Below are 123,438 nucleotides of genomic sequence, written 5' to 3' on the forward strand. Positions count from 1 at the left end.
TCATGTTGAATTTGTGGAAAGACAGTGAATGCGCCGCGTCGCAGCATTTTACCGCATTCCCGTGATTCCAGCATGTTAGGTGGTGAATATTACAGCTGGCAAGTCATGCGGGAGGAACGCTAATCAAGTCAAATAAAAGAAAAACAAAAAGACATGGAAACTTCTCACAGACACGCAGATGAGAGAGTTCCAAAACAAACACTCATAGAGGACACATTTTTACAATAAATTTGAAATGAGTCAAACAACTAAACTTGGCGGCACACCCAGTTGCAGAAGTCTGCTCCACTTTCTGCAAATGAACGGAAAATCTCATTTGTTCCTGAGCAACATTACGAGAAGATGACAGCGTAGAGGTTGAAGTGGCTTGAGCTTTAGCTGGGAGCCAAAACCCACCAAAGCTCGACGGACTATAAAGGCTGTACTGTTCATCCTACACTCAGTGAACACCAAGAGGGATTATTCAGGACTATGGAGGATTGTTGTATTAGACAGGTTTTAGTCTTGTTGTAAGAAGGGGCTCAAAACACTTTCAGGACAACCGATTTGGTTTTACTGCTCTAATTTTACTCCTTTTTTTTTTTAAATGTGTTCTACTCTTTACGATGTCTTAATTGATATTCCTCCTGCTTCAAATAGTATTTTTTCTTTGCAATGCAATGAACTGCACTTTATTCATGAAATGAACTCAATGAATTTGACATAATCGTTCCAAATGTCTTCAGTGACTGGAGTTTCTGTGGCTCTGTGCAGCAGTTCCTTCCTGCAGATCATTGAAACAAAATGCTCCTTTATCTCCATGAAATAATATTTTGACGGCGACTGATTGCAATGTGAATATTGAGTTTTTACTTCAAATTCACTTGTTTTGTGTGGATTCAAACTTCTATTGACTTTTTTTTTTTTTTTTATTCCAATTCAATAATGTAAAAGTGATGTAAATAAAGAAGGCAACATATTAAGATTTGAAGTTAAAGCAAAGTGATTTCCACTGTTGCTCATCAGCAAGTCAACAGGGGGAATGTCATGAACAATGAACAGTAGCGCAGAAGCAAAAGGAAAACACTGGATCGGCTCAAGTTAAAAGTCAAAAAGGGGTTGGACAGATCCAGTGTAGTTTATCTCCAAACAAAAGGCTTTATAACCTGTTGTGTGGCTCAAGAGCACAGTCGAGTTCAGGCGTGTTCAGTTTGGGGAAGCGAAGCAAAAGTAATTTCATTGTCGTGTAATCATTCCTAAAAATGTCATCGACAAACAACAGATTGTAAATCCCCCTGAAGTCAGGGTCTCTGTTTTCTAATGAGTACGCCAGGGTGTCCATCACAGCTCCAGTTGAGGGGTAAAACTGTAAACTACCGGGCCGGGAGGTTGGACCGAGGCGACACAGGCAGGATCTCATTCACCATAAACGGCACGTCCCTTCCTGCAGTACGAGACGGCTCGAATTTCAATTATCCTCGGTGCAAAACGAGTTTCCTAGAAAAACGAGAGGGGCTTCGGGAACAGTTCTCTGCAGAGGAACTTCACAAGAACGGATCAGATCCAATCAGACTTCTTGTGACCCGGGTGGATGCACAACCTCTCATTTGCAAAAATGCAACACATTGTGAAGAACTGAAGTATTTGAAGACTCAACATGAGAGGATAAAAAAAAAAAAAAGAAAAAAAAAAAAGGAATTAATAAGTTAGGATTTCTGATACAGACCTACAGAGACATCCACATTGTTCCATGTGACAATCACAATTTATGCAATAATGTACTGAATATATTCTCCCACCAAGTCATCAGGAGAAATATTTACAGTATTTATTTTCCATTTTTAGAAGAGGCTATAGAGTTCTAAAAGGATTTAAGATTTAATCGCACGCTTTAAGAATATGTAAAGAAAATTACAATATTCAGAGAAACTGCAATACAGCAGTGAAAAGTAACTTGCAGCTCTGAACTTTGAAGCAGTGACACTTGGCACCTGTTGACATGAAGCCTATAAAAACATTCTTGGGGACCAACACCCACACACACACACACACACACACATGTTTTGTGGAAACAAAAAAAGCTGGTGGGAGAGGAAAAAACACACCAGCCTCTCTTCTGTAAGTGCTCATTACAGTCCCTCCCATCAGTCCATTCAGATGAGGAGAGTGAGAGCTCGAGCAGGCTACACCTCTCAAACCTGAACAAGGGCCACAAACCTGCAGGGCGGCAGTGGCGCTCACTACACCCACAGCTGAGTCAGGATTTAATAGTGACAGGAATGTCACTTTGCTTGCTTCCTATGTCTCCCAGACAACTCTTAAAAATCCAGCAGAGCGCTCTTGATGCTTTTGGGTGTTCCACATGAATTACACCTGAGCAGATAAAACGCTTTTAAAACGGGGGAGGATCTGTCCTTTAATGCGAGAACAGTGTGTGAACCAGATTTATTGCACACCAGCATGTATTGTCTGATGACAGATTGCAGGTGTGTTAGTAGAGAAGAATAAACAGGGGAGGGGGGGGGGGGGTCCAAGACATGTTAGGTATGTGTTGAAGGGCAGCCAGTCAGCTCGAACTGGTTTAATGATTTACAGTAAACACCAATGCATGGCAAACACCAAATTGTGCAACTCTCAGCCTGAGAACAGGAATGTTTCATTAATGTTTAGCTTGTCCCACTTAAAAAAAAAAAAAAAAGACTTATTATTGCAAACGTTTGTAGTTTCTCCTCACATAAAGTTCTAACCCACCTGGTAATGTAGATTTCTGCAAAACGTTCCAGCTGTTTTTCTAAGTCTCTCGCTCAGGTGCAACCATCGGGTCAAATAAGTGTATTATTGTATTAAGGCAAAAAAAAAAAAGGTTGAATAAATCATTGGTGGAGTTTAATCACAGATCAGATCAGTTCTGAGAAATTCACTGATTCGTGAGTTTAAATCTTTTTCTCTCCTCTTCGCGAGTAAAACTGAACCACGGTGAGAATCATTTCCTGAAAAACAACAACTTACCGCTCGGACACTGGAACAGGAGCTTTGCTGCGGGATGTTTCAGTCCATTTCTTCTGTCCTCCTCCGCCCAGCTTCTCTCTGAAGTAGAAAACAAAGTGCGGCAGTGACAGAAACTTCACTACCTGCTGCAGGTGAGGCTCCTCACTTCCGGACTGGCCGCCCGTCTGACCAATCAGAGGAGAGAATGACGGAGCGGCCGTCAAGGAGGAGCCAATCAAACCACAGCAGGCAAATAAAAGAGGCGCAACCTAAAACTAGATGCAAAATATAATATCACTCATAAATATGTACGTGTATGTTATTCTTATGCTGTCTTTTTGATAGCTTGTTTTATATCATCTTTATATTATATCTTTCTTCTCTTCACTCTCTCGTCGACACGATACATCAACCAACGCCCACACCCTGCTGGAATTTCCCCTTCGTGGGACTAATGAAGAAATATCTAATCTATTATCATCTAAAATAAACATGGCCCATAGGCCGAGAAAGCTTTGAGTAATGAATGATTGAAAATGATTGTATCCAGACCATTCCTTTTTGTTTATCTGGAATTAATCGGGTGACACGTATTAACTTGACTCATCTATCTTCTAGACCACTTCATCTTGTGCAGGGTCGCGGGCCGATGGAGCGAGGGCAGGGTGCTCCCTGGACACGTCGCCAGCCCATTGCAGGGGACGGACAAGCTCGCAAACTCCCATTCAAATCCAGGAGTAATTCGAGGGTCACAGATTAAGCTGACATGCATGTTTCTGGACTGTGGGAGGAAACTCTAAGCACACACGGGGAGAAACATGCAAATTCCACACAGAAAGGCCCGGATGTTAATTGAGCCCATGAGATTCTCGCGGCGAGGAGAGAGCGCTAACCTCTGCTCTACTGTGCGGCCCCCATCTTAAGGGTGAGCTCTTCTACCATTAAAAAAAAAAAAAGAGAGAGAGAGAGAAGAAGGTTGATGACCCTCGCTTCAGAGTGTCTTCAATCAAGGTCGGTGATCCTGCCATGATGAAAGGTTTGCTCTCAGTTCTCTGCTTTTACTTACAGAAGGGTGGATGGCAGCAGCTCATCAAGCTGCCGGACATATAGAACAGAGTCGAGATGGATTTATTGCAGTTCAATGCAGTAAAAAGTCACTTCTTCATCATTGCAGCAGATTATCAGCCTCCGCCTCACCTAATCCAACGACTCCTCTCCTTGTCCCTCCACCTCCTCCTTCACTACATCCATGACTCTTCTCTGAGGTCTTCATCTAATCGATCGATCTCCACCTGGTCTTTCCAGCTTTATAACTAAACTGCTCAACTTTCACTGTATATATGATCTGTTCACTTCTAATCCAGTCCATTCTGGTTCCTTGTAATGTAAATCTCAGCCTGCTGTGTTTCAGACAATGCCACCGTCTCCAAATCATTATTGTTAATTATAATAAATATCACAATACAAACAATTATGCATAAACTAAATGCATATAGCATGATGAGTAAAACTTATATCTCGCCCCTTTGTCCATTCATTTGTCAAAAATACATTTATTTGCCGTCAATATTTATCCCTTCTGTCACTCCGACCTGACACTCAGACCTTTAATACCGTTTTCATTTTTAACAACATATAAAAAAGTTACAGCCACTGTGTTGGATTTTGTGTTTGTTTACTTTAATCAACGAGAGTCTAACACCGCTTTTCAAATTGCTTCAACACCATTCTGTGCCGACCCAATTATTATTATTGTTTTTCACCTGTGAAAGGAAACAAGTCAACTGAAGGAAAATTACTACAAATACCATAAAATAAATCAGCAGTGACTATAGTCATATAGTCATAGCAGAGTCAATAAGCAGAATGTTTGTATTAGTAAACAGAACCTGGAGGACTTTCGTCCTCCAGGTTCTGTTTACTAATACAAACATTCAGGCTTCAGTGTTTTCCCTAATCAAAGACTGGATTCAAAGCTCAACTCCCAACACAGTGAACAAGGGAAGTAGGATCTCCCTTTTTTCATTCAGTCTTTTAATTGTGCATTTTAAGCAGCTAATAGTCATGAAGTTAACACGAGACACCGTTATGATGATCCTACTGTTGGTCTCTTCAAAGAATCACACTTTTTATTTTGTGCTTCAGGCTTTAAATTATGTGGACAATTAATATGTTAAAATACTTAATGTGGAAAATAAGAAAAAAAAAAAAAGACAGATCAAAAGGAGACTTGAAAAGCAGGACATTGAATAAGTGGAGTTGAAAAGATCCGAGTAACAGAAGATGTTGGGAATACGAACACACATGGTGTCATAAGATGTTCCTGGAAAATAGATGCAGATTGTGAAACTGACCTACAAACAGGACGGCTTTGTTCTCAAAGTCCAACACACACACACACACACACACACACACACACACACACACACACACACACACACACACACACACACACACACACACACACACACACACACACACACACACACACACACACACACACACACACAAAGGCATTCGGCCTCTCAGTAATAGAAATAGTTAGTATAGCGGCACCTTAACCTATTTAAGGTGCTGCTCTGGTGAGGAAGGGCAAACTGTTTCGAACGCGTTCAGAGGCAACAATGATCAGGTCCAATGCATAGATTTCCTTGGGATATTTCAATCCATTTATTTAATTGAGGGTTTCCACAGTCCAAAAGTTGATGCCTGTCATCAACCACTCAGCCCAATACTGAGTTCCTATGGTCCACATTTAATCTTTCCTACCTACTGCCACTCTTCCTGACACGTCTCCCTGGAACGGTTCAAAACTGTGTCTGCTCCCCTGTCCTGCACACCTGGCATTGATTAGGTGGAGGCTTTATAACCTCCGCCTTGCCCTAGCTCCACCTAGTGGGCGAATACAAAATCAAAACAAATGGCCAGTCATCAGGAGGACACATACAAACATAAATAAAACCCATAAAATGGCTCCTACAGTTGGTGTAATGAACGTCATGCGATACTAGATTTATGTTGAGGTGCTCATGCTGAACTTTGGTCACCGTGCAAAAAATATATCAACGTCGTGACTCAATTCCTAACAGGGAAATAATGTTGATCTTTACTTTGACGCAGACTGAAATATCACAAGACTAAATCACTTCAATTACCCTTTCTGCCATTTTCTTTTATTTGCATCTCGTGTTTCATTGATTGATGATCCTGAAGGCCAACTCTCAGGGAATTTACTTACCGGTACCTGGGCAGCAGATAAAAGAGATGGATGGATTAAACATTTTTAGATTTTCTTTTTAGAAAATGTTGGTTTGATACATGATTTGCTTCTTGACCAGACGGTTTTATGTCCAAAGTGTATTTGATTCTCACCAAACTACTACTAATCCACTACACGTTTGAGTTTAGAGATGAATTGTTAGCAGTGTAGTGGAAGTTATTGATAACTGATTACAAGAGGTAGAGTTACTTTGTAAAGTAAACGTTTGCATTTTTTTTGTTTTTTTGGGAACAGCCGCCTTCAGTCAGGACGGCTCTCATATTGTGCACATAATAATATATTGTAGTATTGTTTAAGTGATTGCTTTGTTACTCACCTGACTCATTAACTCCAGCTGAAGTTACGTCACTTACTTTTAAAGATGCTGTCATCTATTAGTTGGTATTGACACAAACCGAACAAAGAGAGGGAACACCAGCAAAACACTTGAGACTGAAAACACACAGAGAACATGTACAGAAAAGCCAACGTATCCAATACATCACAGGTACTTTGTATGTGAACTAATGATACGCTATAATGGGACGTGTGTCATGTTGTCATCAGGATTGAGTCGATTCAGGACTTTAAACGAGAGCATTGTGAAACAGTAAGTAGTAAATGAAGACAGCAGTTTCAGTTACACAGAGAGACAGCAGCTCTGCACCTCGACGATAAAATAACAAGGACCAAGACCAAGGAAACTAATAAATCTTATTAATTCCGTGAAGGTAATCTGTCGCACGTTATGGGGAAAAGAAATGGGATTACTATAATGTGTTAACTTACCTTAAAACACATAATTCCAATGCGTCTGTGGACTTTTACTTATATGAGTTTTATGATAGATTCTGAAACAATCTATATACAGTACCCTGCAAAAGGTTTTAAGGCTGGTGTGTATGTGGAGCAATTGGCTGCTTTCCAAAGCTGAGTGTCAATAGTTGATCACCTAAGGTGAGATGGTGATACTGTACACTGTGGCGACCCCATGATGGGAGTGGGTGACGGACGCAGAACACTTCATGCAAACTGCAAAGTGAATTAGCGACCGAGGCTCGAGTCTGTGTGACCGGCGTTCAAAGCAGCTTCAGGTCGTCTCGGCACATTTGCCCAGAGAGAATTTAAGCACAGATCTTCTGTCGGATCCTTCTGACTTACCAAAGACAGAATTGATAGTTAAATCTCACTTCTGGGAGCGTTTGCTCTTCTTTACTCAGCAGAGGCAGTTTGTAATAAACACTCGCTGTTTGGGATTGTCGTTGATTTTCTTTTTCTTTCCTGCTGCAGAATAAATTCAACCAGCCAGTTAATATATGAGATGAATGGCATCATCTATTTCACTTATTTGACTCAACTGTCAGTGAACACACCAGTTTTATTGCATCTTTTTTGATAGTTTTGAATGAATTAATCACATTTGTAGAATTTTTTCTCAAAACTGCAACCGCTAACTTTTTTCCTCGGGATAATAACTTTTATAAACTCTTTTATAGGAAGTTAAAAACTCACTATTTCAGATGGTGTTTGTGCTGATTACTCCTGCTCAGTAAAAGACAGCGAACAGAAAATCCTGCAAATGTAGATGGAAAGAATTAAAACAAGCACAACCAAGAGACAAATAAGCAGTCAGGGAGAACCGTGTTTCTAACTGCGCTTTTTATTAGTTGTACAATTATGAAAAATAATCATAAAAAAGACTGGAAGCCCAAGATTATTTACAATCTTTTTTTCTTTTACTGAAGTGAGGTCCCTCATCTGAGTCTTTTTCTCAGCCTTTTTTTTTTTTTTTTTTAAATCACAGGGTATTTATTCACGATATGTTTTAGTTTATAAGACATAGTCCTTTTCTCTCTTTTGAAAAACGTCAAAAAAAAAAAAATACATACGTACATACATATACATATATTCATATATATATATATATATAGATAGATATCTATAAAAGCAAAAATCATTCAAGTATCAAAATACAGACTGCTAGATTCATGTACAATATCATTCTCATCATATTTGTCATCAGATTAGTCCCAAAATATCTCCTGATCTTTAGCAATGTGCAAAAGCAGAACAGGACCGGGCTGATGGCTGAAGGTGCCGACACCAGCGAGCTGAAGACAGTGTACCATTTTGTTAGTGTACTGGCCAGACAACGTACCGCACAAACGCACAACAGTTAAATCAAAAATGAACTGACAATCGTACCCCCCCCCCCCCCCCCCACACACACACACACACACCAGTGGACTGGACAGTACCATTAACAGTCAACATATTGGGAGTTAAATAGAGAAGCATGCTGTGCCTCTATTGTTCTGCAGCTAAAATCTAAAGTCGTACCAGCCTGCATGGCAGGTTTAGTGAAGAATCTTGGCATGATGAAGTGAACAAAGGGGAGAGAGAGAGAGAGAGAGAGAGAGAGAGAGAGCACTGCAATGAACCACACCTGATCCAGTTCCAGCATGAGGACAAATCATTGTCCTGTAAAATAAAAACCTACAAATAAAAATAGACACAACTTTAAAATCGAACAAAAAAAAAAGCCATTCCCCTGTATTAACGTCATTATTATAAAAACATCTTTGTAGTGTCAGTTTCTTTGCCTCTGTGTGTTTGGTTAAGAAGTTCCTCCCATGCACGATGGATCACATTGTTTATTACGGTTACATGTGTACGGAAGCTGACGGCCGAGAAGGGAAGCTACAACGTTTGCTACAGAAGTCAGAGAGGAGTGTGCGCCGACAGTGTGAGGTCTCTGCTCTGGGAGTTCAAAGCTGAAAGGAAAAAGGCTTTGTTCCTCCATCTGTCACTTCCTCTTTCACGTACAAGTTCTGCACTGAAACCTGCAGGTACATTTACAGTAAACACTCCCGTCTGCGGTGACGGCCTGTCACGCTGGTAGGAAGCAAAAGGACAGAGAATAACAAAACCCGTCCGACTCTCGGGTCGGACCAAACGGCTTCCCGATGGACAGGAGACGATATGAATGGAGGGCGGGTGCACGTGAAGAGTGATGAAGTCGAGGGGGGGGGTGGGTCTCTGTCTCCGGGCCTGGAGTGTGTTACTGTGGTTGAGCTGCGAGCGCAATCCCCCCTGGTGCACGTTGAAGCGGGTCTCTTTTCCAACAAAACACTCGTACCCACACCATGCAACAGAGCTCACGCCTGTCCTTTCTCACAGACTGGGAGGTCCCACAGTGTTCAGCTACAGGGGAGGGACGGACACACACACACACACACACACACACACACACACACACACACACACACACACACACACACACACACACACACACACACACACACACACACACACACACACACACACACACACACACACACACACACACACACACACACACACACACACACACACACACACACACACACACACACAATTACAGTTAAAACACAGTAAAAAAAAACCATTATGGATACAAACAGCATGACGGTGATGGATTACCCCCACTTTAGAATGATTAACTGTTTTCACCAGCAGGCGTGAGATATTAACTTGGTGTTGGTGGTAAATAAAAGGCAATGCTGACAGGATGAAGGCCGAAGGCATTCGTTATGTAAAGAAGAAAAACAAAGACGTGATGAGGGGGGGAAAAAAAAAGCACTTATTCTTACACGCTCTGGGATTTAGTAAACTTTGTTCGAGAAGGAGAACCAGGTTGAAACACTGGTGAAGATCAAGTAGTCTTAAGGTTTTAAAGACCAGGGGTGTGGATTCATTTTGGTTCAGCGGCCACATATGATCCCGGTGGTATACATGTATAAAACCCCAGAATTGAAAATGACTTCAAATGTTTTTATGTTTTATTGTGGGGGGAGGAGCGAGTGCACTATTAATACGTTGAAATTTCAGCGAGTATATTTTCACAACACCTAATTTTTAAGGAAAAAATAAGTGCAATTTTAAAATTAGGTAACTTTATGTAATTCCTCCTCAAAAGGTCCTAAACGTAAACTTGTATTTTTTCTAGGAATTGATGAATCATCGTTGTGCTTCATTCAGGAAATGTCTGCTGCAGTCGATATTCTCAGACTAATGTTGGCAGGAGGGGAAGTTTGGTTTGTGCAGCCTTCAGCAAGCACGTTTTCACAAATTAACTCCCACAGCTTTGATGTTAATGCTAATCTGCCAGCAGTAAGGAACCGAACTGTCAATGCAGTATAACTACTCTCTTGGCTTGGGTCTCAGTGTTATGCTACTCTTTCTGAACAAACGTGATCCTCTGTAAATAAAGTGGAAACAGCAGTTATTTTTATTAAAAAAATGAAGTCAGTGTTTCATTTAAGGCCGGTTTTAGTAGACAGGCTGAATGTTTGACCCCCGTTGGTGTGCATTTTGAACTGGAGCAGTGAGAACCACTAACATGCAGGTCCTTATCTGTGCCCTATTCTTGTCCATTATTTAAAATAACCCCAGAATGCAGACTTATTTGACTTCGCAACAGACCTCATCACAGTGCTGGGATCTTAGCCTCCTTTGGCTTCAAGCACAGACAGAAATAAAACCTCCCAAGTTGGTTTTCTTTTGTTGTTGTTGTTGATGTGTAACCCTTTCCAACACCTGCAAGTCACTGACCAGAAACCGTTTGCCAACAATCTGACTGGTGCATAGAATTACAGGATTGGTTTCACAGTTTCCTCGGGAAACATGTCCATCCAGGTACCGGATGTGTGCAGCGGGTCACTCCTGGCTGCAGTAAATCAGACATTTTCTCGGCGCCCGGAGGAGTCGGGAGATGAAAGATCAGAGTGAAAAGCCTCAGAGCGGCCGTCGCCTAACAGAGCGGGGAAAAGCACCGAGAAAGAAGAAAGAGCCTGTCAGCAAGAGTACATGAGCAGGGTGATGACGGTTGGAGGGGGGGAATAAAGGATAGAGCTGCACACAGACTTGAGGAAGACTCGGTGGACAGAGAGGAGAACAGCGGTGTAGGTGGGTGGCGGGTTTGCAGTGTTTGGGTGAAAACCAGCCGCAGGAGGGAAGCAGGAGAGGTTTGGACGAGTGTAGAAGTGATGGTGGTTTAGCGTAAACAAAGGGGCAGGAGCGGGTCGGTCGGTTGTCACAGTGGTGCTGTCAGAGGAGGACAGGAGCGACGGCTGGAGGGAGGCAGAGGGGGGGAGGGCGGGAGTCCGGCCCGGAGAGAGAGAGAGGCAGAGTCACAGTGAAAGGCACACAGAAGGAGGGGAGGGGAAAAGGGCGAGGCCGGGCCTAACAGGCAGAGGAGAGCAGAGGAGAGGAGGGGAGGGCGGTCCGCTCAGAATATGGTGGTCTCGTACTTAGTGCTGATCGTGCGCTTCGACTCCTTGGGATCCACGAGCCACGTGGAGCTGCTCTGGGACTGAGCGTCCCCTTCTTGGTCCACAATGTCGCCCTGAAAGTTCACAGAGACGACATTAAAGCTCCGGCCTGCTGGGCCATTTGTTTACTGAAATCTCTCATGGAAGGCTGTTTGCATTAAGTTTGCATCCCAGCTTGCATTACTAAAGAGAACACTTGTGTATTTATGGAGGAATTCACCTGCCAACCCGACTGTAAATCCCGATGTTGACATTCACACAAAACTAATCCAGAAAACTGTGTCACCTAGAATTAAGTTTTAGCTTCAATAACTGCTTCCCTAAGCTCAACACAAACCCAGAGAAGCTATTTGCTTATCTTACTTAGCAGCACTTTGACTGTTTCAATTTTATTACACTCTTTTGTCAGAGGTTTTGAATGTGATTTTAAATATCAGTCGGCATCCCATCTGAAAACCTGTGTACTGCATTAAAAACAAGAAAAACGAGTGCCGATATATTAGGATGCTGGTCGTATAAGCTCAAGTTTTGTATTGTTGAGTGCAGTATGTTGAAGGCTGCTAAGCTTCATACAAAAATATGATATATTAAAAGCTATGACTTCTGCTTCAGTATGATATATATTCCTTTTCTCCTTTTTCTGCTTGTTAATGAAACATAAGTGAGTTTGAATTAAAGTTAAAAGTGTATCTTAACCCTAACTTTTTAAAGTGGGAGACGGGCCTCACCATTGATCACATTAAAAGATCACAAAGCCTGTTAATGATTCAGTGTGGTGGGAGTTTTGGGGGAAATGTACTATTTTTTCTTCTTTTAAAACACACTCAGAAACTAATAAATGTTTTATATGATAATCTTAATGTATTTGATGTCCTCTGAATCTTATGTAAACAGCAACACTACATTAGTTGAGTTAGATTTGGGGTTTCTGTGTGATTAAACAACATTTATATCTTCATTGCTTATCAGGAAGTAAGCAAAACTATCTCAAAGTGGTGGTAGGAGCCACAAGCCTCAGTTCTTTTTCTTGTTTATTTAGTTATTCTTCTTCATTAGGTTTAATTCATCCAAGCATTTGTTACTACATCTCGATTAATGAAATTCCCTATTATCGGATGTCTAATAAGTATAAAAAAATCACCAATTGATTCAAAATTCTGCAGTGATGGTACTGACATGAAGGGAGATCATATTTCTACAGATTGGCATCTTTCAACTGGCTTCATGAAAAATCTAGACTAGAGCTTGAAAATCCTCTTTTACCTCCATCATATCATGACTGTTAGTCCCACTTTGTTCTCACAGCGCTGCTTACTGGAGGCTCAGTCTCTAAAACTTGTTCTTCCTTATAATTATTTTGGCTTTTATTTTGGGATTTTCAGTTTAACGGATCATCAGTGAATACACCCAGAAACGCAGTTCCCATAATTACATACCATAGCATCTTTTATTATTTCTAAATATAATTTTTTATACAACCCTTTTCTCTAAATGTTCCGTCATTTGATTCACGTTTTGTACATTTTTCTTTTATATAAAGCTTAACCGGACAAAACATTCCGCTTACAGAACGTCATCCATTTCCTGTAGCTCACACGTTCTCTCCTTCAGAACAGGATTCTCATCAAAGTCGGCCTCAAAGTTAAAACTCCTTCAAAGCACTCACCCTTAAAGCCCAATCTAATAAAACTACACATCAAGGTCCATTTGGTAACAAGTGGAATGAGAAGTTTTGACGACTGCCGTGTTGAAGTTCAGGAATGACCTTTCCAGCTCAATTAGCTTTAAAATCTATTCTCCAAGCCTTTATTAAGGGATTCATTGAAGCTTTACAAGATGTACATGAGATTTTAACAAAAGTGGCACATCACTTCCATATTTTATTTTTCCATAAGACAATATTTTGAAAGTAAACACTGGCAGCCATTACCTTAAGACTGTCACTAGAGGGCGTCAGAGTTAAAAAAAGAAATACTAAAATGATTTACAATCTCCTCTTTCCGTAACTAGTTTTCTCCACAAAGTAGTTAGAGATACGGCCACAGTCGTAAAGAAGCACAACTTAAAATGATTTATGGGGGATTCCATTGCAGTAGAGAAGGACAGAAGCAGAAACGGGACGACAGAAAAAGGGTGAAGATGGTGTGTGTATGGGACGGGAGGCAACACCTGTGCAGCAGGGCTGGCAGAGTGCAGCGGGAGGAAGGAGGGACGGTGGGTGGTGCAGGTGTAACAGTAACAGCAACGACTGTCGAGAGGAGGAGAGTCCTGGGAGGGATAAGCACCGCCAGGACGAGAGCAGAGTCAGACAGAGAGCGGAGGGAGAAACAGGGAGCGGCATAGAAAGCAGACAAGAGAGAGAAGCCGAGTGAGAATCACAGAGAAATCAACACACATTTGAGTAGCATGAGACAAGAAGAGTCGGATTGTTGAGAAAAAATAAAGTGCCGGGATGCTTACATGTGAGGGCAACTGTGAGAGTATGGGGGGGGGGGGGGTCAAACTATCCCGACCGACTTGGAAAAATGTACAGATATGAGTGAAACGCATGCAGAGTTCAGGAAGCGTCAGATTCTCCTCCGAGCTGGAGGAGAGCCACGCGTCCCCGAGGTGCAGTCAGCTCATTTCTATTCAGCACCAGCTCAGGACTTTAATGGCTTAATGCTAATGGCCTGATGAACCTCGGCACAGTGTACCCATAATGATGTGAGGAGACGTCGACGGGTACAAATGACCTCCAGCTAAATGTGTTTTCAGGGTCTGATTCCACAAAGTGAGACGTATGAAGTCATGAGGGGGTGATAATTACATCAGGTGTCAGAGCTGCTCTGTGATGTGATGAAAAAAAAAAGAAAAAGGCTTGCAACCTTTTTTTTTTTACTTGACACAATTTCTGAGGTCTCTCAAGGTAACTGAAAAGGTAAAATAACTCAACTATTAGAAACCCTCACACTCCTGGTTTACATCAGAGCCTCTTTAAGAGATAAGAAAGTGCTGGTGCGTGGACCACAGATGGCCCCCTCAACACAGTTTGTGGTCCAGTTTGCTAAATAAATGGAATCGGCCATTTTATGTATATTTGAACCTTAAAAGATTTGACTTTAAAATACAAAAGTACTGTGTTTATTTATTTATCTAGTTATTTTTTAAGAGAAGCTTGGGTGACACACAATGCATCATTTTTATTAAAGTAGACGTTGTTCTCAGAATTCCTTGCGGCTGGCGTGCTGTGTTAAAATGTGTCTTTCCGATAGTGAGGATGAAATCAATTTCCCATCCTTGGCTTAATTTATAGCTTTTAAGTGGCTTTAAATTAGCTAATCACAGTCAGCATTCATTTAAAATAGCATAAGTCCTTTAAAATTTTAAATTTCCAAAATGGTAAGTTTTGTTAAAAATGGGTTTTTCATCTTGCTTTCAAAACTTATTAAACCAGATGTGTAATAATGTGACTGGTTTTACTGAATGTAACTCCTAGATGAGACTTTCAGATTGAACAACCAGATGGTAAAATTCATACCGGAGGAATTTTATTTACAACAAATTCTAATGTGACTCCACCTGATGTTAAAAATCTAAAGCAAAATAAAATAAAAAAATATTTAATTGAAGTTACTGCAGTGAAACACTTTACATTTCAAAAAGTTTCTGGAGTTTTGCCCTGATTCCTGCTTCAGTTTAACACGAGACGTGCTTCGTGTTCATGTTGTCTACAGAACGTCGGACGTCCGACTCACCCCCGACTTCCGGACGCTGCCCCGCGGTCTGGGGACGGGTCGGCTGGACTTTGTCTCAATGACCTCTGAACCAGGTCCCACCGGGAAGTTCTGGTGCTGTTTGGTCCTCTGGGCCTGCAGGGCCAGCTGGTAGGCGACCTCGAAGGCCTGACCCAGGGTCAGTATGATCTCGTAGGTCAGGTTCTGGCAACGAACGGAGACGGAGGAAGATCAGACCGACAGTCAAGATTATAATGATTTCAAAACTATTAGAATTTCACCCAGCAACCCTCATGAAGCATTTAAGAAGATGGGTGGATGGATAGTATCACTGTAAATTATATAACTGTCATATAAAATAGGGACCATTTTTGTCTATTAACTGTAGATGAACGAAATTGTGCAAAAAATTTTGAGTTAATAGGAAAAAAAAGAAACAGGGAGGTAATAATTTAAGTTTTAATTTCCCCTTATCAACTTGTTTAGTTGTTTTATATCATTAAAGACATTCTTGCCCAGTACATATCACGTAATCACTAAATCAATCAGGAACCAAGTTCTTAAATTGTCCTAAATTTAATGAAAGGTGCTAAAAGTTTTTTCAGAGTTTTTCCAGCTCAGGGAACAACACCACTCAACTCAGCTCGGAGGAGACGGTATAACATGTCAGAACAAAGAATATATTCCCTGAAAAGTCTTCAAAACTAAATTACATAACATGAAGAACTGGCAGTAATCTCAGTGGTATTGTGCAGCTCAGCACTGCTCAGTTTCTAAAGTGGATCTATCCTCTTCAGCTCAGTTTCAGACCTGCCGGATTATGTTTGTCTTGGAAAAATATGACGTCCCTCAGAAGTAAAAGACAGAGGAGGTTTTTTTTAGCATTTTTTTTAAATGCGTTGTAAAGTTGAAAAACCAAGACCTGCCCTCTGGCAGTTCCATCATATACATCCGTACATATTTCCTTAACGCGCTGTAGCAAACAGAGCGTGGCGGATGCAGTATAAATGAGCTGATCACGTCTTGCGGTTGTCCCGGCTCTCCATGCTGCAGCACGTCCTGCTGAGGCCTGGTTTCTGCTTTCAGCCACACAGAAGAAATCCACACAGAAACCTGAGATCTGTGGAACTGATGCGGACCCTTATGAAGCAGATCAGTGGCAAAATTCACCACCTCTCCGGGGGCACGTCCAAGGTAATGGAGGGGCAGTTATCATGGCTGGAGAGCGAATGTATCCCCGGTGGGGGGGGGGAGATCAAACCCCAACGGCAGCGTGACACATCAAAGAGCTAGGGCGGGCTCGAGGTAACAGTGTTGACCTGGCAGACTGACACATTTCTCGAGTGCGGCTACAGGAGATGACGTTGGAACTTAAATTTAACCAGCAGAGAAAAGTTTTCAGCACTTGATGAAATATCAACAAGAAGGTTTCCTCTTTGTTTGTCTCTGTGAAAAACGTCTGTACTCCTCATTTTGCTCGTGTTTGGAGAGTATACCTTATTTCAGGCAAATAATAATGAGCGCAGAGCAGCAAGGATGCACTCACCACATCGACTGTGCTGAATACATGGCAGTAATGGTGGCTGGTCTGCAGGTCCTTGGTGATGTAGGCAAACGTACACAAGTCCTCAGGATCCTGAGCTGCACATGAAATGTTACGAATCTCATGCTCTGCAATAATGTTCTGCAACAGGAAACGAGAACAGCGGTGGTTCAGAAATAAGAAAGCTTCTCTTCAATGTGCGACGTTATCCTACTGCTGAGACAATATCAGGCTGTGCCAGACAGAAAGACCGAATGAAGACGAAACGCTGAGGTACAGATTGGAACAGGAAAATGTGTCTATAATAGAAAATAATATCCCACTGAACTCACCAAGTCTTTCTTCATAAATGTCAAATAAATGCCAATATGATCATATTTGTTCCCGGCAAGAGAAGAAAGCCATGGACGGATCTGAAAACTTGCGGGAATGACATTTACACTTTATACTGCAATATAAAGGAATATAAAAAATATTCCAGGTGAAATCGTGGTAATATTTGCACAATGTGTCGTATAGCTTTAAGGACAGCCATGAAAAATTTTCCGAATAATATTTATTCCATGCATGTTCACGCCTTTCAAAGTGAAGTCGGCACTTTCAAGATTTGATGGACATTTTAAGAAGCCAATTGTGTCCAGTTCCTGCCAACAGCCAATATCAATCTGCAGCTGATGCGGGCGAGACGACAGAGGCGAAACAACACATGGATTTCTAATGGATGCACTCGTAAAGACCCTGGGAGCGCAGGATGAGTCATCAACCATTTGACATGCTTTCACTACTGGTTTGAAACTATTTGGCATAAATTAGGAGATAAATTAACTAAAACGTGGAACTGAAATTCCTCCTGTGGGGCATGATGGCTGTGTGTCCAACTCCTGACCTTATTTGCTGCATCGATGAACTTCACTCCCTTGTACGTGATGGAGAGGATGATGCTTGGGACTTTTCTCATTTGTTCTGTTGACCTCTGGAAGAAGATGAGGTCAGACTGGTCAGTCAAAACACGCTTACAATGTTTTGTATTTATCGTCCGAATCTGAGGACACTTTTTGCATACCCGCATTTTGGCACAAGCGTCCTGCGTGGACTCGGTACCCCTCAGGTCCTTAATGAGCATGGAACCAAGGTACTGTAAGAGCAATACAATGTTTGGTTAAATTTGAATTGGGAAAAGTGTAAAAACAGGAAGACTGAAGTTGTGGATGTACATTAGCTTCGTAAGCGCAGGATTCAAAGATGAGTTTCTCAGGTTGGTGATGCCAGTTCTGCACTGGGGCGTACGGAGCTGCGAGACTGGGCGGTCGCAGGGTCAGACGAGGCTCTCGATGCCAATCCTCATACCGCTCCTGCAAGAGAGGTAACCACTATCACATTTAAAAAAAAACAACAACAAACAAACCCTGAGAGTCGCTATGATCACCACATCGCACACTGATGAGACACATACGTGAGGCCTGTGTCGTTCACTGCGATGCTTTTGGGAGGCGTCGTAGTCGCTGTCCGCCACTTTTTTCCGGCCTGGTTCTCCTGCAGGCAGCAGAGGGTCCATCGAGCGGCCGGTGTAGGGCTCCATCTGACTGAGCGGAGACGAGCTCTGGGAACCAGGCAGGTCTTGGCACTGCTGACAGCAAATCAGAGATGTTGACATCTCTCTGTATAAATAAAACTGATGAAGTAAACATGCTTTGTACCAATTGAAATTAATGAACGCTTAAAACTAATGACATGAGTAATAGAAGTCTGTGAAAGGTAAACTTGGATAGGTGAACACAGTGTAGATCTGCTTGTGTGTGTATGTGTGTGTGTGTGTGTCGTGTGTCCTCACCCTAATTTGAGACAATCGAGGAGGTTTGACTGGAGGCTCCTCATATGGCCTCTCTGCTAAGGAAGCAATGATGCGTTTCCTGTGACCGAGTAGGGAAATTTTCAACACCTGAAGAAAAGAAAGAAGACATTATGTGTTTAAAAAAAAAAAAAAGGGGCGATACTTCAGGAAACACTAGGAATCAAGACTTCTGTCTCAAGAACCTGTTATAAAAGAAAAGATAAATACATTTAAAGAGCGGCTGTGGATTTTACTTTCTGCCAGTTGATGTTGTTTTTGTCACAAAGGTGACCTGGTATTATTTTGTATTCCTCCCAATGCTTCATTACCACTTTACTGACATAAACGCGGCTATAATTCATCATGAATTGCAGATTTGTGCTGTGCAATGCAGCCGATTTTCATTCCAGTGTGATACTGAGTGTTTGATATTGCGGGGACAGATTTTTCAACTCCCGATGCCCTTCACGGACTTAAATATACTGATATATTAACACTTTGTTCAAAAGTTCAATGTTTTAAGAGAATTGGATTAAGAAAATTGTTTATTTTGGTAGACACAGACTCTCTTATTGACATTCTGCATGTTCTAAAAGTAGCATTGTTCCTGTTTCCAGAGGTGAAAAAGTTCCACGTGTGATTGTTTACCACTATCATCAACATGCATCACAGCGCTCACCATCGGGCATGTATGCATTCATAGGTCACGTTACTATGACAGGCAGAAGAAGAAGTAGATTCAGTCCATCAACAAAGAATAAGTAGTGATGAAAATACTGGCGTTCATTACATGATGAAAAAAAATGTATCTATAGATTTTAAATATCTTTTAACACATCCCAAAATATGTTCAACACACTTCTGGTGTTTAAATTCCATTCTTTAGTAGATCTAAATGTAAACAAGTTTATTTGTCCTCATTAAACATCAAACGGCATTTTAACATCTTTTTCACGCTTTCTTCAGCCAGTCGATGTGACGTTCCAATATCAAAACTATTCACGTATCTACCAACAAAGTTTTTGTTTACAGTTTCCACCCAAACTGAAGCCAGACTGTCAAGCTCGCTCCTCGTCCCACATTTTCTCTCACAAACTTGAGGAACCAATTTCACCCTCCAGTAACTTCCCGCCGTCCTTGTGTGTCGCTGTGACTCACATTGACGATCTCCAGCTCCCACAGGTTTTTCACACAGTCCAGAGAGTGGTAGCCACTGGCCAGGAAGTTGTGCAGGTACTCATGCAGGCCCAGATTCTCCAGCCAGGAGGACAGAGAGCTGCTGCCGTCACAGCCCAGCGCCTTCACCTGTGTGGGGAGACTTTTTTTATTCACAGACACTTTGCGGCACAATGGCCATTAAATCAATTCCTATAAGGGAATCTGTTTACTTCCCCTTCTACATATAACTGTACATGACTAAAACAGGCCTGCAGAAAACGTCCGTTATGTGACTAACTAAACATCCTAACACAGTGGAAACTCTTCAGTGGCGCGTTCAACCGGGGAAATGGTGTAAAAATAAGATAAGTCACACAGAGTCAAGTAAGATGCTTTTTCAAAAATTGATCCTGAATCCTGGTTACAGCGGATCCTTTAAGGCCTGCCTGTGTTCAAACACGCTTGTTTCAACTGTATGGCTTGTCTACCAACTTCTGCTGCATTTGAAAGAGGCTCTATGTACAATTTAGGTCACGCTTCTTCTGTACTTCAGGTGGCAGTACAGACGTGTATCCTTCGCTGTTGCATTTTCCCCTTTTTTTCTTTGTTGTAAATTGCAGTGATCCAGATTGGGTCCGGTGGGCAAATGTAAACTGATATTAACATAAGATTACACCTGAAACTAACAACTTCAGCCATTGTTGCGTGTAATATTCCTACCTGCTGGTTGTTTAAGCGACTCAATCTACCATCTTGTGGTCCAAACTTGTACTACAAAACTGAGCTTGTAATTTTCTCTCATTCTGCTTGTTCTTTAAGGTTATATTGATCTGACATTAACATTCTTTTATTTTAAATATATTCTACATTTAATGATCAGCAAATGTATTTGAATTAAATGTAACTGGACACATTTAAAACATATGAGGAAAGAGGATTTGTGCTCTGGCTGGTTTAAGGGCCTAAAAGCAAAAAAGAAAGAAAACACCACTTATTTTTAACTAGTGTGCCATATATTTAGATCCTCTTTTGAATATGAACTATCATTTTACTGAAGTCCCACATAACTCATTCTCTGATTGGTGGTGTGGATCACATTTCTGTTCCACAAAAGAAAATAGGCCGCAGATGTTTATATTTACTTTTCAAAAGCGAAGAAAAGCATCTTGTCATTTGCAAAAAAATTTAAGTCAGGTTCTGCCTTGAATATCCTCAAGTGGGAAGAGTTAAGATGAATAACAATAAAGTCCAAAAATATCATCCGACTGCTGATTGCAATCAAATTGCCACTGGGAATAAATCCAGTTGCGGAATCTGGCTATTGATTTATCACCTTTGGTAATGAACGTGCTGCGTGCAAGATCTTCTTTCTGTGACTCGGATCTGTGATTCCAATCTCCCTCAAGTCCTGGTCCTCCATTACGTTACTCCCCTGCAGAATCAAAATAGAAAAGATCATCGTCAATCGTTGCATGACATTTTAAAAACGTGTGTCCTTCAGAAGCTTTAAGATTAATCAGTCAGAACTTATCCTGCAACGAGGCTTAAATGCTTAATCTCACAGTTAGAGGCATATGGAGTTGATTGAAATCATGGATGAAACCTGAAATCCTCAAAAGAGAAGAGCATGTGTAAGCAGAGTAAATATTGATCCCAAGCATGCTGCCATTGCAGAAAAGGGTCAGTTACACTCCTGAGATCTTCCCAAGAAAGCAGCCGACAGACTGTTGTAAGAGAGGGCGGCATCGATAAGCCCTTAAATGAGAGTGAGTGTGTGTGTGTGTGTGTGTGTGTGTGTGTGTGTGTGTGTGTGTGTGTGTGTGTGTGTGTGTGTGTGGGGTCCGACAGGGATGCAGTGAATGATGGTCAAAACAGTCTTTGGTTACACACAATATCACCTTTGAGACTGTGTGGCAGGTAATGGATAATGGAGAAAGCAGCGATAAATCAATGTCAGGGTTGCAGAGTGGTCAGCGATATGAGATGGAGGAGTGGAAAACTAGAGCGTCGATAGCCGACTGTAGCCCGTGGCTGCAGGGGAAAAATCAAAACATCTCACCATACGGGAGGAAAATCTCTATTTCTGCCCTGCACATCACTCATGTTCGCATCTTGTTGGCTGATTTCACGCTCCGAAACAGCTCGTACATAGCAATACTACTTCAGAATCACCAGTAGGAGGTTGGCGAGAGCTGCTGGTTCCAGCTTGTTATCCATGGGTAATAAATGCAAGCGGTGCTGCTTTGACGGGCGGGGTCAGCAACTAAATCTCATCTGTGTGAGTATCATAATGCTTCATGGGAACTGCTGCCTCAGGAACAAATTGTGACGGCTCAGGGTCCGTGGGGCTGACTCGTCAATATGAATCCTATGGCTTCCACTTCTGCGCAAACACAACACAAACACACAAAGTGTTAATGGGACAGAGGAGAAGCCATCGTTTGGACAGGTTGTTTTTTTTATGAAGTTGCAGATGTGAGGGGGAAAGGCTGAAGGCGGGAGTGAGCGGTAATCTGTGTAATGCTCCCCGTAGATTCATAATGTCCCTCACAATTTTGCAGAGGAAGACAACGACAAAAAAGTTTGATCTAAATGATCCTGTATGTTACACGAGAAGGTAACGTCTGTAGGAAGAAAAAATAAGAAAGCATACTTAACTGATCAAGAGATTTGCTCAGGGAGCCACAGTGGCGACCCGTCAGCAGTGGGATGAAAATTACTATGCTAAGTCTTGTACATGTTGATATTTAAGATTACTTATTCAATTTATATCCTATCATATTTGCTATTCAACTTTCGTTTCTAGTTATTCTGTGTTTTCTATTCTATGTGGAGCAATGCTTAACGGAATTCCCCTCTGGGATTAAAAATGTATTTATCTATTTGATTCAAACTTCCGATTCCAAGTAAACTTCATAACCTCGAGGCCACCGCTGATTTCTTTGTTTGACAGTGAGACAACAAAAAGTTAGAAAGGAAGACAAAAACCACCACCTTCTTGGGAAAGTTGGTTTGCTTATAATCACAGTAGCGGCTACTACTCACATTTGCCAAGTAAAGAAAAGCCTGATTGTTACAGTTGCTCGTTTCTGCTTTTAAAAAGTATTGAAGTTAAAGTAATGTGTGTCACCATTCACTGTTTGGGTAATGTATTCTTGCCTCACATCCCAGGTTTGACTCCAGTTTTGAGGGCCTTTTTAGTGTATAGTCTGCATGTGAAGTCTGAATGGGAGTGATTGATCGTCCCTCAGTCCCCGTGATGGACTGGTGACCTTGTACGCTGCCTTCACTCTTTATTCAGACTGATTATTGGATTGTTGCTGTGACACACTACCTGACCTGTCAGCGTTATGCGAGTCAGTCTAACGACTTCTCTGCTAATAAATCTGAAGTCACATTAACTAGTCGGAAGTGAAATACTGGCGCACACTTGTCATTTTGCTGAGGGTAATTAGACAAAATTAAAATCTGCTCTTTCCCAAGTGCAGATGCTGAACCGAATAAGAGAGGGTAACGTTCTGCAGCGATGAAGAACTTGAACCCGTTAAGGATAATGCCTAATATATTGTGTTATTGACAAAGAAAGTACACTAAATATGACTCCTTATACTCATCGGTTGTATGCCAAAAAGTATAGAAATGGGAATAAACGATTGTCTATGTTGATTAATACAACTGCTTCTTTTTTTCTCTATATTTCTTTCAATTCAACATTGATATTTGAGGAGGAAATAAGCACAAGTTACAATATAAGGTCACTTGTTTTGACAGTTTAATGTGACACGTTTTTTTCATGTTGCTGTCAGAAAGACAAAATATTTGCTAAAAGTAAAGCTAAAAGTAATGAGCAGGAAAGAGAGAGACAGCAGCTCCACAACTTTTTTCATGTCTGACAAACGCTTCAGTAATAATAACTGCGTTACTGATGCCAGTAGTGTGATAATAAGGCGTCACTTTTATGAACGCTGCATTTAACGCAACCCACCGCGATGCATCATGTCACACTCTCCCAATACTGCACACTAAACTGACAACTTAAAGCATATTATCTCTGAGCAGCATCGCGCTGATCGCTGCCTCTCCAGCCGAGGACTGAAACTATTCGGGGAGCTGGATGGATAATGGTGCTTTCACAGTGCATGGATCATCGCATTACTGTCCCACTGGAGATTAACTGATAAATGGCTCTGTAGGGGGAAATACAGCTCTAACACACTGGCTCAACACTCTGCATCCATTTCCTGGGTTATTGTCTGCATTTTTCTCCTGGTAAGTAGAAATGTCTCAGTGAGGCTTCTTTGTTTCTCTTGTGTTGCCTCCTGCATTTTCATGTAGTGAGCCGGCATCCTTCATACCTGGGTGTGTCTTTAAAGTTCAGTTTGTTGGAGGTTTAGGATGATGTTTATGATACTTGACACGAGAAGGAATTTGAAATTAACATCGGATCTTCATCAGAGCAGACACTATAATGTTGTTACACAAATAAAGTAATCATGTTAACAGAATAAAAGGTCGTCTGGGTTCAGTGGTTTAGTGGGAGACGGCTGAAACGACCGGCTTGTTAATCAACTGGTCGATTTACTGAAATCAATCGCCAACCATTTCAATATCGATTAACTGCTAACTACCTAATGCACTGACAAAAGGCCTATCTTTTTTTCTGTTTCGTATCCCTGTATAGGGTAAGACCCAATGAATCGACGTTTTAATTTTGAGTCTATTGGCTGAATGCAGATTAAATTCCTTATGACTCAACTGGCACACGAGGGTGTTTACTAAATTTGCAACCAATACAAATGCATATGCAGCTTTGGAACACACACACGGGGAATAGATAAATGTTTGAACTGGCAGGATTTGTCACACACACACACATCTAGTAGGACTTCCTTTTGGAAAAGGTAATACACTCTGAAACATGCCCGTGTCACAATGAAACTATTTCTCCCCCAAAAAACATGAACCTATGGAAATAGAACAAATTGCATTAAGTGCAGAAAGAGGCTGAAGACAGTAACAGAAGTGACACATGGAACAAACGGGGGCTCTTTTGCTTGACGAGAAAACATTACTCTATATATTTATTTACTGATTCATTTATCTATCAAAATCAGTTGAGGTGAAAAAAAGTTGTTTCCTCTACCAAATAGGGAGATGTGATTGATTTGGATTATTTCATTACAAAACCCTTAACTAATTAGATTGTCCACAAATTTCTTCTCATGAAAACATTTGGGGGAGATCTATCCACTATTAACAATTATTGAATATTTTGAATTTTCAAACAAATATGCAGCTATTGGGATGTTGAAATTTCAAATATAAAAATTTTCAAGGGTTCAAAATGACATTTTGATCCTCTTGAATGACAAAATTGAAATAACTGGTTCATATAGTTCCACCCGTTACACCCCACGGTGGTAAATCTTGTGCAATCTAGGGACTTCAGAAGGAGAAAAACGCCCGATAAGCACCCAGGTTAATAAAAATTTCATTGTCTTCATTATAAATATTAGATTCACCTCTGCTGTGTCCTGACAAGACATTTATCCCCATTCAAAGACCTTCCAAACACAAACAGAGTGATGCGGTGGCGATACCTCTGTGGGGAATTATCTGGTCCCACTTTTTCTCCATCACAGACTCGACGGGTGTAAAAGAGCGAGACTACATTTGTTGGGACAAAACCAACGTCAGCACAACAACGCATCTCGAGTAGTTTAGGCTAGGTGGTTTTGTGTCTCTGCTTGTGCAGCCCATCCGTCTCTGTTATCCCCCCGTCGTCTCATTAAAATGCTGGCCCTGCTCGGCCTACCCAGAAAACAGCCGCAGCGGTCCCTCTGGTGTGAAGCCACTCTGAATTCAGGCCGTCGCTCGGGGGCAGAGATCACTCTCTCCAACCATTCAACACAGTGAAGCAACAGTGCCGGACATCACTGTTTGTCCTCCTAAACTAGCTGTCTTCACAGCAACCGCGATGCATGCATTGTTTGCATAAATGCACAATCCATCACTGTGGCACAGCAGGAAAATCAATTAATCCATTCCCAATCCTTGAGCCACTAATGAATGGAGCCATTACTGGATTTTCCAGGAGGGCTTGATTGCAATGGCTCACTGCAGCTTTACCACTTTGCTGAAAATAGGGAAAAGTTGTAAAAATTAAAACACAGTTGAAGAACAACAGATGATGTTTGCCTAAACGTTGAGCAACTTTTATTTGCAACCAAGGTCTTTCTGGAGAAATGAACGCCTCTGAGAAGCTCTGAGTCACCTCCGCTGACTTGAATCCGAAAGTAAATTTGTTCTCCTTCAGCTGGCCATATCAAAGCTGGCGTGGGACAGAGAGATGCCCTGCAGGAGGATGTCCCTGAGACGGTTGTCTCGAATACAAACCAAGTTGGTCGACACTGTCGCAGTTGATGATGAAGCCACCAGAAGCTTTACTAAGAAGCAAGTGAAAAGAGGGAAGGGAGCGTTTTCATTCCGTGAACTTGTCAGCGCCGGAGCCAGCGGAGAACGGCACGGCTGCACAGAGCTTGTTTCGTGGGGACGTTTGCGTCCAGAGTCGATAAAAAGCATCTAATTGGTTTCAGAAGAGGCTTGTCTCTGCCACGCAGCTTGAACACAATACAATCACTGCTGTTATTGATCCACTTCTGGAGCGAGCCGGCAGGGTAGACAGAGACCACAGTGGGCTGAGTGGCAAAGTAAACACTGTTTAATTTGTGATCTCACTGCGCACCGACTACAGCAGCCTTGCACCTAATGGTTTATCTTTTCTTTACTATCTACATTAAGATTAAAAGTCAGGTTTTACCAGACTAGCACAAGTCAGGATTTTGTTTCTGCTTCTCAATTGATGCAGAATTTTACATTTGATGATAAGATATGCCTGATCTGTACAGATGTTATGGCACCGTTAGAGCCAATAATTAGACTCTACTCAACCATAACTAGCTATGAACAAGTATATGTGAAACATTTTGATGGTTGAGTTTCACTGAATCCGTTCAGTGATTAGGCACAATGATGTCCTGCCTACATATCTGGGTTACACAATTTAGTACAAATGTATCATTATTGCGAAATCGACATCATGTATATCTCAAAAGAGACTGAACTGGAATAAATTGTGTTTCCATGCACTGTGCATTCATTCTCTTCATATTCAAAATGAAAGAAAAGTGATATTAATTGTGATTAATTCACAACAATTGAGTGATTAACTAATTAAAAAACGTTTAATTATTTAACATCTGGTGGCCAACAGGGCAGAAGTCAGAAACACAAATATCCAGAAATGAGAAAAACCAAGAAAGTCAACAAAGTGCTCCACTCCCGAAATGTTCCTCGTATGAATTGCTGAAAGCATCATCATATGTTCACTCTCATGGAGCTCCAGTACATATTCAGACTTAAATCAATTAAGCACTCAATGACGCCTGGCCTCCTATTGTACAATGCACACACATTCAACACAATTAAAGATGTTTAGCAAGCACAAGGTGACTCGGAGGGTAATGCTCATTTCCAATTGAGGCCGAATTGTGACTCCTGAAAGGTCGTCGTTTGCTGTGAGAAGGACACGCTGTTTAAAGGTTACTGCTTTTTACTAAATCCTCCAGCGATTTTAAGAAAGCCAGGTGGTCTGTAAGCTGCGTTTAAAGATAGAAATATCACCAGCTCTCTGCTTTGGGAAAAAAAGACGAGAAAAAAGTGGGCTCAAAGCTTGAGGAAGAAGAGTGTGAAAGACTAAAAGACAGTAGGAAGATTAAACCCTGAGAGTAACTTCAGAGGCTTCAACACAGACTTAAGCACGAGTGTTGATTACACCGGGTGGGAAGGAGAAGGCAGATAAGTGGATGAATACTCTATTCTGGGGTTATGTAAAGTAGACTAAAAGATTGTTCACGTGAGTATCATCGTGCCGGGGAATTAGTCAGCCAGCATTGCTTCTCGCGTGCATTTCCATGGCAAGAGGTGCTCACATCGCATTTATTCTCATATCTATTCTGAGAGAACTTTCTGGCATCGTAATGCCATTTATCATACGGAAGGAGTCTGGCTACAGCAAATCAAAGAGGACAAATCAAATTTTCTCATTTATAATAATTTAGTCAAATTAAAACTTAATGACTAAAATCATCAGACAATCAACAGCGACCTTCATTTGGCAGGGCGTAAACATAATGCTGTTACAGCGGTAACTTCTCACAGACGGGCTCCAAACTTCAGGGGAAGGCAACACAATGGAAACTCAATAAAGCATCACTAAAGTGTTGAACAGGTGGCTATGATTTGTCGATTAAAGCAAACTGCTGGATGCATCCATCCATCCATCCATCCATCCATCTTCTACGGCCCTATGATCCCACAGTAGCTGACACTGTTCACTGGACGTCCCAGCTGTAATGACAATCGGCCAATGTTCCAATCATTGTCATTACTGCAAATGGGCTGAACACACGCAGAACCAACTAATACAAATTTCTATCAGTCTTGTTGTAGTCGAGTTGATGGTTTAATTGATGAAAATTAAACGAGGAACATAACGGATTTTCCAATAGAAAGTTGTATAATTCTCCCATTTTGTTCCCGTGTCCCGGTCTGGTGAAAACTGTTTGCTCTTCCCCAACCCGTTATCTCCTCTTCCTGTGACCTATGCCCTCTTAGGGGACGTTTACACGATGCTCCCGGCAGCCACGGCAGTCCCGTTTGCCTGAAACGTAGTGCGCCGTGGGATTTGGGGGAATTCTGAGGAAGGCGTGGCACGTTCTTCACGTTCTGTCAAGGCTTTCTACGGATGAAATGTGGACCATTTTGAAAGCGTGTTTATGCCTCAAAGGGCCACCAAAAGTAAAGGCAATCATTGTACCCTGAGACTTTTGCTGGGTGCATACACACCTCTTGATTTCTTTTTCGGTGGCAGAGCTTATAGAAGGTGTTCTGTCGTTGATTGCTCAGACTCGAATGAAACTCCCCTCCGGGCCCGGCTTCCTCCCAGACCGTGCGCGCCGTGGCAGACCGGAGTAGAACGTCAAGCGATTGAACGTGATGAAACGGCGACCATACACCGTAACTACGCGGTGAGAACCGTGACGAAGCGGCGCGACGTGATAAAACGCGAAGCAACCGTGAGAGAACGCGCACGAAACGTCACTTCCTGTAAGCCTCCCGTCCCACTACGGACCGCCTCCAAGTTCTATTACGACCAATTACGTGCTGCCACGTGACGTTCATCCCGTTTTGCTACGGGCTACTAAGTTTCTCATCCGCGCCGTGGCCGCCGTGGGAAATGTTTTGACAGTTTAAAAAATCTGGCACAGCGCCCACGGCAATCACGACCTGTTACGTTCCCCCGTCCCCCTGCGTTGTCTCACGTCCATCCCGTTTTAGCCACGGTGGCCTGAAACGGGGCTGCCGTGAACATAGTGGAAACGTACCCTATTTTGCATACTGTACCCAACTACTGCCACCAGATGTCCAAATCATGCAACAATGAAATAAATAAACTGAATAACCTGCCAACAAGAAGTGTAAATGACTCCTACACTAGCCATGTTCCAACTTAATCAAAGAGCAATACAAAAGAATCATCATGAATATTCTGGAAACCAACTTAAACAGATATGGTTTGTAGCAAAACAGCAGATTATCTGGGAAAATCCCACACCATCCCCATGACACAAAGGCGACATAGAAAACCTGGGATTCCACCTTTTCAATCAGTGCATATCCTCTACACTCTAGTAAACACATGCCTCTGACTGTCATTAACTGTTTTTCTCTATTTTAATAATAGAATCTGTGTAAATATTTAATGAAAGAAGCCATTCGATTCTGGGTGAACGTTTTATCGTTCAAAGCAGACAAAGGGACGTTTGTTGTATCACAGAAATGCCTCTGAGATCACAGATACATCGATACTCAGGATAACAGCTTATTTTTAAAGTTAAGGTTTTTTTTTTTTTTCATTTCCAGAGGAAATATTATCTGACCAAATCAGAAAGTTCATTTCAAAGATCCTCAAATTATTGATTCCTTATCAATCTGGCAATTTGTGCTTCAAACACAGATTTTCAGCAGAAATCTTGGCGATGCCATGTCACGTTTTCACCAGCACAGATTATTAAAATCCTTCTAAAAGAAACTACTAATTTAAAATGACTTTTGCGTACTGGTGTGGCAGAACACAGTAAAGATTTCCTATTTGATACCCTCCAAATGCTGAAAGAAATCACCTACATCTTCCTTTTCTATCCTTACAGAGCTTTTATTTTTTTTCAAAGAACAAAGTAACCTTAATAGATCAAAACAAACCGATCTCTAATGTGTACTGATAAGATGATAAATAGGGAGGTTCATTCGCTTGAGTTTGATAATGTGTCTAAAACATAAAACATTAACAAGATACATAATTGAATTGCTCTGTTATCTGATCCCTTCTGTTTTTACCAGTTCAAACATTTATGATTTTGTAATGATTTATAAAGTATTTGTTAATTGAAAAGCTTTAAAGGTTTGTTGTTGTTATATTATTGTGTATATGCAACCCTTTTTGTGTTCATGTTACCAGGCTTTGGTCCAAAGCTGGAGAAGAAATAAGAGAAGTTTGTTATGTAGTCTGATTATTTTGAGCTTGGGATGAAAAAGCATGCTGGACAGCTGTTATATGTATATTCTGCAAAGTCACTACCACAACAAAACAGTTTGCTGGAATAAATGCAACACAATGCCTGTTGTTTTATTGCAAAAGGATTGTAGATCATTTAGACAAGGTCTTTTAGTGGGATGAAAACCTGCTACCAACAAATCTCTTTATGTGTTGAATAGAAGGTGCATGAAGAACCTTATCCTGGCACAGAGTATAGTTGTGCCCCTGCTAACCTGCCCAACAGTTCGGCCCACAAACTGTGTCCCTTATTCTCTCCTCTATCAGTACTCATTAAGCTGCAGAGCCAACCTGGAGTGCAACTGCGGCCGGTGAGCATCATGAACTTCTCTGTTTGGCAACAGCACCTCGTTGCTCACCGAGATCTGGCCGAGCTTTTTTGGCAACCAGTACTCTGACTGTGTGTGTGTGTGTGTGTGTGTGTGTGTGTGTGTGTGTGTGTGTGTGGCTCCACGACCTCTCGAGTTGAAAACAAACTGGGGATGTAGATTGTACCTCATTTGATCACACACAGCCTCTGTGATGACATTGAAATTAAGTATTTGACATTGGATCGACTCCAGCTGCTCATGGTGGAGCTCCAGCAAACATCAATAGATGCTCTGCTTAAAAGCCTGTAAAATCAACAGGAGGAAAAGCTATGACACTGATTCAAGTACTGAATAATGTGAATGCTTTGACGAGATGTGATTCAATTGTAAAATTGAGTAATGGGGGTGAATCCACTCACAGTAAAGGTTTCCCAAATTAATATCTTGTTACTGCTGAAACCCAAGTCGTTACGGGATTATAGCTAATTGAACATCAGATGAAACTAATGAGATCATCTCACTTTTAATCGAGGGTAACATCAGCTGGGATGATAATCATGTGAAGTGGGAGTACGTGGAAAAAAAATGTCTTTCTTAAAGTGAAAAAGACAGAAACAGACATGAATAATAGAATTAAATTGTAGACCTAGCCTATAAAGGACAGCCTGAACCAAAACCAAAACAAAAGAAAACAGGAAGTAACATCAAAGAGGGAACCATAATAAAACAGGAGTTGGAAAAACTCACCATGTAGTGCAGGTCATCGAACCCATTCAGGAGAAGTTTGCTCTCGTACTGCGGCAGCCCCACGTGCTCCAGCCAATCCCCCACGGGCTGGTCCAGCAGCCGGCCTGCAGCACCTGCCGACAGGGGGAAGCGCTTCAGGAGGGAGAAACCTTTCAGCCGGTAGCAGCGGCACTCCGAGGAGGAGACGTGGCACTGCCACATCATTCTCGGCCAGCACAGCCGAGCGCACCAGCAACAGGACGGCGGGGGAGACAGTGTCCTCCGGGCACAGGGCGTCGGCTCCCGCGGGACAGCGGGGGCCGAACCACACTCGCACAGAATGAACTTAACTACCCCCGACTGGAGGGGCGAGGAGCGGATTATATGAGCTGGAAGATTACCAGCTAATGTTCACAAGATACATGGGAAGGAAATGCACAAAGAAAAACATTGAAAATAGTCTCAAGCTACTATTGCAAGTGTGAAAAAGTTGTGTTCAATATCAAGACTTGATTTATTTATGGTCCAGGTTTTTGTTCTTTTCCCACCAAAGTTCAGAGAAGAAGCAGAGTCCATAACTTTCCTTCTTCAGTGATGTGATTGAGGTGCTTTATCAAGCCAAGGAGCAAAGTTATCCCATCAGTTAATTAGTGAATTTATCCATCAACGATTCACACATTCAGGCTACTTCAGGTGCAACCCTCCACAGGCTGCCCACCCACGAATCCACACGAGACATCACTGAATTCTTATGCAAAGTGAAAGCAGAAGGAGTGAAGCAAATCCTCTGACACGACTGTAATAAATTGAGATTGATCGCACACCAACGCCACACTGACAACTGTCGGCAGCAGCAGCAGCAGCAGCCTCACCTGTGCAAAGTCAGACAAATGCCTCTATCGCTGTAAACACCTCACAGACACGAGTGAAACAAAGAAGAAAAACACAGCTATAGCCTTTTTTTTTTAATTCAATGTCTGATTCAATCTGACAACTGCCTCCCAAACACACTAATCTTTCTACTTCCAGGACAAACTCACATGAAGGAAGCTAACAACTTAGAACACTAAACATATCAAGGAGCTCAAATAAAACAGCACATTTTAAGAGTTTCTTTCTTTCTTTTTATCATCTGCTCAACCTGCTACAGAGCCAGTCTCATTCCAGATGCGATTCCCACATTAAAAGTCCATTTCAGTCACTCCTCATAAGCTTGGGAAATATGTCAGGCAGGGAGGGAAGAAGAAAAAAAAGAAGAAAAGTCCAGTTACGAATCCAATCAGCAACTTCAAAGCGTGCAGTTAGTGAAAGCTTGCTCCCCAAATGAACTCTTCAGCTGACAAGAGAGCGCCAAGATTCTTTTTTCTTTTTTTTTCTTTTTTGAGGTGTGGTCAAGCCCATCTGCAGTCACTTTCTATAAAGACTTTGTCTCATCTGCTCCGGGCTAAAGAGCAGACCACCTAATCCGAAGCAGCGTCCTTCATGTCATTGTCCTGCCTGTTCACAATCCTGCTGCCTGCAATTCCTCTCCCCTCCCTTCCTCACTGGCTCGCTCTCTTTTTCTCTCCCCTCATTGCATACATTTCTCCACTCCCCCCACTCTCTCTCTCTCTCTCTCTCTCTCTCTCTCTCTCTCTCTCTGAAACACTGCAGGTGGCTGCTCTTTGTCAGTGTGAGCTACCATTTCAGCGACAGACCCCCAATCCCTCATTTCTTCCATTTGCAGCATCTGTATCTCTCTCGTTTGGTTTCCTGCACGTCCGTCAATCTGATGCAGAAGTTAATAAGTGAAAGTGCTGAAATTACAAGGGACTGCTGGCACAGAGCCAATCAAATACCGGCAAACGCTGGACTAAATCACAGAGATGAGGAGGGGGGGTAAGAGAGTGATGTGGCTTCTCATATGTGTATCAAACGGAGAGCCGGTTCCCTGATGGCTTCCTGACAGCGGCTTCATCGAACCCGAGCTGTGGGTTCGGTGGCTTAAAGGTTGCGAGTCGCAAAAGAGTGGATTCAGACCTGTGGTAACTTCAGCCCGGACAGATCCAGCCTGTGACGGAGCGCCAACTACTTGACTGCAGTAGTGTCAGCTTTCCTCAAGTCTCCAAAGCGAAATGAGCTCAGCCCCTGACATACGTTGTGGTTAATATTTTAACAGCTCACTCCAGTGCAGGCCATAACAAACAAGGGAGATGGAATAATAAGACAAGTCAGTGCGGATAAAGACCCGAGAATCCGACGCACTGTTAAATATATTGATAGGCAGCAATGGCAGGGCATAAACGTAAGGTGAATATTGAATAATGCGCGAGAGGAAGTCTGATGGGAAGGAGTCAATTGTTTGGGTTACAGCAGAGTCTTGCTGCACCATCCATCAACGCTGACGACAGGCGTTTGAGGAGCCAAAAGAAAAACAGGAAAGCAGGTGCAGAATTCTTAACATCACTGCCGACACCTCACGTAATGAAGAGTCTCCCAGGCACTCGGGTCTTTTAAATGAATAAGTGAAGATGCCGGCACCTTCTGATGTCGGGTGTAGAGAGAAGTGCTTGGTTTGCATCGAGACAGCATCTAAAGACTCAGGCGATAAACAGAGAGGACTTCCTGTCTAAGCTTTACAACACAGACTGACAAAAGCTACTTAAAAGCATCATCTTGGATATCTTTCTTTATCGGTCCAATAAAACAGCCCAAGTGTCTCCCTGGATTATCCTTCTGCAGCCAATTCTCTATTCACCATCATATGATTCCTATACTGACCATGAATTCCAGGCAATATTTAACTTGCTTTGAAGCACTAAACATACTCTTTCAAAGCGTAAAGCAAAATGTCAACCCTTATATTCCTATCTTGTGTTCACTGGCAGGATTTGGCATGCATGTTTCTCATAACCACAGCTCCTAGAACATTTAAGGACATCCATAAAATAATGATAATGCCTCTTGTGTAGACTAGATCCCTGCAAAGGCTTTCTGTCTGTCGTTGTCGTATCTGCATCTATCGAGCATCTCTATGGCCTTGGGTTGGAGAACATCTCTCAATAGGTTTGGTATATTTGACATAAGCAAATTTGTCAATAATGATCTTATAGTTTTTACTATATTATCAATAAAGTTCAAAAGTATAAATTTTTGAAGACCCTGGTGAAACAAGACAAGAAGTATCTAAAATAAAGTGTGGGAGCATGAGCTTGAACCACAACGCATCATCCCACTGCTCCCCCACAACCAAGTAGTCGTTTTTGGTTGGACTTGGTAATGGTTTCCACTTCACAACATATTATTGTTAACATCTTTTGGGATCCATGGGCAATACGACTCCCAGCTTGGGCTCAGTTAGCTGCATTTGACTCGAAACATCGAGTTAGTTTTTATATACAGTCTGAAACTGTTGTACTGGTTATCCTCGAAGCTTATTTTGTTATTTTAAATAGCCTCTACTATACTAAGTGTTTTTTGTTTTTTTTTAAGATTTCCAAAAACATTCCCCTCCCCATCGTCTACGTCTTCCCTATTACGGCAACCCGCCTCTACCAGTGGGTCTTCTCCTTTCTGCGATAGTAGATAGACAGAGTTCCAGGTCCTGCATGAGTCACACGCTTAAATTAACAGAGACTGGTTGAGGCTTTCAGGGGATTGCAGGTAAAGTATTGCAGTCTTAAAATCTCTGACTGAAGTCAAATAGGCAAACGAGTTAACGGCTTAAAACCTAAAGACCCGACTGTGTGATTTACGCGGAGACTAATGTTGCAGCAGCAGTGACTAAATTTGCCATCAAACTTTCAGCTTTTCTTGAGAATTGTTCTTTCATTTGAATCTGTAAACCCGAACATAACAGATTCCTGAAGTAAATAGTAAAAAACAAAACAAAACAAAACAATGAGACGTTACCTGGTGTAGCATATTGCTGATCTCTGGAAAAGTCGATGCCTGCTCCAATCAGTGTCATGATCTTCTCGATCTGAGGACGGGAACAGAGGACAGAGATAAGAGACTGGAGGAGTCGCCGCAGTTCACCCTCCACCCTCCACCAGCAAACACACTGACAAATGCCCCCCCATGCTTGAAACAGACGTCACAGTCATCCTGCAGAGGTTAATGACAGCATATTTCAATAAGAGGAGAGACAAGCACCGTGGCTTTATGAGGATAGAAATATGTTGAAGGGTATCTTAATGGTTAATTACTTGTGAGTCTGATTTATGGCCTCAATATGATTTTTGAGCCTTGTTTTTGTTTTTGTGTCGTAGATGAGGAGTGACTGGTGCTTGGCTTGAGGTGCTGCCTGCAGTCGAAAGAATCCAGCTTTATCCAGTCTTACAGCCGGACACTTTGTCTCACAGCCGCGCCCCTCCAGGGGTCGCCACAGAGGATCACCTGCATCGTGTTCGTGATCAGCATGTTTGTTTTTTGTTTTACACCAGATCACGATGCGACCCTCACCATTTATTCAGGACACCTTTTGTTAACTGCTGGTAAAGTAACTCAAGTTATGGCAATCAAGCCATTTTAACACATCAAGTCCAAGAGAAAAAAAAAAAACACGGTTTGCTCCAATAACAGTCACAATCGTTTTAAGGCAACCCAGGTTCTTTTGATAAAAACATTTCTTTAGTTGCATAAAAAAAAGAAGTTAAATGCGCAGAGAGACTGAAAAGAAAGAGCTGAAAAGACCCCAGGTACTGACGTTTTCTTGCGATACTTTCATGCATCACTACAAAATGCATGTGGACATGGACATGCATGTCTTTTTCAAGCACATCCACAGACATCCACGCATGCACACATAAAGACTCGTACAAACAGAACTACTTGCATCTCTTTCAAGAAACATTTATGAGGGAGTTGAAGCAGCAGTGAGCCGCGGCGCTGCAATATTACACCTGTCACATAACAGAAACATGACTCTCCCTTTCAGACAGCCCGGGGCTGAATATGCACGGACAGTGTGAGTGAATTAAATAAAGAAGGGAGAGATTAGAAATGCTCTTGTCAGTCCAGCTTGTCCTGAGGATGAGGCCACATGAACAAAGTGGAGTGAAGAGGAATCTTTATTGTGCTTTGTTGGACATATTTTACATCGAAGTGACTGTTCTGGCTTCTGCTCAAAAGGCCCCCAGACAGGTTTTATGTTCCGATTACTATAATTATATAAGGCAATAAAGTGCCATCAGGAGCCCAAATATAACATTTGTTCATCATCGATCAGCATGTGGATGTTTAGTTGTAAAATTGTTTGTAATTGGAAGGAAAATGTTTGACTGAGGGAGAGAGAGAAATTTAACCTTGAGAAAGGACGGCTCTGCTTCGGTGTGCCGCTCTCAAACTGGACACCGAAACATGAGTGAGGCTGCTCGACTTGCTTGGAAAAAAGAAATGAATAACCATTGAGATTATGTCATTTCCAAATGGTTTGTAAAGCCTGAAAGGATCCCATCCATTTCTACAAAGAACTCCCCGGAAGAGGACAGAGTCAAACCCCAAAAGGACCAGGAGGTATTCATATGAAGATGGCCGTCTTACGCTGTCAAAGGAATTAGATCGTCGCTGTTTTGTGGCGGGAGAAGTCGTTGGTTTCTGCTGGGAGAGAATTCAGAATTTTGTGTTTTGTCTTCCTTTCATGTGATAGCTACCCTCTGCCAGGTATTTCAGTAGTTATCCTTCCAAAGACTCACTACGCAGGTGAATTAAACATTAGAGTATAAGTAAGAAGTGGGAAACTGAAGATTTGTTTCTATGGATACAATTCTGGAGTTGAAGATTATGGGGAGAAAATTTAACAGAAAAATTGCACTCTTTATAGGCTTCTCATGTTATGTGCAACATGTTATGTTCATGTTCCACTTTTGAGTAGTAACATTATCCTCAATAGTATTAATAAGTATTTTTTTATTAATTGATTTCTTTTTGGATTATCAAAATGCCAGAAAGTTGTGCAAAATGTCAACCAATGCTTCCCAAAGCCAATAAATATGTGTCTATTAGTTTATTGAGTACTGAAAAAAGAAATTCCTGTTAACGAGCTGTCACAGCAACTCTATGTTAACCACACAGGAAAACTACCTAATTTCTGCTGGCAGAAGGAAACAAGGATGAAGCACGAGACAAAGGGAATTTTGCTGATCACATTATTTTTACAATCCCTGCACCTGATGTAACTTCTCCACACTGTTGATGAAACTCCTGCGTATTGACCAGATGTTAAATTAGTCCCACAAGTAATCTTTGCCTCTGCCCAGAGTGGCACATTTGCCATATTATTCATCTAAGAGGAGTGTTAATGAAGAACAGGCAACCTCTCAGTCCTACCCTAAGCAAAAGCAAAAAAAAAAAAAAAAAAAAAAAGCATGACTCAGCAGTATTAGATGGCCACTGTTTGTACAAAACAGTCTCTGCATGCATCAAGACTTGAGTCATTCATTCAAGACAGTAAAACTGGATTCAATTGGACATATTCTTATTTTATTTCAGTAGTGTCTTTTTCTCTGTCAGCATTTGAAAAAGCAAATCAAAGTATCTCCTCCTAGTTTTGTTTTCACAGGAACTCTTCTAATACCTAATTCACTCTGACATCCAATTCACTGAATTTCCAATGGGTTAAAAATGTGTGTTTGAAGAGTAACCATCAAAAGAAATATGAAAAAAAAAAAGCCATATGAAGTCCTATCAAGTTACTGGATCCGGGCAGATGATGTTTTACAGTCGTCCAGTTCTCGTAATGAAGATGAATGTCTGTTTGGCTGCTCCATTTTGACGAGGGGGCCACACAGCCAGTCTTTGCCACTCTGCACTGTATACTTTTGTTTATTTTTTCAGGCCAAAAGCCCTTTCAGCCTAAACCGGGATTCAAACCTGTGTCCTGACACTCAAAGTCAAAATGTAAGCCAACGCATATGACATATTTTTAGTATTCTGCAGAAAGAAGTCGATTAAAAAGCTGCACATGAGCGCTTCATGAGTTTTACCTGTAAAATCACACCCACTCAAACGCAATGTGGTCCAGTTAATTAGGACAAGGCAGAGCTATTGTCTCATAAAGTGACCAGCGATCTGCACAGGGGGGGATAACGCTTCTGACAGTGGCATCACTCGTCCAGCAACGAGCAGAAGGGGGGGCAATAAGGGGCAGAGATCTTGCTCCGACATGCAATCGAGCTGTCAAGTTTATTTCTGTTGCTCTCAGGAGATAAGACGTGTCAGTGTGCTTTCAAACGACGTTGCCGAGGTTGTAATACTTTGCCCCTGGATTGTAGCATATGGAACGACCTCAGGACGCCTCTCCGTGCGCCCCAACGTGCTGCAGACAGGAGGGAAGAGCTGAAAATAACCGGTTACATTTCCAACAGAGTCAGACTGTAAGTAAGCCGCAATCTTTTTTGTTTGAATAAAATGCAAGTCTGCATATGGAGAACAAAACCCACACAGCTGCACTCCATCGACTTGCCCTGTATAATGGAAGAGGGAATACTAGCCGCTCCAATGAGATTGAGAAGCAGCTACCGTGAAATACAGGTGTGATATAGTGCAGGGGCTGGGTAAATATATCCTTATCAGGGGATAGGCACCGCTGATTTCTTCAAGGTAATTCACCTCCAAAACAAGACAAAAAAGCCTCTGAATTTCATGGACAGAGACTAAGACACTCAGCGCCGTGAGAATTAATAGAAAAGCGAGCATGGGATGTGTTTTTGTGCCACAGAATCGAATCAATACGAGTGCTGAAATGGAGAGGCGTCCATTGTTAAGAGCGGCAGGGAGACACAATGAGCGGGGTCAGAAGTCACCGGCGAGGTGGAGGTCGACAGCTGAAGAGCTAGCGGTGAGGAGAGATGGTCAGCGTGAGATTAAAGGCACATGAAACCACTTTGAAATGCTTCTCACAGCGGGTCTGCTACTCCTGGACGACTGGGCAGAACAGCAAGACCGGGATTGGAAAAACAACAACAAACTGTCTTTTTGTTTTTAACCGCCCCAAACAATACCCAACTGAAGATAAGACCAAGTGGTGCTGGGTGAGCTAAAGGATGCCTGGCACAGCATGTCCAGGCTGAAACAAAAGGCTGCTGCAGGGGGAGTGCGCCCAGACCTCTGGCCCCAAATGGGCGAGCTGGCACCAACACAAGGCTTGGATGAAAACTGTGGACTTATGAATGGCATCAAGGGGAACACAAAACACACCAGCGTTTGTAGCAGGTGCCAACATCTCAATGCCACAGTGGGACAAAGCTCCGTCAGCATTACCGTCGACATCCGCCTGAAATAGCCCAATGTCATATGCTGACATTATTTAGAAACACAGCAGCAGCTTCCTCAAAACTACAAGAAAAAAATAAGCAAATGAATTTATCCGCTAACCTGCACATTAACAGGTTAACGTGCTGAAAATGGTCGTCTTAAATATTAAAAGACAGGTGCTACCGGAGAATCAGGGACGATTTTGATGATGCAGACCACTTCAGAGCTCACATAATAAACACAAATATATAAATAGTATAGTAGTAACAGATAGTCTGGTTTTGACTCTTTGCTTTGAGGAAACTTTTCCAACTTTACAGTCAAAGCAAGAGATTGTTGCTTTGAGCCTTAAAATAACAGCATATTGTTGGGTAATAAACACAAGGCAGATTCATAGAATATAATAAGATTTTATATCAAACTTTGAGACACTTTGAGCTTTAAACTCTGTAAATAGATTTTCAAACAGATTTCATCATGTCTGATTACTTGGAAGGATTTTAGGATGTGTCCTATAAAGGCTTAACACATTCCCGAAGGTCTAATATCTCTACGTGTTTTTCAAAAAGCTGGAAAAAAAAAAGCACAACAAAGAAACATTTTTCTTCCTTCCAGAGGACTGCAGTAAGACTTTAAGTGGTAGCTACATGTCTCAGCGCCCCCCCCCCCCCCCCCCCCCCCCCCCCCCCCCCCCGTGGTGCTCCTGTGTTCTCCTCCTGGTGGGGATTAGAGAATAGATTTCCCCTGCCGGCTGCACCGGGTCTTTGACACACACCCACAGTTTTTGGTTTGATCTCAGCAGGTTAAATACACAACAGTTCTCCCAAGTAAACAGAAAGGCCACGCTTAACAAATGCCAAACACTACAACAAACCTACAATTAGCTTATGAACGGGTAATGAACCGTTTCCCAAAAAACGAAAGGGATCAACGTTTTTAAAAAGTACACCTAAAAAAAATGGGCAAAACAAGAAGCACAAGTTTTTCCTGTTCTACTGCTTTGCAAATAAAACCACTTTATCTATGCAAAACAGCCAAAGAGGCTTTACATTTTACAAGAAGTATATTATCCATAAAATGGCTTGAAAGCATTAATTATTCTTTCATTCAATTCATTCATAGCAGGTAGACAAGAATAATGAGCATCAGGCAGAGCTGCTGCCTGTAAGTGAATCAATACTCACAAAAGCTGGTTTCATAGTGGCTATTGGATCTGTGGAGCTCAAATCGAAAATGAAGTTAAGAGGGGAGAAGAGGGGAAGTAGACAGCGGGCCTCTCCTTCTGTCTCCGTCTACAGCACTCTGCCTCCTTTTCTCTCCTCCCATCTGTGGAGCTCAGAGCGCTGGCCCACACAATGTGCCCCCTGGATTGTCATCTTCAGTGCGATTGTATGGACCAAGACCAGCGCTGCATTAGCATGCGCTTTACACACCAGCACACACACGCAGGCAACAAACACACACACGCACACGCACACACACACACACACCCGAGAGCTCCTTAAATGGAGAGAGGCATAGGCCAAGACCTCATGCAAGTCAAATCTGCTTGTCTTGAAACCAGAAGCGGAGCATCCAAGGGTGTATAGAGCTCAAAAGGAGAGGGGAGAAAGAGAAAGCCAGATACAGAAAAGGGGGGAAAAAGAGAAGGGGGTGAGAACTGGAATATTTAGCAAACCGGATTAAAATAAGAAAAAGATGTCTTGAGAAAGGGAGTTCGTGCATGGATCGGAGGCTGCGTCGGGTGATGTTCTGAGACCCGTCAGCCACATTCTGTCACAGAGTAGCCAGTTGTGACCGGCAGGGTGGCTGCAACGGGAGGAGTGACGGTGAAGCCGAACTGTGCAGATGGACAGAGAAGGCCGAAAGAACAAACCGAGCAGAGAGATTTCAATTTCCAGAGGACACTCCCAACATCATTAAAGAGAGTGCAAGTGCTATGCTACGCCCAATCAAACTTTAACCACTTTCCTCCCCCCCCAACACACACACACACACACACACACACACACACACACACACACACACACACACACACACACACACACACACACACACACACACACACACACACACACACACACACACACACACACACACACACACACACACACACACACACACACACACACACACACACACACACACACACACACACACACACACACACACACACACCTAATTTCATATGCACTTTACGTCGGGGGTTTGAATATTTCCATTTCAAGCAAATGGAGGCATATTCCCCGAATAAGGAAATAGAGAAGAAAAGATTCGTGGCTCGTGGCTTTTGCTTTGAGCACACAACTCCCAGACATCTGAATCGCTACTCATGTGAGAGGAAATAGCCTCCCAAGTTCATTCACATTAAGAGAGGCTCTGAAGTTGGACGGGAACAAAAAAAAAAAAAAAAAAAAAACTTTCAAAAGAAATATCTGTTTCAGGAATCTTGAATGCACACTAAGGCCTGTGATAAACAGCAGTATCTACTGAATGAAAAATATCCACTCTCATTTACATGTTGTCCAATGGTACCACAACAGGGCAACTGTCACACCGGAGAAGGGAGATTTAACCACAGCAAGCAGGTTTTTCAAAGCACTCCTTTAGAGGCACAAAGCCTGGATTTTGTACATTTCTGCTCAAGGCTGGTACATTTTAAATTCATTCTCACTGACAAGCACGAATATAAGATCTTGCTGGTCTGATTGACAGTCTGCTTCCCACCCAAAAACAGTGGCCTGTATATGTAGCGGCAGGGAACGTTATGAGAAACCTGCACATATATGTGAGGCATCGGAGGCAGGACTCATGGATAACAGCCTTCTTTTGGGGCACAAATGTATTTTATTCTGCAGTAACACTGATACCCAGAGAGAGAGAGAGAGAAGAAAAAAATCAGATATTTTCAAGGTCAATAGTGTTGTTATTCTAACTCCAAAACAATTTCATTGTGTAGCACTGGCTGGAAAGTAAATAAAATGCATTCCCGTGGGATGAATGAATAATTAAGAATCAACTGCAGTGCAATCTGCCAGCAGCCTACTTAAAGACTTCAAAGAAGCCTTTAGGCACTCGGATGAACTTAAAACTGCCCAGTTCCCTCAGTAACATACGCTTATGTGGTGCATACAGGAAATGAGGCCATTGCCTGAAGTGCGGCTCCACTTCATTGATAAGATTTCTTTGGGTTGGAAGCCGATGGTGCGACCTGCTCTGCAGCATCATGGGGGGTCTTGCTGGTGCACGAGGACAGCGATACGTTCTGTTGAAGCTCCTCCTCTACGAGCATGTAGCATTACCCACCAGGTCGCTTTTCATGTTCGCTTTGTTTACTCCGTCTGTGCTGAAGCACCCGGGGAGAAGACACCAGAGCAGAGACGCTCCAGGTAGATTTAAAGCTGCTGAGGATATCTGGGAATTTTTTTGTAAACAAGCATTGGCATGGCCGTCTTAATCCAGTCAAATACTCAGTGGGCACATCTGTCAGGTACAGTCTGAGGAGGGGAAAAGGTGTTCATTAAACTGGATAATTACACCGTACGATGACCTAACAGAAGCCAGAGACTTTGAAAGGAGGGATTAAACAGCTCAAGCACACAAATCCTGCCGAGTGAGGACGTCATCTAATGATTTTTCAGTAAAAGTCAATTCTTTTGCATGTGTACGCTTTTAAATACGGGCCTAAGATGCACTAAAGATTTGGGATATTCACAGAGAAGCTGATGCATGCATTTGTTTCCAGTCCCGATTACTGCAAAGCTCTGCTTTCTTCCCCTCAAAAATACTATCCCCGATCTCACATTACTCCAGAAATCACCTGTATGCATCTATTGACCAGAAGGAAAGTTCACATTACACTGGCTTCATGTGTGTTTCAGGGTCTTTTTTTTAATCTGTCTTGTAATTAATTTGTGTATGTGAGATTTACTGATGTAGTTTTATTTACCGTTTTTAAAAACATTTTTAAACATGCTGTACTCTCTTCTACCACATCGGTTTGACGTTTCTTATATTTTTGAATCACATTCTTCATGATATTTATATTATATGGTAGCTGCATCCCTTTGAGGCACACAGAGAATGGTACCGTTTGAAGTTGAATTCAAACCTCACTCTTCCATTTTCAAAAAAAATATCCATTAATGTGTTATAAATGTGTTTCCTCATTTGAATATTGCAACATATTGGCTTGTTTACAACATCACCAATATATTGAGATATATTCCATTTTACCTCTGATATGTATGCGATTTCTTTATCAGTTCATGACAATATACAGCCATCTGGATAGGATTTGCTGAATGAATATCTAACCACAACATTGAAGACATATGATTCAGTAGCTCAGGATATTTGCCTGTACTGAATATTTTGTTGGAACCTTTCATGTCAAAGCAGTACAGTACTTATTCAAACATGTCACGTCTATTGTCAGGATGACGGCTAAAGCCCGAAGAAGGAACGGTTATACAGTTTATTGTAGGTGGGTTTCGAACCACAGTATTTGTTCCCTGTAAACGGAAAAGCACCGAAGGTTGGTTTTAGTTTGTAATTTAGTCAAATCTTCAATTTTCCAAGTGTCTCCTTGGGTGATGTTGGGAAAAAAAAATAAACTACAGTAATGCTTGCAAACAGTGAAATATAGCGAGAATAAAATGTAAGCACTCATTTAAATGAAAGACAAGGTTACACGGTCTGTACACAATATTGAGTAAGCAAGGCTCTTAAAGTGCTGCGATTCCCTTTTGGGGCTGCACAGACGTTTGAACTTCTACTGCCTCTCTCCGTCTGAAAGACACTAAAGATGGAAGTGTTGACAGGAGTATATACAGACAGAGCAAACATCAGGTCATTTTGCTGCCATGCATAAATGCCTGCCGGAGCCTCGTTCTTCCTGGGCTGCAGCCTCCTCGCTGTGAGATGGCGAGTGTTATCAGCGTCTGTCAGAGAGCCACGGAGCCGCTGCGGCATCAACTCAACATCTGGCAGTTTATGGACGCACGTGACAAATAATGATGTCCCACTTTCACAGTAGTGATGAGTAAATGAGCTAATTAGAGGAGCAGACACAATATTGTGTCTTCTGAGGAGGCTATAACCACGATAGGGCAAAGCAAAAAGGCTGCAACGATGATGAATAATTCATATTTACTTGTGTGCAGTCAAAACGCAATGAAAAAGACGGAAAGAAAGAGCCTTAAAAAAAAGCTTGAGACTCTCAGCTCACCAAAATCTAATTATTCAATCAGTGTTACAAAGTCAGCAGCATATCAGACTCTGACCACCTGCGTAAAAGCCCCGGCCCACAGAAGCCAAGATATCGACCTCAGGGCTGCTATTATCTCAGCTCTCTGTGGTTGCTCGGATGGGATCATGTAAAGCAACACTAGGCAGCAATACAATCTCCACACTGTGGAAACGGGAAGTATTTTTACTGCTATCCGAGCCTACGATTTGCTCGAGATGGGGGAGCGTTATAAAATAAATAAATGAATAAAAAAACACGTGAACCGTCTCATGTGGATGAGGCTGCAGCTGTACTGTAATGTAATGCATGTTCTCGGTAAGAGAGACGGAGCAGAACAGAAACAATGAAGGGGAAAATTACCGAGACACTTGTGGGAAGCTTAGCTAAAGAGAATGGCTGAGAAGCTTAGCAGACATTTCTTAATTCTGCCAACAATAAAATGATTGTTGGAGGGAACCGGTGAAAGAGAAAGTCTGGTCAGCTGCTCAGGCTCGTTTGACTGTGAAACTCAAAGCTCGGTGAGGCAGAGTCCTCGCTGGATTATTAATAATTGCAAATATTAATGTGTGTTTGCAGGACACTAGCAAGTTGTAGTGTACAGGATGTAAAAATAAGACTGTGAAAGATTTTAAAAACATCCATTGAGAATTATGCAACTAAGTTATGAAATTTTATGTCATTTTGGCGAGTTCAACACCTCCCGAAAGATTTTTTTCTTTAAGATAACAGGCAATCATGGGTGTTTGTTTACACTGACTGTTATAAAAAAAAAAAAAAAAAAAGCTTTTAATGGTGAAAACACTAAATTCACAAATCACACCAATGAGTCCTGTGTAATAAATGGTTCATTGAGTGCCAGAAACGGCCTACGTACTTCAGAATACTAGTTTTTTTCCTCCAACATGTTTGTTCAGTCGTGTGCTTCCGGTGCCGTTTGTGTGACAGATTGTGCACGCCTCCACCGAGACTCAGGTTTGAGTGTGGAGGCTTTAAAGAGGAGGAGGAGGAGGAGGAGGAGGAGGGATGAGCTGAGGAGAGAGATGGCAGCCTCCCGAGTCCTCTCTGAATCTCAAGTTCCAAATCTCGTCTCATTCTTTCAGCCTCTCAGTCGTTTTATCCCTATCTTCTTGTCCCTCCTAATCTCTCCTGACTGCGGCTCTCGCTGGCTCGTTATCTGCATCCCAGACAAAGCATTACAGCGCTGAATCAAGGTGTTGATATATTTAGTTATGAGAACCAAACTGTGGTGAAAGACATGAAATGCCCCTGAGGAACTCAAAATAACAGTTTGGGCCAAAGCAGAAATGTGAGGGAGCTTTTTCAGAGCAGCCATCGACGCCAGTGTGTGCAAATGTGAACGTGCGCCGTGTATTCAGCACCACGAGCAGCAAAAACTCCCTAATCTGAAATACTTTTTTTCTATTAATCTTTGTGTTTGTTGAAACCTTTGCTTGCAAGAGAAGTTCAAACCGAGTGTTCCCCACTAAACAGTGACAGGTGGGCTTTGAGTCAACAGGACGAGAGCAGAATATTTACAGTAAACAAGAGCTGTTCGCAGCTCTCGTGCACTGGTTGTTGAGGTGAAATGTCTTCTGCCTGCCGCTCAAACTAATTTCTTCTAAGAAGATAATGCACAGAAGAGAAAATGGAGACATTGGGCTTAAACATCTGGCATCAATTTGGGTTATGCAATATGTCTGCAGATGACAGGAAAGATATTTATGTGTATGAACTGTTCACATTAGGCACGTGTTTCCCATAATATTAGTCCCTCCTATGGTTCTAAATCTATTATTCATTTAAGAAACAAACATGTATAACTGTATTATTAGGGATGTTTTTTGTTTTTTTTTAAATGTGCATCTTATTTAATTTGACAGATGAAAGATGCAGAATTTAACCATGTTGAGTTTTTTCTGTTATTCTTGCCCTGTAGTTTTCTGTAACACTTAATAAACACTAAAGCCCCAACAGGATGGGAAGTGAAAGTCCTTTATCAGGAGTGCAAACACTTACCTCGTCCCATTCTGAGGTGAAAGAAGGAGATTTCTCCAGCCTCTTCTTGCCAGCGCTACAGTTAGAAACAGACTCGCTTCGGTTTCCCAGTCCGCCTTCCTCCTCGCTAGGAGGCGACACGAGCAAATCGGAGTCCGACTTGGATAGGCTGCGTGCCAGCTTCAGGTCCCCGGGCGGGCGCATCCTCCCGGCCCCAGAGTCTCTGGGCTCCTTGTTCACAGTCGCATAAATTGCTTTGGGGTCGCAGTCTGTCAGGATGGCGGCCATGCTGGGACGGTTAGGTGGCGGCGCTGCTGCTACTTCCTCTTTGACCTTTGCGGGTTTTTTGGAGTCTGGCTGGCCCTGTTTGGGTGGCACAACACCTGGAAGCCTGAAGGGCTCGTCGCCGCAGTCGAAGACGGGAGACGATCCGTGCAGAAGGCCGGTGAACTGCTCCGGGACACCTGCTCCCTGATCCTGGCTGGTCTGGGCGTTCTCTGGAGGGAAAAGGAACGAGAAAAACAAAAAAAGGAAGAAAAATCAGCTGGGATAGAAGGAAAGTAGCTTGTAATGGCAGCAAAGTGGACTTCTAACTGAGGGGCTGCTCTTTAGAGCAGGGCTAATAAGAAGCCACCCACACAAGCCTTGAAACAGATCTGTAATTGTTTCCTACCAGGAGTGACGGCGAGAAAAACAGCGAGAGGGACGAGACTGAGCAAAGAGAAGGCGTACGTTGGCTGGAGAAATAACTGAATACCAAACACAGCTTGCAGCCGTCTGACGTCTATCTGCCGGGGCCTGGCTGCATGTATGTTGTAACAGGAGTTGAACCGAGTCAAATTTGTGCATAGTTTCACCTCAGGGGCCCTGTTGTTCTTTTTCTCCGAGCTTAGATACCCCTCAAGCCGACACCAAACGTTCATACAAACATGTACAAGAATCACAATCACTTAGTACCGATACAACTGACAGCGCAGAACATGCAAAACAAAAGTGATCACAAAAATGTTCCTAAAAGGAGTGAAACTTACACTGGGTGCCTTCTCCAATGAAAAACAGCTCCTTGATAAAACTGAACAGCAATGCAATTAAAAACAATTAGATTTTCCTCCTCCCTCTCCCCAAGGAATTACAGCCACCTAAGCCTCTTTTCAGCAATCAAATCAGCCGCGGCTTGACAGCGCCTGTAGTCATCTACACTCTGGCTTTAAGGGAAGGGGGGAAAAAAAAGAAGAAAAAAAAACTCCCACCAGTCTGTGCCCACTTGTGTAGTCCTCTTTCTTTGCACTGCTGTGATGCGTGCTGTTGTCTGCTGCGTGACCAACAACCCTCTGTGTTTTCTGCCTTCTAATTCTGGATCGTAATGGTGGCTCAGGAATGGAAATTTGAATCACCCTATCCTCCAGCAGGCAGACTCCTGATAATTAGTCCTGTGACACATGGTGCTGGAGCGTGTGTGTGTGTGTGTGCGTGTGTGTCCGGTGTGTGTGTGTGTGTGTGTGTGGACAGTCTCTGTCTCTGTCAGGGTGACAGGGTCAGGGGTGTATGGTGACAGGGAATCTGGGGCAGTGACACCACAGGAAAGTAGTGACCTGTCGCAGCACTTTGTTTGTCCTTCACAACAAGCAACAGTTTTTGTGTTGAACACACTCAGCTGTGCCATCTCCTAAAGAGGGGAAAACATCAAAAGAGTACTTTGGGAGAGTGTACCATCTCCGCTGAGATCTCTAAACTACCTCATTATCATCTCAGGGACCATTTGCAGCGCAGGGTGTGTGCCAAACAACGCCCTGACCTCTGTTTTCACAAGTTGCTGAATACTTGGACACATAAAGTATATGAGAGGGTGTTTGTGTGTGTTATGAGGGGTGAGTGAGTGTACTGCACACACATGGCAAGATCGCAGCCAAACACCCACCCTCTCCTTGGCAGCTAGGGAGTGTGAACGCCCTATGAGCACATCAGAGCCGTTCCAACAATTGAACATGGAGCGTTAACCCTTGAGGAGACCACGACAGCCCCATTTGTTCGACACTATGGTGGAAAATGCGCAGGAAATGCTACAAAAACAGCCTGATGTGTTCGTAGTGCTTGCAGACGGGTGAGGTCACTACAGATGTGACATGTGCATTTCATTTGGCAGCGACAGGTTCATTTCTCACCACTGATGTCATGTTTGGTTTGCAGACTCATGGCCAGTGCTGACTGCAGAGCTCAAAAGACTTTGCCATTTTGTTCACTTCACTTTGACAAATATCCGTGTTCACGGACCCAAGGAAGTTCTCCATCGTTCCATTTCCGAAAGAGACACTGCAAGTCTCTGACGGAAACGTGAAAGGAGGAACTGTAGTGACACTCTACACTCCGTTTTCACACTCCAGCTCATTGCTACTGTGCAACATGACGGAGGACTCTCCTAAAACCACATTAAAAGCAGCATTAGCCTTCAAACTACAGCAGCAACAACAGAGTCTGGGATTTTCTCGACACTCATGTGTCGAGACGGATTCAGTAGAGTTTCAGTTGAAGGAAATGAGAGAAAAAAATAATCACAGCTGATATAATCAATGTACAATCATTAGTTTAAAAGAAACAGGACAAAATGACCTAGAAATGGAAATGCAGAAACAAAATGCATAAAAATTATGTAAAAACAAATACTACTACTGAACAGTCGATAGAAAGTCGCCGTCTCTGTCCTCAGTGCAACATTATCAACCACTTACATCATTTTCAGCTGAGCATCTCGAAAGATCATGTAGTACAACTGTGCCACAACTGAACAAGTACTTTCTGTCTCGATCGCCTCGACATCCAGCTGTTGCAGCTCCTCTGGAATGTTGTACTTCATAACAGCAACACAAGGAAATACACATCTCTGAAACTAAATACCCAGCAGCATCACAAACTGTAAAATGACTGCAAAGAACAGAATGGATAAAACTGCACCCTGACTGTTAATTAAATGAGCATCAAGCACACAATAACATTCAAGCTTCTCTATTGCCACTCATAACCGTGTACAATAGAAGCCCCATGTGTTTTTTTTTCCTAATACCACCTAGCGGATATTTATGGGATGTTTCTACTTGCAAGGAAGCTCTTTTGGAAAACACATAAAATACCACAGAGCAGCAGGAATACGCTGGGAAACACTACATTCCTGCTGAGAGCTGCAATGTGTTTGTGACAGGTAATAAAAAGCAACGATATCGCTGACTGTGCATAAATCCTCCACCTGCTGCAGAGCGTGTCCACACTGAGGTGCAGGACCACACCATAAAAAAAAAAAAATAAATCACCTCAGGTCACAAGTGTATATATCCACATGAGTGAAACCATATATATATATATATATATATATATAGGATCAGCCAACTTCGTGGGTTTATGGGAAACACACTTTTAACATTGCAACAACAACAAAAAGATACAATCTCGAAGAATTTAAATTGTGGTTTTAAGAAAAGGGGAAAAGAGAATATAACGGAGTGACCACAGAGGACAAAGGAAATGAGCCGCCCTTAAAGTATGTCAGACTTCTCTCATCTCCCTTCGTCGATTCCTGAATGTGTTCCTGTGACAAATCATATTTCACTAATGTGAATATTGCTCTTGTTGGGTAATAATAATATTTTAATGTTTAAACTCATTATAGTCCACCAGCTGATGGCCAGGCTGTTCACAGGGGGGGTCATGTATCAGCTCATAATGACTCCACAAAAACTAAGCTGTGTGCACATTTGAACGCCCAACCACAAGTGCCGTGCAAATGTTTCTGCAAATGTTCTTCAGTTGTCATTTTCACAATCTGGGGCCGTTTCTATTCCAAATACCCATCTGCGTGTTCAAAGGCGTGTTGGCCTTAAAACAAAGCTTTTGTCAGCCACATTTATGATGTGAAGTAGACAAAACCAAAAAGTGTTATTCAACAACTTCGACCAGGTTATATTTGTGTAAATGGTGCAGTGTTTGCTTGTAATTTTCTAAAGTTTCTCACTGTTGTGGCCAGGAGTTTGTACCACTATGTCCTCTGAGATCATTAAATGCCTGCAGGATCAGAGAGCAGCAGGATCTTGATGTGGATCATCAAAGAAGAAATATTGATCATGTTCCAACATGAGCAGCTGAAGCATTATCACTTCCCTATCAATTATCCTGGAAGGACGTCGGTGTTGGTTAGAATTTAATAGCTGATGATTTTAGGTATTTTCTTTCCACTTCTGACAAGTGAGCTGTCGCACAGTCACGAGTTTATTTGTTACACAATGGACGTTCTCAGTCTGGAGCTCAATGATGGTTTATAACGGATTTTAATGAGAATATAAATGTAAAAGATACTTTTTAGTTTGCATATCCAGAAGTATGAGTTTGTCAAACTGTTTGACCAATAACTCTTCCTTAAAATCTGAAGCATTGTCAAATTATGAGTGTGAATAGAGCAGCTGTATATTATTTTATATCTCAAACATTCACTCAATTACCAAAGACACGCACACGAAGAAATAGTCTAATCTATTCATGCTCCATTTGAATGTTCAAGAAATATTGGCTCATGTTCGGTACAAACAAACACATTCATCTTCTGCTTTGAGTGTCTCCATCTTTTGTTTTTTCATTCCAAACAGTTTCGGAGACAGATACATTTGTCAAGTTACATCCGCTATCCTTATTATTTCATATTAACTTTCAGATGTGCCTCCTGTCAGCCTGCCGGCATCACCATGGGGGGGTCCAGAGCCTTCAGACACTTTTAAATCCACCTCGAAACTCGAAGCATACCCGTGCTGAATGTCAGCCTGCTGCAAACTCCTGTGTTTTTAATTGTCTTTTAATATTTCATCATCGGCAGCATCTTGTGGGGTGCTTGTAAATAAAACAGATCACTGCTAATATCAATGTTTCTCTTTTTAATCAGAAACATTCTTTCGCCCAAAGCAAAAGAGCAACCGCCACAAAGCTATTTGTTTTAAAAACAACACTTTCCTGCTGTAAAGTGAAAATATCAACCAGCTCAACATGCTGTTCCTTTCAATAACATTCTCCAAAAAACTATTTATTCAATGGAGATATCTGTATGTGTGTCAGGAAGAACCCAGAGGCCATACTCCCCGTCTCCGCTGCATGCTTGACTGGATGACGTGGCACATCCAGCTTTAAGCTGGGCCTTGCTTCAGAGACGGGAACGTCACAATCTGATCAAGGATACGGTTTCATATTGGCAATGAGACGAGTTTTGCCCACTTGCCAGAGAATGTCAATCAGCCCGCCCCCAACAAGGCAAATCCGCTCGGCTGCCTCGAGAACGCCAATCAAGCATTCCGCGGCGGCGCTAATCCGAGCCGGCCCATCTCGAATGCATCAAACTGGGATGCATTTCTCCCGTTTCACCGACACGCCTGGCTTGTGATTTTTCTCGTCTGACGTGTCCAGTTCATCTTTCCTTCAGCGCCTCGCAGTGCTGCCAGCAGCAGCAGCTGGGCCTTATTAGGTAGCTGAAGTCTCCGGACAGTGATGTTACTCACCTTCACTAGCTCGGTGGCCCCCCCGTCCCGGCGGGTGCAGACTGTCCTTCGTCTTACTCGGGGTTCTGAGGTCATTGGGAGCGGAGGGTTTGCGCTACAGAAGAACAGAGGAACTGCGTTTACTCACATATGCATGCAAATTACTTCCCATTTAATAAATCAAACTAATTATCCACCTGCTCTGAATCAAAAAAATGAAACCTTTATTTTCCTTGCATGTATTGCAGAGATGGTGCCGAGTGGCTGAGCTCAGGAGGCTGAAGATTAAAGCCCGGATGACACAGCGCTGCACATTTATTATGATTGGGCAGCTGAGAGGCACCGTTAATCCAATAGACGCCACAAGTAAAGGACGTTTGCAGATATTGTGGGCAGCAGGTGGGGGTCGTAGGTGGGTGGCAGCAATAATAATAGAAAGCTGCTAACGGGATGCGGGGTATAAAAAGGCTATAAAATAAGATGGCTGCAATAAATAGAGTAAACAGGTTTATATAGACACACAGTCAAGCAGGCTGCTTCAAGATGATCTCAGCCTCCTGCAGACATATAACTCAATCTGGGACTATGAAGAGAAAATTAGGTTCATTATATAACCTGCTATGGTGATTATGGTCAGACGTGCAGCTGGGGACAATCAAAACTTTAGAATTCAAAACAAAGTTAGATGGATTTCTTTTGAAGCAAGATTTTTTTATTTGTGTGTGTGTGTTTTCCAAACCTGAGGTAGGACGCTGTTGGAAGACTGTATCGTTCTATTCTCATCTGAGGAGACAGAGAACATCGAAGTCAGGACAGAGGAAGGATTATCACAATTCACCCAGTCACAGACGATCTATTCCAGCTTCTGATTGTCTGGAGAGACATTATGAAAGTGATGTATAATAAAATCATGTATAATGCATGATGACATTATCAGTCTACATGTCAGACGAACTCCAGATTAATCTCCCTTAGTTTCACACAGCAGTAAAAAACATATAATTTAATATTTCTGGATGATTAAAGAGGAGAAGAAAAAGAAAAAAAAACAGAGGTCGTTTCATTTTTCTAACACTACCAATTATGGAGGCCTGACGACATCAGCGACTGAGCTCCATCTCTTTAGCTCAGTGACGTTATCCAATAGTGCTCAAGAAGCTGACCGAGCTCGAAGGCCCTGAGGGAACGGCTTTAAAACATCAACAGCTACAGATCAGAATGGCTTCCTAATTTAATCCTATTAAATCCAATTACACGCGGTGCCATTCACGAACCACGACCGGGTTGGTTGTGCTGATGTGTGGCACATTCGGTGAAGGCGAGGGGAGTACATGTGCATGAGCTGCAGATCAGAAATTCAATCTTTCATTTTCAACAAAAGACATTTTTTGATTTGTTGCAACAATTAGTTCGGTTTGAACTTCATATCAATTGAAGACCTGAGTAAACCTGCAGCTTGGAGTATTTTACTGTGTCTGCTTTACTTTTGTTGCTTTCTTTCAATAAAGGAAGCTCAGATACATGTGCAACCAACTTGTTTTTCTAAACTGATCCTGTATTAAAGCCACCGGGTGACCAGCAGGTTTACATCTACAGTCCTTCTTTGTCAGAAAAGCCTCTTAAAGAATTGTAGAAAAACTACACTTCTCCCTTCCAATTAGCTGCTCTTTCTAGATTAAATTAAAGGTACACAGTCACCTCTGTGGGATGGGGGCTCTGGGCTCGGCGCTGGGACTTTGGTCTGCGCAGTCAGCAACAGCTCATAGGTGTGATCTTCCTCCTCCTCCACTGGCTCGCCTCTCTCATCAATACTACTACTTGTATACAAGGCCTGCAGAGAGAGAAAAAATAAGAAGCAAAAGGACAGAACTTACATTTTATTCAACATTTCATTTAATGGACCATTTAAGAATCACAGTAATACATTTAAATATACAAATAAACAATCTAAACAAAATCAAATGTGTCTTTTTCCTAGGCAAAAGTTCAGAGGCTGTGGGTTTTAAATAATGTACACCAAGTGGTGGCGTTGAGTCATGTTAGCGTCAGTTCGTCCTTCACATGGGTTTATAGTATGTATTCACGGAGTCCTAATTGGGCTCAGTAATGGTTTATACCTGCTTATCACTGTGCTGTAGCCAAGAGCTTCATCCACTGTGGTGTTAATTATTCCCCAGACAGCTTCTTTAAATGACTCAACACACCCTCTGGTGGTGTGAACTTGTACTACAAGACTAAACTCGCTGGAAGGAAGTCGGCAAATAGGCTGACTTTGTCAAGTCCTTCAGCAGAAACATCCACAAAACTTTATGTACGTTGACGTCAACTCTTTTTGCTGTCTCAGTCAAAGTTTTTCTTTAATGTACTATTGATTTTCATTGAACTACAAGATTTAATATTCTTACTGCACAACCAGTTCCCTTTCATTCAACCCTAAATGCAATACATCATAGAGACACAGCAAGTCCAGTGAGCAGTGCAGAAGGTGTGAAGAAAGGATCATAGAAAAAAACAAGTTCTAAGTGACAAATAATCATTTTCCAACATCCTCTGGATTGTTCCACTAACAAACCATGAGCAGAATGTCAATTCATTTAACTTTAAAAAGCAATAAGCACCGCAAGCGCCTAAAAACAGAACCTAATATATTTCAGATTTTGCTCCTCACCTCTGAGCTCACCTCATCCTCGTGACCAGGTACATGATGTGACGAGTGGACCAGGCGGTCCTTCTGTAAACGGTGAGAAATTTAAGATCTAATAAAACATCTAAATTAAGACAAGAATGAAATCATACTCTGAGGCACAAGAAGAGCTATTCTGAAAGGTTTCTGTAGCCCAGCCTCCTCCACAGAGGACCGCCATCTCCCTCTAGTGGGGACTCAGTGATCCACCTCCTATAAAAGCCTGTTACTGCCACTTGAAGTGTGTGTGAGTAGACTTCAGCTAAATGTCTGCTGACCTTGCCGGCTTCGCTATCGGGCCGCCCTGAGTCTCTGTCAGATGACTTTCCACTGGTGAGGCTGTCCAAGGAGTGGCAAGAAGTGGCTTCAAACAGAGCTTCATACGGGCTCTCCTCCTCGGGCCCCGGGGCCAGCCCCGAGATCAGCTCGCTCATTTTCTCCAGGTCTCCTGTGAAACACAACAAAATCAACACAGCCGCAAACAGCTCCACCCTGAAAATACATCAGGAAAGTATGACAAAATAGTGAATCTGGTGAATGGTGAATCTGACCCTTTTTCCGCGGGCTGGGACTCTCCTGAGGCGGAGGTATCGGTGGAGGCGGGAGGTCGATGTCGGGGGGTTTTCCAGTCATGTGACCTGTAACGATTGGGACAATGTATCGCAGCTGTTTGATGTGATTGAAAGAAGCTATTTCACACCGAAGCTCTCCATGCACATTGAGTCGTCACCTAGGATGAGCGCAGCTATCTGCCTGCTCTTTTGAGACGGCATGTCTTTGACCGTGTCCAGTGCCGTCAGTCCCTTCTGATCCACGATGTTCACGTCGATGCCTGACAAATCACAGCAGTATCAATCAGTACAGGCAGCAGGAAAAGCGATTTTGATTAACTCCAAAAGGCATGTTTGTGCCTGGCATGGTTCTGAGGTCTGACCTGCACCGAGGAGTTTCTGCACCACGTCTATTTTGCCAAATAACGCAGCCTCGTGGAGCGCGCTGCCTTTTTCCGTCTGCACATAAAACAAGAAGCGAGAACATACAAAGAAGAAGATGAGGCAGAGATCATACATTAAAAGGAAAAGCACATAATATAAGATATAACTTTCAGAAAATGCCAAAGAAGATGCTAAATAAGATTAAAGCCGGAATACAAATAATAAAAACACGCCCAAACCACATGCATTTACTTACAGACAAGATCTTAAAAGTAGTTGATAAGAATTAAAGGACAGACTAATTTGTAACTATACTAGTCTCTGGACCTCAGAGGACAGAGATTTTGCCTCTTCAGCTTTCTCCCAAAACATTACCAGTGACGAATTCTGGGGTAATTATCCACCCATGTGAGATGGTGACGATTAGAAAAGCAGGAGGAGGCAGGTTTTGGGGTGATAAACAGCATTTTAAAAGCAGAATGCCCATGGCAGGGAGCCGGGTGATGCTCTTGAGATCAAAGAAACAGACAGGTGAGAGTTGAGAGCAGAGTTCAGTATGTGTTGCAGCTTATTGAGGATTTCGGATGATGATCTGGAGGATGCTGTTGCAATAGTGGAGTTTGGATAGTTTAAGCATGGTGGCAGCGAAGGACAGTAAAAGACAGTTTTAGGTTACATTCTCCAGTAGAAGAAGGCAGGTTTACATAGATTCATGTGTTGTAATATAAGTAAATTAATGCTCCTGAATATTTATTGTGTGCTTGCTGAACAGTCCCTGCTGCAACATGGCTACCTAAATGAGCCAAGTCCCAGTAGCCACACTTGAATCAGAAACAGTATATGGCAACATTTGCTTTAATGCCTGCCACATGGTCCACTTTTTTTTTTTATTGACAATTATGTGGGTGTGGAATCAAAGCAGACCACTTTATACCTCACAGGGCCATGCTAATTGAAACCTGCAGGATGCAGAGCCTGGAGGATGCTGAACGGACCCCACACCTTGAATTGAGAGGGAATCGGGGAAGGAGTATCTCCAGACAGATGGGTGGCACAGTTTGATAAAGAGTCAGAGCCCAAGGGCCCACCAGGGGGAGCAAGGCCAGCTCTGCTTTGATAACACAGCAGTTCCTTTTGCAAACTGAGGGCTTAAGAGTTTTACATTTAATCTCATCGCTTTAGTGGGAGGCAGGCAGTGGAAGTGCTGCAAGAACAGATTAACTTACCCCAACATGATTTGGGCCATGACAGTACATTAAGAAACACTGACGCAAACCTCAACGGCCTGGATCCATATGCATACATACAGAAAATAAAAACACACCTCATAGTTGATGTCCATGCCAGCATCCAGCAGCACGCCAACTACAGACAGATGCCCGTTGCGGGACGCCAAATGCAGCGGCGTGTGTTTCTTGGTGTTACAGCACAGCAGGTTGGGGTGGGCACTGAGCAGCAGCTTGACTACTTCTAATCGGCCGTAGAGCGCGGCCAGGTCCAGTGGCGTCTCAAACTTGTTGTTCCTCATGGTGGGGTCCGTCAGTTCCTCCAGCAGCAGCCGCACCACCTGCGAGTGTCCGTACTGGGCGGCGCAGTGCAGCGGCGTCTCGTTGTCATTGTTCTGTAGAGAGTTGATGAACGTGAGAGGAAGTGCGGGAGGTACAACAAATAAATAAAAAAACAGTAAAGCTACAAGTAGAAGAAAAAGTGAATACATTTTTGAATCAAGTGTGTTAATGGGTAAGAACACAGTGAGGGTATATTAATGAGTGCGTAGAGCCCGCCACATTAGAGGATTAAAAGGTGCGTAAGAGGCCCGTAGTGACGCCTGTATGGGGCAGAGTGAGGAAGAGATGAGTCTGGGAGGATGACTACCAAACATGCATGAACTAATAAATACATGCGTTGTTGTCAACACTGGGACTCAGGGGCGGCATGTTGCGAGCAGAGGGAAGCATCAGAGACAGGCTGTTTTGACAAGAGGTCAGAGTTCACCAGCGTCGTAGTTTCAAATATTGAGATGCATATGCAACACTTTCATTTTTGTTCACTTGGCAGAGGATGCAAGATGAAACACTGATCAACGACTTTCAACAACAAATAAAAGAAAATATTTACGATTGGCTTCATAATGAGAACGTGGCATTGAAAAGTACAAAGTACAATGAGAGCATAGATGACTCACTGCTGCAACCTTAAGCACAAAACTGACATTACTTAAATAATGGGATTTTATTAAAAATCATCATATATGAGTTTTCTGTGATTTTTGTGTTGCTGAGGACTAAATTAAATTGTTTGGTCTATAACTTAGCACTGTAACCTAAGAGACGGCCTGTTGGAAAAAAGAAAGGTGCAAATAAATCTGTTTGATTCTGTTACTGAGTTTAAATGTGGAGATCTGTGTTAGAAAAATAAATGTATAGGTGATGCTTGTGAGCTAAATAAAGGTTTATGACAACGATGATTAAAAAAAAGCACTTCTGTCCTGAAAAGTCTTCCTTCGAAGATCGTTTTTACTGGAGTTTGTGGAATTGTACATCACATTTTGTTGTGCGACACTCCTCATAACTAACCACCTGTTACTGAAAGCCCCATGAATGTGACTGAATAATCAATGAACCACTCAGATAAAAAAAAAAAAAAGTTAGATGAGATAAAATAAAAGAGTACGCTTCTGAACAAAAACAAGCAGCAAACAAACAAATCTCCATATTTCTGTGTAGCACATGCAGGAGAAACACGTGAAGAAAGGATTCTTCAAAATCAACAAGAAATAGACTTATGCCATTTATTAAGTTAAGATTATGTTAATTTCTCCGGCACAGAATGAAAGTGAGCAGCTGGTGATGTCTTTAATAAAATCAGCAATGCAGTAAAACACTCACAGACAAACGGAGAAAGCAGCAATTAAAAGCAGTAATTACAACATAAACTCGGTAAGTGGCGCTTATTGGCTCTAATGACTCTTGTGCAGTAACAAGATCAATGTCTAATAGACAAGAGAAGCTCCAGCATTGGTAATGAGCCGTACTAGGAGCAGCCAGCAGGGGGCAAACCGCTGAAACTCTGGATATAAACTGGCAGAGCAGAGCTGACCAAAAACTGTATTACACAGAGTACACTGTCAGTCATCACACTATTTCACACAGCAATAATTTCACTATGCTCAGCCTTTCAAGGTGTTTCAGCCATGTGAAGGAGAAATGTAGAAACCACACGAGCTCTTTAACTTAACTCTACTGCTGAGTACAGATGGGCGTGGTAGAAAATACCAGCTATTGTGGAGCCACATGCTCAGAGAGTCGGTCATTCCAGGCGATCAGAGCCACCTACAAAAGGCCGACAGCTGGTGCGAGAAGCCCCCACATGGACACGCATGATGCCAGTTTGGGCGAGTCCCAGAGGAACATGCCAGCTGTGCCGCTAAAGACGGGACACGGTGTGTGGACGGGGCACCGGGGCCGTTTCAGACAGGTGTCACTCTCCTATTCAGTGATACTTTGACAAAGACCTGGCACCAGCAGGTATCCTCTGCAATGTGTGTGTGACACACACACACATTGCAGAGGGGAGAGAGAGAGAGAGAGAGAGAGCGAGAGAGAGAGAGAGAGAGAGAGAGAGAGGATTGCACTCCACTGGCAAAGCAGGTCACAGCTTGAGCAGAAAGAGAGAGGAGGTGGAGCCAAGAGAAACAAAACGACACCTGCTTATCAAAAGACGGGACACAGAGGAACACCCAGAAAAAAAGAAAAAGAAAACTTCTCGGGTGAATCAAGCTAAAAAAACAACAACAAAAAACATGCAAAAAAGGATTTCTAAAGACCCTTTATTTCGATAGTTATTCGAAATACTAACCGAGATCTACGCACATATGCATATTCCACAAAACCGGATTGCACGTGAAAAGAGGAGGCCGCGATGCACCATCGAGCATTTGCCACAGCTTTTTATGGAGGGATTAAGATGACCTCAGCAGGCAGACATAAACGATGTGATTCCATTAACACGATTCACTCCCTGCCAACACGTGGCTCCATCCACCTCCATCCAGAGGTCTGAGGAGGGTCGCGCCTCGAGCATTGGACACGCCACACAAAGAGCTGTTTAGAACAGGCCGAAAGGAATTTCCACAGTCAAAGACGAAGCCACTTCCTCACTACGTCGAACGGGAGTGCCGCAAAGTGCAGCGAGTGGACAGTCAGTATGACCTCAGTGCTTCTGATCATGTTAACGCCGAGTGTCTCTGCTGCCAATGTTGTGGTCAGTGCGCAGCAGCAATGTGTCAGCCGGCATCTGATCGCATTAAACATGGCTGACCAGCCGCTTGACTCACTGATAGGAAGCGAGCAGCGGTGACACACTGAGCTCTGCCTCCTCTGATGTCAGCAGAGCTTAGCGTGTTGCGCACGCAGAGGCCGTCCACTGCGGGGTACGTTCCCTGCCACACACACACCGCAACACCTCTGCGTGGCCTCTGCGCCGTCTTTTAATGCTAGTTTCAGAATGCATCCATCGGGACATTAAAGTTTACTCAACCGGGAGCAAAACAGGAGGAAAATCATGTCCTACGCTTGCATTTTACCTCTTCATGTGATCGATGTGACATGCATGCAGCATTGATATGCTTGCATGTTTATGTGCTGTGTGTATTTTCGATCTGTAATTTTGATGTATGTCTGAAACAAACTGATGAAATTACACTTGATATAATTCTATCATCCATTCCTTTTTCTGAGGTTTGATACATATGAAATGCATTCTTTGCACTTCTATGTATTTGACTGATATTGTCTTGCAGTGAAAGTTTCATGACCACATTCAATACTAATAATGCTTTTCTTTTTTTTAAGAGAATAAAAAAAAAAAAAAAAAAGAAATACAAAAATTGCATAAGGGTACTAAATCCAATTTTAGTGGACTTACTGTCCCGTGGCAAACAAATCCCCTTTTCAAAATTTCAAAACACTCGTGTCCTCAGTTAATTCGTACTTTTAGTTGCTCTCATATTATATAAGGTGCCACGGGAGGGTCTTAACATTACATTTCACTGCATAATAACCAGGATCAGCATTATCCTCTCTGTCTTAGTGCAGGCATCGTGAGAAGTCAATCATGTACCAACAAGTAAAAAAAAAAAAAAAAAACAACTCTGAAAGCTATTTCGCAAAATGGCACCAATGACTCGCAGCCTCGCTGGGAAAGAGATTAGGATTCATACGGTGCAGCTAAGACTTCCTGGACAGTTCAAGTTTTTTTTTCTTTTGTTTTAATAAAAATCCCACCTTCAATGCAGCGCTGCAGACGGCATAAAATCTCACCCTGATTTAGAACCTCGGCGCATGTCAAACATGAAGAGATTAAGATCTCCACCGCTGTCTGCTCCTGATTGACAAACCCTTGCCCTAACCGAGAACATCTGGAGATTACGGCCCATTGTGTTTTCATGCTGCCCACGCTCCCGAGACGGACGGGGAAGAGCCGCAGAGTGACACAGAGAACGGAGGATGTTATGATTCTCACAACCCGGGGCTGGGAGACGGTAACGCGGTTTGACTAGCGACCACGTGACGCGCTGGCTGGCAGCCGAGCAAGGCAGCGGTTACGTCAGCCTGGCCCCCGGTGGTGGTGATGGTAGTGGTGGTGGGTGGCGGTGGTGGAGGGGTGGGCCGAGCAGCTGTTGCAGCTAGTATGCCAAAGGGCTGCCCGCAGCCAACGTAAGCCAACGTCCATGGCCGCCCGTCTGAAATCCTGCTGGCCTCTGTGCATTCATGTAAAACCAGAGATCCCGGATAAGGACGCAGGGAAAGGTTTTCAGTTTGTCAGTCTCTTTTTCTGGTTTAAATTGTGTAATAACACCTTTACCATTTGATTCTGACCCCCCAATGTCAGACGCTCTGTAATCAATATAAAAACAAGAAATGCCACACAAAGCAAGGCTTTTCTAGATGTGTTGTACTTAGGGTTGCAATATATTAATTAAACGGTCAATATGACTAATGCTTTCAAGGATTCCGATTGCAATGTGAAGTAAATAAACACTTAGGAATATGATGTTGATGCCTTTGTGCTTTGAGATTTGCACTTCCAAATGGGTTATTTCACTCCGTGCTTCCAATTTTACCCCGACACAACTGTGCCGCATCTAATTTATTTGGTATTTTTTTGAATCAAGAGCACATCTGAAGCTCTCACCAGCAGAGTTTCAGGAGCAGAGCAGTCTTGGTTGTTTTTGGTCAGTTTTTCTTGATTCTTGCCACCAAGTTTGAAATAATGCAGCAAAATCCGATGAGTAGCCAACACAATCTAGGGCAGTAGGGCTTTCATCCGATTGGCCAAAAAATGTGGACGTGCCGAGCACAGTGCATAAAAACATCTTGATCCTCAACAACACAAAAAGCATAAATGAACCTGATGACTTTACAAAATATTGTGCCATCCTACTCCCTATAAAAGTCCTTTATCAATTATTTTGAATCATACACTGGCTAAATGTGCTTCTCTTAGTTTTTCCTGCCATTTTAGTTGAATAAGTGAGTTGCAGGGAGAGTATATTTCTTTATTTGACCTGTAAGTGTGATATAGTTCGCAAAGTGTTATTTCTGATAAATGCACAGCAGCAATAATGTAAAAGCTGGCTCTAATGATGGATATTTCTGTGAACACAGTCATGCCTTGCAGTGTAAACGGGCTTTCTGTAATGAAATGAGTGTGCAACTGGCTCCTTGCCATAGACTGTAATTCTCTGTGCAATGGACCCCCCCCCCCCCCCGACTTTTACAGGAAACCTTATTTTCCCCTTCATATCCCCTTAATTAAATGGGACTCAATCTGCAAACATAACCAACGACCGAATTTATAAGCATTAAAGATGTTACGGTAAATAGCATCTCCGTTCTTCCGGTAAAACTGAAACAGCACACGTGCAAGAAATAATGACAGTGAAAAAATTGCGATCCTCCAGTTAAATAACAAAATACTTCCTCCAGGGCTCTTCCGAGTTTGCACTCCTTGGCACGACAGAGAGAAGAAGGAGTGCTGGAGGACGAGTGAAGAGCAGAAGGTAAGCAGAGGGAGGACGGTGACAGACAGAGGGGATGAATGAGCGTGCTGTCAGACTGCAAACATCGCGCCCAGAGGAGGGACGGGAAACTCTGCTCCACTTGATAACGAGGGGACCAGATATAAAAATATACCCCTGTGGCTGCCGTCGCAAACATCTCCCCGTCAGCTTTTTGAAAAGCTGCACAGCGACCTGAAAGACTGCTGTGTCCCCACTTTTTTTATCGCTTCTTCTATTCCATCAGTTTTTAAATCTCTTCCAATTTGAATTTCTTTCACCTTTTTCATGCTTGTGGTTTTTGATGACGTCCGATCATGTGCAGGATCCTGTGCAATGTGTTTAAGCCCGGAAATATCCAGCATTAGAGGAGTGACCTATATAAGAAGATGAGGACTGGGTGAGAGGTAGCATGATCGGAGTCTGGGCAGACCAAAGGCAATATCCCTACTTATTACTATACAGCAGATATGGCAATTAACGAAAAGGAGGTCAGTGATGAGAATCGTCCAATGAAGGCCACATGCATCTGTTCAGGCTTCCTATCAACTCTGCATTTAATGACTGCGCTGATGAATATTTATGAAGAGCATTTTTAAACACACAATGAAAGACAAAAAACTATTCTATCAGGTTATGTTGGCTAATCATATTTATTATTGATGAATCAATAGTTTGGGTTTACCCATATCATGTCAAAGGGGAGTAAAAAAAAAAAATCTGGTTTAAATGTGATATAATTTAAATATTAAGTGGAACACATTGCAGGGTTCACTAACTATATATTAAAAATGAGACCAAGTCTGCATGAGGCCTGGTTTGTCATGGATCTATATAATTGCTCATCTACACAAAAACACAAACAGAAAAACATTGGCTTTTGGGCACAAAAAATGAACATAACAAAGAGGCTTTTACTAGATAAATAACAGGCTAGAGAATCAATGCTTAAGAGAAAAAACTGGTCCAACTGAGCGAAGTGCACCATGTACGTATGTATGTATGTTTTCATGTTTGAATGTTATCTTGGGCCATCATGGGAATAGGAAAGATTAATAAATTCCTTTTTATAGAAGTCATTAAATATAGTAAAACTAAACATATGTTGCAGGTATTTGAATTAGCATTAGCCATCACCTACAAATATAACAGCCTATCCTATCAAATATAAACCCCAAAAAGTATTATGGACACCCAGATATATTACGAACTTGTGATGATAAAAGTGATTTTCACTCTGTTCCTGATGATCGATTCATCCATTTTAGCTTAAGATTGTAGAATTACATTTCCGGGGCAAGGGTCTCCAACCTGCGTCTCTGGAGCTCCATGTGGCTCTTTATTAATACCTTCAGTCACGATATTGAAGAGAAGATATTTTTCTTCAATATTGTGACTGATGGACTTGATCTCGATTGCCTTGGGGAGCCTTTCCACTGGGCTGTGCAGCACTGACTTGCGGCTCACCTTGGATTTAAACAGTTCATCACTGGACTAGCTAATGTAAGTGAAAGTGAAATAAATGTCCATCTGCTCATTTTGTTCATATTCTGGCCCTGGAAGTATTTTTGTTTTTCCCAAAAGAATCTGAATCTCCTCTTATTAGTTTCAGTGATAGAAAAATATTTTTACCCTATTTCGATGTTCCTTATTTGCACACCAGACTGTTTTTCAAATGAAGCCTTATATCCTGGCATTATATAGCTAGAAACAGCTAAACTGCAAGAAATGGCTTAACAGAAATGGCCAAAATGTCTAAAATGCCTAAATTAGTCACAATAGCTAAACATCTTAAACCACCAGAAAGGGGTGCAAAAGAAAGAAATTAATAGAATAATGAAATGGTTAAATCAGCTAAAAAAGAAAAGAAAAAAGACCATGACTGAAAATGGTACAAAAGCTTAAACAGCAACATATTTTATGTCTAAAGTTATAAATTGTAGTTATGAAACACCATAAATGTAACTGTAGATACAGTTTTCCTATATCTGTCAGAGGTATACACTGTGCACACAACTTCATGAGCTGTGTTGTCCTCATTTTGAAGGTTACAGCTACAGACAAATTTTATTTGTTTGAAGGTGAACAAAAAAAACAAAAAAAGGCCTAATCTAGTGAGAAAAGTCAAAGAGCCTTGTGCAAGGGCGCGATGTGTGGACCTTGTGTAACCTCAATATTCAAATGCTGGGGTCAGGACAGGTCAGATCCTGCGGTGAGCGGTCAGCGCTCTCCTACTGAGGTGCTTGAAACATCATCAAAGTGACCGACCCACAGAGGACCCCATCAGGAGGAAACAGAGACGACAGGTGTAATGAATAAACATCAGTCTGGCTCTCTTCCTGCACCAGGATGACAGAGGAGTGGATCCAGTCCAAACTGATTTCTCAAGTGTCCGTGATTAGGAACTGTGAGACTGTCTTCAGCACGCGCACGCGCACGCAGCATCTCTCCACTGGGTTGCTCAGCACCACGGGAGGACCAATAAACCGTGACACTGTTACTATGACAACGTCCCACCTCTTCCTCTCCTCAGCAGAGGAAGCTCTGGGAGGTGGGAGGAGGAGGAGGAGGAGGGGGTATATACCCATTCACACACACACACACACACACACACACACGCTCATACAGAGAAGCGTGTCATGGCAATCTCTCTTTGATGCTGATGCAAGTCGAAGGGTACACTGAAAACCTCCCATCTTCCTCCCCCCTCCTCCTCATGAGATGGCGCTCTGTTCCCGGAGTGTGATGAGACGTGAGGCAGGACACACCCACTGAGTCACATGACGCCATCAACCATGACCACAACGTAGGCCGGGTCATCCGCACAACATCCCTGTTTGTGATTTATTCATAGCGCTTCATCAATTATTCAGCCTCACGACCAGGTAGCAGCAGCGCCCCCAAACTATCCGGAAAGAGTTCAAGACGGCGTTCAAAATCTCAGCCAAACACGAGACACGGTGAAATCCATCAGTGAGACTGAACGGACACCGAATGAAATCCACTGCAGGAGAATTCACACTCTGACACATAGCAGCAGCATTTAAGAAGTCCAGCCTTCCCCATTCCAAACGTTAAGAAGATTAGTCCTGGGGAAAATGTGACAATGTACAAAAATAGTGTGCAGCTTTATCTACAGGCCCGGGTGGGTTTCCAGCTCTGCCTGCAGAAAATCAAATCAGCGAGCGGGCCAGCGTGTTCGCACTGCTCACTGCACGCACTGTGAGGGCGACACTGTCAGAGATACCGTCAGCTCTGCAGCTCCGCCATCCTGCCGATGTAGACAGGGTGCAACAGGGGCTTCCCTCCTGGAATATAACAGATGCTTCACAGAAAGCCATCATGTGCTCCTGCTCCAGTGGAGAAAAAAAAATTACTACATCCCTGATATGAATGGGTTGTATAAAATACAGACACAGAAATAATTTCTGTACTAAATCCATTCTGTGAGTATTAGAGTGATATGATAAGAACAGTGATCAGTCATGTCAGCTGCCCGGCGACAATCTACTCTAAAGGACTTTGCTGAATGGACTTTTTTTATAGATCATTTCCTCACTCCAGCAGTCTCTAAGAGCTTTACACCGCAATTCACATTCACACACATCCGAACTCAGAACTGGCATGTAAGGTGTTCAATCTCCAGATGGAGCATCTTGAGACTCGTTAACTTCTCAGTTTCGCTGGTTAAATTAGCTGCTTTGCACAAAACATCGAGTGGAATAGAAAAAGTAATTAACGCAACGCACCAGACCAAAAGTTAAAGTCATCGTATTTTCTATATTTCGGGACAAAATATAAACACAAATGTCTCAAATGCCACAGAAATCAATCTTTTATGACTTTAAGAAAGCACACAACTTGATCAGATCTTGTCCACAGGGTTCGTCTCAAACGGCTTGTCTGGAAACAATGAATATCAAAATGCCCCTTTTTTTATTTTTTTCAAATTTCAAAATAACCTTTTCATCAATAAATGTTCAAATATTTTAAAGACAGATTGAAGACTGGGTTGGTACAGGCCGCTGATGATGGTGAAGTAAAAGTACAAACTGTCAGTGAAGTGCTGCTAAAATCAGGAAGAGCCAGTAGCCAAAGCAGTCCTCCACCAATATGTCATTGTTAATGTTATTTTTTCACGCACTATTAACCACAACCTTTGGCAAAAACTCCAGAAACGTTGTGTTTACTCCGTGTACACAGAGGAATTTAGAAAACATGTGATCTGAAGACAGATTTAAAAAAAAAAAATCCATTATATTATTCCTCTCTGCTCCAGCATCAATTACTACTACATGAATATTACCAATGACTTCTAGGTACTTTCAGGGCAACTAGTAGCTACTTTATTTAGGATTTGACAGAACAGAATGTTTGGACGGCTGCGATCAGCTCATGGTCGTTTGTTAATTCTGTGGCATTGCCGTTGTTGTTCAAACTTTTATCTGGGGCATTGGTTGAGTAGGTGTGAAGAACTGAGGACTGGGTCAGGGTTCAGTTTAGTCTGACCCTGTTCACACATATAGTCTCTAAAGTTTGATGAATTAGCTGATGTTATGCCGCGATGTATTTAAAACAATGTTACAGTAGATTTCTTCTGAAAGTTGCGCAGATTAGCTCTCTTTTTCTACTGCAGTCATTGTGTTACTTTATTAAAAAAAAATGTTTTAATTGAAAGTTTATCTCGGACATGCGGGGACAAAAGAGATTATTCAAAACAATAACAACTATTAAATAAAAACACACAAAACATTAATTCTTGTGAATATTATTTGTCAACTGTTAAGCAGACTACAACTGCAATGGTAAAGGCAAGCACTTAGAGCAGTAGGGCTTATTCTGATATGCAGAGCATGAACGCACAGTTTATGACAAATTTTTTGCAGTTTGTATGTTGTGCATGTTGATAAATTTGCGATGTATTGTGCAGTGCTCAGCGCAACAGATACTGAAGCTCCCAAAGAAAAAAACCTCAAAAAGGTTTGCTTTGTATTCACACCAACAGTTTTAACATTGTACTGTTGTGATTGATATTCTGCCATATAACTTCAACAGTAACGCCACTGCACCAGGACATATTAACCTGCAAGAAACTCTGATTGGAAAATGTACGGATGTGTCAAAACCCCAGCAGGAATTCCTCCACTGTGCAGATCAAATATAATCTACTGCGAGGACACGATGCCTCTGAAAGCCTGTCGCATCCTGCGTTTGGTCTCCGTGGAGCTCTTTAGACCGCGCTGCATTCAGACTTCAATTCTACTACGCCACTGAGTATTTCTGAGCAAACTGAGCCCCGCTTTTCAAACAGCCTTGTCCATTTGTTTATTGAACACCGTGTTTCACAAGGCAGTGTTCACACTTTCACAAACGGACTGCACTGAAGCCGCAGTCACACCGGGGTTCATTTTAATCAGGGAGCGTAGAATTTTATGTCGACTCAAGAAAAACCCTTCATCCTGGAGCCAAATACTGCAAAGCTGGACCTAAATACATGCATGAAATTGGTTACAATAGAAGCTGTACGACATTAGTTTAAGAGTCCTGTATTCACTACCATGACTACTTTTCAAGTTTCAACCAGACACAACTTCCTCACAAACACGTGTCTGTAGTTCCAACCTGCAGCATTTCAGAACCTGGGCAGTTTTTGTCTTTGTTGTGTCCTGGTCATTTTTCTCTTGATTTTTGTACTTATGCTATCATGTAGAGTAATCTGATTACACGTGAACACACTCGACAATATTGGGGCTCCATCTGATTGCCCAAATATGTGAAGATGCAGAGCATGAATGCATAGTGTGTGGAAACATATTCATTGCTCTTCAGTCACTTAATAACATAATAGTTAGAGTACAACCTTGTACTAGTGTGTATCTAAATGTTTTCTTCTAAACTGACAATGATGAATGGGGGGGGGGGGGGGGTGCTAATTACTGCGATGGATGTCATTGTCTTCTCGGTTACGGAATGGAATAAAAGGCGTTTATCATACTTGATAATGTATAAATAACCTTTCAGAAGGACTTAAGAATAGAAATGGAAGGTGTGAGATTTTTGGCCATTTTGCAAATGGTTCTATTGAAATGGTAGCCAGAATATAGTAAAATCCATAAAATATTTGGGGAACATGAGAACTATGTCAATCTTAAAAGTGTCATTTCAAGAGAAGATTTCTCACTGCAACCTGCTGCATGGTGGCTGACAACGCCGATATTTCTAACGTATGCTGAATTTAGTCTACCTAAAGCACGAAACGTTCCTGACCCTGATAAAAAGGCTGATGCAACAGTCCCGTAACAGGGAACATGCAAACAGATTTATGTCTGTGATAACTGGGAGTCCTACCTGCGTTAACAATACAATCTCAGTGAAAGTGGATATCTGAGGTGAACATGGGTGGAAAGAGCAGAGAACAGAGATCGACTGATAGTGAGTGAAATTAAAAGCCTCCCCACATCTCTTCAGCAGAATGGCCCCTAAAGCAGCAGCCAGACCGAACCCAAGCACAGCAAGCCAACACAGCAGAACAGCAAAGAGGCACTTCAGGACGGGAGAGGTTTTCCGCAGCACTGTGTACACACCTTGGCATTAATATATGGGTCAAAGGGCCCACAGCGTTTGAACTCTTTATGGTCTACAGAGCTCTGGGAGGGAGGAAGAGAAGATAGGTCGCTGGATTTGGTTCAGACAAGCAATGAACGAATGAGCGGCGATCACAAATGAGTCAAACTGAATAAAAAGAAGAAAGAAAAAAAAATATCAGCTTTGAGTTAATGAACAATCAGATGTCATGAACAGGCAGGAAGAAATGACACAAAATGAGACACTGTGCCGTGTAATTGACCTTACAGTTACATCTCAAAGTGGTCTGTGTCACTTTTATGAGTTTACAAAGCTCATAATGGGTCATTTCTCCTCACTCCAAACAGGACAGGCCAGAGATGGATTCTGTCTGGAGGATGGTCTGTGCGGTAAGCAACCAAATAACATGTCAAACATAGGAGTTAAAATGGTTAGAGGAAACAGGCACTTTTCACTAGCATGGCGTCAAAGCACTTCCAAGAATCACATTATCAGAAGAGAGGTCAGACTCATGATGCACTGAGGTTAAACGCACTTTCACGTTCTTTTGACAGTCGTCTTCTAATAGAGCTCATGCCATGCTGAACTAGAAATTGTTGAAAAGAGCATCTTGACAGAACATTTTGCTTCTAAAATAAACACTTTTTTTTAAACTGGGGACAAGATTATCTTCCTATGACGGCTGAATAATCTATTATGACACTATTAGATGAGGCCAACAAATGTGCTAAATCTGAGTCACAAGTATAAAAAGATGACTAAGACAATACCAAAAAGATAATAAAAAAAAAAGTTGACAAAGTCTGCAGAAAATTGCGGAACAACTCAATATAGAACTGGTGTGAACTTACAAGTACCTTCCCTGGAGACAGTGACAGCTAACAAACCAGAACTGCAAGAGTGACCAGAAAGAAACAACAAGTGAATGCTGACAGGGAGGAATTGAATGCAGTTCCAGACCTGCTCATTGAGTTTCGGGTGGGAAGGTCCCTGGTGAATGAGAAGTTTTACAATATGCTCGTCCCCCTTCCACGCAGCCAGGTGGAGGGGGTAGCAGCCCTTGTTGTCGGCGATGTTGGTCAAGGCCTCATTTCGTAGCAGCGCCTCCACCACGTCGCTAAAGATGAAAGAATGAAAGGACAGGACAATAAATAAAGATATACACACACACACACACACACGGCCTCAGCAAACAGCCAGTCAATAGATGCGTGTTCCCCGAGGGCCAATTGTCTGAGAGGGAAGACCTCATTTAATGTAGGGCATAAACACCGGAGCTGAAATGGGCTTTTCGCTCAATTCCCAAAGTTATTTATCATGGATCTACCTGTGTCCATTAAGGGCGGCGTGATGGAGAGGGGTGTATCCAGTGCTGTCCACACAGTTCACATTGGGTCCTCTCCAGATACTGTCGAGGATAGAAAGGATTGTTAGAGCTTCCAACAAACAAACAAGAGTAGTAAGTAGAAAAGCAGGTATTTATATCAGAAAGAATCAAAATAGGAATTCAAGTTGCTTAATTATCTGACGGGTGTTCAGACTGACATATTGACCGATATTTGATCTATCTACATAGAAGATTGTTTTTGTAAGAATATCCGACGATGCTGAATTCAGTTCAATCACACACACCAACAAATATCTTCGGGACGTCCATTACTTAACACATGTGTCTGGATCATTAGAGGAAGCCAAAGTGCGTCTCTCAAACTTTTGGATGATGTGTATAAGACATGAACAACCCCAAATAAAGACTATAAAGCTGTGCCAAGCACATTATATGAAATGACTTTATTTCATATCTATTCTCTGGCCAAGAATCAAACTAGACATGATGCTTGAGTACTAAGCACTACACCACCTGCTCAGAGTGACTTCTATCAAAGTTACTAAGTCCACTTTTTGTCTTGTTTTCTTCACGAGAACCTCTCTGAAAGTCAAAGTCTCAAATGAAATTGCACGGGGAGTAAAAGTTACAGAGTGTGGTGAAACGTAGGAAGGTAAAGTTAAGTCAGAAAACTGTGCACCTGAGCGAAGTGATGTGTTCACCATTTTACACTGTAACACGTGCACCGCGCCAAACAAACAGAGCCGATCCCTCCGGTAAAGTCTCTAATTGTGGGTGTGACCGATTACGCTGTGATCGTTATCTCGGGGCCTTTATTCTCACACAGCTGCTGCTTCACATCACAGCCCAGCAAGTATGTAGGTGAGTCCAGACCAGCGCACTCTGACCAGAGAAACATGTCGGCAGTGAGAAACACATCAGAGCAGGAAACCAGGAGGAGAGCGGCGCACTATCGCCGCCGAGCAGCAGCTAAGATGAGCTAATTGTGTTTATCTTACAGTAACTCTGCGAAACCAAAGCCTGCTTATTGTGGGACAGGGAAGAAGATAGGCTTTTGTTACGCACAACAAACAAAGCGCTGGTCTGCAGCCAAAAGGCACCGAAAGGGGCGAGCGCAAGACAGACCGGCATTGGTCCAGACCTCTCACTCATGCGGGCTGAACTCGTCCGTCAGCTCGGATTGGTTTGTTTCCTTTAAATTGCAAAGGGCGACGTGGTGAGGGGAAAAGAGAGGGACCGGGGCGAGTAATTTAAGAAGCTAAAGCGTGTCCGGTGAGACTGAGTGCCGGGACGGGATGCGAGGCTCTCTGAAAGACCTTAACACATCCTAAATAAATCATGTGACGAGGAAATCCCAGCACTGGTGAACCAAATATCTGAGACCAGAGTCATTTGCTATACAGAAAGAGAATTAGAGCAAAACAGCTGGGCCTCACAGAGAATCAATCATAAATGGAGGCAGAGTTTTGGGGTACATCTTTTGGCATTTTCCCCCCAAATAACACTTGATAATATATTATAGAAAAATTCTTTGAACAAACACAGCACCATCCTGATTGGACTGCTAGAAGAGCTTCATGAATTATTACTCAGTCAGATTTGATGCAAGGGAGTCATTTCTATGAATGAAGCCTTTGGAGAAAAGAAAGCAGTACAGACCTTTTTTTTTTTTTTTTTTTTTTTTAAATCATTTTAGAGCTGAAACTAAGCCAAGCACCGGCTCCATGACTCCGATGCAGTATAAAAGCATTGCTTCTGCCCAAGCCCTTTTTTGGTTGTGTCTTTCGATTGTGTTTTGAAGGGCAAATACAATTGTCAAATGTAAACAACCAAAATAAAACTTCATTTCATTTCATAAACTGATCTATAACATATTCAGCAAGAGATACTGTACGTGAGGCTTCGGGTTGCTTAAGATGCACGTACAGTATGTCGGCTCCACTGCTACTGAGCCACTTTGCTCGACGCACGCAGCTCAATTTTGTCGCAGTAATGGCTGTTTTGTCCCCCTAAAATACATCTCCCACAATAGCTCTCGGAGCAGCCTGCAATTACACAGTCAGAGCCGTCTCATTAAATAAGTGTCTTGAAGGGCTCTGTAGCCTGCAGAACAATAGGCCTGACAGAGCAGACACACGCACACACACACACACACACAGGGACGAGAGCGCTCTACAACTCATAACCTAAGCTGTTTATTTCTTACAGCGGGCCTGCTGGGTCTCATCTTACCAAGTCATGCAGCCATGCAGTCACGGGACATCAAAAGCAACGCTGGGAGGAAATACTAGAGCGGGAAAATGTGATGGGAGGAAATGCTGGGGACCGATAATTTTCTGCCAAAGGAAGGGGAATGTGTGAGCTGCGATTATGTCAGCTCTTAAACCATCACACATATACACTTACATAGCTCCCTATTCATTGTTTCTTACAGCGGGGGGGGGGAAACACAGCAGCAGTGTCTTGTGCACGGCCGGTGAAAGCATCAAACGGGGGAGAAACAAGAGAGAAGCAGACCTCTAGTTGCTGTCCCAGATAAAATAGTTATGTAACTGCTTAGAGCAAACAAATACATATACAAATTAACATAAACACAAACAGAGCAGTCACTATAACTGGAGGATTTTTCCAATCAGCCAGAGGGCAGTAACAATGATCAGAGTAATGCACGATCATTTACCTGATTAACGTGAGGTTTTGATCCTATTGCAGCCATTGTCATATGCAGGAGAACATTCAGACCTTTGCTGCATGAGAAAAGTGATCACTGTATTATGTTTGATCTAATGGCAGCAATATGTTCTAAGCATATAAGTCAGAAATAGCATGAGGTTAACCGTCATTTTTCTACACTTGTTCTAGAAAAAGATATTGCCAGTATATCAAAGGTAATCAGTAACTAAGAACTTATTTATTTCAGTTGGTAATTGGCATTACTATCACTCAGAAACATATGCATAATGTAAACATGAATAAAATATTAGTACCTTGAACTTATATGAGCAACCTTTGATTACTATTGTTTTTTTATGTTGTAGAATGTTACTCTGCTACTTTCAACATAAAGCTGCCATTTGTCAGCATTTTGCTCACCAAGCTAAACTAGTATCACTGCTATTATTGCTATTATATATCATATCACACTTTACAGTCACTGTTACTTGCACATTTCTTCCCTCGTTAATCGAAACTCATTTGACAACTTTAGAAGCGATAGCATTGAAAATGCCACACAGAGACGTCACAATAGTGTCACATCCACCACTGTAAATCATCACAAGCAGCATTATTTTTACCGCCTCAGTGTTACAGCTCTAATCAGATACATGGCTCTTCATTAATCCCATCAAACCACCTCCCTGCAGACCAAATGAAGATGTCTGCCTATTACTTTTCTTTTTTGTGTGTGAGCGCTGTCATAGTGTTTCAGCCCCCTATTAGCAGAGCTGCCTGCAGCAGCAGCTTTACAAGTGTTACGTCCTCGGAGCATTTTGGCAGCGTGGCACTCAAGGGCATGAGTCAGAGTGGTGCTCCACAATCCACTTCATCCTCTTACTATGGCTCACAACTAACCTAACCGAGGGACGGGGGCTTAGGCCCCGGAGCCCGGCGATGGGCAAAACAGAGTTGATTTGGTTTGGGAGGGGGTACATTCATGGGAACTGACTGAGGAATTCCTGTTTGAAAAGGCCGAGCTAATCCTCAATCTGCCTGAGGGAATATCAGCGGGATGAGGGGGAAGTTTGAAAGAGATTCTGGGGGGGCTGTGATTCTGGTGTTGTGCAAAGCCTGGCTATTACGAGTGGAGGACATGTTCCCTCTTTCAAGTATTGTTTACATAGGTTTTTGTTAATATTAGTCACACGAGCTTAAGAGATTTTATGTCGAGTCTCACAGGCCAAATTTGCAGATTGAAACATAAAAGTTTCAAATGTCACTGAGCTCATGAATTACAAAGCCTTTAAACTCACATCCAGTGGGTTTGTCCAGTTCAATCATATGAGCTGATGCATTTAGATGAATGGTGGTGCTGCATTGGGGGAAGCACACACAGTGCCCTCAGGCACCTGACAACCCACCGGGACCTTTTGAGTGGTCCGCAGGGCATGCTCTAAAAATAGTCCTGACAAACAACATGATTTATAACTCAGAGGTTTTCTATCTGAATGGTGCCCTTAAAGTATCCCTCATCATGATACCACTGGTACATCATCACAGTACAGACTGAAACATTATTCAGTTATAGGTAAAGATTTTTCATTCTGCAATTCAAAAATGTCCCACGCAATATTGTGTGGATTACTTTTATCATAATGTAATCTTTTGACAACGTGATCATCACAGATTCGAGTCCAATAAATCAGGTTTCTATGTATTCTTTGCATGTTCTCCCTGGGCATACGAGGGGTTGAGGTTGATTCATGACTATGTAATTGCTTCTAAGTGTGAATGTGTTTGATGAAAGTGACCTGCATTCTCTGCCTGAGTCAGATGGTGTCGACTCCCCCGACCCTGAACAAGATATAACGGTATGAATGATGGATGGATAAATAAATAGGAATCACAGCTTGGATCTTGAGGAAAGTGCTCCAAGAATAATGTTTGACTGATTGATTTATGTTTTGATGTTTCTCAATCGAGTATTTATGGTCGAAATATAGAGTAATGAATGTTTTGAAAAAAATAATAATAATAATAATAATTTTTCCTGTTCTAACATCTTTTTTAATAAATATCTGCCATCAATTGGTCCAAAATACACGCCAGTGACAGATATATGGTTTATGCCGTCTGAAAGGTAGACAATCCTCATTTGTATTCGGATTTTATTCCATATTTTGTAAGGTAAACTAAGCGATAAACTCCAAACATTTACTAGATATTTTCTTAAGTAATGATCACAAATGATGACATTTACTAGTTTTTGTGGCCGTTTCGCCACAAGAAAACCCACAAATTCTGATCTTAGTCAAAACCCATGTGCAAAGAAAAGCTTGTTTATTTATGTGTCCCTGGAGGAAAGGGAGAGCGTGTAGCTTCAAGCAAATAAAAACCAGGTGAGTGTGAACCGGGTGTCAAATAAACAGATTTGTCCTGCGGCCTATTAGCGCTTCGACCACACTGCCAGGGATTAGTGTGGCCCGGGGCACCGAGCCCAGCAGCGACGAGCGCATGTCAGCCACCGTCAGGGAAATTGTGCCTAATTATGCATACTGCTGGCGGGCGCTGAAACCAGATGCCCCGCTGCCAAACGGCCAACCTGAACATCTTCTCCTCAGCAGAGGATGGAGTAACTGCCAGAGACCACACTTCCAAAAGTCTACCCCAGCCTGATTTAATAATAATATGAAAAACAACTCTGAAGACGCCATGGCAGGACTGATAAATGTAATTAAGTTGCACAAAAGTAAAAAAAAAACAAAAATGTAATAAAAAAAACTGCTGCAGGACAGATTAAAGCGGAATCTCGAAATCTAGAGCCGTTTAAGCAGTCAGACAACAGAGAGACAAATTAGGAAACGCGTGTTGAAACATAGCAACATGACTGGAAGTCAACGAATAGCATGTCGTCAAAATACTTCATCTCAGAGAATGTCCGAATCATGTGCTTTACGTTTGGGGCTGCTTGAACTATTTATTTCCAAGAGTTCCTTATCGCTTCTTATTGCATTAGGCAGCACAACTGTTGAGCAGAAACGGAGCGTTACAGTTCCACAATGTAGTGATTAATGTGGCAACATGTTTGTTTTGCAACTTCCTCCAGCTGATCCAGACTGGGGCAACATGAGTTTTGCAGGTGGTGGATCATTAAAAAGTACAGCAGCATTTGGAAATGATTATAGAGAAGTCTCAAGAAGAATTATATTGAGATTTGTTTTCAGCGTCTAAATAATACCGAATGGCAAGTGAAAGTGCTGCTGCAGTAATGCAGGTCAGCCGCTCCATTGTGGGATCATGTGATCCGCTCTTAATTTCTTAATAAATGAAACAATCGCAAAAAAGAAGGGAAACGAATGTAGATCTGAATCAAGAGTTTTAGGTGATTGAAAAACACTTATTTGCCTTATAAAAGTAGATAAAAAGGTTTAAATGTTACGAGTATCCTCAGTTGTAGGGACATACGTGATTAGTCAGCTAAACACAGGTCGCCACCACAAATATTTGCTGGTTAATTAAAGTACAGTTTTGTTGCTGTGCGAGTATTTTTAACTGCACGGAACAACGGTTGACGGTCATGTCGGCACACTCCGTCGTTTACCTAGAGACGCTGTGAAATGTCTCCACTTAACCGAGTTGAAGGTTTCAAAGATCACATCAGACGGGGACCAAATTTCAAATAAGTTGTAGTAGATTGATGTGGCTGCTTTCATGCTGACCTTTCTCTCTCCCCAATCTAACAGTCATGTTTCCATGACTACGCCATATGACGAGACGGGAAGCATCACGGTCACAACCCAGCAACTTTTATTTTGTCATTATGTAGCATTGTTAGTGAGCGATTAAAGCTCCTCTCCATGAGGTGTTTGGCCACACAGCTTACGCTTCACAATTCTTGTGTGTTGACAGCTGTGCATTTAGAACGTTATTTGCATTACTCTTCTCACTTCTCTTTTAGCTGCTGATTTAAGAAGTGACTGAAGACAGATGAAAATCTCGGCCCCCGCTAATGCGTCAACAGACCCCGAAAACGTTTGTTGCGTTTTGGGGGTCTGAATACATAACAATGGTGCTCGTAGCCACTGACAACGTGTAGTTTCATCGCAAAACCGACCAACAGCACCAACTCGGGGCCTGGCAAGCCAACGACATTGTTTAACGTTTCTGCCATTTCAGTGTAAAACGACATCATTTTCAAAATGATGTTTCCGTGTAAACGCAAAACCTTCCAGAAACACAAACACAAATTTGTTTCCTTTTCGCTTGATATGTTGTTGTGTAAAGGGGCCTTAGTCTGATAGTAGAACATTTTGTCTATTTTCATCCTTAATGTAAACATACAAATTGAATATCGACATCATAATTTTAGTCAACACTCACGAACAAAGTCTTGCTGGTTGTCATAAATGAAGTTAATGACAAATTACAAAATAAAAAAAAATTCTGGGAGAGGCTTTTTTGCAACATTTGCAAAACGTAGAGGATGACACTATTAGATTGTGAAAATGAGAAGACTTACTTCACACATAAAAAGACTTCATGATATCTAATTGTATTGGTTTTGTGTGTTGGAATAAATACCCTTAAAAGAAATAGTTCTTCTGAAAGTGTTTCAATGAGTGTGTTATGAAGGGTTAAATCATTATTCATCCCTTTCAGACAACCGGAAATGAAGCATGTGACAAGCAGACATACCAAGAAGGCCAAATAAAACTGGTTAAGATCCAGTTAAAATAGATCGGAAACAAACAGCAGAGACACAGTCGCTCATTAGGCCTCCACACAGCCTGATTGAGTCTTCAGAGCTCACAAATCCACCATGGTGAGTGGTTCACAGTGCATCTGCGAGAACAGGAGGTGTGAATAAACCACATATGTCCCGAGACCATGATCAGAGCGGTCCCAAGGGATCCTGCAGAATCAGAATGACGAGCATGAAAAATGCAGGCGGCAGACTGAAAAAGTGGGATGAGTTTTTTTTTTGTTTTTTTTTTTAAAAAGGAGGAAACGAGATGGGGGCGTGTACACAAGAGAAAAGCACTTCCGATCACAGCCTGTCCTTGAAACATTTCCCACACTGATTTCACAGCAGACGCCACAGCACAACCAAACAGAGCCTGAGTGTTCACGCTGGCGTCGGTCGAGCATTTTGATTCAAGGAGCGGGCTCAGTTTCTGTACAAACCTCATTGAATGGAGGGGCAGCTATTTTCTGTTATGCTGACAACCCACTCCTGGAAATAGAGTTTCTGTGTGAACTAGTTTTCATGGCTGATTTTGTTGAATGAAAAAAAAAAAAGAAAAAGTCTCTGCCTTCTTGTGACCACTAATATTATCTTCCTCTAAACTTGTTAATGACAGGCTGCAGGTATAAATATAAAAGTAGGTGTGTTTCACTATTACACCCATTGCCGATCTGCTTTGTCATGCTAATGCTAATCCACTCCAGTCAGGTTTCTTTTATTGGTCCTCAGAAACCGCAACACAATAAGTTTTTTTTTTTTTTCTCCTTGAAAAGAACTGGGCTAATTTGTTTCCTGTTTCAACACACCGACCGAGGGCCGCGCCGATACCCCGGCTCCAAATACCGCAAATCTGAAGTCTGAAGGTGGAGTAGAGGTTGCTGTGGGCACAGCAGGTGGGCAAGAAGACTGCTGAGAGCAGCAGAGTGGGAGAGAAGCGAAGACGCCAGCCAGCAGAGGCCAGACGGATTGAAAGTGTCTGGGGTTGTGGGGTGGGGTGGGGGTGGGTGGGTGGGGTGGGGGGGTGCTGTGGACTGCCAGCCAGCCAACACATGTAGGCCCGAGTGGGACGAGCGGCCGTGACTGACGCAGTCGCTGTGGTATCTCTCTTCCAATAAATGGCTTTCAAATTAACACCATACAAAGACAGAAAAAAAAAAAAAAACCAAGCGCCACAATCTCACAGCAGCCTTATCTTTTCCATTTGTAGCGATAAGGTCTTTTAGAGCGAGGGGTGAAGCAGAGTTCACGTAAATAAGCAGAAGTACGAGTCGGTAAATGTTTCTCTCATATCAGCCGTCTGTTTCTTAGGAGGAAACTGTGAAGGATGCCATGTTCTTTAAGAAAAAAACAAAAAACAAAAAATAAACAGACTTGTACTTATTTTAAAGTCCCATTAGGATCTTGCAGAAACGCAGACCAACTCCACAAGCATGCTCAATTTCTGCTTCAACTTCTAAGAGGAAAAATAATAAAGATAATCAGTGTTCATTCACTTCATCTGTTAGTGTTTGTTTATACTCTTCCTTAACTGACTCTCCTAACACACATTGGTCTAAGAATTGTAATGGTCTCTGTGTATGATGTGTATGTGAACAAATACTTTTCATTTCAACATTGGAAAGCTGACCTTGACCGTATCTCGCCGTCACCCATCGTAAGATAGGATTGGCTCCAGCAATCCCCGCAACCCAGGATCAAATCCTAGTTCAGGCCCCGTTTACACAGTGAAAACATCAATTTTGTGTTTTCATTTCAACACTTTGAAAACCATGTCTGTTTACATAGAAACGGGAGCAACACTGAAAGCGATGTACTTTTCATGCGTGTGCTGTCGTTTGTTTTTGGAATCAAATCATAGACAGAGAACGATTAGATCACTTTTACAGGTGATTCTCAACTAAAAAAAAACTACCAAGTCCCAGGAGAATATGGACAGGTAGTCATGACACTCTGGAGGCCAGCGTTGTTGTTTCCAGTGGCTCCAAACACCGTTGTGGTGTAAACAGACATCCAAAACGCGACAAAGGTTTTCAGTATTCACTTGAAAATGAACGGCCAAGTCAACTTGCTGTGGTGACTCCTGTAAACAGGGGGAAGCCAAATCGAAACTTCTATAACCACTTTTACGGTCTGAATGGTGACAAACAAGAATTATTCAACATAATACTTTCAAAACATTCATTAAACGCATTGCCATCAAGACGGGCCCGGTGTCCTCACATGACACGACAAATTTGATAATCCAGAGATCTTCAAAGTCGCCTTTTCCGTGACAAACTAATAGAGAGATTCCTGGTGCACTAGGAGGAAATCTATTTTTAGTCCTGTGCCATTAATTTAAAGTGATACTAAGTGAAGAGGACACTGTAGATGCCAGTTTCTGCTCCTCCCGAGACACGCACACACACGCACACACACGCACGGAATTCATCACTACCGAGTGTCTTTCTGTCGGCTTTCTCAGACTACACAAACGTGAGCTGTGAACATAAAACGTTGAGCAGAGCATCCCCAACTCAGATGCTCCGGGAATGCTAACACGGTGGTGTTAGATTTCCCAGCTTCTGCTGCTCCCTCCTGTGTCGAACCAGCTACAGTTCCTCGGAGTTCAGAGGTCGACAAATGATGAAATGTGACTGTCATGCCTCCTGTTTACCCAGCTCGTTCAGCCAGTCGTGGAATGACGCTGGGGGGCCAGTAGAGTAAAAACAGTAGAAACCTGCGCGTCAACACCGACTGGTCTGCACAAGCTGCGAGGAGGGAGACACAGCTGGCGTAAGCTTTCAGTTTCTGTGTTGAAGAGTGAAGTGCTGAGAGTGTCAGAGTCCCTGCTGTGAGCCTGTCATTTGTACACACACCAGTCCTGCAGAGCACCTTCACACATACATGCACACAGGTCCTAATGAAAAGGAACGCAGGAGCGAGCTGCGTTGTTGAAACTGCAGCGCGCGATAGTTCTCATGCAGCAGATATTGTCTTAACTGACACCGGTCTGACAGAACAGGTCAGTTATGTATGAGCCAGAAATTGCAAATGGAATGGAATGATCTTGAGTTGTGCCAAGGCTCTTAAAATGCAGACCAAGTCATCAAACTGATAAAAATGCTCTCCTTGGTTGCATTCGGGAAAGCGAAAGATATGTTACATAGAAAATAAATCTCAAGAGACCTTTGTGAGTCTCTTGAGCTTCAGCTCCAAACGCTGCCAAAGTTCCACTTGTTTCGGGCTACAGGGATGGAACTCATCATCCTTAGTGAGTAGACTCTTCTTAATAGGTGGTCCAATTCTGTCCAAATGACAGCTCAATTTTCTTTGTAAATCTAAAAAGTATAGAAAAGCTCCAGAGTAGTCTTTTGGGAGTGATATGAATATGAAAAGCCACCATTCTGCGCTTTGTCAGTGGGACAAAGGACGTGGCTGTGAAGCCGAGAGACGAGCCCTCATCTGGCTAAGCTCTCAGAGCGTCTGTCCAGGCCTCCATGCATTCCTCTGTTAATTTCCCCTCAGTGGGAAGGCACTTTCTCTGCCAGGGACTTGTCTTACCTCCGGTCCAACTCCAGCAGCTGCCTGTGTTTGGACAACCTGGGCCAGGAAGTGCTAGTGACTATGACTTCCTGTTCACCTCTGGGATCAAAATCGGTCATGGGGCCCAGAGAACAAACCACGGCTGGTGTATCGCCTGTAAATAGGAACTAAAACAGACACTAAGGGGGCCTTTTGACAGCTTCAATTCATCAAACTTACTTCGGCGTCATCGGAACTCCAATGTACTCTTATCAAGGTTACACCGTGACCCCACCAGTTGAGGAAGCCCTTCCCAACTCATTTTGGTGTTAATGGAGCGCCACGAAACAAATGTTTGGGGGGGCGGCGGTGGTGTTAAAACACACCGGGGTCAGTGTTTATCCCAGGGCAACGGCTGGGACGAAGCCTCCTGGGAAAGCAGGCATTCCGCAGAGTGGAGCTGTACAACGGCCTGGTTACAAAAACACCACAAGTCTTAACATGCATCCCATTCCAGAGCCAGAACGCCTGAAATCAAGTGGGAGCAGACACACAAACACAACACACCTTCAGAGAAATGCAACGCAAGCCAATGAGATCATTGATATAAAATGCACAACAATCAACAAAAAGGTATTACGAACTATTTGATGCACACTTAGGTGTTTCTAAAATGAACAACGTTTTATTAGCTTGGGCCCAACAACTTAAATTATGAGGAAGTCAATGCATGTGGAATATATAAAGAATAATATTGACTTTTAAAACACACAGACTTTACAACCAATACAGGCTCAAATCTATCCCACCACAACTGAATCTCCTGTGACAGGATTAGAGGCCTCCACTTTCTAACAATGGATGATGAATAACTAAGAGAGAGACTCTGGTAACGGATAAAAACCCACACAAACCCAAAGTCTGACTCACTGTAGCTTTTCGCTGTGATGCTCTTTAAGGTATTGACATTCTGATTATGCCAATTCAATCAACCGTCATACACAATAGCAACAGTTGCCCTCAAGTTGCCCTTTGGTCAATACTCTTACAACTTGTCATTTTCCCAGAGCCCGTCCTACCAGCCGAGGTGTCCAAAGGCAGCAGGCCTTTCTTTGATCTCCATTTCCTACACGGCCTGGCCAATAATTTCCTAGAGCTAACGTTGCCAAACATTGATTGCTCAAGACGGAGCAAGATGACACAATGGGCTCTTCTGTCCGCCCACAGACCTGCAAGGGAGTGACGGAGTCCAGCCTCGACTGTATGACATCTCTGAATTGGATTTCCGATTAGAAAGGTTTAATGTAATTACCTTGAGTACATTGGGCAGTCTGCACTGTGTAACACAGTGATGCATCACCTCCAGCTTCGCCTTAACACACTCAGGCTAGAGGTGGCTACTTGAGGAGGGCCAAGAGGAGCAGGTCAATGTTTTGATTGAGGGATTATCGACCTGCCTGCTGTCAGTATCCATATAACATACGCAGGTAGGTATGCCACTTATGAGCTGTGACATGCAGCATCTAGTAAAGCGAAGCAGCCATATTTCACTCCACCGAGAGGCGTACAGGAAGATTTAACGAGTTGGCTCTTTCTCAACAACGAAGACGTTCGTTTCTTTCATGGTAGGTGCCAGGATTGCGTACAGCACAGATGGCTGTCTCAACAATGGTGACTTTATAAAAGTGATTGTGGTTTGTGCAGAGCAATATGTTTAATCACAAAGGGAAAATCAACAATCCTGCTACAGTAAGCCTGTAATTCAGATTACGTGTGCAGGACAAAATGAAACTGAACTTATCAGATTCAATATACTTCATCCGCTTACTTGATAGCACAGCATCTGCTCAGAGCAGCAAGGTATGCTTCATTAGAAGTGGCTGCTTTCAATATTAACAGATGAAATCGGGCTGTCACCGTGGAGAGGTAAGGAGTCCTGTCATGATGGACCATCACTCCAAATAAGATGCACAACAGTGTGTGCAGAGAATCAGTGATCTGAACTGTGAAACTAATAAACAGATTGAGTAATTATGAACTGACACATCAGATGAAGCTCTGCTTGTGCATATCATACACTAATAAACAAATATTGTAGGTATTCTGTGTAGTAACTGGGAATTGCATTTTTTTTTCCAGCTTATTTGAGTAGAAAATTAAGTGCAAAAGTGAAGTAGAAAAGACAAAATGTTTAAAAAGACAAAATTAACTTCCGTAACCTGAGATAGAACTTCTAAACACACATAAATGTCTATTTCACTGGTTCCTGGTCTGCACAGGTGAGGACACAATCCTGTCCAGATATGACAACCTGCTTGTTACAATGGGCTTCTTTCACCTCCACCTTCTCCCAAGAGCGCTCGGGTCTAGACTGAATGTAAGCTATGAATAATACATCCATACAGGATTTTACGTGAGCAGATCGCAGGCTGCGTTGTTGCACATTTCTCTCATCAAGTTGCATAATTTGCCTCCCGGGCCGCTGGTGCAGATTACAGTAGAAGTGGCAGGAAGACAGGAGCTGTGGGGGCTAACAAAGAAGCATGCCACTGCTGCTGCGCTGCACCGACAATAAAAACAAGCTCAACTGTCTGTTCAGCCCAGACCACTCAGAGATGTTACAATCGGGGATTACACCATGTTTGGTTGAGGCGGTGTTATTGGGGGTCTCTTATTTAGTTGTGGCACACGTTCATGTTTTTGTTTATTTATTTCCCCTCCCCACACACACACACACACACACACACATACATACACAGCCTACCTGAGTAGACTGGAGAGCGGGTGAGAGGTGGCGCCGTGGCCGCCGCTGTTGCCGCTTCCGCCGGTTCCAGACGCGCCGCCTGCGGACTGTCGCTTCCCGGAGAGAAGCTTCTCCACCGCGGCCAGGTTTCCCGTGCGCGCCGCTTCCAGAAGCTCCTGCTCCTTCCCCATCGCGGCTCCCAGAGAGAGAGAGAGGGGGGCAAAAAAAAAAAAAAAAAACACAAACCAGAGGAGGCGCGAGGAGCAGAAGAGGTACAAAAAAAAAAAAAAAAAAAACGGAAGGGGGGGTTTAGGTTATAGGAGTGAAATTCCTGTGCGAGCCCCCCGGTTTGGCAGAGTTACTCCCCAGAGCTGCGGGTGTTGTGGCGAGGAAACAAAAAGCTTCCCTCCTCATCCGCCTCCGCCGCCGCTGGATCCGTCTGTCCCAATCCCCAGTGCTGCCGCCCGGTTGAGGGGGGGAAAAGTTTGGTTCAGCGGCACCGCACCAGCATACAGCAAACTTCCTCTGACCAGTCCCCCTGAGCGCCGCCCGTCACTTCCTCGAAACTGCCCTTTCTTTCTTCATCTCCAATCCGAGAGCCCGCAGATGCACACACACGCGCTCACACCAGCCCCGCCACCGCCGCCCGAGCTGCTCCACACAGCATCTGGATGGGACGAAGTAGCGCGAGACCACGCTCAAAGACACATCCAGGGCTTTTTTCTATCTGTCCTCGTACTACAGTGAAATCACAACCCCTGGACAATTATCCATGTTTTTAAATAATCAACATGACTCTAATAACATTATTATTATTGTTATTATTATTATTAGTTATTTATTTTATTTTTGTTTACGAGGTAAAGATAATCCTAAAAATATTGTAAATATTACTGCTACTATGTGTGTTTTACCCCCATTTGGGTCTCTTATGTGTATATATGCATATATATTTATCTACTTATCTACTTAGCTATACTTAGTATATTCTCGTGTCTGCCACTATCCTAATTATTTTTAATTAATTGTGCACAGTGGACCTGCTGACGAAATTTAACCAAGCGGGATTAATAAAGTCGGATCTACTGACAAAGTTTTAAATTTGAGGGGAAATAACAACACGGATGGTGTAATATTTAGAGAAGAAAACACAGAAAATCCAAAAAGGTCTTTCTATTGTAATGTACATTAAATAAAGGGAAGTTGAACCAACGTGATTAACGATGTAAAAGCACTCTGGGACTGCTCACAGTTGAAAAGCTCTATAAGTCCAATTCATTTACCATGTTTACCATAAAAACATAAAAGGATTATTAAAAATCTAAGTCAGGAGAAAAATACGTGCTAAAAGATAAATGAGAGAACAAGAGCTAGAGATAGAGTGTAATATTGACAATAGCTTAAACCTTGTTTGAAAGGAATTTCGAGTTGAGAGGTTGCGCCAAATATTTGGTACATATGCTTCTGCTTATTTCGTCCTGACTGTGAGAAGAGAAAGCAGCTTTGCTCCAGATGGTCTAACTGAACTAGATGATCAAAATTACAAGTCAGGCATGTATTTTGGATGTAAACCTTTCACAGCTTTGTGAACTGCAGTCAATTATTTGTGTGAGAGGAAGCCAGTGGGAAAAATAAAACCTGAGCTCGACATTCTGCACATTTAACAACCGTTGAAGTGACTGTGACTATGAGTAATGACTTGCACATTGTATGACTTCATGACAGTTTTGCAAGCTTCAAGTGTCATTTTCACGGGTGTGAATCGGAGTATTTCACAGCATCTCATCCGGAGACAACCGACACTGTGTGACAGTAAACTGTGGGCAGAGCTGTCTAAACATTGTACGATGTATCCATTCAACCTGCTGCCAGAGATAAACTGTAACAGTCAAATGAATCAATCTACCGTTTTGATCAAAACAAATATAAGCATATAGCAATCAAAGAGATAATAAAACAAGAATGTACTGTTTTGTTTTTTTACATATTATTTGCCTAGTTTGTTATTTTCTTTGTACATGTAATTACTTGTAAAACGTTTGATCAATGAATGGGACGTGTTACAATGTTGCACAGTGGCTTTGCTGGAATAAAACATATTGGTTACTTTGTATTTATCAAATATGTTTGTAAGCGTGGCATTTTATATGTTTTTCAAAAGTTTATTAAAAAAAACGTTTTAAAAAAAGAAAGTAATGCGTGTCAAGTTCTGTGTAGAAGTCCCTTTAAACACACAATGTTGCATTCAAGTGTTCCTCGGATGGTGCGTTTGATAATTTGTTAAGTCACTCTTCTGACTTTGGTGTATTTGCGTGCATTTAAATTGCAATGTGCAAACAACACCAACGTGCTTGTATTTTTCAGAGCGTATACAATTAAAGCCAAATATGAAGGGCTTCAGTTGGCGACGTTTAAAGAAAATGTCACCGGATCAATCCACTGTGTGCAGACAGCAGCTGCCTGCACTAACACTAACTTCCAAACGAAATTTTAATTAAACTTGAAGCTTTCATAAAAGCTTCCCCATCACTGTAGAATTTTGTGTGTGGCATGTTATTCATTTTAGTTGATGTTCATGCATTCTAAAACCTCATATTGCGACATCACGTGAACGCACCATGAACTGTGTTAATAAAGTTTATACAAACCGGAACCGGAAGTTCTTGTGCTCCAGTAGCAACATTCGCTTTCGTTGATGTTTTTCCTGCTTTGAGTAAGCGAGTTTATCAAATTTTTTACAAGTTCATTAGACGTTTTGCAAGTTTTTGTATTATAAACATCAGTATGTCATGTTGTAGCTGCCGTCAGTCAGGATTTAATGCGCGTCTTCTTAATTACCGCCTGTTTGCGGTTGCGTTTCCAATTTTTATTCGAACCCATGTCTGAGATACACCTCGTATCTTCCCAATAAGAAACTTGGCTTCATATTTCCCAGGTAAAGGATACACTCAGCTATTTTACTAACTGCATGACTGATATCTGCAGAATCTGAATCGAAGTGGACCCGAGTGATCATGGCAGATCCTGCACGGATTAAACCTGATCGCGCTCTGGAGAGGACAGCCGCAGCAGAGGACCATCCCAAATCAGAGAAAACTGAAGATGTGCCCGCCAAAGAAAAACCTGCTGATGAAAGCAAGGAATTATCCTCGCATGATCAACCGAAACAGGAGATCAAATCTGTAAGTCCTCCTACTTTATCTCGCTTGCATTGTAGGAGTTTTTTTGCTGGATGTCATAACAAACACTACATCAGATATAGTTCATAAGCAGTGATCACATGTGGTTTGCAGCTAACATCTAATATTAACTCCTAACAGTGCCGAAGAAACCGTTAAATTGACGCGTAGTGTCTTGAGGTCACAGCCAGCTATGTTAGCACAAAGTAAATCTGCCTCAGATACCTTTTCTTTTATGCTCCCCCCCCCCAAAAAAAACTATTGAATTCTTCGGGTTGTTTTGCTCTGGTTTGTGAACATCCCATCCATCTTCCTTTATCCTGTGCAGGGTCGCAGGGCGCTGTAGTGAATCACGAATAACCATGGGCGAGGGCAAGATACACTATGGACTGGTCACCTGTCCAACACTGGGCAGCCACACACACTCAACATTCTCACCTAGGGTCAAATTTGGATCACCAGTTAACCCCACATGCTCGTTTTTAGAGGGAACGTGGGGAGAACATGCAAACTCCACACAGAAAGGCCCGGATGGTATTTCACCCCACGACCTTCTCGCTGTGAAGCAAGAGTGGCAAAAACTGCGAGATCAGATCTTATGTGCCTACGTTGTGGTTTTCAAAATGCACGTTATTGTTTGTTGCGGAAGTAAACAGTTCCGTCGTTCTTTGTGAAGGAACCTGCAGCAGGAGAAGACGAGGAAGAAGGAACATCCGGTCAGCCTCCTAACAAAAGACTTAAAGTCGAACCAGAGAAGAAAAAGGAGAAAAGACACAAAGTCGATGAAGATGAAATACAAAAGATGCAGTAAGGGACGTTCGTAATCACAGATTATTCTTATAATTTCTAAGATAATGCAGAAATGTCTCACTCTTTTGTGTCTTTTAGGGTTTTGGTATCATCATTTTCTGAAGAGCAGCTCAATCGATACGAGATGTACAGACGTTCTGCCTTTCCTAAAGCCGCCATTAAAAGGGTAAGAAAGCTGTCCAAGCTCTTTTAATTCTTCCAAACTGTGGGCTTGTTCTGATGTTATGTTTCATTCATTTTAGTTGATCCAGTCGATAACAGGGTCCTCAGTGTCCCAGAACGTGGTGATTGCAATGTCTGGCATTTCCAAAGTTTTTGCTGGTGAAATAGTTGAAGAAGGTAAGTGGGGGAAAAAAACAAAAAAAACTTCAAATTGCGTGCGCCTCGTAGTTTACGTTTCAGTTTTTTCTGGTTGAATAGTTTTATTTTCCGTTGCAGCGTTGGATGTTTGTGAGAAGTGGGGAGACACGCCACCTCTTCAGCCAAAGCACATGAGGGAAGCGGTGAGGCGGTTGAAGAGCAGAGATCAGATTCCCAACACCAAATACAAGAGCATACTCTTTCAGTGAAAGACCTGATGGGGACACCGGCGATTTGAAAAGGGATGGAACACATGTCTGAAGCCCTACCTTTAAATTTACTGCACTCGCACTGCAGCTGAATGAGCGGAGACTTAGTTCTAGGATCTCATTGACTGTTGAACGTTTCGATGCAGATCTGACGTGTTTGTCCTCTGGACTGAAATCGCCGCAAGTTTTAGACTTCATACTTTACACCTTTTCACGTTTGACTCATGTAGTTTTATCTTATTGAAACCCTTCTGTTTCAGTTCAAAAAGTTAAGTGTATTACTTTTTACACTCATTTGTTCATTCTTGATGGAGCATTTAAAAAAAGTTTAATTTGTTTAATGCTCACTTCATCTGATTAGTTAATCGTCTGTGTGAAGGTGATTGTCTGTTTCATTCCTGAGAAGTTTTTTTTTATCTGAAATTACCACTGAAAGTTTGAACTAAAAAAAAAAACAAAACCCCAATAGGCAGTGGATATTCTGTGAAAACCAACTTTCTGTTAATAATGCAGACACATTAAAATGGGTTGAGCAATTAGTCGTTTATTTTCTTCACTTAAAATATTTTCTACACTAGTTTTGGTTCACAGAACCAACTGAATATTAGTCTCAATGAAGTGATGAAAACATTAGAAATTGGAACAAAATTCTTCACAACTGACAAAAAATAAAATACTGTCCACAGTCTTTCCACACTTGCACCATTTAAAGAGATTTCACAAATGACTTGCCTGACGTCTTTTTTTGAAGTGATTTACATCAAAAACCAGTGCAATTTCCAGTGAATTTACCTCACAAGTGCAAGTAATCCACGAGGCATTTACAATACGACATCACTTCAGTTCATGCATGTGAAGAGAGAACAACACCTCGGAGTGTGTCTCATTTCACTTTTTTTTTTTTTTTTTTTTAAATGGCATGGCACTCTGGGTAAGAGTTGCATTGTCATGGAAACTCCAGCCTGCTCCGGAGTGTAGAGGAAGTCGAGTGCATCAGGATGTGAGCAGATTCACCTTGGCACCGATTTGTCAGCGGGACAAAGATGCTACTTGACACAGACGTCGGCGTGAAGAGCGGGGAAACCGGGCAAACCTACAGAGCTACATGTTGCATCCTGCGTGGCACGCTCAATTTGGTACCAATGAATGTTTCTTTATAAGGGCCATGCAAACCAGGAAACACCTCAAGCGAAGAAAAATAGAACACCTAGTTGATAGTGAGGTTAAAGGGCAGCATCTCTGCAGTGTTACATTTGAAAGGCTGGCGGGGTTAAGAGTATGCATGCAAGGGAGGGAACATGGGATATACAAGTAATTGGTCACAAACAATTAAAAAAAAAAAAAAACTCAAAAATGTGTAGTGTTACCCTTTTTGTCATCTTTTTGGTGAAACCACAGGTGTGTTTGTATTGCTTCAATAAATACATTCCTCAATAAGAATGCAAATCTGTCATTCATAGCTTGCAAGGCAACCACAGTTTTAAAAAAAAAAGGAAAAACAACACTGATGAATAAAACTTCAAAAAAAAAAAAAAAAGGAGCAAACACTGGCAGGCAATCACCACTAGAGGTCTCCAAAGTACCCTGGATACATCATGACTGGAAGTGAAAGATTGGATCTGGGCAAAGCTGAACTCTTTAGAAACCACTGAAACCGATACCGTGTGCCACAGGCGAAACACCAAACCACTGATTTACCGACTGAAGATAAAAGATAAAACGTCACAGAAGCGTCTTCCATAAAGATATCTGTAAAACGCCTGGTTTATGAACAAATTCATCTTTGTCTTCATGTAAAAAAAAAGATGACGTGTGTGGATAAAGGAAAGTGGCAAAAGTTTAAAAACAAATGTCAAACTTAGAAATAGATATCTAATATTATGTACATTATTGTAAATGTACTGTACCATTGTTTTTTTATTTCACCTTATTTGATTGATATGGCTTCAGTACAATGAAAGTGTAAAAAAAAAAAAATTGACATCCAAATAAATATATAAAATAAAAAAACATACAGAATGAGCTTCAAGATGTTTGAACTCTACATGACAAACATGTAACAGAGGTAATAACTCGTCTGCTTCCTGGCAAGCTATAACAACCTTTTTTTTTTTTGTGTTTCAACTTAAAAATTCAAATAAAAAACATAAAACAGGAAGTTCTGTGCAATTCTGCCCCCTGCTGCCCAGGGAGAGATGGAAACGTGTACCATCTTCAGGTATTTAACTAACAGACACAATCCATGTTTCACAAACGAGAAGCAAAAAAATAATAAAAAATAACCCTTGGGAATGATTCAACCCGGAGAAGTCGATAAAACCACTGAGGTGAACATTGAGATGCATCAGTCTGCATGAAAGCAGAGGGCGTCTGCCTTCTTTTTATTTTTTTGTCGTGGTAAAAAAAAACAAAAAAAAAAGTGCATTTCTCACTTTACCTTTCACAGCACGTTTTTCAACCACTAACAACACCTTTAAATAAAGAAGAAACAAATGTTTCCTACACCTAGCAGAACTAATCTACATCTAAAGACTAGATGTGTAAATGTGCTACATGGAAGTGAGCACTCTTCACAAGGCATGCTTGATAGTAGTGGAGTGAAAGACTGACGGACCGGCAGCTGTCTGGCAGTGAGAGTACATGTGAGAAGAGAGGTTTTGGCGGGAACTAGACTCAATATTTCCGTCGCACACAAACGAGTACCGAGAGAATTAAAGCTTGATCGTGTTGCATGCTTACGTGAGAAACACGGGAAAACCACGCGGTGAGTTTACACTGACTAGAATGAGAAAGAACCAGGAGGAGGATGGGTATTTAGTAAAAGCAGAGAGGAATATCTGGACCTGCGAGTTAGTTCATTACTTTTCCCCTTTGAGTTAATTGTTATCAGGGCTTTTTCGTAGTCTTATCTTTTTTTTTTTTTAGAAAAACATGTACATAGTCCACACATGCTTTGAAGGAGTCCAGCTGGTTTTCTGATACTCAGCCTGACAAATCCCATCACGTTTAATCTGCAGCAGCAGGGTCAGAGGTCAAACACCGGAGACGCTCAGAGAGCGAACGAGGGGTCATACTTCCGGACTTCCACAAGGAGGCGTTCCCGCTCTCTGAGAGCCTCGGTGAGGGCGGCTTGTGCTTCACCCAGCTGGGACTCCAGGTTTCGTGTCTGCAAACGGCGAGATCATTGGACCGGTTAACTGCAGCTCATGTACACTTTGGCTCAGAGACAGACAGACAGACAGACACAGACACAGACACAGACACACACACACACGAAGGCCAATATCAGATTTTGACGGACAGATGCAGATGTAACCACAACACTGTCACACGACCCTCGGCAACGAGGCACCAGGGCTACAGCTGTATCTAACACACCTACGACACGAGCAGCTACTGTGAGGGTAATCCAGCTCAAGTCTGCATGTATAACGTGAAAAGCAAACTTTAAAAACACCTTACATTGCAGGACATATCATTGACAGCGCAGTGCATAAAAGCCTTTTGAACGCCACTAAATTGGTTAGAAAGTCTTATCTTGATTTGATTTGATACGAGTTGAACACATCACGGCGCAGTACAAAGAGTTGGTTGTGTTTGGCCGTGACTGGGATACAAATAGGAACAGAGACACCACTGAAGTCACGTGATTCGTATTTTCCGGGGCGTTTTCACAGCCTGTTGCTACGTGCAATGTACAAATTTAGACAGAATGTAGGTGCAGGGCAGGTGTGCAGCATAGCGATTAGTAAAATCATTTAATCTTTTTTTCAAAAATGAGGCCTTGTGTTCTGCTTTCGTCTGTGACGTGGTTCAGTATAGCTCTTTTATTTGGGATTTCCTTAACTGAACAAAGTCAAATATATTGCACTGAAAAATCTACGCGACTTAATCATCATTTCTATGTTTATAAAATACAGAAACACATCAGAACTATGTTCTCTTAGCTCAAGCATTTACAGTCCTTCCTCATGCTTGTTCTCACCTCATTCGGTCGGCCGGAGCAGAAACCGTTCAGTTTGTCGGAGCAGAGCGTGGAAACACCTGCTGAGGCTTCAGGGTCGGCGCCTTCAGCTGCAATCAGAGGGGAAACGGTCCCGATCACTTTCTGTTCATCTTTCTCTGACATATGAGCAGAAATGTGAAGCTCAACGATTTTGCATCAGCGATGTGGTTCCCGCCAACAAAAGCAGAAGAATGATCTCGACGCGCAGAAGTTTCTTTTGCTCACCTTTGACTCTCATGATGCCGTCGTCCCCGCGCTCCAGGAGCAGCCGATCTACGACGAACGTGGCTGGGACTGGTTGAGGAGCTGTTGGGTAAATTCTGGGACCGTCGTCCTTAAAAGAAAGGGGAACATGGTGTCACTCTTTGTGAAGTCGCAAAGTTCAAAGTATTTTAAATCAGCTTATATCTAAAGAAAACACTTCTATTCAGAGGGTATATTCTTTTTACAGGTCAGGCCGTCCTGCTGTGTTCTTAGTGGTGCACATGGTTGTTGAAGCCCGGTACAGGCTCATTTAATTCAAAATGTTGATCATCTGGATACGTCACAGCAGTTTTTCCACTTAAATAGACATTTTGTGTGTTGTACCTTCATAGTGACAGTGATGTTCCTCATGTGTATCTTCACCGGCTGACCATCGACACTGAATTCGTCCTCCAGAAAAGGGCCGATGTTTGCAACTGTAGAAGCCAAGAGCTGAGCGTGGCAGTCTTGCAGCCTCACGTCCAGGCAACCCACTGACTCAGACTGAGCGGAGCGGCCGGCTGCAGATGGGCCCGACTCAGCCCTCATGCACAGGACAGGAGAGCCTCTGATACTCTGGACGGGTTCAGCTGGAGCTGCAGGAAGGAGGCACGTCTGTAAAGCCATGTGACGACTTTGCACAGTATTCAGATCCTCCATACTCTCTGAAGTTTGATCAGTGGAAGAAATGCCACAGAAACCTTAATGCTTTCTGATGATATTGTTCAATTCTCTGCTTCTTTAATGATGCCAGCACTAAAAACCATTTATATTTTGAAACCAAAGACGTCCATTCATCTGAATTATCCGACTCGTGTTGCCCTTTTCCCAAAGCCCACCCACCACACGAGCTCAAACTAAATCAAGATCTCTCCCGAATATAAATACGGAGCCCACTAGCAACGCAGCATTTGATTAGTGAACAAACGGGAGCGATTGCACTCGTCATCAGTGGAGGCTGGAAGCCGTTTCATCACGGCAACAATCAACTTTACCTTGTACGAGACCGGCCAGCAGGTCTGACAGCTTGATGTTGCCCATCTGTACGGGGGCCAGATTCTGAGCCGCCACAGCCACGGCCTGGTCCTCTCCGTTCACCTCCATGGTGGCAGCGGCTCCGCTCAGAACCAGCAGCAACACGGAGGACTGCACAACAAGCACACCATTGAAACCACGGAACTTTCACGATTCAAGACGGAGACTACAGTCACTATAAAATAACCAGACAGCAGTAAAAACATGCAGTGTTTTGTGTAGATATGTAGTAGAATGTTACTGCCAAGTGGGTTGTTAAAATGAACATGTATACCATGATTATTTTCAAGGCTAAATGTTTTTTTCTTATTCCAAAATGCACAACACTTTAAAGATTAATTATTCATTTCTAAAAACTTTTCTAAAATATTAAAAAAAATTCTTTGTTATCAGGCATGTTTGATGTGTTCATTTACCGATTAAAGCTTTGTTCATAAAATATAGTCAAAATTACTGATAAAACCTATATGACGGACGGTGACAGATATTTATTACAGATTACTCTCTGGTACTTTGGTTTCTTCCAACAGTCCCAAAACATGGATTTGGAGTTGATTAGTAACTCTAAAATTGCCAGTACACATGAATGCGAGTGTGTGTGACTTAGTGATCCTGGAATCAGCAAATAAACCCACAAAACCTTGAGTTGAATCAAGCAGTATGGAAGACATACAGATGAATCAAGTCCCTGGCAGCCTTTATAATGATGATCACATATTACATATTGTGGATAAAACATTCCTAAATTGTAGGGTGAGGTATGGTGCATGCTTGTAGGATTTTTAACATTATGTGTTTGTATTTATAAAGCATTCTGCGCTACATTTTGTGTTTAAAATATATACAGAAATAAAGTTTGACTGATGGATTTTTTGCACAAAAAATGATCTATTTTCAAATGATGTTAGAAACTCACCATATCTTGCGAGACATCCTCGGTGCTTTGGGACAGGGAGCTGCTGAGGTCAGCAGAGGAGCCCCCCTCTGTCCCCGGAGCCGGACTCCCTCTGCTGCCCACAGGAACGTTGTTGGGTCGCATCGACTCCAAACCCGATTCTGAGAATAGAACACAAACTTTAAGCCGATGCCACCGGAGCAATACAGGGAAATCCATTTAGGAACATCGGAGCATTTTAAACACCTGAATCCATGAAAGTGATCAAATTATCACTGAGATCACTATCCACTGAGAGATTCTCATCAGGGAGGCTGCCGTCCAAGATGGCGCTATCGAAGGAATGCTGGGAAGGCGACTGCTTCATGGCTTGGTGCCGCAGGCTGGACGCCAAAGAGGGGGAGGACTCCTCTGAACGCTGAACCTGCTCCCTGTGAATGCACACAATCATTTAGGCAGCCAGCAAGAACATGACTACACAGTGCGGGCTCCAGTAACACTGTTGAGTTGCCAGCAGCCCAGCAGGCGAGATGAAGTGCTTACTTTGCCTGTGGACTGAACAATTTGCTCATCCCCGAGCCACGACTCAGCATACTGAAGGCATCTTTCGTTATTGAAAATGCCCCTTTGGTCAGGTCCAGCGAGGCACTAAGGGCATCTTTGGTCACATCTTTTGTGACATTAATGGCGCTTGACAGCTCTCCCTCCAAACTGAAGGTGGACGGTTCACGGGAGAGGGCTGGAGACTGCTCTGGGGAGAGGGGAGGAGAGAGAACGGTGGGGTCTTCTTCCTCCAGCCCCTCCTCCACGGCCTCACACGCCTCCTCCACCACTTCGTCCTGGTCGTACGCGGTCCCCGCCGCGTTGATGGAGGACAAGCCGTTCTCTAAGCCGCTGTCCTCTGGGATATCAGACGGGTGGTGAGTTGGGGAGATGTCGGAGTCTGTCAAGCTGGGGCTGTCTGTTTCTGGAGTGTGGGGGACCTCTTCCTCTGGCTCTGTGGAGACCGGCGGCAAAAGTAGACCCATTTCCACCGAGTCCACCAGCAAGGCAACACATACCGTGGTTGCCTTCACCTTCTGGCCACGAGCTTGCTTAACGTCTCGTACATCCCGGCCCAACTCCGCTCCTAAACGGGCCATAGCATCCTTCATCCTGAGCAGGGCTACGTACTGGTAGTGGTTGAGCCACATCTTCACCGGTGTGATCGTGTGAGCCAAGAAGTGGAAAGAAGCTTCTTGCTGATGGAGCTCCTGCTCCGAGGGAGGCTGCTGGGCTCTGCCGGGGCTGGAGGAGGAAGACAGTGAGCTGCTTTTGAAGGCCGATGGTTGACACATCCACACAGACACGGCAAACGGCTCCACAAAAGGCTGCGTTTTGGCTTTGGGGAATCGCCGCGCTCCATCAAACCCGAGCGCAATGCGGGACAGACTGAGAGACCAGACGTCCTGCGATCGGAGCTGCTTTCTGTCCAGAGGTTGGGGCCCCACGTCTTGAGAGTGCAGATGGAAGGTGGAGGGGACGGGGTGAAAGGCACTCAGGTCTCTGGGGTAAGAGTAAGGTGGTGTGGCCTGAAAGAAAGAGCTGCTGGAGAACTTGGTGCAGGTACTGTGGAGGTCGGCTCTGGAGCCGTGAGGGCAGTGGCGAGTGTTGCTGAACGCCATCTGGGGTACAATCACAGAGAGGGACTGCGGACGTTCTGGATGATCCAATATGGACGAATCCAAAGGGATTATTAGCTGTTAAAAAAAACAAAAAAAAAAAGAAAGAATTTACGAGTTGAGACTTTTACATAAAAGAAGTTCAAACCGATAATGAACTCACAAAAACGTGCATATTCACCTTGAGTTGAGATGCATCCATGCGGATGTCGATGTGTTCTTCAGCTTTATTACTGTCCTGCAAATGGTAGAAAGCTTTGACCTGGTCCAGAGTGTGCAGGAGACCGCGAGAAAACAGGTTGATCCACAGCACGCTGGGGGCGTCCACACACAGCTGGAGGCTGTTTAACTGAGCGTACAGGTTGGAGGTGGGCACTGCAGCAATGAAAATATACTGATAAGTGATACAGACAAACAATATCACTCACAGCTGCACTTTATAATGCTGAATAGATATATTACAAAGCAATAAAAAATACAGTTCTGCAGTAAATGCTGATCATGATATGATGAACCAAAGGCTTCAGTTGGATTATTCCTCGTTACAAACACTTCCCTAAAGCAGATTTGGGAAGACAATATGCGCGAGATACAGATTTGAATTACTTTTACAAAAGTAAGCTTCAAAAACAAAATGGAATACAAAATACAGTTAAGTAGATTTAACAGGTACCTGGTAAACTGGAGTTGTCTGGAAAGTAGTACTCGGTAAACTGCAGATGAACTGCCGGTACGTTGTCTGGCAACCGTAGAGCTTTGCGGTTACAGGAGAGTAAAGACTGAGTCTTCTTGTTTTGACGGCCTCTCGTAGACACCTGAGTGAGTGAAACATCGGCCAAAAAAAAAAAGAGAATGACAATGATTTAATTTAGAATGATTTTTTTTTTGTTAACTGTTTTCACAACACATTAAGAGACAAAGATGTTTGAATTCAATCATCTGAGTGTGAACTGTACCGATTTCCTCTCACAAACTCAAGGTGAAAACCAGACATTTACATAATTTCCCCTGGGCATCTCCTGCTCTATAAAATGCAGAACTACAATAGTTTAAATCCAAAAATAAGCCTGAAATGACATCATCTTCACAATAAACATGAACCAGCTCATTTGAAGTGCGAGGGCAGAAGAAGCACATATGATACTATTTTGTTTTTTATTCAGCTATTTTACTAACATATTTTCATTGATTTCATTGTTTAACTGCAATTTCAACGCACAGTGTAATCAAAGTATCAGATCAGTCTTCTGATCAAACACATGAGATAGTTGTGCAAATTCATCCAGGACTATTGGTGCGGATTAGACATTTCCGTAAATAATATCTCCTCCCAGTGAAGAACTCACTTATAGATAAAGCACATTGCAATCTCAACATACTTCTCAGGATTCTTCATATTCACCCATTCATTTAAACAACACGCAAACATGGATTTGAACCGACAACCTTGGAATCAGAAGATGACTCACTTATCCATAGGCACCTTCAATGATTTCTTTTTCCTCTAAAATACCAACTTCATCCATCTATTCTCTGCACTGCTTTATCTCACTTAGGATTGCAGGGCGCTGGGCCCTTTCTAGTGACAAATAGAAATCAAATGCAGATGGATAATTGTTCAAAAAAAGTTAAAGATGCTGTGTTTGTCTTAGAAAACCTGCTTATACTTTAATAATCAGGACATCTTTGGGATCAGTCAAGCAATGCTCAATGTTTGTATGTAGGTGAGAAGGCCCGTGCATGGACACTGTTTAACCTCTACACAGAAACATGTGTGTGAGATCAGCTGGTGACTTGAAATTACCCGTCGGTGTGAATGTGTGTGTGTGTGATTGTCTTTCGCTCTGTGTTTGCCCTGAGAGTGAACTGGTGACCTGTCCAGGGTGTACCAGCCTTCATCAGTCAGCTGGGGTCAGTGCCAGCCCCTTGAACTGGATAAAGCGTTGATTGATACAGCAATAGTTGATGCTAAACGGGTTAACTGAAAGCCGCACATAAACATTGCCTGTGATGATTGGTTATTGTGTTTTTCAATGTATATTTAGCTCTCGACATTTCTTCTAAATAGAAATTAATATTGTGCGCTGCATTTGGCTGAAATATCAAGCTTCTGTTTGAGCAGATCAATATCAGATGATGATAAAAAGCTTGCCTGGTGAATGTCAACGTCATCCATCCTGACCACTACGCAGCTCGATCGCAGCCTCTTCAGCGACGATCCTGGTGGGGGCGCCGACGAGTTCCTGCCGGCTGCCTGATCCTTGTCAGAGGGGTTGGGCTTGGGACTGTACTGTCCATCTGCGGTTACACGGAGATCAAACAGTTAAATGCTACAAGGACAAAGATTATAACACCAGATTTCAAAGACATTTTACAACTGAAATTCTTTATCATGAAACGCTCCAGGTGCTGAGGAACATGTTGATCTATATGTCAGTAGGGCTAAAAGATGTTGTTTTTAGGTCTGTTCGAGAATAAGGTCAGTCAGATTTAAGGAACTGACATGTCAAAAATATAGAATTGTCAAATCATTGTGGTTGAAGAGCTTCTTTATAATTTGGCCCCCTGGTAGTGGAGATACAATGTTTGTGCTCTATATAGTCTCACATCCGTGGTAAAGACCCATATGCTGGTTTTCTTTCCTGTTCCCGGAACGTATTACACTGGCTTCATCAGAAAAGGCTTTGCTGGGTTGTGTGGGGAGTTGCTGCGACTGAATAGTTGATTCATAACACTTCTTGGATTGAGGTCCGTGGCAGCCTAAATATAAACATGTCAACAGATTTATCTTTGCCACAGCTGAGTAAACTCTCCCAGCAGATAAAGTGCTGTGTGATGTAGTACATTGTCCCTGAAAAGAGACGCCGAGTTGAGTGTTGTTTATTCAGGGGTTAAAATTCAAAATCTCAAGTAAATTGAATTGCCTTTTAAGACGACAACTTTGAAAACATTTCAAGATTTTTAATATTCTTTCTTACCTTGTACTGTCTTTGCTGGCGAGCCCTTGGCTGGCTGCGGTGTCTCACTTGGTGGTACAGGAAACCCAGATGCCTCGGCTCTTTGCTGGTACTCCTGCAGCAATTTCCCAGCCCAGTGGGCCTGAGCCTCCATGGCTCCACTGTGACGCTCCCAGTGTCGACAGCCATCAGCTGTACAGCAGCGAAAAATTTGATAAAATACTTCATAAACTTTCTCTGCATACTTATTTTTTGGAGTAGCTCCCACTGTCAAGTCATCAGCAATAATAACATTGTATTTAACACATCAATTGTTTTCTGCTCTTATTGCATCGACCAATCGTTACACGCCTTAAAAAGCTTCATAGTCTGTTTCACTGAGGCAGCGGAAAGAGGGCAACACTTTTTATTATCATGGGTACGAGCAAAATGAAGACAAAAAAACGGAGTTAGTACATTTTCTTAAATATATTTAAAACTTAGACGTGCACCGTCTCCTTTCAGATAGCTCACACTGTCACAGTGAGAAGTTCACAGCTTGACCAAGCTCACATGTATTTGTTCCTCAATGGAAAGTGGAACCAATCCCACTGCCAAGTTATTTATGAATTTAGATCATCTTCTTCCAATACCCTCCGTTACTTGTATCTTCCTCCAACACCACATTCACAAACCTCCTCATTGGCCCCCCCCTCTTATCCGCTTGCCTTTCAGCTCAGCATCGTTCTTCCTACAAGGCCATCATCAAACCATCTCAACGCTGTCTCGCTCACTTCAACACCAAACTGTCCATTTTGATCTGTATGCAGATGGCTCACTAACCCCACAATACTTATCTTATATTGAAGTATCAGGTCATAAAAATTAAATAAAACCAAGAGCAAATGCATTTTTGACCTCATAATGTAACTATATGAGAATCCATGATCATAAATAAGAATATAACTCATCACAAGGAGCTATCATGGTGAAAGAGTCTCTACCAGGGGATGGAGAGGGATGATGAATGTCTGAACAGAGGCTGCTGCTCAGTGATGTAGCGGTTCATGAACTTGCATCTCAATGAGAATACCTCTGGTTTGAGTCCAAATGTGTGTGTGTGGGTTTTTTCTTTTTCCAAGTTACTCTGGTTTCTTCCCACAGTTAAAAACAAAAACAAAACACACATGTGGTTGAGATATATGGCTCCAAATGTGACTACAAATATTTGTGGTTGTCTGTGCTCGGCCCGTGATCGTCTGGTGACCTGGCCAGTGTGTACCCTGCTTTCACCCATAGTTCGCTGTGATCCAGCGCTAAATAAAGCGTTACTGAATATGGATGGATTATCTGGCCATCGTTTGCCTGCACCTCTATTAGTCTCATGAAAAGTTTTTCTTTTTCACGAGACTAAAGTAATAGCACAAAAAAAAAAAAAAACAAAGACAGAATTCAACCACAGTATTTATGTACACTGTGAGAGGCTACACTGGAGTTGATCCTGTACTTTGTACTTTTTCTTTTGAAATTCACTTCAAAGAGTTGGAATTGCTAAAGAGGAAACAAAACCCAAGCATTTATTTCTATGTTGTTTAATTAACCACAATGACCCCCACGGGGGGGGGGCTCTGCTGTTGGGAGTCATTTCTTAAAGACTAATGGCCTTGGGTCCACTCTCCCATGCCATTAGTCTGCTTGAATAGTAATCCTCTTACAAGCTAGTCCTGAATGAATGCTGTGGTTACAGCGGGTACAGTAAAGCGCCTCGGGTTAAACTGCAGTTAATTTACAGTCAAATAAAGCCCAGACGGTCACACTCACCAGGCCTGTGGATGGGATAGTAGTCGAAGCCCAGCTCCCTAAAAGTCAGCTGCATGGCGCCCTGCAAACCCGGTGGGGGAGCTTCGTCTGTGCAGTGTCACATGAGGGCTGTTAGAAAGCAGCTTGACGGCAATTATCCTTTAAAACATTTTCCCGTCTTTCATGGGTTTCTTTGAGGACACAGTCTGAGCTTTGTGTAAAACAGCAGTGATCACATTATAAGAGCACGCAGCGAGATACTTCATCTAACCTTGATCCACTGAAGAACTGTCGTTGCATATGTGCAGGTCCAAGCGTGATATGAAGGTGTGGTAAGACGACTCCTTGACATCATAGAGATCAAAGTATTGACTGGTGTTGTTGGGGGTCCCTGCAGGAGTCGGTGGTGTTTCTGTCCACAGGCTGTGGAAGCCAGGGGATGGGGGAGCGGTCTGAATCACAGAGACAGGAAATAAGAGATTATTCAACACTTTATGGACAGTAAATAGACTATTATAATTAGAGATAGATGCGTAGATTAATAATAAAGCTACAAAGTTCATAGACAGATGTCAGGGGAATATTTGATTTCGTAGGATTTTACATGTGTATTCCTATTTATTGAAGTGTGTGTGTTCCAAACTGAGTTGTTATCATCTGCATTGCTCCTCAGACTGCAGCAGTCTTCTCAGCTCAACATTGTGGCTTACGTGGGACAAATTTGGTCTGCTAAATACAAATGCTGTGAAGTTACTTACCCCTCCATGCTCCGCTTTATGTTTACCTTTTAAATGTCATGTCAAGTTGTTTATATTGAATAAAGCTATGATGCTTCCACCACTTAAAACGCTGCTTTTCTAGATATTGTAAGGGGCTGTTGGACTGTTTTCATGTTGCACTTTCACGTTGAAATATTTCCACCGCGCTGACGTTTCAGCCACCTTGTGACGGTGGGGTCGTTCCGTGGCCTTTACGGCAGGTCACAAACGGGGTTCAGTTGCTGCCGAGCTGATTCTATCAATTTCCCGATTTTGATTCAATTTTTTTTATAAAAATGCTAAATTGTCCCTCAATCTAAAACTGCAGATGAGATGAGCACATTGCTTTTTAAGGGAGAAGTGAAATCGCCCACAGACACCCGACAAAAACTGGGGAAATGTATTTTCATTTCAAGGCACTGGATAACCAACACTTCGAAGAAAGCATTAAAAATGGATGTTGGACCTGCAAGGATTCGGCCGTCATGCTCTTCCTCTGTTGGGCGGACTTGTCCATGGCCTCACTGAGAGATTTGGCGTAGTGGATGATGGCTTTGAGCTGAGAGTCGGTCAGCACCCACAACAAGTCGTCCAGGATAAAAAGCAGCTTGGACGCCAGCACATTACAGTCCTTTATCTGGACAGGACCACGAAGACATGAAGACACAACACTCGCAATTCAGACGGCCTCTCATTTGTTCCTGGTGATCAGTTACGAGACAAAAGTGGACGACTCTTACTCGTCGTTTCAGAGCGATGCGAATGCGACCCTGGTTGGTGATGAGGCGCAACGGCGTGCTGCCGAGGTCCTGGTCGTCGCCCTCGATGGCATCGGCTTCAATTCGTAGACTCTGCCAGTTAATTTCTTTGAACGTCAACACCTGAATTTAACAATAAAGATAAGAAAAACCTCCATTGAGACAGGAAAAACGTCACGTTGCCACATTTAAATGAAAGTCAAGGCAGTGGACACATTTACTCTTAAATGGATTTGCAGCACTCATGGGGAAATCCCGCTCATCTGATAATAGTCTCTGCAACTAATAAATCCCACACAATTGACTGGATTAAATGATTTACTGCAGTCCTAATGAGCACCGAGGTGGGGCAATGTACTCGGCTGGGCATCACATGACTTCCACAAGTGTTTGAGCTGCTGCTGCGTGTCTTTGCGGCGTACCTCCCCTCTCTTTGGGTCGGTGACGCGGGTGTAGCGGAGGTCACTGCGCTGCCATTTGGGGTTGAGGCTGTTGCCCTGGAGCTGCCAGAGCTCAAAGGAGGCGTGGAAGGCGCGCGCCTGCACCTTGATGGTGATGGAGTTGATCCGAACCGACATGCCCTCCACCACTTTCTCAGCAAAGCCGTACTCGCTGTGAACACACACACACGACAAAGGAGGTAGTACGCCGTCCGACATCGGATATGTTGGGTTTGCACAAGACACGAGGAGGCTTACCTCTGGCCCGCGGTGATAGCGATAGGAGAAGGGCCGTTGGGCGGACGAGGCTCTTCACACGTCCTCATCTCAACCTCCACCTTATCCAGGAACTACACAAAGGAAAATACTTCTGGTGTACAGTTTGAATTGAAATAGAGAAGTAGGCTAATATTTACGAAGATACGTGGAGAAAGAGCACAGTAAAGGAACCGATACAATGAAGAGTAAACTAACAAACGAGGTAGGTATCAGTCCGGAGCAGCGTTATTTTCAGTTGAAAGACGGAGGGAAAGTGTACAGCAGAAATGTGCCAGAATGCCGGCGGAGGACAGAAATAACGTCACTCTTACCAGGCAGATCGGGCTCGTTTTCAACTTTGTCCATTGTATCTGAGGAGAGAGGACAGCAAGGTCAGAGGAGTCAGTCATCAAACTCTTGCCACAGCATTCTGCCCTGTTTATCATTCAGTGGGCACAAAGACACAGCGAGAGGACGACCTCCAAAACATGACACAGCAGCAGAAACAGTAAAAAAAACAAAACATGTTTCAACACAGATTAGTTGTGTTTACTGATCCAGTGACTAGATGCAAAAACTACACTCCTTTATATGATTGGATTGTCTGTTTTGACAACTTTTCTGTTTCAAACATTAAAAACTACTGCTCTGTATTACTAACTGATTCTAGATGCCGCTTTGAGATGGATGTTTGCATTAAAACGGTCATAAAACTACAACTGCTAAAACATTCAAGTGGAAATAGCAAATATTTTTGCTGAATGTAAAATTGATCAGTAGATTGAGACAAAGCAACAGTTCTGAAGTCCTCTCAAAAACAATATCAAGACATACTGCTGGTATACCTACCCGAAGCTAAATCTGTGTTTAGTTTTGCAATATAAGTTTACACCACAAGATGGCATATTGAGTCGCTAAAAGAATCAGCAACAGGATAAGGCAACGCGACACTTACTCCACGTTTACAGAACTACATTTTGCAAATGAAAACGGAAAACTTCTTTTGCGTTTTGGGGGGTCTGTTTACGCAACAACAGTGCTGGGAACCACTGAAAACGCATCTTTCTGAAAATGGAACTTTATGAGATTGCTCCGACTCCATCTTTATGTGAATGGGGGAAAACGCAACTTTTCTGAAACAGTGGCGAGTGCACATGTGCATCATGGGCACAGCAGAGAGGAGCCAAAGATGGGAAGCACTGCCGCCGGATGTACGACAAAGGCATGACTCACATTTTAGAAAGTGTAGCAGATTTAAACAGTTATTTATATATATATATATATATATATATATATATATATATATATAGAAAATGCTGGCCTATTTTTGTGCATGTGAAAAAGTGTCAGAGATTCACCATAATTACATAGAGAAGACACTCCTTTAAATTAACAAACATTCAAAGTTTAGGTCTGAACCTCAGCAGAGAGTTCACACATTGAATGATCCATCCCAAGATCAAGACAACAAAATAACATTAAATAAAATTGATCAAAACCAGACAGAAAATATAGTAAGCAGTAACGCTGTTGACACAAGCACCATACAATTTAAGATAATATAAAAAAAAATAAAAAATTCCAAACTATGTCATGGTGTTACGACAAGGACATCCTCCAAAATATTGGAGAAGAGAACATTTGAATTTTGGGATATTTGCTCCTTGAATTCCTCATATAGGCTCAACACACACAAAATACATTTCAAATGTTGTCCTGCAACATTAGGAAAGCTTTTTGTCCCACTGTTCCCGGATGTATTGGTGAACACAACTCAACCACCACGACAGCTCACTGTACAGCAGCCAGTATATCTCAGGATCACTCCAGCCTCTGGCCTTTTGTGTCCCTCTGAATCATGGCGTGCTCGTCTATTATCAACAACCAGAGCTGGTCTGAAGGATCATAGCGTCCCCGGTACTGCCTGGAGCGGTGCTTATCTGTGTGCCGCTGTTTATTTCCTCTACGACTCCACGCATGGCATCAAGAAACACGATACTTTTGTTCAGTTGGAAAACACACATGACAATTAGCTTGATGCCGTATTTCATGTCCCAGCTTTGTGTTTCAGTTGCGTTACCAAAAAAAGGGAGCCTGCCTTCGATGTTGCAACCGCTACACAATCAGGTTAGACTAGTCGACGGGAGCTTACCCTGATGGCGGCCTTGTTGCAGTAAACCCGAGTGACTGCGAGCCAGGTAGGCAGGTCAAGCATGTTCTGCAGGACCTCTTCATCAAGCTCCAGGTTGGAGAGCTGCCCCTCCCCCTTCAGCGTGCTGAGATTGATCTTGTCTGGGGACAGATTCTTGGTGAACCTGCGATTTGAGAAAAAAAAGACAGTCAGACGATCATTCATAGCTTAAATCTGAAAGAGGTTCATGCAGCGTTTATCTGGGAAACACGGGTGTACGTCACCGATGATCTGGGGGACAGAAATACTTGAGATTAAATTATGCAGGCAAGATGTTTTCGAAGTAGTGCAGCGGAGTGAGTCATCCTGAGAGGCCGTGGCAGCCTCCGTTACCAGAGACACATAGCCGCACCATCATGGGTAACCTCTCAGAGAGGGCGAATGTAGCAGAGAGCGGAACAAATGCATTAGTTTGCCATTTTAATTTCACATACAGAGCCCTTGTGACATGTCAGCGAGACATGGCTGAAGCGGGAGAAAATGTCACAGGACGGGGTGGCCCAGTGGTAATCACATTAATGAAACTGTAGGAGTTAAAAGTCATCAGGGGTGATATCGTGCTACTTCTGATGAACCCGACGAGCCCTTCACTATTTCCCTTTTAATGTTGAGCAACAACGAAGCGGCTCTGTGGTTAAAAGCAGCGCCACAACTTTCCAAATATGAACTGTACACATCAAGTCAAACCTGTATGAGTTCAAGAATTTCCCTCTGGGGTGAAGACAGTATTTCTATTGTAACCCAAACAAACACACACATAAATAAGTCAATCAGTGGCGTTCTGGTTAAAATCCACACTATAACAAAGACTACAGTGGTTCATAACATCTAGCCATGCATGGCAGGCACTAAGATTAGCACGATTTAAAGAAAACAGAAATTCCAGAGCTTATTAAAGCTCATAAAGAAGTCATTGTACAAGCTTGAACAAAAGCACAACTGTTTGGTTTTACAATTAAACAAAAATCAAAATTGTTATTCAATGATTAAGATTAAGGGATCAAGATATATATATTTTAATCAGGCAGTTCCTAAATGGATGAAATATCTGTCAGATATGCAGTACATTTTAACATCTGAAGCTAAAAACATGACCTTGAGATATATGATGATTAATAACAATCAGCATGAAGGCAGGGGGATCTGGGTCAGGTGTACTATTTGTTCTGTCATATTTTACTGAGCTCAAAGAGGCCTTACTGTTACATCAATGAATGAACTTGACAGCATGGCTCCGAGATTAAAACAAGCTTCGGACAACAACGCTGACGCGGCAGCATGTCCACCTTAAAAGTACATGTCCACTCTGTCCTTACTGAGGCAAAACCTTGCTTTAATTATTCAGAGACAGAGACAACAGAGAGGAGGGGAATGACAGTCAGACAAATAGAAAAGCTCCTGATGGGGCAGACATCTATTGTCCAGGCTGGCAGTCGATATTCCACTCAATGGAGGTAAGAGAAGGATTTAGAGCACATCTCACCATTTCTCTTCCAACCGTTGTAAGCAAGGGTCAGCAGGATTAAACAGTCAGGGCAAGAAACTACTACACATTTATTGACAATCCAATTTAAATAAGAAAACAGTGTCAATAACAGAAACGAGGGAACAAGCAGAGTCGATAAAAGCAAGGACAAGAAAGAAAGAAAAAGTGCTGGCTGCTGAAAACTGAAAACTAAATTTGTTTATCAGGACGCATGATGGACGGTGTGAAAGAAGAAGAGCGAGTATTGCTGACTGCAAACCTCCATCCATCAATCTTTTATCCAACAGCAGGTCACAGGGTGTTGGGAGGCCAATCCTGGCGGATTATAGGTGAAGGAAAGCAGGCTACACCTGGTGCAGGTTAAAAAAAAACCTACACACTCACAGGGAGAACATGCAAACTCCACATGAGGAAATCCCACAGGATTCTAACCAGGGAACATAGATAGACAGACAGACAGACAGACAGATAGACAGATAGGATCAGGACTACACATATTGTATGTTATGAGGGAGCAGGTAGGGCTGGTGTGTTGCCTGCACTGTCCTCTCCATCTCCTCCACCAAACTGTCGTCAAACTAAACGCTCGCCACACTAACTGCAGAACAAAAGCGGACTAAAACGTGCTATAGACGGTCACCGAGGAGCTCCCGTCCCGCTGGGCTAAAGCGGCTAACACACAGACCCAAAACAATGTCAAGCCTACCTTGATAAATGCTTGAGGATCTGCTTTTTAATGATCCCGGCCATGTCTGCCTCCGTCCCCCGTCGATCCGGCGTCGACTCGTAATCCCGCGTCAACAAGCGTTCACCGGCCGGCCGCCACCTCGACACGGAGCGCAGCAGCGGCTGTGTTGCATCTTGTTAGCCGCCGCTGGCAGCTACCTCGCTCTACACCGGACAGCAGCAGCAGCAGCAGCAGCTACCGCTCCCCCTCCCCTTCTGTCTCTCTTTCACACACAAACACACGCTCTCTCCCCTACTCTTCTCTCTCTCCCGCACACACACACACGAGACCGTGCAGCTCCAGCTTAATGCCGCCACCTGCTGGGCATATGAGGGAAGATGTTTTTATTAAATCGCGTCTTACTTTTTCAGCAATCGTGTTCCTCTCATGTGGAACCAGCTCACGGTTTCAGTTAAGGAGGCTCACACAGTCTCTACTTTTATGGTTGGACTTAAAACGTTTCTATTTCTTTCTTTTTTTATTAATTTGACTCATGTTATTTTCTTTTCCTCACATTTCATAGAGCTCATTCCATTGTGCGCTTTCAAAGTTGAAAAGCAGCACAAAGAAGGTCAAACTTAAAGTGGGTGTCCCTTTCTTGAAAACACAATAGCAGAACACAAATATACAGGATGGACTGATGCGCAATACACAGAATAGTCCCTTCAGTCACACAGACGCAAATCATGTAATTACAACAGAATCAAAATCAAGGTTACATGTAACGTATTTTAGCTTATAGCTTACACAAATATTAACTGCAGATCACAGACAAGTCATATTTTAGCAAAAATCAATGTTAACTGCAGTTCAAAGACACAAATCCTATTTTATAAAAATCTAAATATTTAATCAAGCTTACAGCTAGTACTGGTGGGAGACCTACACTGAGCTTCTTTCCATCCTCACTTGCCATGTTTTACTAACCCCCCCCCACACACACACACACACACACAATGATAAGTTTTATCTTGACCTTGACACACACTTATTCAGCAATGGTGACATGGTGACATGTCATGCAAGGCACTCAAAGCATCCAGAGAACTTTGATATATATGCACACACACACACACACACACACACACACACACACACACACACACACACACACACAAACACACACACACACACACACACACACACACACACACACCCACACACAGGGAGATGGGGGTTGAACCTGCAATCTTGTGGTTGCTCTACCAACTGAGCCACAGCCAACACACCTACAGGCTTCTATCAGGATTTTCACGATGTTAATCACTGCTCCACTGTAAGGATTCAATTCCATTTTATTAGCACCAATTACAACATTGTCACCTCGCTGCACCCGCACTCCCACTTATTGAGGAAAAGCATCTGCAAACTATTAAGTCTTAGCATAGTCTGGTAGGTTTTACTGGTAATATGTATACTTTTATGGATGTACTTAGCAGTGTAGATTTTGGCAGCTTAGTGAAATTGACTTATTGATCACCTTGGGGGGATTATTCATCTGCTTTTGACCAATCCCATTAACCTCAATTACAGGTGGCAGACCATTGCTCTGAGAAGGCCTACAGGCCCACACAGTTTTGCTGCAGGCAGGAATATGTGCAGAGTCTTTATCTTGGTTGACGTGTGATAGACTGGATATCTTTGCCTGATGTGAGCTGGGATGGGCTTCAGTAACATGCAACCTTAAATATGCCATACGAATGCATTCTTATGTTCATGCGAGTCCGCCTACTTTGTTTTCAATAACTTTTTCAAAATGACCTCCCTGATTAGAGGCAAACGTACACACAGTTCATCAGTGGGAGTAAAAATGCACACATAGAGAAAAGCTGATAAAAGTAGAATAAAGATGAAAAATGACTGGCTGAAAGAAATATTATGTAAATATGTGAAGACCTGTGAATTTGTTTATGTCAGAATAGAAACCTTTAGGTAGATGTCTTAAAAAGACCATAAACTACATGAAAAGGCAATGTTTGATCTGGTTCCAAGTACAAGTTCTCCAAATTTGATAAAGGCTTCAGAGAAATTGTTGTTTTTGGCCTCTTTCTAAGATACCATTTAGAAAGTAAATAAGATGTCATTTATTATTTCCTGTGTTCACTCTGCTCATAAAGAGAACTATCAAACTCACTATGTCATTTATTTACATTGTCTGTACTGCCTCAAAGGCAACAAGTGATTACATTTTCCAGGGGTCCGTATTTTGTGCAATAAAATATAATGAACCAAAGTAAAACATACTGAAATAAACTTTGTCTTTACCGGAGCAGTAACCATATTTGGTAAATATGTCGTTCTCTTGTATAAAGAAATACCATAGAAAAATATCTACCAAATAGTAAAAAACAACTGGACAAGTCACCAGTCCATCGCAGGGCAAAAAATACAGATGGACAATCGCACACACTCATATTCACAGCTAGTCAACAATTAACATGCATGTTTTTGTACTGTGGGAGGGAACCTCCCGCAACCATGCACACATGGTGAGAACATGCAAACAGAAAGGCCTGGCTGGTATATGGCACATAAATAGACATAAACATCTAAAAACAGAAGTGCGAATATTAAAACACAATACTGATAACACACACACACACACACACACACACACACACACACACACACACACACACACACACACACACACACACACACACACACACACAAAACAAAAAAATGGCAACAAATAAAACAACAGCAGAGTCGCTGGGTTAAAAGCCAAGGAATAAAAACTGGTTTTGATACTAGTTTGGGGGCAACAACAGAACTTTTGTAGCTGAACAAAGAATTTTTATTTTATTTAATTTTTTACAGTAGAGGATGTAACCCAAGGCCAATTGGGCAATTTATTTCTAATATTGCAAACACTTTCTATGTTGTTATTATTTTTAGAAGTGTAATTATATCTGAATAGACTTAAGGTATTTGGTAATAGCCTATGGTAGTTGAAGGAGTATTAGCCGGGGGGGGAGGGAAGTGGGGGGAGCGGCCTCCTCCTGCAGTCAAGTGACATGCGCACTTGGCCCTGTTATTGAGTTTTGTTATGACGAGTCGAGGCCTCGGACTAAATTAGGAGCGAAGCCCCCCGTGTCTGCCCGGGCAAGTCCGCGATGGAGGGCATGGACCTGGACCTGGACCAGGAGCTCATGCAGAAATTCAGCTGTATGGGCACTACTGACAAAGACATCCTGATCTCGGAATTCCAGCGGCTGCTCGGCTTCCAGCTCAACCCGGCCGGATGCGCCTTCTTCTTGGACATGACGAACTGGTGAGCCCGAGGCTTTGCCGAGGCCTGCTGCGCCGCGGTTAGATAATAGACCATGTATAGCGCCTGTGTAGTTCGTAATGTATTAAGATATTTTCGTGGGCGAAAAACACGAAGAAAAAAAATCCTCTCTTTATCTTTTATCCTCTCGTGTGGCACAGAGGACGGCGTTTATATCGTTTGTTATAAAATGTGTATAATCCGAGCTCGCGAGGGTGTAGTAACGTAAGTCGCTGAGTCAGTGTGACTGAGTTTTGATTGCCTGTCATGGACACCGCGGAGTGGAGCTAAAATCTGCTTACCTAAAAATCAGCCTTTTAATATCAATGTTTTACTCTGGCAGAGGTAGGACATAACTGTCGTAATTTATCGCACATAAATACAATTATTATTACTGTTTGTTATTGTGAAGAACTTGTAGCAGTCAGGCGGTTTGTTAAAGGTTCAACGTGAATAAAATATCAGGCTGGTGTGGGTTGTTTTTTTTTGTCTTTATGGACAAAATGTCAGCACGTCGTTGACATAGCGTTTTATTACGTAACCTTTCACAACGTATTGCAGCTCAAAGCTCACTCGGTGGTTGTGCAACCGCGATCAATCTTTATCGTCTCGCGGAGCCTGGTTTGATTTGTATTCCAGGAAACACGTTATTGGACAAAGTGTAATGGCGTTGTGCCGCTGCGGTGAAAACGAAAATAAAGTGCGGGGGGGGGGGGGGGCGTCCTGAAGTCATCCCTAAAATAAGTGTCTCTCTCTTTCTCTCTCTCTGCGCATATGCAGCACAAGTCAGCTATAATGCAGATCTGAGGAAGATCAGAGAGTCCGGAGGGAGCCTGTAGTAACGTCACGTGACTCCTCTGCAACGGGATTTCTAAAAATAAAAGCTGCTGGTTTATGGATGATGAGCTGCACATCGAGGGGAGCACCCAGTCTGGGCTCATCTGAGCTCTGATTTCCAACAGAGTTACAGCTAAAGATGTGCTCATTAGCCCAAATTCCAAAACAGAAATTATGCATAACCCCCCCCCCCCCCCCCCCCCAAAAAAAAACAACAACAACAAAACAATGGCTTTTATTTACCTCATATTGTGTGGATGATGCAGGAACTCACAGCGACGATGACCTCTTAGTTGTGGTAATTAAACCAGCAAACATCAGATCCAAAGTTTACTTCTCCATCCTCTATAGACCACTACTGCTCACCATTATTATTGTACATTTTCCCAACATTAATCAGGATTTAATGTAAAAAGATGAACAATACCATAGAGAAAATACAATTCTTTTTGTGTGTCCACAAACATACAATCATGAAAATGACCTTACTGTATGTTGAGATAATTTGTAAATATAGATATTTTATTTAAAGGTCTTCTGCTTTCATTGAATACATCTCAAAACTAGTACCTCCTTACTCTGCATGTAAAATCTGCCTCAGTTGTTACTTTTTAACCAACCAGTATCTGTTGGTTGAACCTCTTTTTTGTACCCCTGGTTACTCAGTGATTTAGTAACAAAGCTGCAGTTGGTCTCAGTTTAAGAATTAAAATTGATCTTTTCCATGAAAGTGAGCTTGGTGGTAAAGATGGAAAGTTGGTCTTTATTATTTGTATTTACATGTATTCTCTTTTCTTCCTAGAATTCTTCTTCATGCTTGGAGGATTCTATATTTAATTATTTTTGTGAGTTATTTGTTTGATTACACTTTACATCTGTACTGATCTCCTGGTGTTTGTACATCTTTTGTCCATAGGAATTTACAGGCGGCCATCGGAGCTTACTATGACTTTGAGAGTCCTAACATCAGCGCGCCGTGCATGTCTTTCGTGAAGGACGTGACGATTGGCGAGGGAGAATCGGTTCCGCCTGACACACCTTTCACAAAGACATGGAGGATACAGAACACAGGTGAGTCAGATGGATGAATGGCGGGCATAACTTGAAAGCATCCAGATCCGACTCTTTTTTTTCTTTTTAGTATCCTATTACACGAGTGTTTTGTGTGTCCTCCAGGTGCAGAGTCGTGGCCTCCCGGGGTTTGTCTGAAGTACGTTGGAGGGGATCAGTTTGGCCACGTGAACATGGTAATGGTGCGATCTCTGGACCCCCAGGAGATGGCCGATGTGAGCGTGCAGATGCAGAGTCCCGTGGCTCCTGGTATGTACCAGGGCCAGTGGAGAATGTGCACAGCCACAGGACTTTTTTATGGAGGTAAGGACGGCAACATTTCACCAAAACCAAGTTGGATTAGATGCCTTAAATCTTACAATACAAGCCACCCTCAATCCCAATGATCAAACACTTTCATGTGATTGAAACCGTTACTTGAATTAGGGCTGCAGTAACTGATTTGTTTAGTATTTGAGTATTCTGTTGATTATTTTGTTGATTAATCGAGTAGTTTGGTTAAAAATAGGCACATTCTGCAGTTTCACTTTACTATTTAAGTCTTTTTTATAAATAAATGTAATGTCTTGAGAGACGGACAGACCTCTAAAACGCAAATCTGCGTTTTATTTTATTACTTCAACTGTAATAACATTACAAACAAATATGTCTGTTATCAATATGTCAAAACCTGACTGGTAGCTGCATCTTTGACAAAAATAGTCATCTTTCAAAAAACAAAAAATGCTTTAAAATGTCAAGAGCATATTGCATTCTGGGTTTTAAATAGCAAGAACCCTTGTAGTATCAAAAGCCACTCTGACAATATAGAGGAAATCAACCCTCCTATACATCACTGTGGACATTTTGGTTCATTTGGGCACATTTTGTTGTGTCATTTAGAACAAAAACACATTCACTCACAAAAACACTGAACAGATAACATTTCCTCTGTTTATCATTAATCTGTTAAACTGGTTCAGCCCTGCTCAAAACTACAAAACATTTGGTCATTGGGAGAATTTTAACCCTTTGAAGGCTAATGTCGCTGTTGTTATTAATGACTAAACTCATTTCAATCCGCAAAAAGTTTCTACAACTGTTGTTGTGACTTTTGGAAAATAAAAATGTCCCATTGAATCCCATTAAAACCACGTTTTTTTTAATCTTACAGCCATTTCTTAGCAAAAGTGGATGTATCCTGCTACAGCGTTGCTGCTTTAGAATGCTAATTATTTAACAATGCAAACGCTGTGCCGCGTTGTTCTTCTAGTTATATTGTTGTGAAGCCACACTTTCGATCATACTGTGCCGTTCTCTACCGTGTCTTTTATTCACGCTTCTAACTTCTTACTCCACGCTCCTCCACATTTCAGTTGAAACTGTATTATATTCAAACTAAACGAAGCCTGGAGGCACAGGAATTCGAGGATTTTTGGTAATCGCGTTATACAAATTCTTCCGACAAATTGTTTCAGACCTAATTTGAATTTATGCATCCATCGATTTTTCTAAACCGCTTTATCCAATTAAAGGTCACAGTGTCTGGGACCAATCTCATCTGGGCGTGGGTGCATGCTGGGGTACACGGTGGATAGGTCACCTGTCCCTAACAGGGCAGACAGAGAGAGACGAGACGACCACGGACACACATTTTCGTTCCTGGAAAGCACAGACAGGGTGGACATGAAAGAAAGACACTCAAGTCCAAACTCAAAGCAATGATTGTCTTACTGTGAGATAAGAGTGCTAACCACTACGGTGCCTCGTGTCCTGATTTGTATTTACACGCTGCAGGATTAAACCTGCTTATGGGGCAAATATTCAGTAGTTTGTGTTCCAAAAAATAACTACTTGTTTTGGATGTGCGCTGCTGAGACACAAGTATACATGTTCACGCTGTCGTTAACGGTTACAGAGACCAGTTACTCATAAAGTGTTGGATTACTTTCGTGCAGTTAAACTATTGAAACAGTTGAGGGGGTTCTATTAACGCATGAAAATTTAATTAAGAGTCATTCATTTCATTGATTTATGTCCCGACAGAATGTCGCCTGAGACTTGCCCAGTTAGAAATTAATCAGCCAAAGGATAACTCAATTAAACTCCTACTCGGCATTAATATTTAATTCAGAGCAACAATTTTTCATGTAGCACCTGCAGTCGAAAGCGGGAGAGCTGCAGATATGCCGGCCGGTGTGGTTCAACGGGGCTTATGTGGACTTTTGCTTAGATTTATTGTTTTGTGCGTCTGCATAAAGAAATCTGTTGCCCCGACAGACGTCATCTGGGTGATCCTGAGCGTCGAGGTCGGAGGCCTCCTGGGCGTCACGCAGCAACTCTCCTCCTTTCAAGCCGAGTTCAACACGCAGCCTCACCGCAGCCTGGAGGGAGACTACAACCCGTTCGCCTCGCCGGAAAAGAACAAGTGCCCCAACGGCAACAACAACAGCGTCTGTGACGACAGCGGACATAAAATCGCGGGGGAACATTGGCAGGGGAGCCCCAACCAAATGCAGCAAGAGCAGAACGGACTTTCACACAACTCTGTGGATATAGTAGCAAATCGTCTACAAAGCAATCTATCAGTAGTCTCTTATAACCAGGTAAGCTTTGTTTTGTCAAGACACTCTGCATATCATCAAACTAAATACACAAACAACTCATTTAGTCAAGGCAGTGATCTCCACGCTCTGCATGATGGGATTGCAAATCTTTTTTTTTTTATTTTTATTTTTTTACAGGTAAACGTATACAATAGAAATTGAAACCACACTGACCATGAATGTAAATGCAGTTGCGCGCGCACACACACACACACACACACACACACACACACACACACACACACACACACACACACACACACACACACACACACACACACACACACACACACACACACACACACACACACACACTCAATTCAACCCGTGTCTGTAACTGTATACTGTAACCTCTTGCTGACAACACCCTGCAATTCTCTTCCCCAAAGACACATTTGTAGATTTTATAACCCATCAGCCCTAAAAATTATCCTTTTTTTTTTTCCTCCCTTTTTTGACAGTGTTCCCCACATACATGTTATCTTTTAGATCAGTGATTCCAAACCACTTTTTCCCTGAAGGCGCGAGATCAGCTCTAACTAAAGTCTACAGAGCCTCTCTTTGTTCTCTTGTTTGCCAAAACTTTATAATAAAACCTTCATCATGGACATATATGGCCTGTCTTATGGACATATGGGCATTTCCCATTTTCAAATAACAAGAGAATTTAACTGTTAGAAATTTGCAGCATTGTTTCAGGAAGAGGAAGAGACATCAGAAAACATTAACTGAATCACACATGGCAACAGTGCTTATAGCTGCAAGATCAGAGATCCGACAGCGAGAACCAGCGACCTCCCGTAGTACAAGCAGGTTGATTTCACATCTCAAGGAAAATGTGCATGTTGAATAAATGTGAGCATTTTCAGGATGTGCTTGTATTTCTTTGCACAAAAACTATGGCAAAAATGACCATTTAAAAATAGGTTGTTATGCTTGAATTTTCTAAGCCCCGCCCCCAAACGCAAACAAATCAATGGCATTCAATGGCCGACGGCCCGAACTCGGACAAACAGTCTCAACTCTATAGAGAAGCATGAGAGCAGGCGACACTTTTATTGTTTTTCTGGGCTATTTAAGTAATTTTAGAACCCAAAAATTGTGAAATCCCATTTTCAAAACTAAATGTGACAACTATAAGTAAGGACATCTACATGTGTTCCACAGTAGGACAAGTAAGCCAGGTGGCTAAGCACTCTTAAGCGCTGTTGCGGTTTGGTTTCCAACACTGACAGCTTCCATGTAAACAGGCAGTCAGCTGTGGCGGCTTCTCCGAGTGAGCGACGGGAACTAAAGGGGGGCGGAGCTTAGCCAAAGGTCAGTCGAGATGAAGCAGTGCAGAGTTTGGCCGCTCCGCCTTCGTATAACATCTTATAAATGAACGTTCCTGAAAGCAACAATCAGAAATGTTAACCGTCAACTTTGAATCAGTGGATTGCTCGTCTTATTGTTCCAGCTGTAAACATTACGGGGAGAGACATGCGGTGCAAGCTGCTAATTGTGTTTATTGTCCCAGCCGACATTAAGAGGGGGTTTCTACTGTTGCCTGCAGGTGTGATGAAAAGCCTCCACACGGTGGAGCGTTTGTCTCTTTGTGCCCCGCCTAATTTAAAATGTCCTCATCTTTCTTCACAGGGTATACAAGAGCCCTATCCTTTCGGGCACTCTTAAAATCATGGGACTTCTCACAGTGAAGGGGCACTAAGACCGTACCTCTGGAATCGCTCACCACCACAGACAGAAAAGAAGAAGGCTTTTTTCTGTAGCTGGTGGCGATTCACAAACACTTTTATGCAAAGTCCAGTTACCCTTTGGAAGCCAGAGGCCAGCGCTCCGCGACGTGCAGCTCAACCAACAACCCACACCCACTGTATGCACGTGTGAATGCTAAGTTAAGAAAAATGAGTGCTATGAGTCTTTTGAGTGATGACTTTTTTTTTCCTTTTCATTTTTAAGATTTCTTTCTTTTTTCTGTTTTTTTTAGCTGTCAAAGAGTGCACATGAACCAGTGATGAAAAGAGCGTGTGTTTGTGAACTCTCTATATGTAGATGTGTGCAACAAAAAAAAGAGACTTTGGAGGAAAAGCCATTCATTTTTGCCAACTGATTCTCCAGTGTCTGCTCCAACTCTTTAATAACTTTTGTGGACTCCTGTGGCTCTGACAGTTCCGTCATCTCAGAAAACACCTTTTTTTTTTTTTTTTTTCCGCTTAATTTTCATAAATATTTACAAAGGACGCTACAATTTAAAGAAGCTATGATAAAGGCTGATAAGCTCACACATTATGGGCAATAATTGCTCAATACCTTCAATTTTAGAAGCAATATCTCATTTTCCCCACTAGAGGGAGTCTGTTATTTCTCACAAGAGTGCAGGTTTAGTCTGGTACAGTATTGTTCCCACGGCTTTATAAAGTTTTGTCATATTCGTTAGCTCTTCTGGAGTCAAACGAGATGATTTTGAACCTTCTTGCTGTAAATGGAAGTATGACAGACATTTATAACGTTAGAGCATTGATCCGGAAGCTCAGAGAATAGTGTGGGATCCTGAAAGTTACTCCTCATACCTTTAAAACAAATCGTTCTTGACTCTTGAGAAATGCATATATATAAAACAAAAGATTATCAGCTAGAGGTATAGTATCCCGAATCATGCAAGTTTAGATGTAAAGGTTTATTGTAGTTTTCATTGCCAGCAACAGGAGAAATAGGAATTATGGCTATTACACCATTTAAACAATAAAAACATTCAAATTATTAAAGCATATTTTTAATCACTGCTCTCCATTTGCAATTTTAAACTTTGTAAAAGATATCAAGTTGAATGTATTTGATGAATGTAGAAGAGATAAAAAATAATGTGTTTCTAAATGTATTCATTTACCCAAAGATTCTACATGGTATATTTGCACTGAACTGGCAGTTTTACTCGTGTATCTCCTGTTGAAGTTGTGCTCGCAAAGTCCCATATTCAAGTCTACAAATGTCCTCCTTGTAATATGATTTTCTTCTTCTTTCAAAAAAAAAAAAAATCTGCATTAAACGTTTTATCCCAGAGGAAATAAACCATATCCTTAAGAACTGTTACTGCACATCTACATCGCAAGCTGGCTAATCTATGCACTGAATATTGCGACCTCCACGACAAGGCCTGTGCATACTCTCTCTCTCTCTCTCTCTCTCTCTCTCTCTCTCTCTCTCTCTCTCCTCCTCCCCTGAAAGGTGTTATTCGCTCTGTGACTTTTATCTCTCCACAGCCATATATTTCCTAGCAGGGAAACAATCTTCTCATTGAGGCACTAACTGTAAGGCCCCTGGGGTATAAAATCCTCCACAAAGCAACAGCACCAGCCAATACCCACCCCCACCCACCCCCTCCATTGACCCCGGGGGCATGCGCAGCCTCGTCGGTAACGTGAATGACAACAATTGGTCAGCGGTGGTCTGTTCATAAAGGCGTGTTTGGTTTTCTTTGTGAGATACCCGTGAAGTTTCCACTGGCCAGATCGCAGAATGAATCAGTTGGCATTGGACTCGTACAACAGCACATTTAAAAGTGAGTGAGAACGTGCAAACAGATGAACGCTTTTCTTTCCCCGTGTGTCTGATGGATGTTTGTATGATTAAATTATCACAATTAACTCAAATCTCTGACTCTTTTTTTTTTTTTTTTTTTATTCTTTTGCAGCTGCAGCTTTATTAACTAAGAAGTTGAAACTAGGCTTCAAGTTGATATTTACATCAATTCACACTTATGCAAAACATGTATTGTTACCAGTAACAATTAACACAAAAGGCTCAAACTAAAAAATTCAAAAGAAGTAGACCTCACGCACACTGCAGCCTCAGCTCCTGACACCCCCCCCCCCACACACACTTTGAAGAGGGGTTTTATAGTATGTTAGCCCGGAGGTCTACTGGTCACAACAGCCTCGTAAACAGGTCTGTGTAAGTACCTGCCCGTCAACGACGACATGTCATCTAAATACATGAATTTAGGAGGTTAAATATGGCTGAAAATGTTATTCTAAAAGGCCCAAACTTTAATAACTCAACTTTTTTTTAAATGTCATTTTCTTTAGGGAAGAAATAGCTCATAGTCTGACATTCCACCAAACTTAAAGTTGTGAGCATCTTCATTTGTTTATGCAGGAGTTTTACTTTGGCAGATGAAATGGAGGGCAGATAGTCAGCAACTCCTCAATATTCCAATACAAGGGCACAAACATCGCTGTTTGGTTGAAGCAAACATTTGGTCCTCTTTAAATGTCAATGTGTGTGTGTGTGTGTACCAGTAATTCAGCTTTATTAATGACAGACCCAAACTTACATGTGCTGATAATGTAGTCAATGTGTTATTTTGCTCCAAAATACTGTGAAAAAAAAAAAAGAACAACCTAATATCAAACATTCATCACCTTAGTCGAAGACATGAAAAAGGATGTTAAAATGACATTTTAGGAAAATGAGGTAAAACAATACAGTAAATGCACTATATTGTAAGACATTCATGTTAAATGTGAACATAATTTACTGGACTCTGCTAAAAAATCATCATCAAAGTTATGTAAGTGCCTGTTAGTGTCAAAACTCCACCTGGTTTATTTACTGAAGGAGATCTCCGTATGCAAACTGCCCCGAGTCACCTCCCTCACCGACACACACACACACACATATATCCATACAAACCACCTTTCTTGTCAAACCCTCATATCTGGGAGGTCACAAAGGCGAAAAGTTTACTGAGGCCGTGAATGAAACCACGAGTTTCTCAGAGCTTCAGTGGAAAAGGAGCCACAGTGTTGGGTCGTCCCAGAAACCATCACCTGAGGGAATAAAGTCTACAGAGGAGACAGGAGACATACGGAGGAGAGAAAACTTAACGAGGCTGGCAAGGTAAGACTGATATGAGGTTTGATTTACCATTTCTATAACTGCAGATACTGGCTTACTGCACCAGGTTGTGATCATTTAGAAAAGACTAACCTAGGAGGCTAAAACACAAAATTTTTGTTTTTGCCCTTGAATATATTGTTTGCATTTCGTCTCATTTTTAAATACTGGGGCAGTGCAATCAATTTTGTTTACAGAATGTTCACAACCTACAGCACTTCCTCTACATTTCAAAATACAATTATTATGTTTTGTGTACTGTGTCGCTTACGATGAATTAAACTATTGACTACAAGAGAAGTGTTGTACTTTGTTGCTGCCTTTATAGTAAATGTTTGCAGGTGTCAGTCATTGACTTGATTTACTCCTTACACACAGATTGAGCTGATGGGGACCGTTCTCCCCATTGAAACTGCACAAGGAGAAATTCAAGAGCGATCAAGTTACATCAATCTGGGTTATAAACCTCTAATTGTTGCTCCTGGAATAAAAATCCTCCAAAAATTAAAAACATTTCTGACTCAAAACTACAAAAAATAAATAATTCCATCTTTATTTATAGAAGTGCTTTAGCTTGTTGTGGACATTTTTAAAGTGCTGTACACAATCTAAACAACACAATAAAAACCTTAATCTATGAGGGTCTTACATGGCGTTAAAAGCCAAGGAGAAGAAGCAGCTTTTAAGATTTGATGTCTTGATGTGCAGTGACAGCTTCTTCCATAGTTTAGATGATCGTTGCTATAATACAACAACAGTTGTTATGGTGTGTGTTTACACAAGTGGACATTTCAGAACCTTTATTTTTTGACATTTACTTTAGGATAGAAGCTGAGTTGGAACTTTTTTTTATATATATAATAAAGTGGTATTATTGACATTTCTCGACTTTAGTCGCAAAAAGATAGAAATGGATGAAAGAAACTCTTGTTTCACTTCCTGTTTGATGTTATTGCTCAGCTGCATATACTGCTCAGATAAATTAAACTAGTGTTACAAACCTGTAATTAAAAGACACTACTGCACTCATATCACATAGTCTAAATATTACCAATGTGACGATGTTAATCAAGTTCAAAACTGAAATCCCCCTGAGGAATTGGTTTAACTGATTATTTTTCCGTGTAAGAAAAATGCTACACATGCGCACACATGAACAGCTCATAAAGCTTTGGGAAAAGTAGTCCCCAAAACTTTTCTATTAACCATATATAAGGGTTTTACCTGCAATGTCATGAGCCAATAATCTCTGTTCTCCGTGACTTGTTTTACTGAGCGTGGTGGTTTCATCTGTGTAGCACATATTGTTCTTTACACACATGCATCATTGACGTATCGGGACAATTGATTGTATGTGAGGGATTATTTTAACCTCATTCGAACATTTTTCATTAAAGAAAAACACATGAAGGAGCTCCCATGTATATAGAAGGCATCCAGAACACACACACACACACACACACACACACACACACACACACACACACACACACACACACACACACACACACACACACACACACACACACACACACACACACACACACACACACACACACACACAGAGGGAAAGGAAAATCTAGAAAAGCAAGTTTTCTTGTGACTGCTGTTTAATTTTAGTGCTCCTGCCTGGAGGCGAGGGGAAACAAAGCAGCAAAGGAATGGACAAAATATTCCCCATTCGGAAATATAGACATTACATGTTTTTTTGAAACAAGGCCCACAAATAAATGTGACATAACGCTGAGCACCCGGGCCACTTGTAGGCTGCTGAAGGTTCTGGTTTATAGACGACCATGCAGGCTCAGCAGGACGCTGGATGACTCCTGACCAACCTGTAGGAAATGTATCTCTGTTTATTAGTAGTTTTAAAGAGGCAGACCCAAACTCGAAAATCACAGAAGTTACTTGACGTTTTATCCGATGATCACTGCTTAAATAACCAATTATCATCCAATCAGGTCAATTAAATAATCGCAGCGACCAGATCATATTTAAGAATCTGTGGATACCTATGAGGTGTGCGTGTGTGTGTGTATATATAGTCCGTTAGAGCCCACCAACTGAAATTAACTGCCAAGTGACTCCCCCGCTAAAACCAGACAAAACCGGTATTTCCAGTCAAAAAAAAAAAAAAAGGTAAAATAAAGCTCTGTGTGTAACAAAATAATCTGTTAATGATTTGTTGTTGTCCATGTGTGCAGCTCACGAATCACTCAATCTGACGCCTTTCTGAAACTTCTGCCTTGACACTTTCTACACAGAGATTATACCGTGAGCTCTGAA

At 42.4% G+C, this 123,438-nt stretch overlaps 5 protein-coding genes across 10 annotated transcripts in view; 2 read left to right on the forward strand and 3 right to left on the reverse strand.

Annotated features, from left to right (window-relative positions):
• The window catches only part of LOC308113746 (specifically androgen-regulated gene protein), a 6,939-nt gene extending 3,868 nt beyond the window's left edge, over positions 1-3,071 (reverse strand). Inside the window, exon 1 of one of the 2 annotated variants that reach the window (XM_080470197.1) lies at positions 2,989-3,071. The gene's annotated coding sequence lies outside the window, so the exon portion shown is untranslated. The remainder of the gene's footprint in view (positions 1-2,988) is intronic. The other variant, XM_080470198.1, reaches the window with a different exon arrangement.
• An 8,424-nt stretch (positions 3,072-11,495) lies between these two features.
• LOC308113737 (ankyrin repeat and SAM domain-containing protein 1A) lies at positions 11,496-85,013 on the reverse strand (the record flags this gene model as incomplete). Of its 5 annotated transcripts, XM_080470185.1 has the most annotated exons (26): positions 84,765-85,013; positions 71,074-71,154; positions 70,707-70,863; positions 69,746-69,808; positions 57,426-57,722; positions 56,101-56,176; positions 55,897-55,998; positions 55,718-55,804; positions 55,445-55,614; positions 55,152-55,214; positions 54,182-54,314; positions 53,223-53,266; positions 52,505-52,598; positions 47,001-47,476; positions 35,390-35,459; positions 31,520-31,632; positions 21,120-21,218; positions 19,787-19,933; positions 18,629-18,736; positions 18,251-18,421; positions 18,012-18,149; positions 17,861-17,932; positions 17,684-17,770; positions 16,801-16,938; positions 15,276-15,458; positions 11,496-11,612 (listed from the first exon to the last, which is right to left on the reverse strand). In XM_080470185.1, the coding sequence occupies exons 1-26, from the start codon at positions 84,932-84,934 to the stop codon at positions 11,496-11,498; spliced, it is 3,456 nt and encodes a 1,151-aa protein (XP_080326311.1). In that variant the 5' UTR covers positions 84,935-85,013. The 5 variants fall into 5 exon arrangements, with proteins under 5 accessions (XP_080326311.1, XP_080326314.1, XP_080326310.1 ...); XM_080470188.1 differs by lacking the exon at positions 69,746-69,808; XM_080470184.1 differs by lacking the exon at positions 69,746-69,808 and having other exon boundaries at positions 17,684-17,932.
• Positions 85,014-87,376: 2,363 nt separating this feature from the next.
• Positions 87,377-89,795, forward strand: taf11 (TAF11 RNA polymerase II, TATA box binding protein (TBP)-associated factor). Its single transcript, XM_080469834.1, has 6 exons — positions 87,377-87,456; positions 87,729-87,925; positions 88,599-88,729; positions 88,811-88,898; positions 88,975-89,071; positions 89,171-89,795. The coding sequence occupies exons 2-6, from the start codon at positions 87,758-87,760 to the stop codon at positions 89,299-89,301; spliced, it is 615 nt and encodes a 204-aa protein (XP_080325960.1). The 5' UTR covers positions 87,377-87,456; positions 87,729-87,757; the 3' UTR covers positions 89,302-89,795.
• Positions 89,796-90,213: 418 nt separating this feature from the next.
• On the reverse strand, positions 90,214-108,727 carry bltp3a (bridge-like lipid transfer protein family member 3A). The gene is made up of 21 exons (XM_080469833.1): positions 108,475-108,727; positions 106,244-106,406; positions 104,424-104,462; positions 104,092-104,183; positions 103,816-104,005; positions 103,376-103,516; positions 103,102-103,272; positions 102,149-102,329; positions 101,899-101,985; positions 100,120-100,290; positions 99,294-99,439; positions 97,815-97,956; positions 97,323-97,516; positions 96,024-97,219; positions 95,727-95,911; positions 95,502-95,641; positions 94,546-94,696; positions 93,896-94,146; positions 93,533-93,641; positions 93,287-93,375; positions 90,214-92,467 (listed from the first exon to the last, which is right to left on the reverse strand). Exons 1-21 carry the CDS (start codon positions 108,516-108,518, stop codon positions 92,351-92,353), a joined length of 3,999 nt encoding a protein of 1,332 aa, XP_080325959.1. The 5' UTR covers positions 108,519-108,727; the 3' UTR covers positions 90,214-92,350.
• Positions 108,728-111,501: 2,774 nt separating this feature from the next.
• On the forward strand, positions 111,502-119,903 carry LOC308113042 (protein ILRUN-like). Its single transcript, XM_080468946.1, has 5 exons — positions 111,502-111,769; positions 113,520-113,674; positions 113,780-113,977; positions 115,934-116,259; positions 117,895-119,903. Exons 1-5 carry the CDS (start codon positions 111,612-111,614, stop codon positions 117,928-117,930), a joined length of 873 nt encoding a protein of 290 aa, XP_080325072.1. The 5' UTR covers positions 111,502-111,611; the 3' UTR covers positions 117,931-119,903.
• Positions 119,904-123,438: the final 3,535 nt, after the last annotated feature.

The sequence above is a fragment of the Lipophrys pholis genome, assembly GCF_963383615.2.
Source record: "Lipophrys pholis genome assembly, chromosome: 8".
NCBI lineage: Eukaryota > Metazoa > Chordata > Actinopteri > Blenniiformes > Blenniidae > Lipophrys > Lipophrys pholis.

What these genes read in the sequence shown, in the direction of transcription:
- LOC308113042 (XM_080468946.1), top strand. Translation starts at nt 111,612, where the DNA reads ATGGAGGGCATGGACCTGGACCTGGACCAGGAGCTCATGCAGAAATTC. An exon ending in CACAGGACTTTTTTATGGAG is followed by an intron (nt 113,978 to 115,933) that starts GTAAGGACGGCA and finishes TTGCCCCGACAG; the next exon opens with ACGTCATCTGGGTGATCCTG. An exon ending in CAGTAGTCTCTTATAACCAG is followed by an intron (nt 116,260 to 117,894) that starts GTAAGCTTTGTT and finishes CTTTCTTCACAG; the next exon opens with GGTATACAAGAGCCCTATCC.
- bltp3a (XM_080469833.1), bottom strand. Translation starts at nt 108,518, where the DNA reads ATGGCCGGGATCATTAAAAAGCAGATCCTCAAGCATTTATCAAG. An exon ending in ATCCTCAAGCATTTATCAAG is followed by an intron (nt 106,407 to 108,474) that starts GTAGGCTTGACA and finishes CTCAAATCGCAG; the next exon opens with GTTCACCAAGAATCTGTCCC. An exon ending in GCTCCGGCCGACCGAATGAG is followed by an intron (nt 92,468 to 93,286) that starts GTGAGAACAAGC and finishes CGCCGTTTGCAG; the next exon opens with ACACGAAACCTGGAGTCCCA.
- taf11 (XM_080469834.1), top strand. Translation starts at nt 87,758, where the DNA reads ATGGCAGATCCTGCACGGATTAAACCTGATCGCGCTCTGGAGAGGACA. An exon ending in GATGAAATACAAAAGATGCA is followed by an intron (nt 88,730 to 88,810) that starts GTAAGGGACGTT and finishes TGTGTCTTTTAG; the next exon opens with GGTTTTGGTATCATCATTTT. An exon ending in TGGTGAAATAGTTGAAGAAG is followed by an intron (nt 89,072 to 89,170) that starts GTAAGTGGGGGA and finishes TTTCCGTTGCAG; the next exon opens with CGTTGGATGTTTGTGAGAAG.